General features: G+C 38.8%; 6 protein-coding genes and 2 pseudogenes across 6 annotated transcripts; 1 reads left to right on the top strand and 7 right to left on the bottom strand.

The window, feature by feature from the left end:
* Positions 1-6,432: 6,432 nt before the first annotated feature.
* Positions 6,433-7,371, bottom strand: LOC118974348 (olfactory receptor 1020-like). The gene has a single exon (XM_037027741.1). The coding sequence runs from the start codon at positions 7,369-7,371 to the stop codon at positions 6,433-6,435; it is 939 nt and encodes a 312-aa protein (XP_036883636.1).
* A 7,596-nt stretch (positions 7,372-14,967) lies between these two features.
* LOC118974443 (olfactory receptor 1020) lies at positions 14,968-15,921 on the bottom strand. The gene has a single exon (XM_037027846.1). The coding sequence runs from the start codon at positions 15,919-15,921 to the stop codon at positions 14,968-14,970; it is 954 nt and encodes a 317-aa protein (XP_036883741.1).
* A 5,277-nt stretch (positions 15,922-21,198) lies between these two features.
* On the top strand, positions 21,199-24,156 carry LOC118974341 (olfactory receptor 1019-like). The gene is given in 3 exon segments (XM_037027728.1): positions 21,199-21,259; positions 23,658-23,779; positions 23,781-24,156. Coding segments are annotated over 3 exon segments (543 nt in total). The 3' UTR covers positions 24,141-24,156.
* A 16,636-nt stretch (positions 24,157-40,792) lies between these two features.
* Positions 40,793-41,960, bottom strand: LOC118974332 (olfactory receptor 9G4-like). Its single transcript, XM_037027717.1, is given in 3 exon segments — positions 40,793-41,354; positions 41,356-41,514; positions 41,728-41,960. Coding segments are annotated over 3 exon segments (918 nt in total). The 5' UTR covers positions 41,925-41,960.
* Positions 41,961-43,089: 1,129 nt separating this feature from the next.
* Positions 43,090-55,863, bottom strand: LOC118974326 (olfactory receptor 1013-like). The gene is given in 6 exon segments (XM_037027705.1): positions 43,090-43,131; positions 44,237-44,535; positions 44,538-44,595; positions 44,597-44,820; positions 44,823-45,066; positions 55,729-55,863. Coding segments are annotated over 6 exon segments (1,002 nt in total).
* A 4,833-nt stretch (positions 55,864-60,696) lies between these two features.
* LOC118974437 (olfactory receptor 1009-like) lies at positions 60,697-61,759 on the bottom strand. The gene has a single exon (XM_037027831.1). The coding sequence runs from the start codon at positions 61,636-61,638 to the stop codon at positions 60,697-60,699; it is 942 nt and encodes a 313-aa protein (XP_036883726.1). The 5' UTR covers positions 61,639-61,759.
* Positions 61,760-71,874: 10,115 nt separating this feature from the next.
* Positions 71,875-77,964, bottom strand: LOC118974317 (olfactory receptor 1002-like; annotated as a pseudogene).
* An 11,600-nt stretch (positions 77,965-89,564) lies between these two features.
* Positions 89,565-90,478, bottom strand: LOC118974308 (olfactory receptor 5G3-like; annotated as a pseudogene).
* Between the last annotated feature and the right edge of the window lie 31,713 nt (positions 90,479-122,191).

The raw sequence follows: 122,191 nt of genomic DNA, 5'->3' as shown, positions 1-122,191 counted from the left end.
TCAAGAGAAAATTTTTAATTTTATGCTTTGGGAACTTGATTGTCCTTTGAGGCCATTTACCTATACCTAACACCTCTACACACTGCTGATATTGTGCATAGGCTTTTTAGCACATGCACAGAATTTAACTATCACTTTTAATACTAGGGAAGAAAAAAGTATGGGAAAATAAGTTTTGCAGTTTTAGTGTAGTAAAGAACAGGAAGTTCCCATCAGAAAGCTTGATGATTCTGTATAAAGAGTGAGATGAGGTCCATCTAAGATGAGTGAGGAGGAGGAAGGTACAGTAGTTGGGAGATGTGAGGAGCAGAAAAACTAGGAGAGCCACAGACTAAAAAACAATGTCCACATTGAATAATTATGACCAAGGTCTCGTATTCAGAATACATGAAGGTTCTGCACAATAAACTAATCAGCCCAGTTTTTAAAAGTCTAAGTAGGAACTAAACAATTTATTAAAAAGATAGATGAACAGCCACTAAACATGAAGAGAATTTCAACATCCATCCATAATTGTCAAAGAAATGCCTAATGTAACCACAATAGAATACCACTTCAAATCCACATCAATGGCAAGAATTTTTTAAATAGATAATAAAAATAGAACAAGGTCAACAAATTGAAACACTCACAATAAATCACTTGATGGAATATAAAATGATTCAAATGCTTTGGAAAACTGGCTATTGTTTAATAAAATTACATAAAAACTTATAATTCTTTATAAAATGATTGCCCAGTAAATATTAAGTATCTCTCCAAAAGAAAAGACATGCCCACAAAGAAACTCAAATGTATATTGGTAGAGACATACATTTAAATATAGTGAAATATCCCTATAATTGAATACTAATCAGCAGTAAATGTTTTTAAAAGACAAATGATACAACTAAAATGAATCTCAAAAACAAAACCTCCCTACTGAGAGGAAGATAACTTCCAGGATGGCAAAGTAGTGATTCCCCCAAAACCTGTTTCTCCATGACAGTAATGAGAACACTAACAAAAGTTGTCAAGTGAACATTTCAGGACTCTGGATATTACAATCCCAAGAGTGTTTCTTTGAGTAAAGATATCCGAATCTTGTTAGGAAGAGTGAGCTTTGGGGATTTTTTATGTGCCTTATTCTCACCCTCTCTCCCTATCCACAGAGCAGCCTTAATAACAAACTGTGATTACACAGCTGCATACATCTTTCAAATTGCATTAAAATGTCTACCTTTTACTATAATCAATTTACCTTTGTAAATTTTGAAGTTAAGTTTTGCTTTCCTCAGAGCCCAGCAGATCAAATTATTCAATGACTGTTTAATAATAAGATTCCAGTAAAAACTAAACACATACACACACAGAGGTACAATGTCATCAGTCTCTTTCCAAAGTTAAGTAAAACAGGTCCACAGGCAAGCACTGAAGGCTAGAACTTCCTTCAAACACATTCTTCACATCCCAAATTTTAACAATTACATCATGGATTAAATTCAAACTATACTATAAGCCTCTAGCTATCAAAATGGCATGGTACTGGCATAAAAACAGACCCGTAGATCAATGGAACAGAATAGAGAGCTTAGAAATAAACCCCCTTATTTAAAGTCAGTTAATATTACACAGAGAAAGCAAGCACTTACAATGAGCAAAAGATAGTTTGTTCACTAAATAGTGTTGAGAAAATTGAACAGATACAAGAAAAATGAAACTAGACCACCTTCTTACACCACACACAAGAATGAATTCAAAATGGAAGAAAGACTTATATGTTAGAATGAAAATCATAAAAATCCCACACAGAAACATAGGCTGCAAAATCTTGGACATTACTCATAGAAATTTTTTATCAGGTATATCTCCCCAGACAGGGGAAACAAAAGAAAAAATAAACAAATGGGACTACATCAAACTAAAAATTTTTTGCACAGCAAAGGAAATCGTCAACAAAATAAAAGACAACTCACAGAATGGGTGAACATATTTGCCAATACATTTGATAAGGGGTAAATACCCAAAATTTATAAAGCATTTACAAAACTCGACACCAAAAAAGCAAACCACCTGATTAAAAGATGGGCAAAGGAGGGTGTGGAGAAAGGTGAACCTTTTGCCCTGATGATTGGATTACAAGTTGGTGCAGCCACTAGGAAAGCAGTATGGAGATACCTCAAAAAGTTCAAAATGGGTCTGCCTTTTGATCCAGTGATTCCATTTCTAGTAGTACCTCTGAAGGAACTCAAAACAGTAATTCAAAAGGACATAAGCACCCTTGTGTTCATTACAGCATTATTTACAATCACCAAGATATGGAAGCAGCCCAAGCGTTCGTCAGTAGATGAGTGGATAAAAAACTATGGGGCATTTACACAATGGAATACTGCTAGGCCATAAAAAATAAGATTTTACCCTTTGCGACAGTATGGATGAACCTGGGGTACATTATTCTAAGTGAAATAAGCCAGTCAGAGAAAGACAAATACCATACAATTTCCTTCATATGTGGAATCTGATGAACAAACTGAACTAACAAAGAAAATGGGGGCAGACTCATAAAAGGAGAGCAGAATAAAAGTTAGTGCAAGGGGGTACATCTCCTACATTTTCATTTTCATCGACATTATGAGGATCCATTCCAGGGAGGACAGTGCAAAGCCTTGTCCACCTGTGGCTCCCACCTGACAGCTGTCACTATGTCCTATGGGTCCTTGTTTGAATGCATCTCAGACCAGCAAATGAGCAGCCTGTTGAGGAAGGGGAAATTGTGGCAGTGTTTTGTTTTGTTATTTGTCTGTTTCTGTTTTTATGTTTATTTGTTTGTTTTTGTGAGTTCATGCTGAATCCATTCATGTATACTCTGAGGAAAAAGGTTCTGAAACATCCTTTAAAAACAGTGTTTATGACAAACCTTGGTACAATGAAGAAAAGTTCTATTCAACATTTCCCTAATGGAAAAAGAAGAGTCTCAAGAAATAAAATAGTATTCCTTGTTGGTTGTTCCTGAATGCAATTCTCTGAAATAACACTACTATTTGTTTTTATTTTTATTGAATTTATTGAGGTGACATTGGTTAATAAAATTATCTAGGTGTCAAGTGTACAAATGTATACTTTATCTGTATATTCTGCTGTGTGTTTACCACCCAAAGACAAGTCTCTCTCCACCACCATCTGGGGGAAAAACTCTGGCCACCAGAGCTTCTCCCATTCGTGGATGAGAAATAAGTTGTCCCAGACACAATCTTGCTCTTTCCATGGGAAAGTGGGTGGCAATTCCTTCTAGTAGGGAACATGCCAAGCCCTTCTCCCAAATGGCTTTTATGGGGAATGGTATATGTAGGTGTACACGGCATACATTCATAATTCATCAAAGTCAAAAAGGCTATAATCATACAAAAACAGGTATTATCTATAGATAATAATTGAAGGAACACAGATATTTGTCATAGGTCAGGGCCTGTGAGTCATGCTGACTCCAGAGGGTCTTTAAGACGTGTTTCATGGGACAAGTACTAATTTACTCCTTATGTCTTGAACTTAAATATACGGTTTATATCACCAGGGCTACACTGCTGGGGACTGCTCTGCCTAGTTTCAGGAATTGTAACTACCTCCCATGGCTAAGGATGGGTGAGTGACCTCCAGAATGTGAGCCACAGGAGACAAAGGCCTGTCTCTGGTAACAAATGTTGCCTCAGTTTCCTCTCCCTGCCCCAAAGCATGGTCATAAGTCAGAGGCAGGTAAGACTCCTCACAGAGAGGGGCAACCTAACCCAGACTCATTCACTTGAGAGGCCATCATAGAAGGACTCAGGGGACTGTGATGGACCCTTGCCCCCTGTCTATGTGACATAGCCTGAGTCCCCATGTCCTCTGGGAGAAGCAATCCCTGGCTCTAATCCACTTAAGCCTGAATACCTGGTGGGGAGGGGTGCAGCTCCTTGCCTTGCCAGAGTGGATCCCTGGGGAGAAAAATCTGGCATCACAAAGACTTCCTGATAAACCTGTGAAATCTTTTCTGCTAAAAGTGCTTTCATTCATATGCTAAGGGTCCAATCAGGAAACCCTAAAATTTCTGCAAAACCCCCATCCTCACAGACTCTGACTCAAACTAAGCCCTCAGATTTCTTTGAAATGCTATCTACTGTTTGATCCTTGCCACCCTGTATTCCAGTGTATTACAATCCAATAAAAGCCCCTGGAGGAAGGGGCTCAAGGCCTTTTTCCTCTGAGAAACTGGCCACCTCTCCTCCCCAAGCAGATCGTGTCTTAGTGGTGTTTACTTTCATCCATGGCGGACAGGGGGTACTTGAGGGCAAAGTCACCTCCACGCTATACAAAACACAACAAGCTTCAAAGGACACAATGTATTTATCAGGCCTGATTTCCACAGAAACCCTCAGCATTAGAGTTGGGGCATGTCTGCCACCTGCATTACCTGGTTTTCCAGGGAGACTTACTAGCCCCTTTTAGAACTTGCTCTCCTGGGGCTGCAGTCTCAGAAACCACACAGAGTGGTCCCCAACAATCACCTATCCTCCTTTTACCTTCTACGTGCCCCCAACTTGTGATTTCACTTCTGGGAATAGACCTGAAAAAAACAAAATGCTTATTCAAAATAACATATGCATCCCTACATTCATTGGGGCATTATTGAAAATAGTCAAGATTAGCAAGCAACCCAGTTGCCCAGTAAATGAGTAGATAAAAAAGCTGTGGTACACTTACACAATGGAATGCTGCTCAGCCATTAAAAAAGATGGAAATCTTACCTTTTTTGATGTCATGGATGGACCTAGAGAGTATTATACTAAGTGAAATAAACCAGTAAGAGAAAGACAAGTTCCATATGATTTTACTTATAGGGGGAATGTAGTGAACAAAATAAACAAACAAACAAAATAGAAAAAGAGATTCATAGAGACAGAAAACAGACTAACAGTTGTTAAAGGGGAGGAGGGTTAATGGTCTGGATAAAAAAGGCAAAGCGATTAAGCCATAAAAACCCCAAAACATAAACAACAGCATGATGACAAACAGTAATATATTTTATGTATGCATGGCTTGACATCAAGTGAAAATTTTCTGGAAACAATGAATGAGAAAGTTATTTACAAACGATGGTTGATAGGAAACACAGCAGCTGAAGTCACTCAACATCTTATTTATAATTAATCAACTAGTGAATAAATTTTTCCTTTCACTTTCTTGATTACCAATATTGAATATCATTGAGCTGCTCTTACAAACAAAGTGAGGTACTACATGTGCTCTGTCTTAAAATATGAAGAGGTCTCCTGAAAAAAATAATGAGATGGACAAGAACCATTTGACAAGTAAAAATATACGTTTTTAATATTCAGTGTCTGAGAAGCAGAATAAAGGAAGGCTAAATGTTTAGATCTTATAAAAACATAGGAAGTAACTGAAAGCAAAATTATTACTTAGTCTTTTTTAAGTGGCTGCTTTTGCACTAGGATACACTAGTCTTTCAATGGCAAGGGATATGCTAGGATCACACCTAGTATATTAAACCCAATCCCACCCAGTTTAAAACATTATCTGTTGACATGTCTGTGGTTGCTTTCTGTAAGAAAATCTAGTTCTAGTGGGGAGATAACCCAGTTATGAAAATGCCAGTTAAACCAACTGAAAGCTTTAAACTTGTGTTAATTAAATTGAAGGTAGCAGTGAAACAGATATGTGTTGTTATTTGCTGAGGCGTTAGGGAAAGAATGTCCAACTCACCCTACCTCTTTAAACTTAAACTGCTTACTCATTCAAAGATCAAACAAGATGACACTGTGTCCTCAGGAATGATAAAGAACACCTCTTTGCTAAGTCCCAGAAATTCTACTCCATAAACTTTAGTTCTTGTTCTGTGAGTCCCCTTTATATTTACACAGCAGTTTGTTCCCATTATCCTCTCAGCAGTCTAGATTATTTGTCCAGGTTAAAAACACTTGACTTTGGCATCTCTGTTGGGATTAAGTTCTGATATTGTTTTCTGGTTTGCTGGGGATAAGAGGCAGTCTCTAAGCCTAGTTTTAGTTCTCTGATCATATTCTGTCTTAGCCTACTCTTCATCACCTGTTCTCTTGAGTTACAAACACCTCCATCTAATTACAGTAAACAAACAAGGAGGAAGACGGAGTCATTCCTCCCACCAACTCAGCCTTTCTCTTCCCCACCTACTTTTTTACTGGGCTTTACACCTCTGAATAGGGACACTGGGTTATTTTCAAGCACATAGGTTCTGTGAAATAAGTGGAATTTATACAGAATAATCATGTTCCCCAGGATACCTAGGACATTTGGTCCAAATCCACTATCAGAAAAAAATAATAAACTTCATTATAGAATGAAATGGAGCCAGGGTGAGTAAAGGTAAACCTGGTTATTTTTATGTTCTCTCAGTGTGCTAAAATTCCATGCTTCGCTATTCTAAGTACAGAAGTGAAAAGAGGTTGTTTTACAAATTTTACCTAAAGAAGCTTTGACCTCCTTGTTTCTAAGACTATAGATGAGAGGATTTAACATGGGGATGACCACTGTATAAAACACAGACACCACTTTGTCCTGGTCCATTGAGTAGCTGGAGCTGGGGCGCAGATACATGAACAGGATTGTGCCAAAGAAGATGGTAACCACCATCAAGTGGGACGCGCAGGTAGAGAAGGCTTTGTGCCTCCCCTCAGCAGAACGGATCCTCAGGATGGCAGTGAGGATGTAGAGATAAGAAGTGAGAATAGTCAGAAGGCAGCTCAACTCATTAAAACTGGCAAAAGCAAAAATGACAACCTCATTGACATGTGTGTCAGAACAAGAGAGTTTCAGGAGGGGTGGAGTGTCACAGAAAAAGTGATTGATGACATTTGAATGGCAGAAAGACAGTTGGAAGGTGAAGCCAGTGTGAATGGAAGCATTTATAAAGCCTGCAAAATACGTGGCCAACACCAGAAGGACATTAAGACGGGGAGACATAGTAACTGTGTAGAGAAGAGGCTTGCAGATGGCCACATACCGGTCATAGGCCATCACGGCCAACAGGAACCCTTCAATACCAGCAAAGGAACCAAAAAAGAAAAACTGTGTGGCACATTCATTAAATGAAATGACTGGATTCTCCACCCAGAAATTCACCAGCATGTTAGGGGCAATAACAGAAGAATAACAGAAGTCAACAAGGGACAAGTTACTGAGAAAAAAGTACATTGGAGTGTGGAGTCGTGAGTCAATCTTGATTAATAGGATCATGCCAAGATTTCCCAACACAGTGATGATATAGATGACTAGAAACACTGTGAAAAGAAGAGATTGTAGTTCTGGATGATTGCTGAATCCCAGGAGAATAAACTCAGTCACTTTTGAATGGTTGCTCATACTTTTGTCTCAGAACGGATCATTTATATGCTGTGATAAGAAAGAAATCAAAGAAATAAATTGTAAAAAACAATACCAGGAAAACTGAATAGTTCATTCTTGGCTATAAGTAACATTGCTTCTAAGGTGTCTTGGGAACATATGCATTAAAGTTTTTAATTTTCTTATTGCAGTAAAACAACGTTTTTTTAAAATAAGCTCAGTAACCTATTTTGTTTAAAATATGTGTGGTACTCTGGTTTCTCTTCAGATCGTACAAATCTTTCGCCTTTTAAAATGCAATATGTGTATGCAGGTGTGTGTATGTGAAGTCTTTAATGACTGACCCTGGTTTGTCCAATTCCTACCTCCCGACTTTTCTCTCCTCCTCCCTTGATCCTTCTGTCTTCATCTGCTATTATCCAATTCCTTTGTTCTTTCATTGGCAATTAAAAATATGATACAGCTGAATATACTTGCTGTATCCAATTCTGTTTCTCTGTTTTGTATTAAGCCACTCAAGTCAGGCTTTAACCACATTACTCCACAGAAACTGCTCTTGTCAGTCATCAGGAATCTTTGTTACCAAACCCAGTGGTCAATTCCCAGTTCTCACCTTTTTAATCTATCAATAACATTTGACAGAGTTCATTGCTTGCTATTTGAAAGAGTTTCTTTTCTCATCTTCTAGAACACCAGACTTTGACTTTCCTTCCTACTTGATTTGCTTCTTTTCAGGTTTCTTTGCTATATCACCTCTTCTCTATGACTCTTAAGGTTGGAGTAGCTCAGAGCTCAGTCCTGATTTTCATTTTCTTTCTATTTATACTCAACTTTTATGGCCTTATTCAGTCTCGTGGCTTTAAATATCATCTGTATACTTACAACACCTGAATTTAAATCTCCAGCCCTGACCTCTTTTCCACACTTCATACCTATAATCAACTTCTTACTCACGTATCTGCATTGATGCTGAATAAGAATTCAACCTAGAATTGAAGTCTTTATGTTTTCCCCTAATTTGTTCCAAAAATTAAATCAATAACAACTCAGTACTTCCATTTTCTCAAATGAAGACAAGTAACTATTGGAAAAATTGATCTCCTCTTTTTCACACAATCCATCACAATTCTAACAATTATGTTGGCTCTATTTTCAAAGTATCTATATCAATAATACAATTACCTCCCACCACCTGAATCCCTACTACCAAAGCCCAAGCCAACAACATCTTCTTTCACTTAGATTGTTGCAATAGTCTTTTAACTAATCTTTGTCTCTAAAATTAGTTAAATTCTTCCTTATAATAAACTAATCACTTTTAAAATTTTGCAGCCATTTCATAGAGTTCTGCTTTATGTGTATGTATACAACACATATTACATATATAAAAATATAAATAGAATTATATTCTCTATGATATACATGATCCTATATATGTATATACATATATACATATATAAATACATATGATGAAGTTTGAAAGTTATAAGCATTTTCTCAGTTTATCCATATAAAAGCATAAAATTATTTTATTTAATGTCCTTCAGAAGGCATTAAATATGCCAGGTGCTTTGGCACTCTTTCTACATGAACTTAATTAAACTTACCTGTTTTGCACACACATAAACACACTTATATACATACATAGATATGCATGTATACACGCATTCATGTGAATATGTGTATGCATATATTCAATACTCTATGAAATTTTCTGTTTCTAATGTTTCTAAATTTCTTCTGAAAAATGAAAAAAGATCAGATTAGTGTAGCTGGTAACCAAAATTCAGTGTTTCAGACACATTACAATTGAGATGTCTAGTCTTAACTACTTGAATTTTTCTGAGTCCTCTTGGAAACTTTCTGTATCTGAACAATGAGATAAATTAAAAATTAAATCATCTTACCTTTGTCTTTAAGAAATATTCACTGGAAATAGTGGTGTTTACTAGTTTACTTTTATCTTGTTTATTTGGTTTTGGGAAGAATACAAGTTTTCTGCCTCTTAATGTGAAATTTATAGCTTTGATGAAAATGGAAGTAGCATAAAGGACTCAGCTATGATAGAAATAAGTCATGAATTCAACAAAGAGTAGAAAATGTTGCTGCTGAATCCAAGCCAGAAGGTCAGCCTTATTAAAGGCATGATCATTCTCATGAGATGTGTTCTCTGTGGAAGTATAAGGCTAGAAATGTGCTGATCCAAAATGAAAACAGGCATTTATTTTTCACTGACATAATTAAACTACATTCTCCCCAGTGAATCAAGTATACCCTGGAAGGTAACTTAGGCATTTAGAGAAATACAAATACTGCTTCATGATTCTGAGATTCCACTGAATACAACAATGAATTATATCACACAGGATTGACCAGATCCTGCCTCCAAACTTCAGAATTCCATTCAAAATAAGATCCCTACTCATCTCTACTGGAGTACGGCTCTCATTGCATTCACTAATTGATTCATTCAATAACTGTACTGAATTTGTTTTATGGAACAGACAGTATCCTTGGTACTGGCAGAGTTGTCAACAAAATCATTCTTGTGACTTCCTCGTGCAGCATGCAGTTGGAGTTGGGCAAGAGCAGCTATTTCAGGGTCATAGGAAAGAATGAAGTCCAAAGCCTATTTATGTCCTACAAGGCTTATGTGACCTGCTGATTCCTCACAACTTTTTTCTGATTTCACTCTTCTCCCATCATTCACTCACTCTAGTCCACATATATTTGCCTCCTTATTGTTCCTTTAGCAAACCAAACAGAATCTTGCCCCAGGGTCTTTTATTTACTGTAGTATACTTACAATGCTTATTCACAAACATTCACATGATATTACCATTATTTAGATATTGATGAAATGTTATTCCACAGGGAGCTCTTTTCTGACTCCACCATTCCCTATTCTGTTTCCTGCTTTATCTGTCTTCAAAGTGCCACTCATACCCATGTCAAACACACACATATGCACCTGTTTATATATGCACACACATTTGGTATAAACAATAAAGTCTCCCTCACTTAAATATATGTTCCAGGAGATGAAAAAACTTGTGTTTTCTTGCCTGCTATATCTCTATTACATGTTGCATTCTAGATCTTTCATTAATATGTTTTTAACTTCCTTTATTGTTGTTCAGTTACAGTTGCCTGCATTTTTTCTCTACCACTCCCCACCACCCCAGCCAAACCCACCTCCCTCCTTTGCTTCCACCTTCCCCCTTGGGTTTGACCATGTGTCCTTTATAGCAGTTCCTGAAAGCCCTTCTCCCCTCTGTCCTCTCCTTCTCCCCTCTGGCTATTGTTAGATTATCCTTAATTTCAATGTCTCTGGTTATATTTTGTTTGCATTTTTCTTTTGTTGATTATGTTCCAGTTAAAGGTGAGATCATATGGTATTTGTCCCTCACTGCCTGACTTATTTCACTTAGCATAATGCTCTCTAGTACATCCATGCTGTCAGAAAAGGTAGGAGTGCCTTCTTTTTCTATGCTGCATAGAATTCCATTGTGTAAATATACCATCATTTTTTGATCCACTCATTTGCTGACAGGCACCTAGGTTGTTTCCAGCACTTGGCTATTGTAAATTGTGCTGCTATGAACATTGGGATGCATAGGTTCTTTTGGATTGGTGTTTCAGGGCTCTTAGGGTATAGTCCCAGCAGTGGAATTGCTGGGTCAAAAGGCAGTTCCATTTTTAGTTTTCTGAGGAAATTCCATACTTTTTTTCACAGTGGCTCCACCAGTCTGCATTCCCACCAGTAGTGCATTAGGGATCCCTTTTCTCTGCATCCTCTCCAACACTTGTTTGTTGATTTGTTTGTGATGGCCATTCTGACTAGTGTGAAGCGTTATCTCATTGTGGTTTTAATTTGCATCTCTTTGATGGCTAGTGATGCTGAGCATCTTTTCACACATCTCTAGGCCCTCTGTATGTCCTCCTTGGAAAGTGTGTGTCAAAGTCTTTTGCCCATTTTTTAATTGGGTTTTTGGTCTTCGTGGAGTGGAGTCATGTGAGTTCTTTATATATTTTGGAGATCAAACTCGTGTCCAAGGTACCATTGACAAATATGTTTTCCCTTTTGGTTCTCTTTTTATTTTAATGCTGGTTGGTTCTCTTTTTATTTTGATGCTGTTTTCTTTAGCCAAGCAGAAGCTTTTTATTTTGATGAGGTCTCATTTGTTTATTTTTTCCTTTATGTTCCTTGCTTTAAGGGACATATCAGTGAAGATGCTGCTGCATGGAATGTCTGAGATTTTCTTGCAGATATTTTCCTCTAGGACTTTTATGGTGTCACAACTTACATTTAATTCTTTTATTTACCTTAAATTTATTTTTGTGTATGGTGTAAGTTAGTGATCAAGTTCCTTTTTTTTTTTTTTTGCATGTAGCTGTCCAGATCTCCCAACACCATTTATTGAAGAGGCTATTTTTACTCCATTTTATGCTTCTTCCCCTTTTGTCAAATATTTAATGACTATAGAGACTTGGTTTTATTTCTGGGCTCTCTATTCTATTCTATTGGTCTATGTGCCTGTTTTTATGCCCATACCAGGCTGTTTTGATTATAGTGGCCTTGTAATAGTTTGATATCAAGTATTGTAATCCCTCTTGCTTTGTTCTTCTTTCTTAATCATTAATAGATTTTTAAATGACTTTATTAATATACATATATGTTCAAATTTATCAAATTGTATACATTAAATGTGTGCAATTTTTTGCATATGGATGAATGATTTTTAATGTATTATGAGTAAATAAAGATATAAAGGTTGTCTGTTTTCTTATTCCAAGCATAAGAACACATAAGTATGATGCTAAGATGAAGTTCCTCCTCATAGTAAAAAAGGTATGATTATTTTATAGATGTCTGAGTATGATAACTGAAAAAGAAAAGTTAATTGCTTAATCCTTCAATGTGTCCAAAGGCCCTAGATGCCAGGTTGTCAATTCAATATACAAATCTAGAACTTGGGTTAAAAGTCAGGACTGGAGATGTAGATTTTGGAATCATGGCAGACTTCTTAAGTCATGTAAGAAGTGGATACAGATGGAGAATCAATGCATCAACGGGGCATGGAAAGGATTAAGTCTTTGACTCCAACATGAAGAGGAGGAAAAGCCATCAGATTATTGAGCAAATGTGGCCATGGAGAGGGACAAAATCTGAAGACTGAGGTAATATAGTATTTGGGGGAGACCTAAAGGAATTAACTATGAACAGTCCTCCTGAGACAGCCAGTAAAAATGAGACAAAAGAGCAACCTTTAGATGTAGTAGTGTTAAAGGCTGGTATGTTCTTGACACGATTAGGTTTAGTGAAGCAGAGGAGCAAGGATACTATTGGCACATGTCATGGGATATGAGAAAGCAGGGATGGTGACCAAAACACAATTATAAAGGGGTCAGAGAAAGAAGATGGTGACTGGATGGGACTTTCAGCCAAGGAAATTATTAAGAAAGGTTATACCTGATGATGTTTGCAAACAAATAAAGATATTTCAGTAGTGTTTGAAAAACTGATGCTTGGGAAGAATAGAAATGTAACTCTGAAGTAAAGTTTATGGAAATCTCAAAGATGTGAAAGAACTAGTCTCAGCTAGAAACAGGGACACATTGCTTATAATGACAAGTGGGAAGAAAAGTATATGTATAAAGATTTAGAAATAGTAAGATAGGTATGATCTTATTCAACATAAACATGGATATTTTGGAGGATGAAATATGAGGCAAGATTAGCAACTGAGTTAAGTGTTGAGTGTTTTTCTCCAACTACCCTAAGCAACATAAGTGTAGGACAGAGGAAGAAACATTGAAATTTAATCAAGTTAGGATTTAATCAGATGAGTAGCAAGGAGAGAAACTGGAACCATAGAATTGAGAATAATTGAGAGTGAGTCATTATACAATATGCCATGGGATCTCCATTGACAATAATAAAATGTGGGTATGAGATCAGTAAGAATGACCAAGTATCACTTTTCTAAGTTGATGAATAAGAAGCAGTTAAAGGATATGTATTAAAGTAGATGAGTTAGAACAAAAAGAAACATGAAAGAGGCTGCCCGCTGTGATATAGTTTGAATGTCTTTGACAGAAACCTTAATTACAATAGCCAAGATCTGGAAACAGCCCAATCATTAGGGGAGCAGATAATAAAGCTGTGGTACATTTACACAAGAGAATACAATGAAGCTATGAAAAGAAGAAACTCTTATCCTTTGCAATAGCATGGATGGACCTAGAGATTATTATGCTAAGTGAAATAAGTCAGTCAGAAGAAGACAACTAGTATATGATCTCACTCATATGTGGAATCTCATGAGCAAAATAAAATGACAAACAAAATATAATCAGAGTCATGGACTCATGGAACAGATGTACAGATCTCAGAAGAGGGTGTGGGGACTAGAAGAGATTAGACAAAGAACATGAATGCTTAGATGCATAACCCATGGACAAAGACAACAATGTGGTGAAGGCTGGGGGGACAGGGTCAGGGGCTAGGTGGAGTAGGGCAAATGGTGGAGAAATTTGGGACATATGTAATAGTATCAACAATAAATACACTGCAAAAGTAGTTGAATGGGAAAGTTATAGGGAGATGGGAGAACTGCTGAGAGTGAACAGAATGACGTAACTCTTCCTTTGTGGCCTCCAACAAATTTTCCAGGGTGAGGGGATCTCACTTGGAGTATGTGGAGCACTGATGTTCTTCCTCCAAGTCTGCAGTGGATGGCGAATTAGGAAGAAATAGAAAATAAACATTTACCTGATTCCAATTCATTACTTAGGCCTCTTTCAACACATCGTTCCATAGAAAAAGGCTGCTTCCTCATTGCTCCAACATCAACAATCCCCCACCCCCTACAGTAACATAGATAATTTAGTTTGATAAATATTTATTATGTAGAAATATTTGGGAGGAATAGAGATAAAAAGTTAAAATATATCTATTACTAGTCTCAAAGTATCGCAATTAATTCACAAAGTTAGTATGATAATACCCCATTGTGGCTGTTGTGGCCATATTACTATAAACTTGATAGACACGTTTTTGTATCTTATTTGGTACTCTTGACAGCCTTGTGAGTGGAATAGTGTTATTATTCATAACAATGCCGAGATAAACTAGCCAGATTTGCTTATCAGAGTGAAGTATTTATTTCCTCAGTCCAAGTTTAACTACACAGCTGAGTTCTCATCTTGGAATTGTCCCTGTTGAAAGGATTTGGCATGCCCAAGATCATTCTTCTTCCCAGTGGGTGGCCCATACCCAAAACAGATCATTGTGGAAGTACAAATACCTGGGTTTCTCTCACAATTTTTACAACATTTATACACAATGATAAATTGATATTAAGATAAGCTAAATATTAAAACTGGAACTTAAACTTAAGTCAGACAATTCCAAAAGTTTTGATAATTTACCAAGCACTGCCCCCCACCATTGTGATGATTCATCATACAGACCATACATGTAAGACACCAAATTAAGTGTAATTTATTTTAAACAATCTACTTTAGCACAAAAGAAAGAGCTGCAGCAATCAGGAAAAAATGATATGGAAACATTTTCTTTTACATAACAGGATGAGGTGTCCCATGGGTTTATGGTATGCATTTCTCTAATATCTTCTTCAAGGCCTCTTTCACATCCTTATTTTTCAAACTGTAGATTAGAGGATTTAGCATAGGGATCACTACAGTATAAAATACAGAAACAATCTTGTCTTGTTCCATTGAGTAGCTAGATGTTGGGCGCAAGTACATGAAGAGAATTGTCCCAAAGAATATGGTGACAGCTGTGAGGTGGGAGGCACAGGTAGAAAAAGCCTTGTACCTGCTCTCAGATGAAGGCATTCTCAAGATGGCAATGAGGATACACAGGTAGGAAATGAGGACAATCAAAACACAGCTGATGACATTAAAGCTGGAAGAAATCATGATCACAATGCCGTTGATCTGGGTGTCAGAGCAAGACAGTTTGAGCAGGGGCGGAGTGTCACAGTAGAAATGATTGATCCTATTAGAGCCACAAAAGGACAATCTGAAAGTCATTCCCGTGTGTATGGCTCCATTCCCAAAGCCTGCTAAGAATGAGGTAGCTACTAGGGAGAAGCAAATTCTCCCAGACATGAGAACTGGGTACAGCAGAGGGTTCCAAATGGCTGCATAGCGGTCATATGCCATCATGGCCAACAGGAAGCATTCAGTCCCCAGGAAGGAGCCAAAGAAGTAGAACTGGGCAGCACATCCATTAAAAGAAATAGCCTTATTCTCAGCCACAAGGTTCACCAGCATCTTAGGGGTAACAGAAGAAGAGTAACAGGCATCAACAAAGGAGAGGCTGCCAAGAAAAAAGTACATGGGAGTGTGGAGATGACGATCGATCTTAATTAACATGATCATCCCTAAATTACCCACCATAGTTACCAAATAGATTAACAGAAACAATCCAAAAAGGACAGGTTGTAGATCTGAGTTGTCTGAGATTCCTAAGAGGATAAATTCTGTCACTTCGGTTCGATTCCTGCCTTGAACCTCTTTCATGTGCCTGACCATTTGAACTGCAAAAAGAGAGAAGATGGAACATGGCATTTGGTCAGATGAACACGTGACAGGGCTATAAACATCTCTTTGTTCACATATACACACACAAATTCTAACAGAAGAGGGCAAATCAAAAAACATAGTAAACAGTACATTGGACTTGACATCAAGTCAAAAGACATCAAAAGGTTGTATCTGAGTTCTAGGTGTGCTGTCTACTAATGACCAAGAAAAGTGACTTAATATCCATTCACTAAAATCACTTCTGGCATTAACCATTTCTTGAATAGTAATAGGAACATCTCCCTCACCCTTCATGGACAGAGGGAGAAAGAGAGAGAGAGAAACATCAATGTGTGGTTACCTCTCATGTGCCTCCTATTGGGGACCTGACCCACAGCCCAGGCATGTGCCCTAGACTGGGAATTGAACCAACGACCCTTTGGTTCCCAGGTCAGCACTCAATCCACTGAGCTACACAAGCTAGGGCAGAACATCTTTAAAATGTACCTCTCTTCATTACGATAAATAAATTAACATATACATTAATATACTCTCTAGATACAACTTCTGGAGAAAGAGGGCAAAATTAATTCTCAGTTCCTACCACCTATTCCTCCACAGTATTAATGAAAAGAATAAACAGTACTGGAAGTTAGAAAAAATTAGTCAGTGATTCCAAGCAACAAGAAAATAATTAAAATTGGGAGGTATGGGGAAAATCTTAAATAGCAATGACCAAAGACAGAAACATAGGCTATTCCCATAGATAGCATGGTTTTAACTCAATCCTAACTTCCCCAGGGCAGCATCAACAGGAGAAAAAAATGTCAGGTAAATGTTGATCATTTAAAATCATCCCTCCCATATTTAAAAAATCAGATTGTTAAAATGAGTAGACATCTCAGATGAAAGTAATAGAACTAACCACCGCAATGAAAACTTCTACTTAACACTAAAGGAAACACCAGGAGTGGCATGAGGAAGAGTCTGGCCACCATACTGAGTCTGGGGAACAAGTCAAAGGCAGGTCATCTACATGGAAACAATATTCACCTTATGCAAGATAAAACAAAGCCAAATATTTGGGGTGGGGCGGGGGGACTCGAAATAGATGCCCATTCTACATCTTCTGAGTAAACAGCTCCAGTGCTTCTCCATTTCCCTTCCAACCCCCGCCTCCTTCCTTGACCTTGTGTTATTGAAAGGTAAATAAAACTGCACTAGTCTAGCTGATATATCATAGTTCAACGTATCAAATTTTTTCTCACTCACAGCAAGAAGTTATTTGATCCTGTTCAAAATTAAGACATGATTCCCAGTCAGGGCACATGCTTGGGTTGCAGGCCAGTTTCCGGCAGGGGCCAGTTCCCTGCAGGGGATGCACAAGAAGCAACCATACATTGATGTTTCTTTCCTCTCTCCTTCCCTTCCCCTCTAAAGATGAATAAATAAAATATTTTAAAAAATTAAGACATGGGACCAAAGCACCCAATACGTGTGCTACCGCTTGAGACACAAGATCTACTGAGCACAGTGGGGGTCCATTTTCACAGATTCTGCCATACACAGAAGTGTAGTCCATGCTCTTCTCCCCCTAGTTATCACTGGGATAGGATCTCAGTACCCCAACCAATAATTTATATCATTTTAAGCTGTCATTGCGCCATTAACTTATCTGAACTTCACCACAAATCAGAAAGAGAGATAAGCAGACTTTATCTCAAGAGCACTGATAAGATTATCTTTGCTAGAGAAGGTCAGTGGAGTATAGGACTTTCTCCACCACTCACTGTCGAATCAGGGACTAGAACATAGGTCCCTTGAAGCCAAATTATTTGTTGTTCCTAAGCACTACATTGCCTCTTCCATTATTTCACTGGGCAGATGTATAGCCTAGATCCTCTTCCTTGGAATAGTATTGCTGTATAAATTTCAAAGAACAGCATCTCCAGAAAGAATTAGAAAGAAAGAATGAATCTTTTCCTCTTATCCTCAATTAGAAATTTCCCCCAAGAGTATTATTCTAACAAAAATAGTGAAAAAAATGTCACAGATGTTTTGTGTACATGCTAGACATATAAGTAAAGGTAATGAGGAGCAAAGATGACAAGTACTAAAATGTGTTGATAATTTCCTATACTCTACAAGCACTGTGTTGTGTATTTTTCCTGCATTATTTTATTTAAATCTTGTGAGACAGGCAATATTATATTGTGTACCTGGAAAATGAGAAATACAAAAGATTAGTGACCCTTGAACAATTCACAGGCTTAACCTACTAGTGACTGATTTATACCCGACAGATGCACTAATACACACAGCAGTTCATATTGCAATTCTCAGTTTTGTTAATATCTTAGAATACATTTAGTTACATTTTAAAAATCCATATACCTCATGAAGAGGAATATAATTACAGTAGCTGAAATTTTTTTCAATTTACATCTACTAATTAGCATTATTAGCAAAATGCCCTTTGTTTTACAGCTGGTGTCATGAATTATATGCTCTGGCCTCTCTTCTGCTTTGGTAAGTACATTTCCTGCTTCTCTGCAGTATTCCTGGCTCCCCTGCTCAGATTTTGCAATCCACCCTCTAATCCAGATATTCTTGATCTGGGTTTTCAATTTCCAAGAGTTCGTGAAAATAATGGTGGGGTTTCCTGAGAATTGCTAGTATTTGTAAAGGCCTTAAAATCATATTATTTACTGCAGCATAAATTTCTCCTAATGACTTAACAAATCTTGTACTAGCAATACTTTCTTAGCCCCCCAGTGCTCTTGAAACTTTTGGGTCTGTGGGTAATTGGATAACAGAGTGAAATGCTCAGTCTCTCTCACTCCATTTTTGTTCCCATGGCCTTCAAGCTAATAGCTTCTGCTTAGTCTTGCAAGTAGACATGCCAATCATGAAAGGAAATCTGTTTGCAGCTTAAGTTTTACAAAAACAGCCCCTTACCAGAAGACACCTCCCCTGAGGAGATAAGAGAAGCATATACAAAAATAATGACTACTTGACAAAGATTTGCAGAACTCTCATGACAGAACTCACATCAACCAGAGTCAACAGACTGAGCACAGTCTTCCTCAGATCCCTGCTGGTGCCCAGATATCTGCGGCCATCAGCATCTCTTGGGCTTCCTCTTTCCCACTTCCTTTGACATAAAAGAAGTCTGAATTTTGTATTTTCTTTTTTATTTCTTGTTTCTTTAATTGATTTTATTGGGGTGACATTGTTTAATAAAATCATATAAATTTCAAGTGTACAATTATATGACACACTACAATGAACCCAAAATACAGTTACTCTGTACATTCTCAAGATCTTCTTGGCACCTTCTCAATCAATAAATCTTTCCTTACTCCAAACTCTAACATTTTGAGTTTCAAAGCTCTGGGCACATGGACTTTGGACCCATAACTATTGAAGAAATTAACAGGATTATGAATTTTTCTTCAGTTCAGTAAGGTACATGATTGAAACATTTAATATCTCTTCCTTACCTTTTTTAACCACTGGACTTCTAGTTGACCCCTTTGCTTATTCCTAGTTGATGTCTAAATACACCAGAAAAAAATTAGTAGCTGGGGGGAAAAAAAACCCTTCTTCTTAGAGGTGGAACTTCTTTCAGGTTAAGCAGTAGGTACAGCTGGAATGGACTTTAGACACCATCCTTTACAAAGAGAGGAAAACTGAAACCCTTCACACCTTCCCTGTCCCAGGCATAAGAAAGTTACTCTGCGTTCAGCAGAGTTTGAGTCCTTTTTTCTCTTACTTTTCCTTAAAGATAAGTATTCCAGTTTGTTATTTTATGGTAAAATACATTTCAACATAAAAATATATTTTTCCAGAACTTTAATATTATTTGAAATTAGTTATAATTGCAGAGTCTCCAGAGCAGACTGTGGAGTAGGCATCCTAACTTATTTTAAATAGGATGTATTTCTTGTTCTTTAATCTCAGGGGATTGAATCCCTCATGTGACCTCATTTTAATCTATTTGTTTTCCTCTCTAAAACTAAGGAAATCAGCCGTTCCTTCCACATTTCTCTTCTTTACCCTCAAGACACCTGGGCCCAGTAGAGAGTGAATTTTCAGTCCTATATTCCAAACCTCTATTAAGCATCCTTTTTCTATCTCCCCTGATAGTTGGTCGTCTGGCCCCCTAAGAAGCATGGAAAGAATCCACAAAACAGATGATTCATTCTACCTCTCATGTTGCCTGCTATAACAACTTGTGTACATAACAGTTATATTACCTGTATCACAATAAAGAGCTGATTACAGGAGGATCAGGGAGATAGGAGGAACGAGAGCTAGGTATTCAGTCCTGGCTCTGAGTCTTACTAATCATGTAACTTCTGATATTGCACTAAAACTGTTTACGACTTAGCTTTCCCATTTCTAATTGGCTTAGCTTTCCCATGCCTAGGATGACTTCGATAAAATAAGTGAACGAATGTGAGTTGCCACATCAAATGCATATAAATAGATGATTAATAAAATGAGTTTCCCCTACCTTGACACAACTCCCAACTGTCCAGAATAAGCAATAGCTATCAGTTTATGTAGCCTACATCTAGACTTACTAGATTCCACCCTGGCTGGTGTAGCTCAGTGGATTGAGCACAGGCCTGTGAACCAGAGGATCACGTTTCAATTCCCAGTCAGGGCACATGCCTGGGTTGCAGGCCAATTCCCAGGAGGGGACGCACGAGAGTCAACAATACATTGATATTTCTCTCTCTCTTCCTTTCTTCTCTAACGATAAATAAATAATTTTATTTAAAAAAAGACTTACTAGATCTCTCATTTGCCTTACTATATCATTCATACAATAAACCCAGGGTCAATATCTGAAGATGAGGTTCTGTTTATTTTCACAGGACTCAGACAGACACTATTACCCCCCATTTTCATCCTATTCTTAGGTCTTTGGACTTGGACCAAATTACACTGTAGCCTTCCCTAGTTCTTCAGCTTGCAGACAGCAGATCTTTGGACTTCTTGGCCTTCAGAACCATTGAATGATTCCTATAATAAATCTCCCCATGTCAGTTTGCTTATCTATCTATCTATCTATCTATCTATCACCTTCTGTTGGTTCTGTTTCTCAGGGGAACCCTAACACAGCAGTCTTAGTGGTATTGGGTGCTAAGAGAAAGAGTGAATCAGAAGTATTAAGGGTGGTGAGTAGCTAATTTCTAACTTGGTAAATTAAACCACCTCTTAGTTGGGAAAAGTGATTTAATATCCAATACCTAGAATTTCATGGACAAGTTCTCAATGAAGCTGGTGTTTTCTTCTGGGGATATTATGAAAATGTATGGTTGTCACAGTGATGGAGGTACCTGTGGCATAGAATCTGGGGATGTGGGGAGAGGATGCTGAAAGCCTTCAGGGTGCAGCACAATCCATCACAATGATGAACCGTCCACACTCCACATAATTTTTATGTATCCTATCAATTGATGTCCTTAATCAAATTATCTGAGGCTTGCATTAACCTCCATTTTACATGTAAACACATTTTAAATATAAAAATGGAGTATTGTTGAGTAGATATTATATATGTAACAGATTTGGCACAAATGCAGTTATTAAATAACTCAAGGAGGAAAATGAATGGTGTGGGACTTCGCAAATTGCTGCTCATCATTCAGAAGTTTATGCCATAAAGTAGAAAGCTAAAAAATTGTTTGAGGTGCCTAGATAACAAACATGTATCAGCCTGCATCTTTAATTGTCACTTTTACAGAGATTTTATTTTATTTTACTTATCTTATTTTCAATAAATTTTTTATTTTTATTGTTGTTCAAGCACAGTTGTTTCCTCTTCCCCCCAGTCCCCCCCAACCTCCCACCTTCAATCCTACCCCCTTTTTGCTTTGTCCATGGGTCCTTTATACACATTCCTTGATGACCCTGCCCCTTCTTTCCTCTTTAACCACCTCCATTCTCTCCTCTGGTTACTGTCAGTTTGTTCTTTATTTCAATGTTTCAGGTTGTATTTTGCTTGCTTGTTTGTTTTGTTGACTAGGTTCCACTTATAGGTGAAGTTATGAGGCATTTGTCTTTCATCACCTAGCTTATTTCACTTAACAGAATGCCCTCCAGTTCCATCCATGCTGTCATGAGAGATAGGAGCTCCTTCTTTCTTTCGGCTGCATGGTATTCCATTGTATAAATATTCCATAGTTTTTTTATCCACTCATTTACAGATGGGCACCTAGGTTGCTTCCAGCACTTGGCTATTATAAATTGTGCTGCTATGAACACTGGGGTGCATAATTTCTTTTAAAGCACTTACCTTTTTCATAATGTAGTTATGCCTGACCAGTTAGTTACTAAAGTATGTATTATTTTATTATAAATTATTTACATTTTATTTCTTCTCTTTAAATTATGTGTGGGGGTAAATTAAATTATCTATGATCATGTCAGGAGCAGAGGGGACAATATAAATGACTATAAAAAGATGTCATTTGGCCCTGGCTGGTATGGCTCAGTGGATTGAGCACAGGCCTGCGAACAAGAGGATCGTGGTTCAATTCCCAGTCAGGGCACATGCCTGGGTTGCAGGCCATTTCCCAGCAGGGACCCACGAGAGGCAACCATGCACTGATGTTCTGATGTTCTCTCCCTCTTTCCTTCCCTTCCCCTCTAAAGATAAATAAATAAAACCTTTTAAAAAAAGATGTCATTTATTGGGAACCACTCTGCCTGGTTTCAGGAGTTGTAACTGCCCCCATGGCTAAGGTTGAGTGAGCGACCTCCAGAATCCGAGCCACAAAGTTTATCTCTGGCAGCAAGTGCTGCTTCTGCTTCATCCCCTGCCTCCAACACTTGGTCGTTTAGTCAGAGACTGTTATGACCCCTCAGGGGCGGGGGGCAACCTAAGCCAGACACAATCACTCAGGAGGCCATCAAGGAAGGACCCGATCCGTGGGGCTGCAGCAAAGAGGGAGTGATGGACCCTCACCCCCAGCTATTCTGACATAACCGGAGTCCCCATTTCTGTCTGGGAGAAGTGCTTCCTGGCTCTAATACACTTAAGCCTAAAAACCTATGATGGGGAAGGCGGTGCAGCCCCTTGCCACCTAGAGTGCGATCAGGGGGGATCGGGCATAAGAAGAGTTCCTAAAGTCCTGTAAAACCTGCTTTGCTAAGAGTGCTTTCACTCATATGCTAAGGGTCCGAGCAGGAAATAAGTATGTCTCCCAAAGTTTTTTCAGCCCCCTTACCAGACAGACACTAACTCAGACTAAGCCCTCAGATTTCTTCGAAATGTTATCTACTGTTTGATCCTTGCTGCCTGACATTGATTGATGAGCTTTACCTGAATTTCTGTGCATTACAACCCAATACAAGCCATTGAGGAAGGGGTTCTTGGTCTTTCTCCTCTGAGAGACTGACCACCTCTCCTCCCCAAGCAGATCATGTCTTGGTAGTTTCATTTTCATCCATGGCAGACAAGGGGACTTGGTGGGTAAAGTTGCCCCCACAATAATGGGGTCTGAAAGAATATAGATCTACTATTCCAAGGGGATACTTGCATACTATCACTAGCCATAAATAATATTTTATTCAAAATCAAGAAGAGAGAAGCACAAAAAATTCAGTAAATTAGAAAAATGTAAAATTAACCTGACCATTTCACATACACATGCATCACCAGCTAAGGAGTTTATGTGAAAGAGAAGATCTCATTTATGATTTCCAAACAAAACAGACCTAAGAAACAGGCCTGGTGAGTTTAGTAGCTCACACTTCCCTCACCTTCAGTTTGAGTTATTGTGGTTCTAATATCATCAACTACTTTTTCTGTGAAATCCCACCACTCTTGGCCCTCTCTTGCTCAGACACCTTACATCAGTGAGATCTTGCTCTTTAGTCTGTGTGGCTTCATTGAATTCAGCACCATCCTCATCATCTTCATCTCCTATGCCTTCATCCTCATTGCAGTCATCAGAATGCACTCAGCTGAGGGCCGTCTTAAGGCTTTCTCCACCTGCAGGTCTCGCCTCACTGGAGTCACACTTTTCTATGGCACAGTCATGTCTATGTACCTGAGACCAACATCCAGCTACTCCCTGGACCAAGATAAGTGGGCCTCTGTGTTCCACACTGTCATCATCCCAATGTTGAATCCTTTGATCTACAGTTTACGGAACAAGGATGTGAAAGCTGCTTTCAAAAAACTAATTTGGAAAAAAGCTCAGAAATGAAAATGTGTTATCACAGATAAATGATAGTGATAGAAAATGATGGCAGAAGATCAAAAATGCAAATAACTTTCCAATAAACACTGCCTAAGTTATCATCTATTTGTTGAGTGAATCTTAATTTCTAAAGAGTTTTCTGTAACCCTTAATTTTATTAGTCTGAAGGAAATAGAAATTAGTATTTCTGAAAAACATTCTAAGCAAAATTTATCCGTTTTTTAAATTTAAAATTGACTCATATTAATTTGAAATGGAGACAGGATTTGATAGGGGAAATAAATTTCCAATCATTCTTTTTATGAGCAATTTATTTAATCTCTCTGCTTTCTTTTCTTTATCTGAAAATGGGAGGAACAAAAGTATCTACCTTCTGAATTTGTTGTGAGAAACAATAGGTTTAAAAGGCCCAGTCGAAAGCTCTGTCTCATGTGTGGCATATAATATACTTATTGTTTATGCTATTACAGTTGTCCCTGCCTTTTCTCCCTTTCCCCACCACCCTGTCTCACCCTCTTTCCTCCTTAAGTCAATCCCCGTTTCATTGTCCATGTCCATGGACTGTGCATAAATGTTCTTTGGTTAGTCCCTTCACCATCTTTCATCCTGCCTCCCTCTTCTTTTCCAGCAACTGTCGGTCTGTTTCATGTATCTAACCTTCTATTACTATTTTGTTCATTAGTTTATTGTGTTCATTAGATTCCACATATGAATGAGATTGTGTAGTATTTGTCTCTCTCTGACTGGCTTAATTCACTTAACATAATGTTCTACAGGTCCATCCATGCTGTTACAAAATGTAAGAGTTTTTTCTCTCTTACTGCTGCATATTATTCCATTGTGTAAACACACCACAGCTTTTTTATCCACTCATCTACTGATGGGCAATTTGGCTGTGTCCACATCTTGGCTATTATAAATAATGCTGCTGTGAACACAGGGATGTTTATGTTCTTTTGAATTAGTGTTTCTATCCAATCACTCTTAAGCATATTTTTTCAGGGTCATATTTTTTCTTAAGCATGCCTCAGGGTCATGAGGCATGACAGGTCTAAGTGTCGAATATTTTTCTACTCTGAAAGGAAGGCAGGGAAATTTAGTTAAATACATCAGGAGTGGAGCTGGTGTGAGAAATGACTTAACTCAGCCCAGGATCCATCCACTCATATTCAGCAAAAACTTGGAGGTGCCTTGTATATGCCAGCTTCTGGAGGGTACAAATGCAAGGCACACAAGATGGCTGGCACCATTCCAGGCACTATTTCTCTGAAACTGCTGCTGCTGATAACCAGGACCCTTTTCTTTTCTGTTCTCAGTCTTCCCTTCTGTAAAGTAGTTGGTCTTACCACATAACCGCTGGTTCCCTTTGATCTCCTTTGCCTAATATTTTAAAGGGGTAGTCATGTAAGTTTTGTCACCTTCACGTATTGACATCCATTCAGGCCTCGGGGAAACCATAGGACTCTGGGACCCTGTGAAAAATAGTGAGGATCAACCCCCAAGGCTAATATTAACAAGATCATAATGCCTATGGGATTTGTCTTCCTGCTTCCCTCTAAAATTTTCCCTGTGACTTTTTCGCCTTCTTTTCTGATCTAAATTAGGTGCCAAGGGTCTGCAATGCTTTCTACCATCATTCCCAGGCCCTTATTGGAGAATAGTTTCACTAACCTTAATGTATCAATGACTGCTAATAGAAAACAATATAACTCATTTTTGCATGTTCTCAAAGCTACACATTTTTAATTAAGAAACAAAAATGTCAGGTATCAGTAGCAGGGAAAGGCAAAAGACCGATATTTGAGGAAGTCTAAGTTTTCCTCAGCTATGCTGAAACTCCATAACACCATCAGTTTTTTTTTCTTTTTTTACAATCGATAATCTTTCTGCCCAATCCCGCTCCAGCTCAATAGAGTCAAAGATCTGGGAAACATGATAATTGTCCTAAAGTGTAGAGCAGCCCCATTCATTATGAAAGACACCAGAGAGTTTTGGGAATAAAATACCCAAGATTTATCAAGTTTTTTTAAAGAGGAATCATTATATAGGAGTGGCAATTGCCTGGTTCACAATTACCCAATCACATCATGAATTTCCAAAAACAAATTCCTGATATTACCTTACGGGGAAAATATAGTAGCTAATAAACAGATGTAGAGTTGGCAGTCCAGAGATTTAACTTTCAGATCCTTTTACACAAATCAATATGCAAATCTAATATACTGTGTGAAAAATAAGAACAGAAGGTTATTTCTGTTTCCTTACTTGAGTTAAAGAGAAAACCACAGGCCCAAAATGGCATCTCTTGTGGTAAAGCCCACGATGCCAAACCTAGACTTAATGCCTGACCTCGTTGCTATTTTAACCTCTCCCAGAAATATAATCTTGAAAAACCAGTCTGGAATTTTCTGGTCACGACCAGTGAGGTAATAATTGATCACTAATAATGGGTAGTCACTAATAATTGGTAGTCATTCACTTTGGCCCTCCCCATCTCCCAGAAAAAGAAGAGACATCTGCACAATGAAAACTTTACAGTTCCCTGACCCCCAAAGAAAGATAACCTGGTCTAAAAATAATCCTTTGTCTTCTTTTGTTAATAGTTTCCTCACCCCACCCTTCTTCCTATAAAAACATTCCACTTGGTACAAACCCTGTGTTCATTCTCCCAGTTGCTAGATGGGATGTTGCCTGATTCAGGAATCACTTAAGAAAGCCAATTAGATCCTTGAATATACTAAGTTGAATTTTGTTCCTTAAAAACTGCAAATAACAAGTACATGGTGCACTTCAAAGAGGAGTTGCTTTAGAATCAGGAAGACCTTTGAAATTCACTTTTACATCTCTAATCAAGGACTTTGTTGAAGACTATTTTTATTTCTTAGTTGATTGTTGTATCTAGTCAATGAACAGGGCACTTGAAATCTCACTAAGTTTTTACAAAGATTATTAGAGATAAATATTCTTCCTATCTTAAAGATGATAAAAAATAAAGCTCAGATAGCTCAACAAACTTGTCAAAGTGATCATATCAAAAATTGATCCAAAGGCCACACGAAATTTCCATTCTAACTGATGACAAACATTCAGGCTTTGGACTATTTCAAAAGGGGCCCTCATCTAGGCTGTGATCCTGAGCAAGTCACTTGATTTTTGTAAGATTTCTTCATCTACTAAATGAGAATAATCATGTTTACTTTTTGGCATTTTTAAAGGACATGTGGTAACATCTATAAATAATTTGTCATATAAAGATACATAATAAACATTACTTGCTTCTATTTTCCTTCATTTGTAGTTTAACTATCTACACTCACACTATCAATGTGATGCAATGAAGTGAGGAAATTAATTGTTTTTCTATGTATAGTTGGTAGTAGAAGCATATATATCAATCTAAAATAGCAAAAGAAAAATAGGTAGAAATTTGATCACCTTAATCTTAGCCCAGTCCTACCAATAATTATTTCAGATTAATACCTTAATATTTCTGTACTTCAGTTTCTTTATCAATAAAGTGGGGACTATTACTTAGCTCTTGTCTATCCTACTAGATCACTCAAATAAGAGATCAACAAATGCCTTACACTTGAAAAGGCCTGCATTTTCTTTCATACATTAAAATTTTTGCCCAGTAATAAAATCATAAGAAAGGTAAATATGTCAATCGTGTTCTGTATTATAGACTGCAAAAATCATATAAAGTTATTTTTAAATCAGTGAAGAAGTGATAATGTGAAAGGCAAAACTGATGCATAAGTGGTTAAAAAAGGAGATAGAGTAGGATTAAGCTTAGATTCAATCTTTTTAACAATCTGTGATTACGAGGTGGTAGACAATACATACATATACATATTTCTTGACTTCATGTCATTTATACCCATAGAAAAATAAGATAAATGTAAATATGCTGTATCACAGAAAAAAACAGTAAAGGCCAAAAGAGAATTGCAGACCAAGTGCTTTGGAAGCTTACACTAAAAAGACAGCCTTCCTTCTTGGGAAATCAGAGTATCTTTATGGAGGAAGGAACATCTGAGTTGTTTTTGAAACGTGGCCTAGAAATTAGAGAGGGGATACAAGTGATGCCAGAAGAAGAGCACATAGTCAACAAAGGCAAGGAGGCTGGAACTATGGGACAGGTTCATGGGCCATTTTGGCTGGATACTCCGTGGGAAAGTTTGGTGGTGGTAGTTCAAGATCTGGCACCAATTTAAGGACGTGGGAGTTTACTGATTGGGAAGTAGTGAGTTTATTACTTGTGGATTATGGAGAAAATTCCTCTTTGCTCCCTGAAGCCCTGTCACATATCCATCAGCAGGTCAACCTTTAGGGAAACCAGTATAGCACCATAGCCTGTAGGCTGGTATATTTGAGTATACTCTCAGGGGTATCCAGCCTGTGGCCCACCAGTCACGTGCAGCTCAGGATGACTGTGAACGCAGCCCAACACAATATTGTAAATTTACTTAAAATGTTATGAGATTTTTTGTGATTATGTGTTGCAATGTATTTAATATATGGACCAAGACAATTCTTTTTCTTCCACTGCGGCCCAGACATGCCAAAATTTTGGACACCTTTGCAGCTACTTCAGGTAGGTTTAGGATACTATGCTTTTCTTAGTGGGACTTGGAAAAGCTCTTACGTTTAGTTTATATCTGGTCTTCTCCTAGGGGAGGAATTTAAGCTGAGGTTCCTGCCTTTAATCTCTGCCTTAAAGAAGATACCTGTAATACTTACCATCTCAGGTTTCTTATCTATTCCATTGTTATCCTTCTTCCATAAGTCAGGAAGTATAAAATTGCCAAAAGTCCTTTTCTTGGCATTCCAGGTCCTCCTGTTTATAACACCTCCTTGATATTATTTTTCCCTGCTCTCTTTGCTCAACAGATTCTCCTGTAAAACTATTCTGTTCAATGGCCCTTGTATTTTTCCACCTCTGTGTCCTTCCCAAATCTCTACCCTCTTCAATCCCTTTGCCTTTAATTGACCCAGCTTCCCTTTGCAATTGTGAGCTCATGATGGTGTCTGTGTATGTAACTCTGTTAGAGCAAGTATTAGTGAGGAGAACAAGGTCCTTCACCAGACCCAGTCTAGGAGACTGAACTAGGAGACCATAATGAAATCAACCCTGTGGATGACATCCACAGGTAACATCTGAAAAAAAGCATCTGATGAAGCTTTTTTTAGCTTCATCTCAGCCATTTCCTTCCACATCCCACCTCACAGAAGTTCAAATCACATCAAACTCAACTACACCATGTAATTTCTCCCTGTGTATACTTTTTTATACTATTGAGGCTCCTACACTGCAAACTCTACTAACCCACACACTTTCAAATTATGTTACATATCAATGATCATTTCTTATATAAGTCACTCCTAGACTTATCTTTCAGGGTTTTTGTGTCTGTAAAGTGGTACCAATAATACCTGTTACATGAGGTTGTAGTAAGGAATATGCAAGATAAAGTTATCACAGACAGTGCTTCTAGCTCAAGGCAGTTTGTTTTTGCCTATTGTTCTGGAGTAAGTATCAGTAATGCTACCTTTCATTCTCATAAGTGCCCTGGGTCAAATATTAATATATATGAAAAAACTATATAGTGTATCTAAGAACTTTGGGGCTTAACGGCATCTTCTGTGCTGGAGAAGAGCTGTGCATGTAATTCTGTAATAACATTCAAACATTTATCACTGAAAACAAAGGTCTTCTTGGTAGACTGTGAGACTTTAAGATAGGCTCATTTTTTTTTATCTTCAAGTTCTGGGACATAATAAATGAGCAAGAAATATGCATTGCACAGATTAATGCCACACCTTCATGGACTAAAGAAGAACTATCAAAATCTAGTTCCAATTTTGGGTCTCAGGAAGCCTACTGAAAAAAAAGTATGAGATCCTGAGGTTCATAGCACAGCATTATTAATTCCATTTCTGAAGATGATGAAGCCAGAGTAATAGAAGTTTAAATGGCATGCCAATGTGTCCTTAGTTTATAAATTGTAAAGCTAGGGTTAGAACTAATTTCTCCTGATTCCTAATCCAGTGTTCTACAGAATAGAGAAATGTTCAGCACTATAGAAAGTTATAGAGTGATCATAATTTGGAAAGAGGTTTAGGAAACCTCTATAAAGGGCTGGATTCATGACTATATTCAGTCTGGTTATTTGGTTATATTCATCAGTCAGGATTTAGACAAGATCATATGGTGAAGCACTTGTTGAAAGACTCACATTTGCCTTTGACTTTGGTCAGCTGAATCTTTGCAAGGTTAAATAGGCTAGAGAAGTAACTATCACATGAATAAATGAGGAAAACACAAACTAGGAGGTGATATCAAGAAGCAGTTTAGCTTTTAGATTATGCTGATAGAGTGATATTGATGAGGAATAACTCATTTCACCATGACTTTCTTCCCTTTCAGTACTTTACAACCCTCATACTTACTAACTTGGGTAATAAATTATTATTATTTTTTTACTTGAAAAGTAAAGATAGCCATTAGGAGAACTGCTAACATGATTTGCAATAGTAGTAGTCTCTACACCCACAGTGGTGACATTAAAACCTTTCAAAACTGCATTATTTTTTCTTAAAATTAACCAACCACAAGCAAAAAAGTGAAAATATAAAGCTGTTTTGGAATAAACTTGACATATTTTTGATATAACAATTTAATAATAAATTCATGATAAATCTATTCCAGAGAGAACAGAGATAGCAAGATATTGCTAAACAGAGGATACAATAGAAAAAAATACACAGATAAGTGTTAGATAAATAAATAGATACATGTGCATACATACATACATACTTAAAGATTGTCTAATCCAACAACTGTTTCACTTTGTAAATGAAGGAAATGAGGTCCACAAAAAAAAGAAATGACTTCTTCATAGTAACACAGTGTAATTAAAACCTTGGGATTATAATTTTATTATCCTTATTTAAACCTAGTCTCTTACAATACACAATAATACTGATCAATCAAGCACTGAGAAAATGTAGTTCATAACAATAATCCATTCTCTAATTATTTTGTTTATTCTAGGCTTTAATTTTATTTTAAAAAGATCAAAGTAGTATACCACTAGTATATTTCTTAGTGATGTTAATCTTCATGTTACCATAACCCCAAACAAATGTACCAAGGAAATAATTCAATTGGACATTTGATGTTGTGAAGGACCAATAATTGTTGAGTTCAGCATTATTTATGTTAACCTTAATTGTTGTTTGTTCTCCCGATGATTGTAACATATAGTGTACAGAATTATCTACTGAATGTCTTTAAGTGTCATATTTTCCCTTTATATCAATAAAAGCAAACATAAAAAAGGAGGAAAACTTGCTTGAAGAGTGCAAGAATGAGAATAGGGTACGAGCTGTTGGATGGCATCATTTTTTCTTAATTCACCCAACTCCAAGTTACTGATCTAAACAAACTAGTCAAAAATGAATTGATTAGTTCAAACAATTGGTCTAAATAATGAATTGTGAGAACAATAGATATTTAATTCCCCTTGTTTTACATATTTTTGTTATATGTGATATAAATGAGAAAAGTTTTGCAATTTTTTTGTTTCTAATTTATAAATAGCCAAGTATTTGCATTTCTTATTTGATGATGTTTGGGAGAATTTTAAATGCCACCATTGACCTTAAATCAATCATTTGAAGAAAGTTTGTTAGAAGTATATGTTTCTAATTCTTGTACATGTATTTAAAAATATAAAATATATTATCATTTGTATATCAAGGCAAACATCAAAAACACTCTGTAATGAATTTGATTATTTTATTAATGATTTTTATTTTAACTTTTTAAATCAGTTTAAAATAACTGGCATGTACTTGACCTATTTCATCAGAGATGCTTCATTTACTGATCTAGATGATTTTATATTTAGATAAAACAAATGCTTGAGTTTTAGTTGTTGGTTGTCTCTAAACATTGAATTACTTTTTTTTTTTTACTCTACATTGTGAAATAAGTGAGAAACAATTTTAAAAAGTTTACCTCTAATTTAACAGCATGTTAATCACAGTCTATATTTATGCTTATTGAGCATATTAATGCTAAATTCTATTTTACTATTCTCTTAATTCAAAGAATAATTCTTTGTAAAAGTAACACTATCTGTCTGTCTGCATAAAGAAAAACCTTTTAAAAACGTAAGTTGTGTCATATCACCCTTCTTCACAATACTCACATTTTACTGAAAATAAATCCCTACTCCTCACCACAGTTAACTCAGACTTTCAGGGTCTGCCTGCCTCCCCACCCATACCTGCTACTCAGCTCCTCACTAGTTTTCTTTATTCTCAACTAGAGTAAACTCCCCACATCTCCACAGTCTGTTTACAACCATCTTCTGTCTAGAAAGCTCTTCCCAGTCTCACTCTACCCCTCTTTCTGGTCTTTGTAGGAAGCATCCTCAGAGGTCACTCCACCTATTACTGTGTCTCGTTGCCCCTTGAGGATTATTTCCTTTATTGCATTTATCACAATTTGTTCGTGTGTATATACGTACTGTAAACACTTATGAATATTTGAAGAAAAGTATTCTATTGTATTTAACCATTAAGTCATGCAGTCATTCAATGTTATGTAATGAATGAATAAATTAGCCCATTAACATTTGTTCAAAACTTCTGTTCCTGATCACCATTGTCCTTCACAATGAACATAAGACCACAGAGAACAAAATTGTAGTTAAATAAAGTCAAGTTTATTTACCCACTGCAAAATAGAAATACTATACACCAAGGTCTGCAGGAAGGGTAGAGTTTAGTTGAAATTTAAATGAAGCAATATTTTAATAAAGGTCTAAAGCACAAAGTTGATGTTACCTCGAAAACTATGCAATTAGGACAAATATGAAATGTTGCCTCCAAGTCCCTTTCCTTGAAGTTCTGTATGAGTTGGAACGTAAGAATGCTTCTCTATGTCAATTTTCTTTTGATGCTACAGGCAAATCTCTCACCTTACTGATGTAATTTTTAGCAATTAATATCAGATAGCCTATGGTTTTAAGAAATCAAGATTTTTTTCATGGAGTGAGGCATCACACAATAAAGGGAGTTGTTCTGACACATTAAACTGTGGTTTGTACTTGGAGAAGACACGAGGTGTCTTGAGTTTGTCTTGAGTTCCTCTTGAGTTTGCAGCTGGATTTGTGTGTCTTTTATGTATGGCAGGAAAGATGTTGAGTATCCAAGCTACGTTTTACTCCTTCATTTCCTATTCAGAAGCCAATTATCTTAGGTAAACAGTTAACCCTTGTGCCTCACTCAGAGCTCTCACGTCTTTTGTTTCACAATAGCTCTCCTCAAAGCACCTTTCACATCCTGGTTCCTGAGGCTATAGATCAAGGGGTTAAGCATGGGTGTGATCACAGTGTAGAACACTGCAATGATCTTACCCCCAGCCCTGGAAGACTTTGACTGGGGTCTCATGTACATGAAGATGCCAGTTCCATAGAATAAGGCCACCACTGTCAGATGGGAGGCACAGGTGGACAGTGCCTTGTGCCTCCCAGAGGCTGACCGCATCCTGAGAACTGATAGAAGAATCTGGGCATAGGAAACAACAATCAGGAGAAAAGGAATGAAGACAATGATGATACTGAAGATAAAAACAACCATCTCAGTGAATGAGGTGTCAGTGCAAGCCAACCTCAGGACAGAGGGTACCTCACAAAAAAAGTGATTCAAGACATTGGGCCCACAGTAGGGCAAACTCAAAGTGAGGACATTGATAATCATGGAACTCAGAAAGCTGCTGGACCAAGAAATGGCTGCCAGTTGGACACAGGTGTTTTGATCCATAATGATAGTATAATGAAGAGGATGACAAATGGCTACATATCTGTCATAAGCCATGACACCAAGAAGAACACATTCAATCATTCCAAAGGACAAGGAGAAGTACATTTGAGCAGCACACCTGGAGAAAGAGATGGTCTTCTTTTTTCCCACCATGTTGGACAGCATTTGTGGGACATTGGTGGATGTGTAGCAGATATCCAGAAAGGATAAATTAGTGAGAAAAAAGTACATGGGGGTTTGGAGATGAGGTTCTATCTGGATAATAGTGATAATGATAATATTCCCAGCCACCGTTAATAAGTAGAAAAAAAAGAAGATAATAAAAAGAATGAGCTGCACCTTCGGCTGTGAAGAGAGCCCCAGGAACACAAATTCAGTCACAGTGAAGTTTGTTTTTATCACACTCATTTTTCAGGTCACCTACTTCTTATGAAACCATCTACTCCCTTGAAGACACAATCATATACTATATATTTCACAGTGTTGGAAAATGAAGGCACACGTAAGAGCAAGAAGAAGTCTTGTTTTGAGATTATATCTTGAGTATCTAAGTCATAGGAAAGCTTTTCTTCTGCTTTTAGATGGAGTATTCTCTTGAGGAGATTAAGAATTTTAAACTCACACTGATTAGAGTTAAGCAGATATTCTTGCCTTTTCTTTAAGGGGATGTTCCTTTGTCTGTTCATAATCTTTCCAAACCCTATCCACTCTTCAAAGTCTTACTCAGGCCTTAGCATTTTGAAAAGATCTGATCGAGTACCAAGCAATGAAACAGCAGGAGCTTCAGGTGCTGCTCACTAACCTATATGTAAGTGTGGGAACAGCAGCCTGTGCTTCCTCTGATCACCCTGATGCAACCTTTGAGTGCCTGGACACCCTGATAGCCGAAGGAACAAAGACTGTGCACACCACCAACAGAACCAGTCTTGGAGCACACTAATCGCCAGTTCTCCCCTCATCACCACGTCTGCACTTGGGGTGCTTGGATCATTTCACTCTGTACAAATGTGAGGATTTTGAGAATTATATTAAATAATGTATACAAAGAATTAAGACAATGTTTACAAGTAGAAAGCAATCTACCAATAAAAACCATCAATGATGAATAGCCCTAATGACATAGAGTGATGCAACATTTATCTGGAATTCGTGTCGTTAATAATAACCATTTCAGAGATTGATGTATAATAGCATTATACATTAATTAAATTGTGTTTTGTGATATTAACATATTATATAGTAACAAAATTTAATTAATAAATTAAATCCAGACAAATTAAAGTTACTAGGTCTATTCACTGAGAGTTCCTTAGTCCCACCCAGTTGCTTTTATTTACTCTTAGTTTATGTACAGAGTCAATACATTTGGAAACTGATTTCTAGTCTGGAGCAGATTAAAATCAGTGATTTAGGAAGATATGGGATAATAAAAAAGTCCTAGAGAGTTTCACATACAATAGCAAGTAGAAGCTGCAATTGTTCCTCCAGTCATTCATTCATTCTTTTCTTTCTCTCTTTCTTTCTTTTTACTTTTTCCTTCCTTTCTTCCTCTCAGAAATATCTCTTTAATAATTTAGTATGTAGAGGGTGCTCAACATACATTAGTAAACACAACAGACATTTCCAATTACTCCCGTAGAACTTATGCTCCAGTGGAAAGTTGTGATAAAGAACAAATTGATACCTGAAAGAATGAGGAATCTTATCAAGAATACATTTAAGAATCAAGTAGTTGCATGTCATAAAAAAGTTTACTTTATGCAAAATATCCTTTTTCAAATAATATTGATTCAGATGTAATGCATTTTAGAGGGGTTTCTTATATTTTGATTTAAATGTCAGCTTTTCAAATCTAGTAATTCAGTTAGCTGGAAAACTAAATTATGCAAAATATGAGGTCCAGGGATGAAGAAGGTTGGGCCTGGAAAAGAAGAGAGAAATTAATTCACAGTCTTGCTTTCATCAAATTAGAAGTAAACAGGAGAGGTTACACAGTTCCCTTCCATGTCTTTCAAACAGTATTAAAAAGTTTTGTTGCAAATAATTAATGTTTTGGTGATTTTTAAGGAGCAATCATAATGACAACAAATGACACCCACCCACAGTGAGTTTCTTAGATGAACAATCAAATCACAAAACCAGTGATGAAATGCATGGGATCTATGATTGGATGGTGCCCATTGCACGCCTGGTTCCAACACTCACCAGACGAGAGTGCTTGCACAATTCACACCACCAGTCTGTGACTAACTTTTCTCATCTGAAGGATAGGGACAAGGGCAGCACCTTCACAGAGATGGTGGGCAAGGTAAATGAGATAACGCATGTAAGGCACTCAAAGAGAGTTAGGCGTATGTAATAAGGGCTCAGTATATGTTAACTATGAGCACTCTTATAGTGACTCATAGTTAGTGAGCACTAACTATGTGACTCTCACAAAAGGATTTTTGTTAAGTGCAGAACAGGAACTACTGGCACTCCTCACCCCCACAAATGGCAAAGAGGCTAAGTCTTTAAGGCAGCAAACAACTTGTCCAAAATCACAAGTAATTACTGAATATATAGGTAAGCACCTACAACACACATGTATATATTTATATTTATACCTATAACAATAAAAGCATACCAAAAGTAATAGTCTTGCTTCTATAGGCATGCATGTATATGTAGAATTTTGTTCACATAAACATAAATATTTTGATTCAGCATTTAAACACTGTTGATATTTAATGAAATGTGATAAGCCCTTAGTCCTTCTTAATGCACAGTTGCCTCAAAGAACATTTTTTAGCCCCTTAAGCTGTAACTGCTGGAAACCATCTAGAACCCATTCACTGCCAGTTTTTCAGTATATAAAGCACTCTATTTCTGTTAGAACACACAGAGCTGCATTTCTGTCACAAGGATAAGAGGAATAAAGGCACCTTTATAAATAAATATAATACCTGTAGTGTAAAGTAGGATCACCAAATTAAATATAGGGTTGCCAAAGCTCTGGATGTTTTGTAATTATCTATAGATTCTATACCAGCACCTCAATCAAGCTAGCAATCACCTAGTTAACTGTACACCTTCCATTTCACCTCATAGACAAAGGCTACTACCGTTAGCAAATGTCTCTTCCTAAGTCATCTGCCTGGAAAACTCCTCTTCAACCTTTTAAATACCAGGCATGCATGAAGCCCCCTTAGAAACTCCCCCTGATTTCATTCACTCTGACAGAGAGACTTAACTAGTCTTCTCTACTGAAGCATTTCCATTCTTTAGACATACTCTATTATTTTATATTTAGTCTATCTCTTCCATTGACTTTGGGTTTCTGGTGATCCTGTCATATCTGTGTTTCTCTGTTCCCCAGCACATAATACACACGGGTCAATGTTGATAAAATTCAAAGAAATCCTTCTGATTTCTTCATTTCTTCAGCCTTGAACTCAAATTAAAAATAAATTCATCTCCATGGTAGCTATGACTTTAGTCAAAGTACGTAGTGAAGTAAATTCATTTACTGCATTATAGTTTCTTTTTTACAAACAACATTGCCTAAGACTGCAAAAAATCCACCTAACTCAAGAAAAAGAAAGAAAAGAAAAAACTGTTGGTGTGACTTGATGTCAGTAAGATACAATGTATGGTAACCTACACCTTAGTCAAGGTCACGTTATTTTGGGTTATTCCAACATTATATAGACAGAGAATATTAGGCAGCATATGTCTTACATGGATGAATGGCTTGTCTTTCTGCTCTGCAAATTACAAGAAGAAATCTAAAATATAATTTCCACCAACTAGAAAAGGCTGATGATTTTAATAAATTCAGAATGTTCAATAGAAAACTCTTTAATCTTTATTATTTAAACTACTTGCATAACTGACTACATTTTTCCAATGCATAATTAAGCTGTCTTTTAAGTTGGTGTTGACAAATAGCAATAATATTATTGGCCTTTGATAATATCTCATTTTCCCAGGATAATTTTGCAAGGTCCTATAGTGCAGGTTGAACGTATGAACTCTGAACAAGGGCAGCCTGAATATGAATTCTGATCCCACCATTTCTCTGCTGAATGACTTGGGAAAGTTTCTAAACTGCACGAAATCTCATATTTCTCCTATGCTAAGTGGTAACTATATTAGTACTTAATTCATGGGGTTAGCTTGATGACTGCATTAGAAAGTACATCTAGAAGTTCTAGCACAGTATCTAACACACAATATTATAGCTGCCAATATTATATAAACCCCAGGTTCACTCAAGTTACTTGTGTTCTAAGAGTAGAAAGACTGTTAGACATAGCCGTATTGGAACTTCAAGACATATCATTACAAAGATATTTAGACTCTACACAAACTCATACAATTTTTATATGTGTTAACTACTGTGAAAATTTGCTATGTTTTTTATTTGGTTATCACTTCATCAATTAACAAGATATATTGCTAAAAATCAACTTATAGACTAAGAAGTTCAAGGACTAAGAAAAATAAAAATAGCATCATAATTCTGTTCCTTACCTAGTGAAGAAAAAATATTAGGAAGGGCTGCCAACAAGTCCATAAGTATTTTTCTGATAAATTCATCATTGAGTTACAGAAATTATGGTAGAAAAGACATGATCATTTCTTTAAATAAAAACACTGTACACAGTGCTTACAAATTATACTTAGTATGAATTAGTTTTACAAACCCTCTTGAACAGGTAATTAGGATCTGGTTTTGAAAATTTTGAACGACAAAGAGAGAAATATGAAACAAAGTCTCCTGGAAGGCCATGCTCTCAGAGAGAGGACCAAACCCCAATATCAGCCACAATGCTATGTTGGAAAAAAATACATTTAAAAAGTTGACAAAGTTTAATCTTCTCCCCCTAAAAAACAAGGAGATATTAATTGCTACCTATTACAATTCTCCATTGCGTGACACACATTTTTAGGTACTTTGCTGGTAGTAAATTGCATCTTCACCATAACTCCAAAGTATATTTATATTCACATTAAAGAAGAGAAAACTGATGGTCAGGCAGGCAGGCTATACAACTTTCTCAAAGTCAGGGTATTTAGCAAAGCCACAATTTGTACTAGAGTCTGCCTAATTCCAAAAGATCCTTAAGTTAAATAACAGATGAGTTTATTTTACTACCATTATTTATATCTTAATATGCCATTGCAAACATAGGCATAGCAGGGGAAAAGTACATACCCTAAGGACAGGAGTGATGTGTAGAAATAATCTGCTTCATACCTGTCCTTACCATTTACTCACACAAATAATTACTAATAAAAAACAAAACAGACATTATATCCATGTTCAAAAAATACAACTATCTGGACATAAAATAAAACTGCTGTTATGATAACTACAAATAAAACAATACTATAATCTGACTCAGTACTTTTATAAGTAGACTATAAATAAAGACAATAAATGCATGCACAGTGAAATCCCTAAGTTTTCACTGTGGGATTTCTCATGTTAGGACCTTAGGCCGCATTTGGGGTTCTTGAGGGATAATGTCCCAGACCAGTAATTAAAATGTAATTATTTGTTCTGAGGGATTCCTGGTTGAGACACTTGGTTGTGGCTCCTCTCATCTCTCTACCCTGCATATGAACCTTTAGCATGGTTATGCTGCAGGCCTGTTCCTTTTATATTGCCTAATACTAGGAGTCATAAAAATAAGTGTATTCATCACAAAAACAGCAAAACCTCAAATGCAAAGTTCAAAGACCAGTCATTTCCTTTATTTTTAGATTTCATTTATTTATTTTTAGAGAGGAAAATGGGGGGAGAAAGAAAGGGAGAGAAACATCCACGTGTGGTTGCCCCTCGAGTGTTCCCTACTGGGAACCTAGCCCACAACCCAGGCCTGTGCCCTTACTGGGAATTGAACTGGCCACCCTTTGGTTTGCAGTCCGGGGCTCAATTCACTGAGCCACACCAGCCAGGGCTGGAGAGTCATTTCTTAGAATCAACAATATTTTAGAGATAATTATGATCCTAGTATACTCTCAATTATCCACATAGCAAATTTAAACCCTAGGTTCTCTTCTCTCTGGTCATAGCAAATTCTGAAAGTGCATAGCAACTAAATGCAAATTGTTTATAAGGAAACAGTAAGGCCAGGAAACTGTGAGCTCAAACATACCATTTTACTTTATTAGTTTCGGTGTATTCATCTTTTAAATGAGCATAAAAATATCTCGATCACTACATTTACTCCCTTGTTTTGGATGTAAAGGGGAAGAAAGGAAGGAAGAGAAGTAGGAAGAGAGAAAGAAAGCAAAAAGTTAACATTAATTGGCCCTGACTGGGGAGCTCAGTTGGTTAAAGCACTATCCAAGGTTGCAGCTTTGATCCTCAGTCAGAGCACATACAACATGAATAAATATGTAGAAAAACAAGATGATGTTACTCTCTCAAATCAGTTAAAAAAAGAAGTTCACATTAACTAGTCCTTTCAATATACAAAGAGCCAGATTAGCTAAATAATGCCTCCATAATGATATCACTTAATCTTAAATGCACTACAGTTGGTCGTGGTAGCTTGCTTGTTTGGTTTTAATATCAATGTCTAGGCCTTATCCTAAATCAGTTAATTCAGAAATAAAATATTGTGGAATACCAAACAACCCAGTATTATAAGTTTAAAATAGTTCAACCACAACAAAATAATAAAAACAATTAAAGAGTGGTTTGATCATGCTTTATTGTTATAAGTATAATTTATATTTACTTGAAATATTGCATGTTTACCAACATGTCTATCTATAAGCCAGTAATTTGGAAAATGCAATGAGAGCGTTCTTTGAAAAGATGCCATTCATCTCTGTGTCCTTATGGTCCATGCGACTTTCCAGAAGGCCTCTTTGATTCCCAGGCTATAGATGATAAGGTTCAGCAATGGGCTGACCACAGTGTAGAACAAGACAGCCACTTTGTCTTTCTCCAGAGAGTGGGTGGAGCTTGGCCGTGAATACATGAAAAGCAAAGGTCCATATTAGAACATGACTGAAATGAGGTGAGAAGCACAGATGGAGAAGGCCTTGCACCTTCTAGGGGCTGAGAAGTTTCTCAGAATAGCCAGAAGGATGTTGAAACAGAAAATCAGGATGGCAAGAATGCCCGAGAGAATAGTGAAGCCCACCACACCCAGGAGGACTTTTTCATAGACCTGGGTTTCTGTACAAGACATTTTTACCAATGGTGGTACATCACAGAAGAAGTGGTCAATGATATTTTTACCACAAAAACTAAGGCAGAAAGTGTTGGCCATATGGGCTATGGCATTCTTGAACCCTTCTATGTAAGACCCAGCAAAGAGGCCAGTACACAGAGAGCTGGACATAGTACCTGAATGAAGGAATGGGTTATAGATGGCCATTCATCATAGCTGCTAGAAAATAGAACTCCGTGTAGGATACAACACAGGAAAAGAAAAGCTGGGCTCCACATACAGCCAAGGGAATGTGTTTAACTTCTGAGATACAATTGGCAGGGATATTGGGAATATACACAGAGGTATAACAAAAGTCTAAAAAAGCCCTGGCTGGTGTAGCTCAGTGGATTGAGCATGGGCCTGGGAACCACACGATCGCGGTTCGATTCCCAGTCAGGGCACATGCCTGGGGTTGCAAGCCAGTTCCCGGCAGGGGACACACGAGAGGCAAACATACATTGATATTTCTCTCCCTCTCTCCTTCCCTTACCCTCTAGAGATAAATAAATAAAATCTTTTTTAAAAAGTCTAAAAAAGACAAATTGCTGATGAAAAAGTACACAGGTGTGTACAGGCAGGGGTCAATATGAATTCAAATGACCAGGGTCATGTTCCCTGACAAGGTTACCAAATAGAGTGTCAGAAATATTACAAATAAAATCACCTGCCACCAGGGGTTTGCTGAGAAGCCTACCAAAATGAACTCAGGCAGGATGGTATAATTTCCTACTTTCATGTCCACAGAGAAGAAATTCTTATAATTATTTTGGGGAAAAATTGTTTAGTGATTTTTCTACTGAAAGAAATAAACAAAGGTATCAGTTAAGTCAACAATTACTGTGAGTCTTACGGACTTTTATCCATGACTGTCTAGTATAACAGAACTTCAGTCTGTGACTTTGGAGGAACACAGGAACTGGTGTTACAATATGATTATAAAATGAAACCTTTCACTTATTAATTGTTTAATGCAAGGCAAGTCCCTCAGTCTCACCAGACAAGAAAAATGAAGCCACTGGCAGATTTCTGATTAGGTAAAGAAGATGCATGAAAACACCCAGCCCAATATTAGGTACATAAAGGGCACACAAAAAAATTTCAGTGCCCTTTGTATATTGTTGAGAATTTATGTGTCATGCATTGTGCCGATGGTTATACAAATACCAATGTACATACTAATTCTGCTACAATTAATACAAATAGAAATATATATGTGTGTGTGTATATCACTGTGTGCCAGCTAGTATTCTAAGTTTTAATTTCAATTTACTAAATCCTTTCCACAATTTTATAAGGTAAATATTATGATGATCCTCATAGAGTTCAAGAGACAATTTCAAGCTGTGGCCGGTGTAGCCCAGTGAACCAAGGGCAGGTTACAAATCAAAAGGTCACAGATTCAATTCCCAGTCAGTGCACATGCCTGGGTTACAGGCCAGGTCCCCAATAGGGGGCGTGTGTGATGCAACCACACATTGATGTTTCTCTCCCTCTTTTTCTCCTTCTCTTACCCTTTCTCTAAACATAAATAAATGAAGTCTTTTAAAAAAGAGGCAATTTCAAGGTCACAGAGCTGGTCAACAACAGAGCTGGTATTTGAACCCAGAATTGTCTTTATCAAGAGTGTAGTTTTCAACTGCTAAGCCATGTTTGTCTTTTACAGATGAATTGTTCTCTCTTGTTCTGCTACTAAGGCAATTCCATACCCCCCTGACGACTTGAATTTCTTTACTTATTGAAAAGAGCTTTAAAATCTTTTTTTAAATTATTTTCCCCACCTTCTCTTGTTGATATTAGATTTACATACATCGTTAAGAAAGAGTTTTTGATGTAATGGATGCTGATCATTAGAAAGACCCCAATTGTTGGTGTCAGAGATCCACTGAAAAACCATAAATCCTTTAATGTTCATATCTTGAAACTCCAAAGCTCTCAAAGAGAAACTAAAAGGAGGCATTAAGTTAAAAATACAGAATTAGAGCTGATGCTCCACTAGCCAGCTGCTTTTCTCTTAGCTAAAAAGGCAGTGGGAGAAAGCTAAACCGAAAGAGCATTGTACTTTCATTCACTGTTTAAAATATTTACTTTGAGCTAAACCAGGTCAGTTTTGTAACTAGAATGCAAATGCAAGTTTTCTTCCTTTTTTTTTTTTTACTGCTGTTCCATTGGAGTTGTCCCAACTTTTTCCCTGTTGCTCATCCCTGCCCTGTCCAACCTCCACCTCCCCCACTCCACTCCCACAGTCAATCCCCACCCTGTTGTCCATGCCCATGAGTCCTCTATTCATGTTCCTTGACTTGATCCTTCCCCTCCTTTCCCCAGTTATCGCCCTCCCCTCCAGTCACTGTCAGTTTGTTCTTTATTTCCATGTCTCTAGTTCAGTTTTGCTTGCTTATTGTGTTGATTAGGTTCTACTTATAGGTGAAATCCTGTGGTATATGTGTTTCACGTCCTGGTTTATTTCACTTAGCACAAGTTTTCTACCTCAAGGTATACTGTCCCTGCTTGTTAGAAAGCAAGGAATCTTAATTTTTAAATATTATGTATTAAAAGATTAAGAGACTAAAACTCTCTTCCAAGCCAACAGACATAACAGTTTTTCCAAATGCATCACTTATTTTAAAAACACATTCAAAAGACAAAAATGCAGACTGGTGTTTCCACATTATCCAATAATTTTTGTTTGTTTGCTTGTCCATTTTATGTTTGAGCATATAGCTGATAAGGATAACATGGAAATAACCTGTAAAATAAAATACAGCTATTGTTTACCAAGTATTTTCATTTAGAAACACTTTGCTCTGTCTACCATTTTTCTCAGAGATCTTTAACATCTTTATTTCTTTTTTTAAGATTTTATTTATTTATCTTTAGAGGGGAAGGAAAGGAGAGAGGGAGAGAAATATGAATGTATGGTTGCCTCTCGTGAGTCCCCTGCTGGGAACTGGTCTGCAACCCAGGCATGTGCCCTGACTGGGAATCGAACCGCGATTGTGTGGTTCCCAGGCCCACGCTCAATTCACTGAGCTACACCAGCCAGGGCATAACATCTTTATTTTTTAACCTGTAGATCAAAGGATTCAACATTAGAATTGCCACAGTATAAAACACTGACACCACTTTATCCCTTTCCAGGGCATAACTCATACTTGGTCAAGAATAAATGAAGAGAATTGAACCATAGTACAAGGTGACAGCTGTCAGGTGAGAGGCACAAGTGGAGAAAGCCTTGTGACAGCCTTGGGTAGAGCGAATCCTCAAGATGGCGGTGATGATGAAGAGATAGGAGGCAAGAATAAGCATGATGACAATAATGACGCTGGAGGTAAGTATGAAATGAATACAGTCTCGTAGCTCTCCTTCACCTCACAGGCCAACTTTACAAGGGGAGGAAGATCACAGAAAAAAATTGTCAACTGTATTGTTCCCACAGAAGGTCAGGGTAAATGTCTTGCTGGTAACGATAGTTGAGTTAAGAAAGCCACCGAGGCATGAAGCTGCAACAAGACTGGTACATAACCTTGAGGACATTGCCTGGGAATAAAGCAGGGGGTTGGAGATGGCCACATAGCAGGCATACGTCATGACAGCCAACAGGTAACAGTCACTATAGGCCAGTCCAGCTGAGAATAGGAGATGCTTTTGTCTTCAGAGATGCGGGTCATAAGGATTTTGGGATCATAGATAGAGGAATACCAGAGATCCAGGAATGAAAGTTTCCCAATGAAGAAATACATGGGTGTGTAGAGGCAAAAATCAGCACAGATCAGAGAAATCAGGGTGATGTTCCCCAAGAGTCTGAAGATACAAATGATGAGGAAGATGAAAAAGAGAACACTCTGTAACCATAAGTCAGCTGTGAAACCTGAAAGTATGAACTACTTCACTTGGGTGAATTTTTTCTCATCCATTGATTTTGAGTTTCTATGGTCTCTTTCTGCAAATAAATTAAGAAATATGACATGATTTAAAATATGTATAAGCTCCCTCATCACTGGGCATTTTAGATCACTGAAAAACCCAACTGATACATATGTTGTTCATTGTGAGACATGTTTATGCTGAACTGGATATCATTCTTGTTGGATGACTGAAAATTTGCTCTATGCTGGCTTGAGAGACCTGTTATTAAGAAAACAGCATAGTACATGTTACCTTATCTTTTTAATCTATTTTTCTCTCCTCATTAGAGAGGGTGATTTGTGTATCTTGTGTTCTGCTTCTCAGTTAGGGTGACTGGGGACCACGTGGAAGTATAAAAAGGCGAGTTAGAAAGAAAATGCTGATTTCTCTTCCAATCTTTGCATCCTTTTGTCTTTTTCCAAAGAATTACATAATGAAGAACACTTTTATTATACTAACAATATTTTGGAGTATCCTTAGAAGTCCTTTTTATTGTGAATTCTTTGAACATGATTATATTTTATTCAACTTTTTATCCATAAAACCAAGAACACAGGTTTATATAAAGTAGAAAATATGTAACTTGAATAAAATAGATTTCCTTAGATAATAGGAATTTGAAACCATAGCTACCCGGACTCTGTCTGACCCTCAAATATACTGTAAAAGGAAGAAAAAGATAAACCAATTGATAATATGTTCACAATATATATGAATTTCCTATAGCAGCAATTTCAACTGATGTGCCACAAAAATTTTTAAAGCATGCAGTACCTGACTATTTAGTCAAAATACTGCACTGACCTCTTTTCCTTAAATTGCCAAATAAAAAAAGTGACAACAAACAACATAATAGCCATAAGGTATAAATGAATCAAAATTACGCCTAACTTTTGTCAGGGAAAACATATATTTTTGGTGTGCCACAGAATTTTAGTAATTACTTTATGTGTACCATGAAAAGAAAAAGGTTGAAAATTTCTGTCCTATAGAATCAAGAGTTAAAAAAACAAAATAAACAGACAACTAAGCTAGCCAAACTGAATGTTTTGGGGGAATATGGTGGGCTGAATAATGGCCCATAAAGATGTCCATGTTCTGATTCCTGAGATCTTTGAGTGTTAACTTTATATGGAGCCAGAGTTATTAAGTTGAGAATCTCAAGATGAGTAGATTGTCAGGCTGAGCCTGGAATACAATCACAAATATCCTTATATGGTGGAGGCACAGGGAGATCTGACTACAGCCACAAGAGGAGGCAGTAGGACCACAGAAGCAGAGGGTAAAGTGAAACAGCCAACAGCCAGAAGAAGCCAGGAGAAGTGTGAGATGGATTCCCTGCTAGAATCTCTGGGTGGAGTGTGGCCCTGCCAATACTTGCTTTTGCCTCAGTGATATCAAGTTTGAACTTCTGGCATCCAGAACTATGAGAGAAGAAATGTTTGTTGATATAAGCCACCAAGTCTGTGATGAACTCTTAATAGATGAAGTTCTGGAATTTGACCTCTACCAGTCTTCCTGACTTCAGAAACAGAATCAGCAGCTGGATCATTGGCAGCGATGGAAGACACGCCATCTCTGCTCGTCTGTGTTACGGCCCAGTACACACAACAATGTGCCACAGTCAACAATGGCTGTATTATGATTGTCACGGCTCTGAATCATCAGGGGATGTCATATTTCTGCCATCCAATCCAAGGCTTTAAAAGCATTTTCTGCTAGGGAGAAAAAACTTCATCTTGGTCATATACTCAGCTATGGACTTAAAATTGAGCCAGAAAAAAATTTTAATGCTGTCTTGGAACTGTATCTGTTTGATGGTAAGAATCTATAATTTTTAAACTTAAACAAATATTAATGCTATAGTCACTGTCAAAGTAGAAATTTTTAATAAGCAAAAGAGGATTAGAATAAGTGGCATTTTTATTCCCTTAGTATTTCACAGCTGTTGACTGCTAAGGTCATTTTTAATAAAGCCTATTTCTTTTTTTTAAGATATTATGTATTTATTTTTAGACAGAGGGGAAGAGAGGGAAAGGAACATCAATGTGTGGTTACTTCTCATGTGCCCCCTACTGGGGACCTTGCCTATATCCCAGGCATGCACCATTACTGGGAATCGAACTGGCAACCCTTTGGTTCGCAGGCCAATGCTCAATCCACTGAGCCACACCAGCCAGGGCCAAAATCTATTTTTGGAAACAGCTTAAGAGCAAAAATCAAGAAAACTAGATTCTGGCCTCAGTTGGCTGCTTGGCAACATAAATTTTAAATCAACATAATTTCCAATTTTTATTTTCTCATCTACTTTTCTTAGTTCCATGGGACTTTTAAAGCTCTCAGATGTGAGAAAGAACTTTGAAAACTAAAAGTGGGAACTGTGTAGTGTGTTCTCTATTATTTCTTCACCTATAATCTGTCCTTCAGATTTGTAATTTGGTTTACCTCACAAGGATTTACGATTATACCTAAGCCACGAGTCCCTAGAGTTGGTGTGTCCTCCTGCAGAAATTTGGAAAACGACAAGGCTTGTTTGCAAAATTACAATTGGGTTTAAAAATTGCCACATATTTCTTCCCTAATCAATCTTGTGTTCTTCTAAAGTAATTAAAATATAAAATAAGCATGTGAATATACATATATGAGTATATATATGTATATATCAATGCTTTTAAAAATAAAACAAAGGTTTGTAGGTGGCTTAGTATGAGTCATAAGACAGGTAAGCATCATAAAATGTGAAAAGGAAAAGCAAGACCTGGATATAAAACAAGACAGGGATAAACCCTGTAGCATCCCAATGATTTCTATCCACTGCTCTGTGTGCACCACAGATTTAACCGGAAACTTTCTAGCAACCCAAATATACAGTTAGTAACATCCAAAAGACAAACTACTGCCCCCCAAAATTTGGCAATGCATTACCATTCTTGATACTAACTTTGAAATCATTTTCCCCCAGTTTCAAACTGTAGTATTATATACATAGACACAAAAGAGAGCTTTTTGAGCCACATTTACTTGCCATTAATTCGTAGACTTAAAGCTGGCCACATGTCTTGTTAAAGTCAAGAGATGCTCAGACATCATTTTCCCACCAAACATTTCTCCCCCATGTCTTCACTCACCTCCCTTAACTGGGAGGCCTCTTTAAGAGGTAGATGGCTCTGAGAATGATCACCCAAAAGGAAGTGATCCCTTAGTGACCTCTCAGCCCTCTCCAGGCACCAGCAGTCCCTATCACTCAGTTTGCTACACTAATCAGATAATCCTTGAGTTAGATATTAATTATAACTATACAGTATAATCCCAAAGATATGGCTATATATCTATGATATATATAATTGCACTGCTCATAAGAAGCTCCTACCCCATGCACGGCCTACCTAGATAGAATAAGAAACACTTTTAAGTCATGAAAATATTAACATTTCAAGTTTTCTATACATGGGCCTACTCTAAGGGCTAATAAATGTCCTGTGAGATAACACAGGAGGTGATGGTGGGCCACACACAGCTGCAGAGGGTTTCAGAGAACAAAAGCGCTCATCCAGTACACATCTAACTGCTTGTATCATTGAAAGAGACAAAAAGACGTTTCAGCTCTCATCGTCAAATATAATTAGAGGAAAGAAAATGTCATTCTCTTTCACAAGATTGCTTTGTCTTTTGCTCAGATTATGATTTGCTGCCTTTTACCCCTGGTTAATTAAATATCATACTTACTAACATAAATTGCCACTTCATTTGAATTTCAATTCAAGTCCAAAATTTCTCACATGACCTTAGAATAAAAAGTGCCTTCTACTCACCCAAAGAAATCCTCTTTCCGATGCTAACCATGCTGGGAGAGAATATAAGCCTGAGCATTCCTTTGGGATTTGATGCGAAAAGCAGAGAGTACCTTCATGTGTTATTCTGGTGCCAAGTGACAAATTATAAAGCTCAGTTATCTTTCTGGGATGAAGTAGGCAGAGATTATTCATCATTAATATCAGTGATTCAGTTAACCTCTAAGCTTCTTTGCTTTGTGAGTTTCACTCACACATTTGAGATAAAAGAAACATTGGCAGAAAAGAATGACCAACAGAATAGTCTTCATACAGCAGGTGCTTGCAGTTTATAATAATAATGATAATGAAAAGACCATAGAATTTTAGTTCTGAAATGTGTCAACTATCACTTAATAAAATGAACCCATTTACAAATAATGAAATTGAGAGACAGAAAAACAAAGTCATGCGGTGAGGGTAAACTTTTATTCCTACATCTGGCCATGATTATATTTATTCATTCAAGATATATTTTATTGAACAACTTTTAGGTATCCAGCATTGAGCTGGATGTTTAGGGATATACTACTGTGAGACAAGGTATAAGGTATTAGGTGAGCTTTGTAATGGTAAGAGGTAAATCCAGGACAGAGATCGCCTAAAAGTGAATCCCAGTTCTATAACTCTCTGGTCATGTGACCAACAGCAGTTCACGTGAACTCACCAAGCCTCAGTTTTCTCATCTATAAAATGGAAATAACTTGTCTTCTTCATGACGCTGTTATGAAGATTGCATGAAATAGCATACAATAATATTTTGATAAATATCAATGAAAAATAAAAAACAAACAAAAGCAAAAATGAAAATAAAATGGTGAAAAATATAGATATAGTGTCTGCCTTTGTGCAACTTATGACCTCATAAGAGAGTTAATCAAATAATAATATAAATTTATACATATAAATTATAGCTAGTGTGTGGAGTAACAATAACAAGGTGTCAGTGATTGCACAATACCACCTGACATAGAGTGGGATCTTAGAAAAGATTTATGAGGAGGCCATATTTGACCTGGAAACTGAAGGATAATAATAAAAGTTTAACAACCAAAGGATGTGATAGAACTGGAGGTGGCAGGTTGCGGGGAGGGTACCAAAAACAGTCTTGCAGGTACTAGGAAGGGCAGAGTTCAGAGTTCTGAGTTCAGGGCATGCATTGTGGATTCCAGAAAGTGAAGGAAGTTCAGAGATGTCAGTATCTTTTCAGCCTCTACCCTCACATACCTCTTTGCTTCCAGGTCCAGGAAGGAGTCACATCGAACATAACCCGGATGGAGAGTGCAGAGACTGCTAGGGGGTGGGGGGCACACGGACACCCTGAGGAGTGCTGGGATTGTGCCAATTGTCGTAAGAGGGTCTCTAAAGATTGCCAGGGAAGTATAATGAGGGAGTTTAAAGAACAAATATACCAAGAAATAACATCAATGAAGGGCTATTATCAGTACCACTGAGATACAAGACCATGGTTTACAGACTGTAAAGGAAGGAATAAAAAAATTAGAGAAATAGAAACGGTGGTGTAGTTCAATTGTACAACCTACTCAAGCATCAGCTAAGTGTGAGGTTCTCAAATCTTTTGAGCTCAGCAACCTTTACATTCTTATAAGTTATTGAGGACCCCAAAGAGACTTTCTTTATATTGATTATATCTATCAGTATTTACCATTTTAAAAACTGAGAAATTTTAGATGTTTTTATTGATTCATTTAAAATTATAATAAGCTTATTACATTTAATCTAAATAATAGATTAATAAATACAGATATATTTATTTTAATACCAAAAATATATAGTGAGGAGTAACAGTGTTATATTTTGTAATTTTTTTAAGTGTCTGGCTTCTATAAGACAGTTGAGCTCAATGTACTGAGATATTTTGCTTTGGCTGAAGCACCAGTATATGAAAAAATTCAGCCTTAAACAGGTTTGCAGATTGAAAAGGAAAACCTACTTAGTCTTCAGATAACTGTGATAGTCTTCTTTCATAATGTAACAAAACACAATATTTTAAGTTAATTTCAATGAGAATAATTCTGGAAAGTTACAGCTAAGAGAAAACACAAATCATCACAAGTAAATTGGGTACAGTTACTATAATAAGCCACAGGAATACTTTCGGTTGAGGTAACTGAACAGTAGACATGGTTCTGCATGAATTATACTAAGTCATACAGCTAATGACAAGCAGAAACACAAATTTCCAGTGCAGGTTTTCTCAGTTCCAAAATACATTACGTGTCCATCACCAGAGAGAGGTACAACCATGAACAAAGTGGAAAGAGCCCTTGTCCTTATGCAGCTTAGAGTTCAGATAGTCACAACTACAGAGCAAAACAATTGCCTAGTGTTATTGTGAGAGGTCATGTGACTCGCCTAAGACCATGAAGAGAGTTAATGACACAGGCTCAGCAAAATCAGAACTCGACATGCACTTCGTATGTCTTATGCGCCATAGCATTTAGCTGTCTGTCCCTTTATTCACCTGAATGTCTTGCGGTACATCTACAAGAGCAGGAGTTCTAAATTGGTTCATTGGTCACTAGGAAGAACACAGAGGATTTTAAGGGGTCAAAGATCCTGCCTGAAAATGTGGACAAGAAATCTTGTCTGTGATTTTTTTTTCCCAAGAGAGTCTATCACTCTTTTGCCTAATTTCACATGCATTTTCATTGCAACCCTCTTATTTTTATCTTAATTCTTAGCATTTTGTTTTTTTTAATTTTTATTGTTGTTCAGTTACAGTTCTCCCCATTTGCCCCCAATTACTCTCCACTCCCTACTCACTCCTCCCTCCCACATTCAGTCCACCCCTAACCCATTCATTGTCTATGTCCATGAGTCCTTTATACATGTTCCTTGACGACCCCTCCCCTCCTTTCTCCTGTTACCTCCCCTCTGGGTACTCTCAGTTTGCTCTTTATTTCAATGTCTCTGGTTCTATTTTGAACATTTGTTCGTTTTGTTGATTAGGTTCCACTTATAGGTGAGATCATATGGCATTTGTCTTTCACTGCCTGGATTACTTCACTTAGCATAATGCTTTCCCGTTCCATGCATGTTGTCAGGAAGGGTAGGAGATCTTTCTTTCTGCTGCATGGTATTCTATTGTGTAAATGTACCACAGTGTTTTGATCCACTCATTTTCTGATGGGCACTTAGGCTGTTTCCAGCACTGGGCTATTATTGTAAGTTGCATTGCTATGAACATTGGGTACATAGGTTCTTTTGAATTGGTGTTTTATGTAGCTATTAAATTTATCATTTCATCAATTTAGAACCTCTCCCCAAGCTAGTGTAAAGTTTTCTCTGTCAAATATTTCTCTATTATGTGTGTGAATGTATATGTATATATACACATATAAAAGAAATACATAGACATATTTGCATAGCTATATACATTCTGAAGATTATGTAAATCAAATATCTTTCAGAGGAAAGGTCCAATTTTTTTTTAAATTGGGGCGGACAAGGGAACATAGCAGAGGGAAGGAGAGCAAGTGTTCTCATTTCCCTGAGCACTCAGAATAATTTCTTTCCCCTCACTGACTCCACCAGAAAGCCCTAGGAAGTAGTGGCTCTTTTTCAAAAAAATTATTCTCACTCTATTGCAAATTTCTAAAATTCACAAGAACATAATTACCCTTGGTCTACAATAGAAGGGCCTTTGGGAATATCCATGAGTTAATCATAAAATGTTTAATATTCTCTCTGCGTTATAGCTGTTTGAGCTTTCTTTTCTTCCTTTATCTTCTTTTACCTTTCCTCCTTCCTTCCTTTTTTCTTCCCTTTTGTCTTATGTGCAGATATCCCTACAAGGAGTAGTTGTACTAAGTTATCAGAAGGACCCGTTTCTTGCCAGGGTTGTGCCTCTAACTCCATGATCTTGAGTAGACCAATTCTCCACTCCACTTATTTGTTTCCCCATCTGATAAAGAAAGGGTTCGGCTCAGATTATCTCTAAGGTGGTTTTTGCTTCTAACATTTCTCTAACGTGCAACAATGATGTATGAGGCTGAAGCCTGAGGAATCAGCAGTCAACAGTTCAGAGAAACCAGTACAGCAAAATGCTGACAAATTACACTTGCCGTGTGAGACTGAGGCTGTAGGGCCCAACATGGTTCCTGATCCCTTTCTAACAAGATGCCTTGGGCATCATTATGATTGAGTGGGTACTCAGATCCCAGCAATTGCTAAACTTGAAAGAAATATTTGCCTCATTTCTAAACAAGTATCAGAGGAATATTAATTGAGACAATTTGTCTCTAATTAATTGAGACAACTTTAATAAGAAAATGTCCTGGGTTATAATTGCTGTTCAGCTCTGAAAGTGAGTTCCTGGGTCTGCCATAGGTCAGACAGCAAAGAAGGCTAACCCTGGGGATGGACAATGCCTTTAACTTATTTAAGGCAGGAGGACCACTCTCCAGAATTATTGGGTCAGTGGTTGCTATTCTGTCTTCTTGGGTTTGATCCCTTTCCCTATAAAACAAAGCAAACTGAAAATTTATTCAAATTCAGCAAAAACTGGCAAACCCAGGAGATTAAATTAATTTGTAAATTTTGGAATATGTAGAAAAGGATATAACTCAAGCCTTTGTTATGTCGAAGAGCATGAGTGTTGCAGAAAGACACTTCTAGTTTTGAACACTAGGTCTTGGTTTTGAGCAAATTACTTAAAATTCCTGTGTTTCAGTTCCTTCAACTGTAATAGCCCATTAAATAGTAATACCTGCCATGAAGAATTATGTTACATATAAGTGTGCCTGGAACTTAGGAAAAGCTCATTAAATGCTGTCATTATTGTTCAGTCATCACTCTTACCCTCACCCAGGCTGTCATTGCATGAGCTCCTTCCAGGTCCTCTCGTCTCCCGTCGCTCTTCATTCCTGACCACCTACACAAGGCACCCATCCAGCTGGGTAGCCCTACATGGTAATGTGTACATTTTACCCATTTCTGAGTGTACAATTCAGTGGCATTAAATACATTAACACTGTCATGCAACCATGACCACAATCTATCTCCACAATTATTTTTTCATCACCCCAACTGAACCTTAGTACCCATCAAACACAAACTGTGTTATCTCCTCCCCCAGCCTCTGGTAACTATGATCCTACTTTCTGTCTCTATAAATGTGGCTACTTTATGTCATATACGTAGAGTCATACAATATTTGTCCTTTTGTGTTTGGCTTACTTCACTTGGTATCTTTAAGGACATTATCTAACTTAATTCTCCATGCTATATCGCAGCATGTATCAGTATTTCATTCCTTTTTAAGGCTGAACAATATTCTATTGTGTGGCTCTTTTGCATATGATTTTCCATTTATCTGCCAGTGGACGTCTAGGTTGTTTTCACCTTTTGACCATAGTAATAATGTTTTTATGAATGTCAGTAAGCTTTTTAAAGACAAAGCATAGGTTTTCTGCTGAGATAAGGATGTAGACAGTTATATAAATTATTGGCCAGTTTATAATCAACAAATGTTCCTCAGCATCTACTCTATAGCAGACCTTCTGCTAGGAGAACAGTAATTAACCAGAAGAGATTTTTACTCAGTGCGTAACGTCTAGGTGTGCCAGGGGATGAAGATGGGGCCACTGGCCACCCTAGCCCAGTGGGCTGTGACTGTCTGAAACCCTTCACACACTCTTCAGAATGCAGCCTACGGAGCAGGTCTGATGGCATGGCCCTGGTTCCCACAGAGACTAACCCCAACACCCACTGCTCTGCTCTCTGCTTTGCCACAGTATGCTGGTTTGGCCTAATTCAGGCACCTGAACAGCTACTCCTACAGCCCTGTTGTGGACAAGGGGTCACAGTGCTGCAGGACACACACATGCTCCAAGTGTCATGTCCATGGAGGTGTAGCCAGGCAAGAGCTGGTGACCAGGCCTGGCAAAGTCTCTTGGTGCATGTGGCTCCATGTGGCCTCTTGAATCTGTCTTCCTCTTTGTCAGATATGTCCCTGCCTTTCAGACAATTATCATTTCACTGATGCCTAGGCAGCAACATGGCTAACAACTCATGAGCATTTAGCAAATTAGAGATTCACCTGATTTTTGAAATACGTAATCTGTAAACATTAGATAGGAGCTGAATTCTATTCTCATCATAACAAGATACCTCAACATTACATTTATCAAAAAGAGAAAGCAAAGAATATTTTAATATCATTTCTTTACATCTAATTCAGCTCTCTTCAACATATATGTGCTATAATATTAATTTTCAAACTATTATTAAAAATTATTCATCAGGAATTGTTCGTAGTAATTTCAACTGAAAACCTGAAGGTAGAGCTGTTGGGCTCATCAAAGCAAATTCAAATTTTTCCATTTAAGGACTTGGAAAGAAAATAGTTCTAATTTTTGCACAAATTTAAAATATCTTCTTTATTATTTTGTATTTTATTTTTAATTATCATAATGTGATATTAAACATAATAAAATGTCTAAACAAGCTGCATTATATAATCCAGTTCTTTCTCAATTTCTTGGGTATTCTGCACAATAATAATTTTTCTTTTTTTTATGACATAAATTATGTTAAGCACCATGATGTTTAATTTTACAAATGAACTTGGCTTGGCCATAGGGACCAGATACGTACATGTTCCAACAGTATTCTGGATGTCACTGTGAGGGCTTTGGGAGAAGAGATTAACATTTAAATAAGTGGGCTTTGAGTCAATTGCCCTCCATAACATGGGTGGGTCTCCCCCGATCAGTTGAAGGTTTGAGTACATAAAAGCTGATCTTCCCTGAGCAAGAGAAAATTCTGCAGCAAACTTCTTACAGACTTGAACTGCAGCATTGCCTTTTCCTGGGTCTGCAGGCTGATGGTCTTTGGATTTGAGCTATAACGTTGACTCTTCCCAGTGTCTCCAGCCTGCCAGGTGCCCCTGACGGTTTTGGGCTCACCCGCCTTCATAGTCTTTTAAGACACTTCGTTAAAGTAAACCTCATTTTATATGTACACCACATCCTATTGGTTTTGTTTCTCTGAGGACCCTGACAAATACAAATACAAATACCAATGACAATAGCAAACAACTGTGTAACTGCTATTGTTATCATTCCCACTTTATAAATGTGGTTACAAAAGCTCAGAGAAGTTGTGTATGTTACTTACTCAAGTTCACACAGCTATTAAATAATACAGTCACAGTTTGAACCCATGCTTGAATCTAAGTCATATGCTCTTACCCTGTATTCAATGTACTGCCTCTCTGGCACTACACAAGCATAAGGTTTCCCAAAAGGCAGTTTGAGACTTATTAGTGGGAAATTAAAATAGGTTAGCAGGAAAAGGCCAGCATTGTTTAAAAAAAAAAAAAACAGAATAAAGTAGGAGCAACCATCCCTCTTCTATAAAGGGCCATCTACTAAAGATTTTAGGATTTGCTGGCATACTGACTTTGTGACAACTACTCAGCTCCACTATTGAACCCCCAACACAGCCACGGATGAGTCATAAAACAATGGCTGTGATTTACATGTTTGCCTCAATGACTGGGGTGAGGGGAGCTATAGGCGTCTAATGAGTAGGGGCTGGGATGTGATGAAAGAGTCGGCAACACAAAGGACAGCGCCCACAATCAAGGGGTCATGTAGTCCAAACTGTCCACAGGGCCCCCTTTGAGAAATTCCAATGTAAAGGTGGTGCCTTCCACCAGAATTTTACTTACGGACACTGACATTTGAATTTCAAGTGATTTTCACAGGTCATGCAATATTACTCTGCTTTTCTGTTGGCCGTTTAAAAATGTAAAAACCATTCTTAGCTTGCAAACTGCACAAACAGGAGTCAGGCTGGATTTGACCTGCACGAAGTAGTTTGCCAATCCCTGAACTTTAGTAACCAACATGTATTGCAAGTAGTATATGCATATTTTGTGGAACTAAGTCTATTTTGCGGAACTTTTCTTTCCAGGTATGCACGCGTATGTCTCCACTGGTTATCTCTGTGCAAAATATATATTTGTACTGCAGGAAACGTTTGAAACCTATGATTATTTTCTAAGTAAGAATTTAGGTTATGGTATTTTTCTGAATTGTGGCTGATTTAGCATGTTCTCCCTAATTAGATTTTCATAAGGAATTGTGGGTTGAGACTCTACAAAACACAGTTTTAGATGAAGACAAGACTATGCAAAGAACTGAACTCACTTTGGCTGGATTCAAACAAGACCCAACTGTAAGGACTTTCATTGATGTTCATCCAGACTAAGTCCAGGCCTTAGGCAAATGGTCTATGGATGGACACTTGGTCCTAATGGGACTGTCCTGCTGGAGTCCACAAAATGAGCCACCCATAGACTCAAAGGAATCTATGTTGTAGCTCCAAGTTATCTTCAGAATTGCACATCTCTCTCATTTTCTCCACCTTCTAATAAAGTCTCACCAGAAGTTGCACCTTGGCCTCAACTGTGCTGTAGGTGACTTAAAATGAACTGGGTCTGTTGGCAGGTTTGGGAGGAAGTGATGGAATCTTTGAAGAGTAGCCACTGCTGTGAAGCAGAAGAGAAGACTTGGAGCAATGGGAATAGGAACTTGTGGGTGGAGCAGAGGCAGCAAGGAAGGTGGGAGAGCAACACCATGGATTGTTTCTCTCCCCTGGGGATGCTCTGAACTCCGTGGAGAAAAGACACTTACAAACTCTGCATTTCATGCATCAGTAAGGATGGGAACTTGAGTCCATCATAATTTGACATTAAAGGAAAGAGACTGCCGTTGTTACCTCTTAGCTAATGAAACCAGTGGATACTTGGGTTACGTACACACACAATTACAAACACATCCCTGGAAACAAGGTGCCACCATCACCACCCAGACTTGCATTTTGAATTATTTCCTTAGGACAGTCCTCCAAGGGAAATAGCCAGTAATCATGCATCTGCCATTTAAAGATGTTGACGCCAGATTCCAACTCTCCCAGTCAGCTGTTTTCTGCTCTCTTGCTCCTCTTCTTTCCATCTGAAAAGCTGCAGACTGGGAAAGGAGGGGCAGCAGTAATAGAGAATCAGATCTTCCCCTTTCATCTCTATAGGTTCCAGAGACTAAGACAGGGAGAGAGGAGGTTTTACTTTGGAAAAGTGTGTATCGTTTAACATTACAGTGGAACTTGACTTTTTTTAAATTTCATGGATGTACCCCAATTTATTTAACTAATAGCATAACAGTCTCAAAGTGGCTTCTTCTCTATTTCTTTAGTTATAGCACTTCTTTTTTTTAGTTATAGCACTTCTTTAGTTATAGCAAACTTCAGGTCGTTCTCAATGATGGTTGTTCTGTATTTTAGTTGAAATTATGATGTAGCCATGGAAGGAGAAGAGCACAGCATTTACTTTCTCCGCCATCTTGATCTGGTCCGCACTGGACTTGACTTTTAAATAGTTGGAGATGGACATCATTTGTTTCTTATTTCCAAGTGAAGGAAAAACTATTAGATCTCTTTGTGACATTAGAAGTGGCCAGGAGTTTTGAGATGATACATCAGCGTTTTGAAAGGGCAGTGATAGAAAAGAATGAAGGTGCCTCCTACTTATAGTCTGTGAACTTAGCTCCTACAAGAAACTGGTTACACATCCTCAATAAATTAGGCATTGGTATCAGTAGTTTACAGGTAGGATTAAAGGATTACCCCAAAGTCAGAAAACACTGGTGATGGAGATACGATTAGAATTCAGTTGGCTGTCCTCCACACCATGCTGCCTCCACTCGCCCTCCCATTATCTCGACTAAGGTCCTGCAGAAGAACCTGTGTTGGGGAATCTGGCACACTTAGGATAACACCCTTGTTCCAAAGTGTTGTTCTTTTCAACAAACACCTTTTATTAGGAAGCAGAAAAATGCAATTATAGTATACCAAATGATTTCTTCTGCCATCCTCTAATTTAATTTTTGTGATAGTCCTACACTATAGTGGATGCTATCATTACTTCCATTTATTTCATTATAAACTTCACTGATAACACAAAAAGAGTAATGAACCCGACTATATTTTAGGTCTGCTATCCTGTCAGCTCTGTGAGTACAGAATCATGTCCATTTTTTTCACTGTTGGCTGGAACACCAGGCTCATCTTTTGTGTGCCTGGTACACAAAAGACATTCAATAATTACTTGCTAAATATATGAGTATATGAGGTCTTCCAACTCTAACTTTTGCTTCTTTTTGTTATAAAATTGTGCTTTTCTACCATTTCCAGTACATATTCTGAAAGAAATTCTATCGCATCTAGGAAACCCACTCTAAAATAATGTTCCTGAAGTTTAAATGAGTCTGTCATAAGTACACTTGATAGTAAGACACATTTTGGGCTTCATAAAGTGTAAAATTATAAAAGGCATTTTTTCCCTAAGCCTCAATGAGTAGCCAGTCATCTGGTTAGGATAAACTGGCCTCTAAGGCCCCTAACATTATAAAGCATGCTACAATTGTGTGAGTACTCACCGACCAATTGTCTGTTTTCAGAGATTGTGCATTACACAAAAAATCAATGGAAAATAGCTCAAAAACACTTTGTATGTACTCAATAGTTTACAAAATTGTCTTCTCAGTCTAACCAGGAGACAGACTGTGAGTTTTAAAGAAATTTCTTAATCAAGTTTGCTAAATTTATTTTGGGAAAATAGGACCAAAGAATTTCTTAAATTCTGAGGACATTTCTATAATAATTTAGCCATGATATTAAAATGTCATCTAGGAAAGCTTATACATTTCCTCAGTGAAACTGTCTCCTTTTCATGTCTTCATTCCAACATTAAGAGATAAAGATAGATCAAGAAAGATAATGTGGAATGAGGTGGCATTCCTAGGTCTCTAAGAGGAGCTCAGACCAGGGCTGCCTGGCATTCACCATGCCCAGGAGTCATAACCATCAAGTTGAGTTGCATCTGTGTATTCCCTTGTGATGCTACAAATCTACTCACGTTCCTAGCAACAAGTAAAGCTGGTTATATGAAGAGCCTACATATAACCACAACATTAATCTGTACTGACTGGGTAATGAACTTCATTATTAACAGGGTTTAGTAGGCACTCATATGCACAGCCAAGAGAAGTTTAGGTAATTATTTAAGCATCTAACAGAAAAATAAATCTTAAGAAAATACAAGTCTTACTCATTCTGCCACAAGCTCTTTCAGGTATAAAATGTATTAAAATGAGCACAGGTCTCTTTATCACTGTAAACAGACACTGTGGACTACCTCATCTGTCAGAGCTGAACACAGCTCTCTCTTCATTCCCCAAGATGTGTATAGTTCTTTGTGTTAAGGACACCCCCAAAATCAATGTTTACAGCCAAGAATTTCTTTCCATGATGAGCTTAACATGAGATTCCTGCTTTTTTCTGTTTCATTGATGAAAGCAACATATGAGTGCAAAACCTAAAATACTGCATTTTAAAATTCCAATACCAAGGGGTCAGCAAGAAGAGAAAACATATTAGCAGAATGATAGAAAATTAATGACAGAAATTAAATAAAGTTTTTTTTAAAATAAATTGGACTGTGAGGAGTCCAAGAGAAGCAAAATTAAATGGGGTGTAGGTTCCTTCTACCATATTGGTATATTGCAGATATAAATCACATGCAGGGCTTAATAAATCTATGCTAATTGACTAAATGAACAAACAACTGAATAGATGAATGGATAAAGGGGTGTCAGCCAAACTCCAAACATTTGCAAGTAGCCTTAAGAATCACACAATCAGTCTTTCCATTGAGATTTCTCCCCCAATTTTCATTCAGGTAAGAATTTAAGCCTTACGAGTCATCCTCCTAGTGAGAATCCTGTGGATGGCATCTTTGACCTCCTTGTTCCTCAAACTGTAGATAAGTGGGTTCAACATGGGGATGACTGCTGTGTAAAACACGGACACCAGTTTATTGAGATCCAGGGAGACACTGGCACTCGGTCGTACGTAAATAAAGAACAGGGTACCAAACATGATGGAGACGGCTGTCAGGTGGGAGGAGCAGGTAGAAAAGGCTTTACGCCTCCCATCAGCTGAGTGGATCCTCAGGATGGCAGTGAGGATGTACATGTAGGAGACCACGATGGTCAGACCACTGAAGACACCCACGGCTCCAGCCATGATGAAAACCACCAACTTACCAAGCCCTGCATCAGCACATACAAGTGAAAACAAGGGGAACACATCACAGAAGAAATGATTGATGACATTGGGGCCACAAAAAGGGAGGCGAAATGTGTTTGTTGTATGAGTCATGGTGTTCATGAAGCCAATGACATAGGGACCAGCCACTAGCTGGATACAGAGGCTTTGGGACATGGCAACTGAGTACAGTAGTGGGTTGCAGATGGCCACATAGCGGTCATAGGCCATGGACGCCAAGAGAAGACACTCTGCTGTCACAAATAACCCAAAGAACCACTGCTGCAAAGCACAACCCAAGAAAGAGATGACTTTCCTCTGCAGAAAGAAGTCAGTGAGCATCTTGGGGCTCACGACAGAGGAGAAGCACATGTCCACAAAGGACAAGTGGCTGAGGAAAAAGTACATAGGTGTGTGAAGGCGGGAACTGATACGTATCAGAATAATCATCCCCAAGTTTCCTGTTAGGTTGGTCATGTAGAAACTCAGAAAGAGCAGGAAGAGAAAGACCTGCAACTGAGAATTGTAATTCAAACCTGTGAAAATGAACTCGGTGACCCTCGTGTAGTTTTCATTGGCCATTGGCTGGTTGTGATTTCAGTAGAAGAGCAGAAGTGTCACAGCAAATTTGGTGAACATACCTTCAAAATTGGAACACAGGAAATATACTAGAAACTGAACTAACAAGGAATGATGGGAGTTAGTTACAAGCTGCAGCTGGGAATACAAAATGAAATAGAGACCACCACAAAAGATCAGACCCACAGCTATAATATTTATGACTCTATAGAATCCATCAAAACATTGATGAAAAAACAGAAGCCTAGAAAATAGCAGCAGTGTGCTCAAGGTCCTCTCAGTTGACTCACTGAGCATAGGTGGTTCCACAATAGACATTTGTTAACTCCCACCTTAGTGAACGTTATCTGAGTTCACCAGGTAGCCAGCCACACCCTTGGTGAAATGACACAGGAGAGCAGAAGTGAGGCAAGCTGGAGATGAAATGAGTAGTCACTCATTTTTCCGATGACTTTCTTTGCATTTTGTGATTATGACATAAGATTCAATGCATATTATCCAACTGCTCTGGCATCCACCCCCTCTCACCCCAGGAAAGTTACTTTTCTTTCTCGGTGAAGCAAGAATACTAATAGTAATACCGACCTTCTAAACTGTTGTGAGGATTAAATGAGATAACACACCCAAAGCATTTAGCAGTGTCTTATTCAGCACCTAAATAAGTGCATGAAAATTCTAAGTATGTTTGCCTTACATACTCTTTTGAGAAAAGCCAGAAAACTAAATACCTCATTTTATGTAAGAGAGAAACTGAGCTCAATCCAAATTTTCAATGCTAGTGACTGGCAGAGGTGGGCTTTGAAACACCTGTCCAAATCACCTGTGCTTTTCCCTCTCTCACACTGAGAAATATTGATGTATTCACTATTCCTTTCATTTCTAAAATAAAAAATTTATTCCAATATAAGTACTGTACATTTTCTGGTGCTGAATTTATAGCCAGTGACCATTAAATACCTAATTGGAAGCCCACAAGCTAATAAAAAGTATTGAGTTTAAGTATCACCTTTTTGGAAACAGTACAGGGAAGAAATTTGGAAAAGAGCCTAAATTCTCCCATCTCTGTATTATCTTTAGATTCTCATGTCACCCACTATAAGGGTGACCTTGGTTAAGTCAGCTGATCTCTCTGAACTTTACTTAAATGCTTCAGTTATTCAGTATAGCTAAAATGATTGTCTTTGATCTCTGAGAATTCTCACCCACTTATAATAAGAGGATGAATGTACAAATGCTCATTAAGCTACTTATACATTACTTTTTTTAAAAAAAATTATGAGTCCAAGAATATCAGAGCCCAAAATTAGACTTACGCTGACACTTTTCCTTTGGTTTTCTAACTTGAAATTCATTATTTGACTTTAGCAAGACCTTCTGTGAAGCCAAAAATACAGTTTACATTATATCCTTAGCTTTAGAGGAATTAGAGACAAATGAAATAGCCTGTCAAACTGTCTACCCATCACAGTCACCTCTTGCTTAAATCTCTTAAAAGTTTAACTCCCATTGCGCCAGTCACACACTGTATCTCAGTCTTCACCTTGACAATTACCTGAAGCTCCTCAACTCTTTTCTATCCATCTTAGTTTCTACACCTAACTGCCCAAGCCTTCTACCCCTCTATGAAAATTTTAATTTCTAAGTTTCTCTTTTTTTTATTTGCCTCTTAGAACACTACACAGAGTGACAATTGACTCTCGTGTTCACAACACTTGGATAATCCCAAGACCATCTGTATTGTTCTTCTTTTAGCAAGGAAGCCACCCAGGTGGTTTAGACAGAGATGGAGTTTAAAGTCAGGACTATTTGCCCCCTCACCCTGCTGCTGAAATACTCCTCTTCAATATTATATTTCGTTTGATCCAGCTGCAGAATTTACATTTATCTCTACATAAATGACCTCTTCCTAGGTCTTGCTCAACATCCAACAAAGATGAGGATCATGATGATTCTGGGTATAAACCAAACATATATTTCATTTTAAGTTTACTCAAAATAATTTATGTTATCCTGAACTTGTTAAAAAATCAAGTAGAACAGAAGATGAAGAACAGAAGATGATTTAGAAGATCTCAGCTTACATTCTAACAGGCTCTTTCCTTCTTTCAAGATGACAAGAACTAAAATAAAAATGAGTCAAGTTCATCAGGTTTCATCTCTTCCCTTAACATGGCTACCTTCACATGCAGAATGGGTCAGGAATTTCAACATTTCAATAGTCATTTGATTTTACTGTCTTCTTCCAAAAAGAAAATGTGGATGACTCCACTGTAAAATATATTTTGGCTTTATCAGTTAGGTGCAAGTTCCCTGAAAAGTTGCATCATTTTTTTCTTTGTTACTGTTATTGAAAAAGCTCTGTCCCCAAAAGCATACCATATCTTGGGAATGAGGCCACTAAGGGAAAGTGCAATTAAGGTTTTGCTTCATATCCTAAGTAAGTTCCATGACATCTGTTTTCTGATAATTTCAAGTTTTTTTTCTAACTGGATATAGACTCTCTCACCTCTATTTCCAGGCTAAGCAAGAAAACTCTATGAAATTCTTTGTAAGTTGAAGTAACACAGAGAGGGTGGTACCCCTCTTTCTTCTGCATACTGTCTTGGGAGCAAGGGCTAAGAATTCATAAAATAGACTTCCCTCATATATAATACTTACCACCTATTGCCAAATAAATAATTTTCCCAGGGCTTTGTTCAAAATATGTAAAGAGTTTACCTATTATAAACCAGGACTGGGGAAAATTTTTTTTCCTTTCTTTTAAATTGTATTCTAATCACATAATAACAAGTCCTTAAGATTTGGCAGATTACATCTAAACAGTTAGCATATGGCAAGAGAGAATACATTTCTTATTGCCAAGAAATAAAAACAAATAAAACAAAATGCATTAGCATTCTGTTTTACTTCCAAGACAAGCAGCATCAACTTGACAAAACAGAGTCATACCTGACTCTGGAAACCTGACTTTTGGTTCTAGCCTAGGTAAAAGAAAAAAAACAAGTCCTTCAGCATGTAATACAACTCCCTACTCTAGAAAGTTTTGTTTCTTCTCTTTTCTTTTTTTTTAATTTTGTAGCATGCCACTATATTCTTTTTTTGTATTTGTGGTTACATTAGTTAGTAAGATCATATAGGTTTCAAGCATACAATTCTATGATACATCATCTGTATATTGCATTGTGTGTCTACCACCCAAAGTTAAATCTTCTGTCACCATATATTTAATCTTTTTGCCCTTCACTACTCCCCAACCCACTCCCTCTGGTAACCACCAGACTGTTGTCTTTGTCTGTAAGTTTTTGTTTGTTTGTTAGTTTTCTTTGCCTATTATTGCTTTCAGTTTTATATCCCACATATAAAACCATAGTGAAATCATATGGTTCTTGACTTGTTTCACTTAGCATGATATTCTCAAGATCCATCCATGATGTCGCAAACAGCAGTATTTCATCTTTTCTTGTAGCTGAGTAGTATTCCATTGTCCATATGCACCATATCTTCTTTACCCAATCATCTATTAAAGGACACTTTTATTGTTTCCACATCTTGGCCACTAAAGCTGAGCAGTGAGCCCACATGTACGTATATGGGCATTTATTTTAGTCAAAGGAGCTGAAAACATACAATGGAGAAAAGAAGTCCTCTTTAATAAATGGTGCTAGGGAAATTGAAAAGCCATGTGCAAAAGAATGAAACTACACTACTGTTTGTCATAAACCAATGACCTAAATACAAGACCTGAAACAATAAATTACATAGAAGAAAACATAGGTACTAAATTAATGAGCCTTGGTCTTAGAGAGGATTTTATTACATTTTGCTCCAAAGGCTGGGGGAGTAAAGGTAAAAATAAATGAATAGAACTTCATCAAAATGAAAAGCTTCTGCATAGCAAAAGAAACCACCAGACATACAAAAAGGCAAACAACTGAATTGAAGAAGATATAAGCAAACAAGTGGTTAATATTTAAAATATATAAAGAACCCACACAACCCAACACACACAAAAAAAACAAACAGTCCAATTAAAAAATTGACAGAAGCCCTGGCTTATGTAGCTCAGTGGATTGAGTGTGGGTTGTGAACCAAAGGGTTGTCAGTTCAATTCCCAGTCAGGGAATATGCCTGGGTAGCAGCCCAGGTCCCCCGTGGGGGCCACATGAGAGGCAACCACACATCGATGTTTCTCTCCCTCTCTTTCGCCCTCTCTTCCCCTCTCTCTAAAAGTAAGTAAATAAATACCTTTTAAAAATTTTGACAGGGGACCTGAACAGACTCTTCTCCCAAGAAGACATACAAACAGCCAACAGAAATATGAAAAGATGCTCAACTTCACTAGCTATTAGAGAAATGCTCATCAAAACTACCATGAGCTGCCATGTCACACATGTCAGAATGGCTATTATCCACAAGAGAAGTATACCAGGTTGGAGAGGTTTGAAGAAACCTCTCATTCACTGCTGGTATGAAAGTAAATTGACAACAACTACTATTGAAAAGAGTATGGAAGCTCCTTAAAAAAAAAACCTCTATTGGGTTTCTACCTGAAAATTTTGCAAATGTATTCACAAAGATATATGCTGTATTCCTTAAACCATTTTTTCTATGAGAGGTTAAGTTTCAATAACTTTCTGGTGACTCTGAATATAAAAGAATATTTTATTGATATAAAATGGAAACATAACATTATAGTAGTTTCAGGTGTACAACATAATAATTTGATATTTGTATATAGTGCAAAATGATCACCACAATAAGTCTAGTTAACATCCATCCTTCTATATTACTACAAATATTTTCCTTGCTATGAGGAATTTTAAGATCTGCTCAGCTACTTTATTTTTTTATCATTGTTCAAGTACAGTTGTCTTCATTTTCACCCCACTATGCCCCCCTGCCCCACCCATCTTCATCTCCCACCCTCGAACCTACCCACTTTGGCTTTGTCCATGGGTCCATTATACATGTTTTTTGATGGCCCTTCCCCTATTTCCCCCTATTATCCCTCTCCCGCACCCTCTCTGGTTACTGTCAGTTTGTTCTTTATTTCAATGCCTCTCATTGTATTTTGCTGACTTGTTTCATTGATTAGGTTCCACTTTTGGGTGACATTATATGGTATTTGACTTTCACCACCTGGCTTATTTCACTGAGCATAATGCTCTTCAGTTCTATCCATGCTGTCATGAAGGGTAAGAGCTCTTCCTTTCTTTCTGCTGCACAGTATTCCATTGTGTAAATGTACCACAGTTTTTTGATCTACTTGTTCACTGATGGATATTCAAGTTGCTTCCAGTACTTGCCTATTGTAAATTACACTGCTATGAACATCGGGGTGCATAGGTTCTTCTGAATTGGTGTTTCAGGATCTTTAGGGTATAATTCCAGCAGTGGTATTGCTGGGTCAAAAGGCAGTTCCATTTTTAGTTTTTTGAGCTACTTGAAAATATGTAATATAGTATTATTAACTATAATCATTTATTTCTCCCCTGAAAATCTTTCAGATGTTGTCCTTTTATTTATTTATTCTTTATTATTGATATTGTTAAGAGAACTAAGTATTGTTTTATTTTTCCCTTTTGGAGGGTAGCAGGATTTGATTGCCTTCATACTTAAAGAATTATTTTATTAACCTTCTTCCAGGTTTTGTGAGCTTCCTTTCTTATTTTTGTCTAAAATACAGTGAATTTTCTTTAAGATTTTATTTATCTTTAGAGGGGAAGGGAAGGAGAGAAGGAGAGAAATATCAATGTATGGTTGCCTCTCATGAGTCCCCTGCTGGGAACTAGCCTGCAACCCAGGCATGTGCCCTGACTGGGAATTGAACCACGACACTCTGGTTTGCAGGCCAGCGCTCAATCCACTGAGCTATACCAGCTAGGGCCTGAATGTTAAAAATCTAAATATTTGACTTTTTGTTACTCAGAAAAAAAGTTATAGCTTTGATCCTCTTTTTCGTTTTGATTTCTCTGATTCATCCCAGACATGCATATAGTATCTGTTGCTGAATCTCCACTGTATGGTTTTGATATCATTGCTTCTTCTCATCTGTTTAATCATTTTTCCTCTGTCTCTGCATCTTGCAGGAGCTTTTCAAATTGGTCCTCTCACACATAAAACTGCTCTTCTAAGTGTAAATTCTTTATTTTAAACCTCTCCTGTGGCTTTTAATTACACTGTAGTTTTCTTAAAGTTCCTTAATACTTAAAATCCCTCTCATCTCATCATATTTCATGTCATCTCTTCTTCATTTATTGGTTTAACTAAAAATTAGTATTTGAATTCCTCCAATTTAGCTTAGCACACAATTAGTTTTAATTTCTATATGTAAGGCTGTTTTGCATTTTTCTATAAGACATATATTTCTAAGATTTCTTTTTAAATTGCTTCCTGAAATAAGAAAGAAAAAGACAAATGCTGTATGATCTCACATATGTGTGGTTTCTAAAACTACATACCCAAACTTACAAACTTACAGAGAACATGTTGCTGGTTAACAGAAGAAGGAGTTAGACAAAAAGGGTGAAAGCAGTCAAAAGGTACAAACTTTCAGTTATAAGATAAATAAGTCCTGGGGATGTTATGTACAGCATGGTTATTATAGTTAATAATACTGTATTATATATTTGAAAGTTCCTAAGAAAGTGGATCTTAAAAAATTTTCATCACAAGAAAAAAATTGCAACTATGTGTGTTGGTGGATGCTCAGGAAACATACTGTGGCAACCATTTGCAGCTAATGTTACAAAGCCCTTTTATTTATTATTGTTACAGAAAACAACTCATCCGATTTCAGGTGTACAGAGTGGAACTTTATTTTACACTCGCGGACCCAGAGGAGTCAGTCTCCAAATTCTGGGCCCCGATCAGTGGGCAACAATTGTTTATATATGGTGAGGAGCGATCTGCCACTTGGACCCTTACTTCTGGCAAGAAAGCAAGAAAGCAGAACTGCTTATAGGAGTTAATATGAATTTCTTTGTTCTTACTCCTCAGTGACTTAGTTACTTGCTCTCCCTGACCCTGTTGACTCAGCTGCGAGCCCCCTTCCTGGGCAGGCCTTTAGCCATTACATTTGTCTTATTGATTTGCCAGCTAGCTCCTCTCCTGGGCATGCCACTATATTATCGTTAGGACCATGGAAGGAGTTATAAGAATGTTCGATGGAGTGAAAGTATCCGAACTGTGTTTCTAGAACAGGTGTGCAGTAATAATTCTGTTGCATATCGTGGGAAAATTGTTCCTCTTCACTTCTACTTTAGTTTCACTATATAAAAGGTAAAGACGTTAGAGTATATCAGAAACTTTAAACTTTTATGTCATGCGCTTTATTTTATTGAATTTATTGGGGTGACATTGGTTAATAAAATCAAGCGTACAACTCAACATCATCCGAATTCTGCATCATGCACTCATCACCCAAAGTCAAGTCCCTTTCCATCCCCATTTAGTCTCCCTTTGCCCTCTTCTACCTGCTCCCAACCCCCTTTACCTCTGGCTGTCACCATACTGTTGCCTTTGTCTATGTGTGATATATATACATATTTTATTTTCATTTTTTGCTTAATCCCTTCATCTTTTTTCACCCAGCCCCTCTCCTCTGACAGATGTTAGTCTATTCTTTGTACCTATGCTTCAGCTTCTATTTTGTTTTTTAGATTGCTTTGTTCATTAGATTCCACATATAAGGAAGACCATATATTTGTCTTTCTCTGACTAGCTTAGCATAATATTCTCCAGGCCATCCACGCTGTTACAAAAGGTAACATTTCCTTCATTTTTATAGCCATTGGTGATGCAGACACCGGCCCGCAGTGTCCACGTCATTATGGATGAAATGAGACATTCACACACACGGACTGTCTGGTGGAGGAAGAGGGACAGCATGGCTTTTCCTTCAAGGGGAGTAAAAGCTGGCTCCTTTTAGCCGAGTGGCCTGGAAAGCAGGAGAGACTTTGACTGGAACTTGGTACAAAGAACTCTTTTTTTTTCTTTTTTTTTTAAAGATTTTATTTATTTATCTTTAGAGGTGAAGGGAAGGAGAGAAGGAGAGAAGTATCAATGTATGGTTGCCTCTCATGAGTCCCCTGCTGGGAACCGGCCTGCAACCCAGGCATGTGCCCTGACTGGGAATCGAACCCCGATCGTGTGGTTCGCAGGCCCGCGCTCAGTCCACTGAGCTACACCAGCCAGGGCGGTACAAAGAACTCTTGTCAGTGGAAGGTGCCGCATGACTTTGGATTAATTGGAGATCTTGCCTGGACAGGTGACACAGCTCACGTGCCATCTACCTGAAAAAACGGACGTGTGCTCTTTTCCTGATTTACGGTACCCGGAGTTGGGACAGTGGGAGAAGGGAGCACTGTGTGTGTGTGGGGGGGGGTGTATACCCTTAAAGACTTTAATATTTTAATGAAGGCATTAGGCCTGAATAGCATTAAATAAACATTTTGTTTCCTTTTCACAAATCTCTGGCATTGAGAGATGTCTTTCCAATTGGCGGCGGACAGAAGAGCCCAGTAGATATTAGTATACTGTCCTTGGTAGGGGCCCCTGTTTTCTGAAGCAGTTTTTGGCATCCCTCGGTGGGCCAAGTATTGCCCCCGCCTCGGACCCTTGTGGGGTAACAATGGGAACTTGGAGATATATATATAAATGCATGGCCAAACACAAAATTTGCATATGATTTCATAGCCCCCTCAAATTATAATTAGACTTTTGAAAGCCTTTTTAAGCCTACTATCTTAATATTTTCAATTATTAAAGGAAGTATTAGTAGACAATTTAATTGTGATTGAAAAGCTAATGCTGTCATCTAGTGGCAAAGTTTAATGACAATTTTAAGAAAGAACAATTTCAGTGTTTTTCCACTAGGAATGTCACCTATCCTTTATTTCAACACATTCTAGATTTTCTGAGACAATGTTAACATATGATGACTAAGGAGTAAAATGAGGAGAAATGTGATATTTCATAAAGAATGTGAAATGTGTATGTCATAAGTATTGAAAGCACATACTATAAAACATATTTGGCCCTCCTGTTCTAAAACAATACTAAATATTTAAAACTATGTTTTTAGGAATTTAAGATACAAGGTCATTCTGAAAAATATTAACACAAATTTGGGGAAAGAACATCAGCCTTAAAGTTTGATGAATAGCATCTTGACCCATCATTACCTAACACAGACACAAAAACTTCCAGAAAGCATGGTGAAAAATAAGCAAAACAGAACAAAAAAATTTTTAGACCAACAGAGATTATTTTCATCCATCAAAGTCAGTGAACTAAAATTAAATATCCTTTATAGAGACCTTCAAAGATGAGATCGTATATGGATCTCAGCCAGCTTTATGATTGTAAGAAATATAGACTATCTCCTTATTCTTCAGATGTGCTATTATGTTCTGGGGGAAAAGGCTCAGAAGTTTGGTTGAAAGGACATTGTACCTGGAAAAAATAAAACTGTGAAGCCAAAGTAGGAGGCCCTGGACAACCCACTGATTCTTCCAAGGCTTATCACCTATTACCAGAAATTAAGGCCCTACCTATGACACAAACATTAATAAACAATAGGAATAACTAATGCTTTATTAAAGGATTGTAATGCATTCTGCACTTTCTAGGCACAGATCATGTAATTGCCACGGCAAAGTCCCAATGAGTTAGTGCTATGAGCAGAAAGTATAGGGGATATAAAAGGCCTTCGTAGAATATCTACTCCAAACACAGAGGCAGTATTGCGGAGCACAACACAGGGTTAAGTGTAGTCACATTATATCCCCAGAACTTACCATGTAGCTGGAAGTTTTTGCTGTTTGACTATAACACACTTTTTAAGCTTATGTTTAAAAGTCAAGGTCAAGCTTAAACAACTGATGGATCTCCATGACCGGTAAAGCAAGACAGAAGTATTTTTAAGTCCCTGGTTATGATTACAGCATGAAGGATTTAACAGAGAATTTCTCCTTTCCTAGTCACAAGCCTTGAGAACATTTTTAAAGTTCTGGAGTTCAATAAACCTACCCATCTCAGTTTAAAATTCTCCATCTAATTCCTGCAGGATGAGAAATGAAAAAATCAAACTGAAAAAAAATGAAACCTAATACATTGTGTGACTTGTCAATGACACAGAGTGATTCTCAACACAAAAGGACTCCCCACAGCCAGTCCATGTTCTTGCATCTTGCATGTAGATTAGCTGCCGATCTGTAGTATAGATGGTATTCTAGTTCACCTGCTCATCAGGAACTTCTTTCTTTCAAACATCCTTAGGAATGAATCCTCAACTTCCTTGTTTCTCAGGCTATAGATAAGTGGGTTTAACATGGGAATCACAGCTGTGTTCAAAACACAGACACCACTTTATTGATGTCCAGGGAGAAATTAGAACTCACACATACATAGATAAAGAAGAGTGTCCCATAAAGGATGGAGACAACTGAGGTGAGAAGAGCAGGTGGAGAAAGCTCTGTGCCTCCAATCAGTGGAGTGGATCTTCAGGATAGTGATGATGATATAAATGTAGGAGACCATGATATCATGCCACTGAGTACTCCCAGAGCTCCAGCCAAGATGAAAAGCAAAAGTTTATTGACCTGGGTGTCTGCACAAGCCAGAGAGAGAACCAAAAGAAGGTGGCAGAAAAAGTGATTGATGATTTCTGGACCACAGTAAAGGAGATGAAAAACAAATGTTGTATGGGTCATGGCACTTATAAGACCTAGTATATATGGCCCTACCACCAGCTGCACACAGACCTGCTGGGACATATTGAGTGTATACAACAAGGGCTTACAAATAGCCACATACCAGTCATATTCCATGGAAACCAAGAGGAAACATCCAGTCACTGCAAACTAACAAAGAATCCATAACTGGCAGCACGGCCAGAGAAAGAGATGACCTTTTTCTCCACAAAGATGTCAGTCAACATCTTGGGACCAGTGGCAGAAGCAGAGCACACATCCACAAAGGACAAGTGATTGAGAAAAAAGTACATGGTGGTGTGGAGTCGGGAATCTATCCAAATGAGGGTGATCATGCCCAAGTTTTACAGAAAAGTGACAAGATAAACCAAGAGAAGAATCACAAAGAGAACAACCTAGTACTGGAAGCAACTTGTTAAGCCCATGAATAAAAACTCAACCACAAAGGTTTGACTTTCATAATCCATTCTGTTTTGAGAAATGGATTATCCAACCTGTAATGAGGAAGATTTCTCTTTGCAATAAATTTGTAAATGAGGGCTTATCAATTTTAAATCAGACTTTAACTTCTAATTTTCTACATTTCATAGGGCAGACTGACAGACAACACTCAAATTCTGCCCTAGTGGTTGTCCTGTCTCCTATTTGTGTGATACTAAGTCATTGAATCTTACTGGGCTCTTCAGTTTCCTCCTTGATCAAATAGGATTTGAGGAGAATTACATAATTTAGACCTAGAAGTGATCTTTGGAAGTTATCTAAGGTAAATCCTCTAACTCTATGAGGTTACATTTCTAAAAATCTCTGCCTTTGACTCAAGGATATCTTAAAAACATTTCATAGAAAAAGGCATTATGTGACTTTGATTAACTCAGACTGATACTCTCACTCTAGATAAAGAGTGTTAGGACTATAACTTCCTGGCCAATTCCTTAGATTCCAGAAAAATGATGAGTCAAGTTGTGGAAAAGATAAGTTCTGATGCCTAAAAATAGAACACAAGAGAAGCTGGCTTTGGAAAAGAATAAAAATTCTTAACAGTATCTCCCCATGATGCCTTCTCCAAAATGCCTATGTTCCTCCTGTCACTGGTGACTCTTATACCCATTAATCTCATCAAACTACATCAAGTATTTTAGTCCATCAAAGAAGAAACCAGCTCTTCAATACTGAGTCATAGTTGTAGCCAACTGATTGTTATCAGAAGCTGGGAAATAAAAACAATATTTTAAGAAGGTAAAGCACACACCTGGGCATTTATCTTAGAGAAATGAAAACTTATGTCCACATAATAACTTGCACAATTCCATTTGTACATGCTTTTTTAATGGTAGCCACTCAGAACCACCAAAATATACTACAATTTGAATGGTTAAACAAAGTGGTATATTTGTACCACAAAATATTACTCAGTAACAAATAGGAGGAAATAAAATACACACAAAAATCTGGATGGGTCTCAGTGACATTAGAGTGAGTTAAAGACAATCTCAAAGGGTTACATTGTCTACAATTCCATTCATATATAATGTACTCAAAGTGGCAAAATTACAGAAATATCAACCGGGTGGTTGTTGCCTGGGATTAGTAATGGTAGGAAAGAAAGCAGTGGTGTGATTATAAGGGGGTGGCACAAGGGAGGTCTTTGTGGAGTTGGAATAATTTTATATACTGAATGTGGTAGTGATAATACAAATCTACACACATATTAAAATGATACAGAACTACACACACATATCACACTGATGTCAATTTCTAATTCCTCATTGTACACTTGTTGGCATGTAAGCAGTGGAGAGAACTGGATGAAGAGGACAAGAAGCTTCTCTGTACCATCTTTGAAGTTTCCTGGGAATCTGTATTTATTCAAAATAAATATTTTTTTAAGAAAAAGAATAAATGAGAAGTGAGATAGGAGGAAGTGATCATAGTAGGAATAAAGGAAAATTAAGGAAGGGAGGCATACATTTTGGACCCTGAAATAATTGTAACGATTCCAACAGCGTAATTACACAAAGGTAGAGTGTGCGGCAGTACAAGTGTAGACGGAAGTCTAACAACAGTCTCCTGTGTTAAGAAAGCTTGAAAGGATTTTGGTGAAGAGGAAATTAATAAAATGACAATTTGCTGACCTCCTGTGATCTCAAAGGCAATGGATCTTAGGTAGAAATAGCCTAAACAGGGTAGATTTTAATGATTAATCAGAAAAACTATACCTTAATAGCGAGATGTTTCAAGAATTTAATATTTTCTAAACATAGAAACTCACTTCAGGTCTTTTATATTTGTATTCATGATGACTCATGGAAGATGGAAACAAAGTATTTTGAGGGTCACAATAAATTTAAGCTATGAAAAAAAAATTTACAAGGATAAAACCGGAGCATACCCATCTATGATCTGAACCAACTCAAACTATTGTGTGAAAACAATAGTTTCTGACTGTCAAAATGCACATGACTTTAGTTTTCCCAGCATTATTCAATTCAGAGTCTAATATAGAAAAATTATGATTCTACGTATGTATGTGACTATGGGCACGAGCAGCAGAGAATTCAAGTCAGTTGGTTGAGAGTTTTCTACTTATAATACCCAATCTAAGAGAAGAAATTAAGGCCTAGAAAACCCTCCCAATTCTAATATTCAATGAACCCATATATATTGCAGCACATTTTAGTACCCATACTAAAGGGAATATTCAACCAAAATGTACATTCAAGTTAAGTAGTTTAGATCAAATGACACAGACTAAATATTCTACTTATACCAGCTTTGAGATGATGTTTTCTTGGGCTTCTAAACTTATTTTTTATATCTACTTTTCTGAAGACCATATAAGAAATCACTTAACTCACCGGTCTGAAGAAACATGCCTTAGATTTTGCCTGCTTAGGTCAACGTGAATGACAAAATTAACATTTTCTGATATGAAAATGAATCACTCTGCAAATGTACACTTGATATTCTTCTCAGCTTCTTCAGGTGTTTAGGAAGATAAACAATATAATGATACACTCTCGATACCTGGGCCGTCCAATAGAACTTTTTAAAAGGATCCATTGACTCAATTCTGCACAATACACAATCGGGTTTTTCTAAAGGGCTCTGTGTGAATTGGAGCTAAATCCCTCAAGGAGCCAGAAGCTTAGGAGATTAGTCCTACAGAGAAGATATTAAAGTATTTGATGAGAAAATAATTTATGGACTCTGAGTCAAGGGTAATTGCACAAAACAAAACTATATCTTTCTTTGGGACCACCCCTCCCCTACACTTTGAAATTCCAGGATTGAGCCTTCAGTTGCTATATGATGAGCACTGTGTAGATTTGAGAATCTGAGAGATTATAATCCACAGAAGAATCTAGGTACACAGTAGCACTGAAGACCCTCTGATTGGCCCACAAGTTACTGGGCAGATGGGATTGTTATAACCTGAGGGTTTGGTTATTCTTGAGCATTATGGATCTCAAAAGGAAGCCAAGATATAGGCAAATAAAAATCAGATGGACTGAGGTGTCTCCGCAGCAATGGAGTGTTCTAAATTTGTATAGCATTTTTGAGAGACAAAAGTAGTCCACACTGGCTATATGACAATTTCAAATATAAAAGTGAAAAAATAGGTTTAGGCTTAAATTTCACACATGTTTTAACATTAAACAAAGAAGTTTAAATTTCTATAAGCAAAAATGATGACTCTTTTAAGGTATTTTAGAAAACAGATGACATTTATTTAGCTGAATGTTGCCACAGGACATTAATCTTGTCACTGGAGATGTTTATTTTTCAAGGTGCTTTGAGGTTTTCCAGCCTCTTGAGACCTCACATAGTCCACTTTCTAACAACTGGGATGAAGACCATCTGGGTGAATGCCTCTAGAGATACTGACTGCTCAGAATCATCTATGCCTGCAGACATGGCCTGCCCTTCCCCATTAAGAGCTAATATTCTCCCGAGTTATAAGAAAATGTAGAGGTCTCTCTACTTTTAGAGCACCCCTACCTTCCCTGGCCTGTAGACCTATAACTGAGGTTAAGTCACAGTAAACTCAAATAGGAAAGTCCTGGGCTTAATGAGGGAGAAAAGGGGCTATCTCCTCAAAACAAATATAGTAACTAGCTAGCGTGTATCGGCAGGGGAAAGGGGAGTGTGGTTGGGACTGAATTCTGAGAGTGCTTGGTCAAGGGGACCAAGGAGAGATTTTCACTTGGAAACATTTCCCCAACATAGGGGCTTTAACACCCAGACAAGCACCCTATGAGATGATGTGAAATCTCTATTTAAATGAATACGTGAAAAAGATGATGGCTTATGTTAAACAAATCACTATAGCAGACGGTGTAGAAATGGATTAAGAGTTTCAGGGGCATGGGGAATCTATAATTTATAGCTGGAAGACCTATCAGATGGCCACATTCCAAAGGCCCAGAGGGCACACCCCTCATCAAGACCATAGGAATATGCTGGTGAGAAGGGCATCATTATCGCTAATATTGTTACAGAGCTCACCAAAACTATAAACAACAGACCAGGGCCTGTCCACATGCCACCTTTGTATAAGACCCAACAATTAATGCTGGAAGGAGCAAATCTTTATTTACAACATTCCAACCCTGTGCAGGGGTTGGGGTGGGGTGGGGCTCAAAGAACCTCAGTGTGGAGCCCTCCTTTCTGTCAGGATGGGCAGGGTAGGGCAAAATGGCGGCTGAACTACAACCTGGAAAAGATAGCTGACGTCAAACCAGAGAGCTGAAAGGGCAGGCTTTGCAAAGACGGTATCTGCATAGCAACCTGAGCCAGAGGAAGGCCACCAATGATATATTGCTGCTTTGTTCAAAGGGGACCAATCCCCAGCACCCACGAAGAGCACCAACCGAAATAAAAACCCGCCATATTCCCTGCTTGGGTGTGACTTCCCCGGCCTCACTCTATGAGCCAGGGAACCTCGCCTGGGTGCGCAAACCCCAATAAAGCTCTATACCGCCTAACTTTGTGGCTGATTGGCATTTCTTCCTCAGCGGAGCCTAAGAAAACCTTTCACTTTCCCACAAGACCCAGCACTTATGCTGCCCACCAGGCTACTAGCCAAAAGCATCCCCCAAAGACTCCCATGTCCTTATCTGTGCAGAAGCTGGAGTATGCTGCCATCAGCCTCCATATAATAGTCCAGGGAATCCTATGTAGTGTTATTCTGGATCATGGTGAAACTCAGGAAAGGCACAGGTTTTAATAGTCCAGGAGAAATCCAGGTGCACCAGGTCAGGACCTTTCAAGGAAGTCCTTGCAGCTCTGGGGTCAGCCCAGAGTGCTTACTTTTCCCTCCTCACTGCTCTCTTTCAAACTGCATGGCAAAATCCCTTACTACAGACAGCATGTCTCTTTACTAATCCCTGTGTGGTCAAGAGCAGCTTCACCTTCTCAAGCTGCATGACCAAATTGCTTACTACATCCTAAGCAACAGAAACCCTCCTTCTCCTTCCTGAGAGAAAGAGAGCCCGGATGGCTGCTATGCTTGAGTTTAAATCCCAGCACCTCCTCCACAACCTCATTTCTGACTGCTCCCACACTGGGTTACACCAGCTTGCTCCTTTACCTTCCGCCTTTCTCGAGCTGCCATTGTTAGTCAGAACAGGCACCGCCTGAGACACAGAGGAACTGCTTTGCCTTCCTGCTTTCACACAGCTGCAGCAACCTGGAACCACCTCCTGGCTACATCATGGGTCAAAGACGAGCCACATTCCAGTCTCCAGGGGGCAGGCAAGCTATTTAACATGACTATGAAGCTAGCCAAGTTGCCATAGTTATGCAAATTAACTCTCCGTGGCTGTCCTCTGCTTCTCCCTCCCCTAAGCCAGGTTTCCAGGGAATATCCTCTATATTGTACAACCATGTACAATATGGTTAGTGGTAGCTCTCCTCTCTAGACCAGGACTGGCAATAAGACACAGTGTTACAGGACCACAAAATTCACTGATAACCACGGGAATAACAGCATTTCAAGACAAGAGAGGCCAGTAGACAGTACCAGACCAACACAAGACTGGAATGAATGATCTAACAGATGGAGCATAAATCTTTTATTCTCCATTCTTCTCATACTGTATACTTGACATATGACAACATTCTTTACCATCTTTTTGCCACCACAGTTAATTATAAGGAATTCACTCTCATGTTTCTAATTACTGGGTTAAAAACTGCATGAGTCTTAATCAGTTCTTCCTAGACTTAGCCAGCCTGCAAATCAGCGCGGACTAATACGAACAGCCATATTATGAAAGTGACTTCCCTGAGAAGGATGTCACCTACCATAAAGCAGGGACCATGATAAAAATGAGGAAGTCTAACAGTAGACCATTTAGTAAGAAATTACGGGCCCCACCCAGTGGACATAAAATTACAAAAATACTGTTCCTTTATCAAAAGATGCCAGATAACATGTAACTTATAAAAGAAAAATAGAACTAACGATTTCTACTATTTGAGGAGGACTCAACTTAGATGCAATGTATTCCCTCTAAAATCAAGGACCGTCTACATAAGCTCTCACACACTGATGTCATAAAGAGAAGGAAGGGAAGGGAAAGGAGCAGAATGGAGAAAGGGGAGAAAAGGGAATTAAAGAGCAAAACATTTTGAAGGGAGAGAGAGGGCCATGGCTGGCATTCCGAAGAATGAAGAGCAAACATCTTTCTTTTCTTAATCTCATGTAACAGAGCAAACCATTACTCTCAGTGATAGCTAGAGGAGTAGAAATAAAAACTGACATCAATGTATGTAGCCTGTAAATTAGAAACAATTGTAGACAGAGAGAATGAGAATTAGTAATTCAATGAAGTGATCATTCCCATGAGAAGTGAAGTGAGTCTTAAGTCAGTTTGGGTTGAAAAGACATTAGTGAGCCGAAGAATGATCATTAGAACTAGAGGAGATAGAGATCCCTAAAGACATTTCCTAGTTTGTTAAGAGAGATTATAATTATGACTTCAGGTAATTACATATTTTACATTTGTTTAACTCACTCCTTTAACATTTTTTCTCTGATGTTCTGTGTCAGGTGCTCTTATTGTTGGGAACAAGAAAAATAGTCTCAGCCCCAAGGAACCTGCGTCCCTAGCAAACATCCTGTAAGTTGATTGCCATCTGTTTAGTTTCAAAATTTTCCTTTCAGTTGAGTCAGACCCCACCCTGTTCCCACACGTGGGCTCTGTAAGCCAATAGCTAACTGCCACATCTTCTGTGTAACGCTTGCTTGCTTGCCTCTGTTTAAGGACTTAGCTGTAAGCGCTAGGCGCAACTCTCGTTTGCAGCCCTTGCGGGCACCATGTCTCCAGACACTTTGAGAGTTCACCCCTGCGCAGGTTAAACTTGGCCAATAAAGTAACATCTTTGAAACCCTGAAAGTCTCTGACATTTGTTCTCGCAGTTGGTGGATGCAACACTTATAAGGGGGTTGGCAAAAGTAGGTTTACAGTTGTGACTCTGTGAAAGTTTATTCCTGAATTATTATTTATTAAGTATTATATTTTCGATATGAACAACTGTGAACCTGTTACAGAACAGAGGTCCAAGGAGGGGGCAATATTTGGCCCACCCAGGGATGCCAAAAACTGTTACAGAACAACAGGGGCCCCTCCCAAGGACGGTATACTAACACCTACTGGGCTCGTCTGTCCACCACCAGAGGAAAGACATCTCTCAATGCCAGAGATTTGTGAAAAAGAAAAGAAAGGTTTGTTTAAACCCATACACAGACTTAAAGTAGTGACCCAATGTCCCCATTAATATATCAAAATCCTTTAGGATACCCACAGATGCCCACAGTCCTTCCTTCTCCCCCTGCCCTAATTTGGGGTACAGTAACTCAGGGGTACTGTAACTCAGGAAAAGAAGCACACATCCATGTTTCAGGCTGCGGGCACCATCAGCTATGTCGCTGTCCAGGCAGGATCTCTAATTACGCCAAAGCCATGTGGCACCTTCTCATGGCCTACTGGCAAAGAGTTCTCTCACCCTTCTTCCAGGCAAAGTCTCTCCTGCTTCCCAGGCCACGTGGCCAAGGGAGCACCCCAAAGCCACATGGGCCTCTTCTACCGGAGCTGCAGGGGTCTGCACTCTGGCCAAAACCCCATGGTTCTTTCCTCCACCAGAGCTGCAGAGAGGGTAGGGTCGCCACTCTGGCAGAAGCCGCGTGGTACTCCTTCTCACATGGCTGCGGGGGTCCCCATTTTGGCCAACAACGCGTGGTTCTCCCTCTCACATGGCGAAGAGGAGGTCCTCACTCTGCCAAAACCGCGTGGCTCTCTCCTTCACATGGCTGCACAGGTCCCCACTCTGCCAGAAACCACATGACTCCTCTTCTACCAAAGCTGCAGCCGCGTGGTATTCCCCCTTCTTCTTACATGGCTTCAGAGGGGCCCTCACTCTGCCACAACAGCGTGGCTCTCTCTTCAATGGCTGCCGCTTCTCCATTTAAAGCCCCACCAGTCCTCCTTTGCAGCCCCATTTCCGGCTCCTCCTACAATCGGTTACACCTGCCAGGACTCCCATATCCTCTCAGTTTTACTGGGCAGCCATAGTGAGTCTGGGCCAGCATGGCCGCCATGGCATGGAGCCAATCATCTCCAAGCTCTCACACAGGCGCTGTAACCAGGGGGTGTTGCCTCCCAATTACATCCTGGGTGGAAGTCACTCCCTTCTCCCTGGCTCAAAGCCTAGCCACAGCTATTTAACATATCTATGAAACCATTTAAAGGTTATAGATATGTTAAATGACCATTCTAGAAGTTATCTACAAAACTGTTGCTATGCAAAACAACTCTCCATGCCCCTGCTCCATTTGTCCCTTCCCCCAACTGACACCTGTGGGGGGCGGGGTAAGGGGTAAGGACATCTTATGTCTTTCTAATATTTCCTGTACACCTTGAGTTCTGGACCGCATTCCAAATCCCCTTTTTAGGGGCCCTCCTGTTGGCTGCGCCCTGTTACAAACCTACTTCTGCCCACCCAGTATGTATTATGTATTAATTTGTCTGCAAACCACACATATTTATTTAATCTCTTGTGATTTTCCATTTAGGGCTTCAATCTATGCTTTAAAAAGGCTATAATTTCATTCCACTTTATTTCACTCAATTTTTAACAAAGACTTATTATTATGTGGTGCTGAGTTGAAAAGTCTTCCAGGTACTATATTGAATTCAAGGACTGTAAAGGGAGAATAAGTCCCAAGAAGGAAAACTGGAAAACTGAAGAGTGTCAATGCTGGGAAGTTCTTTGTGGCTGAGGGGAACACCTCCCCAGCCCCTCAACCCCCCATCCATCCCAGATGAGAATAAGTCTACCAAGACATGATCTGCTTGGGGAGGAAAGGTGGCTGATCTCTCAAAGGAGAAGAGCCAGTAGCCTGGTCCTCAGTGGGTTTTTATTGGGTTTAATTTGCACAGGAATACAGGGCATATACATAAAGCTCATCAGTCATTGTCAGTCAGTAATGATCAAACAATAAATAACATTCAAGGTACTTTAAGGGCTTATTTTGAGTCAGGGTCAGATAGCTAAAGGGCCATAAAACTGGGGAACAAACTCATTTCATGCTTGGACCCTTATCATTTAAATTGAGGGTATTCTTAGCAAAGCAGGTTTCAAAGGATTTTATGCGTCTTTTCTTAGGCCTGATCACCCCAGGGAACCCAACCTTTCCGGAACAGGGCCACACCCACCTCTGGCATTGTTTCAGGCTTAAATTGGGTAGGGGAAGTAAGGCAGCCAAGAGATTAGGAGACTTCTTACAGACAAAATGAGGATTCAGGCTATGTCAAAGCCGAGGGGTAAGGGTCCATCACCCCCTTTTTCTATAGCCTCCCAAGTCCTTCCCTGAGGGCCCCTTCATGACCATGCTTGTCTTAGGTTGTCCCTCCCTCAAGGTATCTTACCTGTCATTGGCTAACAAGTCATCCACCTAGGGCCAAGCAGGGTGAAGAAAAAGGGGGCAGAGGTGGTGCCCCTACAAGGAAGATAAACTTTATCTCCTTAATGGTTCATTGTCCAAAGGTCTTTTACTCAGCCTTAGCCATGAGGGGTTACAGTTTCTGAAACCAGGCAGGGCAATTCCCAACAGAACACCATATGAAAGATAGCATTCATAACAGTTTAGAGATATTGTATAAAATTATAGAATTTCACATTAAAAAGTAATTTAGATGATATTGACTCTATTTTACCCTCATCTTTACAAACTAAGAAATTGACAACCAGAAATGGTATAACATTTATCTGTTTTTAAACTTCTTTATAATTGGCAGAGCCAACATTTAAAATGACTTCTTCGGGACAATCTAATTCTATTCTTGACACATACTTTAGCACTCCACCTATACAATGGCAAAAGCTGCCTGCTGAATCACCTACCCATCCGTGTATTCTTCCTAACAAATGTCATCCTAAAATGCATTGTTTATATTCATGTCCCTCAGGCTAGAGACGAGAGGGTTCGGCATGAGAATCAATGGGTATAGAAGTCAGGAACCACTTTATTGATGTCCGAAGAAGAACTTCAGTTGGGCTGTGTATGAGTAAACAAGAAGGTGCCATACGAGAAGGCCACAGCAGACAAGTACGAAGAACAGATGGAAACAGATTTTCACCTCCCACCGGCAGACTGAATATTTAATATGGTTTTACTTGTTTCTCTGAGTAGCTCCAGAAGGAAAATGGAACATCTTTGAAAAATGGGGCCAAGTTCCTTTGAACCAGAAGCACTTGGTCCTGAGAGACAGAAAGTCACAATTCAAATACTATACCTAAAAGTTGTTACAGGTTGTTTTGGGAGACTAAACATAAGCATGACAAAAGTCAAACATGAAATTTTACAAAACTACAAATAGACTTGGAAATACCTTGCTTTAGGTTTATTTAACATGGGGAAAGTCCTCACCTAGGTTAAGGACTCCAAAGTCCACCTGCAGATTCACTTCCATACAAATAATGTGTGCTTAGGGGCCAAAATCCCGTACAGACACTTCTGGTTATCACTAAAATGTACTATATTCTTAACTTTTAAATCAGTCATGTTGAGTTACCCAAAAGCAAGGCTCCACCAAGTAAACTCTGTATACATTCTCATCTATACATAATTAAAAGCCAAAACCCCCAGAAAATTTTATAGCACCCACAATCCCAAGTTTTGTAGAACTGATCTTATAAGATTTTTAAGCAGGGCTCATTTTGGTTTGGAACAATTGGTTTAAGATCATAGATTGTTTAATAAAGGGGAAAGCCACCACTGTGTTACTGGTTTGAAGCTTCAAATATTGTTTTTCATTGATGTGGTAAACTAAATTGTGTTTCCCCAAAATTCGTATGCGGAAGCCCTGACCCCTAATGTGACTGTATTTGGAGAGAGAACCTCTCATGAGATAATTAAGGTTAAATGAAGTCATAAGAGTGGGAGTCCAGAACTGTACAAGAAGTCATCTTGTTCTTTGTGCCACCCAGTATTTTCTTTATGGCAGCACTAGCAGAGCGATGGAGTTGGGTTAAAACTTCCCCAAAGAAATTGGAATTAAAAGAAGAATGACACTGATGTTATCAAAGATAAAATAAATGAGCATTATAGACAGGGCCAACAGGAGAATAAAAGGCAGCACAAGAAAAATGCAACCTCTATTTACTTGAAAGACACATTTTTTACACATTTCTCTCACCCCATTATCTTCATGTGCATACACATATACTTCCTATTCTTCAGTCAAGTGCAAGTCATTCTACACAATTCTGTTTGGAGCCAGCCTATCCAATTCTGCATCTGATTCTCTGACTTCATGCTTTCTTAAGAACTTCTATTTTTTCTTTTTCCACACTCTTGAGATGTATCAGTTTAATAAAAGAATGCACCTATATGGTACATACATTTTAGTGAGGAAAAATAATAAACAATACATTTAAAAATCATTTTGAGGGCATATAAGTTAGAAGGTGTTAAATGTTATGGCTAACAGAAAAGGTAGACCCAAGTGAAGGAAAGATGAGTTTCTTGGTGGTAAAAATATCTGGGGAAAAATCCACTTATGCTTCCAGCAGGAGGAGGAAAATGGGACATTTTTAAATACACCACAGCACCCTTTACTCAACTATGCTCACCCCCAGGAGAAACTAGTTAACCAGAACCTAACCTGGGGGATATTACCAGAGCCTAATTGACCTTGGGGAGAGGAAATGGCCAACTTCAGCCCCCTCTAGCCTTCCACATGGGAGAAGAGAATCACCTAATTTCAGCCTACTCTAGCCATCCTGTCCCAGCTCATGGCAGAGAAAAAAACACTGAGAAACACTTGTCAAGTTCACAATGCAGAGGCAGAGCTTCATTAAAAGATGGAGACATGACCATGGGTCTACAGAACACCTCTACCCCTCACCCCTGTCTTGTCACACATCACTAAATGCTGATTTACAGCCATTTCATTTATCCAGTACATCATGTCTATCTATCAAGAAAAAATGTACAGAGCAGGCAAAAAATGCAATTTGAAGACACAGAGCAAGTGTCAGAAGTGGATGTGGTAGGGATGTAGGAATGATCAAGGCAGGAATTTTAATCAACTATAATTAAAATGCTAGAGATCAAAACCACTAACAAAAATGGAAAATGCTTTTGATGGGCTTATTAGTAGACTAGACATGGCTAAGAAAAAAATCAGTATGCCTGAGGATATATCAATAGAAACTTCAAAAACTGAAAAGCAAAGAGAACAAAGTGTAAAAAAAAATAAACCCAGCATATCTGAATATGTAAGCATAAGTGGCAAAAGTAGACCTTGGTACTTGAATTCTAGCTAAAAAGGAATTCAGAGCCAAGGCTCAAACTCTCAAAAGTTTATCCGACAAGCAAAGCAAAAGTATACTTGCAAGAAATTTGCAAGTGGATGACTTAAAGAGTTCTCCAGGGTGTGGGCTGGGGCTTCTTTTAACACCGTGGAGAGTGTCAGCGGCCTTCTTCTTCCAGCTGAACTAGCGGACTGGTCCTATTGCCTCCTGCGTTTATACGCTAGTCAGATGGGGCTGTTCTCCAGCCCCCTTGTTCTTCTCTAAGGGTGGGAGGGAGTCTACAGCATTACTAGATACATGCCAGGGGAGAAAAGTTCAGGGATAAGATCTGAACCTCATGATCAAAGGCAAACTAGGGGAGGACAGGGTTACTTAGGGGCCAGGTCTTGATTAGCAATACTTATTTCCAATACTTGCTCTCCCAGGTCTGCCCATTGCTAGGCATCTGCTGCTAGGTGTCCAGGATTTTCTGCCCTAGTGACATTCAGTACCTCGCCTGTTAGGACTGTGGGACAGTTATGAATGGTATTAACATGTGCACCATGGAAGTATAAGAAGGAAGAGGAAAGCAAGGAAAAAATATTTGAAACAATAATTACTGAGAATTTGTCCAAATTAATCTTATACACCAAACCACAGATTCAGCTCAGAGAACATCAGGCAGGACACATGCCAGCAAAAACAATACCTGAGCATAAGTTTTTCAAGCTATAGAAAATCAAAGGTAAAGAAAAAATTCTAAAAGGAGACAGAGACAAAACAAACCAACACCTTACAAAGACAAGAATTGCATATGAAAATAAGAAAATATGAAGTCAGTATATTTAATAGAAACAATGATTTTAGATTATTTATATGCAGTGCAGCTTTATATAAAAAACATTAGAGAGCCCTGGCTGGTGTAGCTCAGTGGATTGAGCGCAGGCCTGCGAACCACACGATTGCGGTTCGATTCCCAGTCAGGGCGCATGCCTGGGTTGCAGGCCAGTTCCCAGCAGGGGATTCACGGGAAGCAACCATACATTGATATTTCTCTCCTTCTCTCCTTCCCTTCCCCTCTAAAGATAAATAAATAAAATCTTTAAAAAAAAAACATTAGAGAGAAAAACAATAATCAATCATTGTTTAAAGGTACAGAAGTATAAACAAACACTTTTAACAGTAGAAAGTAGTTTTACTGTGCTAAGCAAAGTAAGTGAGTCAGAAAAAGCTAAGAATCATATGACTTTACTCATATGTGAGATGTAAAAACACTCGTGGACACAGACAACAGCATGCTGGTTAGCAGAGGGAATGGGTTGGGGGTATTAAAGTGTAAAGGAGGACATTTAGATAAGTGATTTGACTTTGAGTGGTGGGCACATCATGCAATACACTGATCATGTATCATACAAATGTGCACCTGAAACCTACAGGACCTTATGAACCAATGTCACCCTAATAAATTTAATAAACATTACAAATTTAAAAAAGAATTGTGTGTGATATAAAGGACACATGGACAAAAACTAGGGGGCGTGGAAATGGGAGGGAGCTGAAGAGGGCTGGGTGGGTGGGCTGGGATGAGAGTAAAAGACAGAAAACTGTACTTGAACAACAATTAAAATAAAAACTTTTTAAAAAGAATTGCATATGAGTTCTCCTCAGAAGCCATGTCTCATGAAAAGTGATGACCTTCTCCCAGGAGCCAATGTTACCAATCAGGAGATCCCAGTGTGTGGAAGCCTTAATTGACAGATAATTTCCTGACTGGTATTGGAACTTATTCTTTCTTTATAAGATAAGGAGAACCACATGAAGACTTATAGGGTAAAGAAATAAACAAACAAACAAACAAAACACACCTCCTATTGAATTTCTGTCACTGCCTAGCATGGAGAATCAGCTGGGAACATTTCTCACTATTAAAAAACAAAACAAAAAACCAGTCCTAATGCACATGGCATTACACTTACTAAGTTTAAAGGAAAAGAATATGATGCCATAAGAGAAAAATAACTACATGGGCTTTAATTTAGATTCAAAAATTAGTGTGATTCTCTGAGTAGAAGCAACGCTTAAGCAGTATATGAAAAACAAGTAGAGTTATCCATGTAAACATGGTAGGGAAAGAATTCTAAAGAAAAGTATGTTAGGTTATCAGAACAGCAATAATGAAAGCTAGAGGAAGACAGTTGGCTTGAATATATTTGCATATATCAAAGGAGAGCAATTCAGGAAATTTATAATTATCACTTGCTTCCTGCTGTTCTCCCCCTAGCCCCTTTCCAATAGATTTTGCATCATAAATGTTCAAGAAATAATTAAAAATACAGAAAGTACTTCAGGTCTTATACTAGGAAATGATGAACTTCAAAGGTGACTTGTGGTTTGACACATGTCACATAGTGGAGATATAGAACAAAGTCATTTCAAGGCAAAAACTGACTAAGAAAGAAACTGTTGACCTTTCTAGATAAAAGTAAGGACAAAAGTTCATTTTCCTTTGTCACATCTAAGCCAAAATTTTAACGATTCTTAGTGAAATGGTGTTGTAAAAATTGACAAGACTGATAATTAACGATGTTGGTTGCATATAACCTTTGACTGACCTATCTAACATTTGGAAATACATAGTATGGAAATGTTGCAACGCCATATGTGTGGAGAATAAAAGGAAACAAACTGAATTTGTATGGTTAGGAGAAGCAGATATTTCTTTCTATGAAATCTTGTGCTACAAAAACTATAAAATGTAGTTTCATGTGGATTATTTCAGATTTCATCACATTTGTATTGTGTCATTTTTAATAGCATTTTGTTATCATTTCAAGGCTTTTAATAAGGATCAAACTTGCCACTACGTATAAAAATTAGCCTCTGGGAAGTGGAGAGAAAATGCAGATTCTTAGAGAGAGAAAAAATAGAGACTGAAGCATAGAGTCATTGAGAGTATCTTTATTTTCCTTAATTCTTGACAATGATAGTATTTACCCATGTGAAGAAGTGTTTCATGAAATCATAGAATGTTGGAATGTGGAGTAGCCTTAAGAGAAAACATTGAGACTACCCCCTCAGTGTATTTATTTACTGATAGATTTATTCTTTTTTATTCTAGTTTTGGCACAGACTATAGCCTTTCAAAAATGAGTTTTAAAGATAAAATTAAACCTACTGGTTGTAAAACAAGTCCAACAACTTAGAGGAGTATGACCCCCTTGGCTAATTCCAATGTCACATCACTGAGCTAGCCAATGTTAATTGTTTGGTCTGTAGCCTTCCATGCTTCTCTCTGTGACCATGTACATATGCACATGCCAATATATTTTATACATCAGATAGGTTTTACCCCACTTCTTTTCTTGTTCCTTTTTTTATAAATTATAATAGTGTACAGATTAAACTTGGACTTGATTCTTTTCCATCTATCAATAATTATATCAGAAAGTTTCCCCTAAACCAAAGAATGAACATCTAACTAATTCTTTTTATAATTAGCTATGCAACATTTCAAAGAAAGAAATGTATGTTTCTCCTAATAATGTAAATTCAGGTTGTTTTCTCTTATATCCTCTACAAAAGATGCTGCAACATTTGTTTCAGGTACTTATATTTCTATAACATGAATTTTCAAATGTAAGATAGCTGGGTCAAGAATTATGTGCATTTGAATAGAAATCATCAAATTACAAATTATTTTCTGGAAATGTAGCTATTCACACCTAGCTACATTAGTTATGAATAAAGTTGTTGTTCATATCCAAATGGTAACCTTACTAGCCTTGCACATAATCATTTTAATGTTTGCCAATCAGATAGATGAAAAATACAAGCATTGCTTTGTCATTTAATTTCATTTACTTGATCAATTGGAAAGCTGAGCAATTAATATGTAATATATTTAATATAGTTATGTATATTTAATTTAGGTCATTTGTATTTCCAATTGTATCAGTTAGCCATTCATTTCTTCTTTTGTTTTTCTGCTATGTTTCATTTTTCTACTGTGCTTCATGTGTATATATATATGCCAACACTTTCCTATTGACTTTCCTATCGGGACATTAACTTATTGTGAGTCACAATTGCTTTGCAATTGTTCTTTCATGTTCTATTGTTCAACTTTTAACAAGGTATATAAAACCTTTATTAATGAACTCTGTTGATCTTCCACATGTAACATTTGTGTTTCTGTTCTGGAATAAAATACCTTCCCACATATAAGATTATATAAAAGTTCTCTTGGGTTTCCTTCTGGCATAAATAACGTCTTCTTTTGTATTCTCCATCATTTCACAAAGGAGAAGGCTGACGCAAAAACAATATAAACAGTACTTTCAGTACACAAGTGACCTGGCAACAGGCGGAAAAGAATTTTCTGTTCTCCAATTTACCACACAGTACTGAATCACATCATTGCATTTTTCTTTCAGACTTGCTCCTGAATGCATTGTTCACCTCCTTGTTCCTCAGAGGGTGAATGAGGGGGCTCGGCCTGGGGATGACCACTGTATAAAATAGAGAAATCACTTTACTGATATCTATGGAGGGTCCTGAGTCAGGCAGAACATAGCTAAAGAAAGGAGTCCCATGTAGATTGCAGATGGCGGCCAGGTGAGAACAAGTGGGGAAAGTTTTCCACCTCCCATCAGCAGTCTGAATCTTCAGGATGGCCACGAGAGGAAAACACAGGAGACGGTGATGACCAGGCCACTGCACACCACAATAGCCCCAGCCATGATGAAAAGAGCCAACCTACTGTTCCAGGGACATGCCAGGGACAGAACAGGCAGAATGTCACAGAAAACATGGTTGACCACATTTGGACCGCAGAAGAGTAAGCAAAAATGGAAGGTCTCTGGAGTAATGGCATTTAGAATGCCTGTGGGATGAGGTCCCACCACCAGCTGCTCACAGACCTGCTGGGACATGATGACTGTGTACAATGAAGGTTGCAGATGGCTGTGTACCTACCAATCGTGTGCCATGGCCACCAGGAGGAAACTTCAAACTGACCAAAAAACCACAGCTGTTAGCAAAACCCATGAAAGAGATGACTTTTCTCTCCAGAAAGGTGTCACACAACATCTTTGGAGCAATGGAAGAAGAGGACCAGACATCCACAAGGGACAATTGACTGAGAAAAAAAGTACATGGGAGGGTGGAGTTAGGAATCTGTCCAGACAAGGGCCACCATTTCCAAGTTCATTCTCAATGTGGCAAGATACACAAAGAGAAATAACAAGGAAAGAATCATCTCCTGTGAAAGATTGTCTGTTAAACCCACAAAAAAAATTAGTCACTGCTGTTTGATTATTATAATCCATTTTGGGGGGCAATGTGTAATGAGAGCCAAAAAATATTTTTTATAGATCAGTAACTAACAAAGCCATATATATAGCCTTTGAATCCATTAGCTATCATTACTCTCTATGTTCTTCAGATATTATAAGTATTTACTTTTACAGCTCAATTTTATATTTCTTCTTATACTAAACAGTTCAAACATGTAAAAAATTCTGGAGATATATGTGTAACACTCTTGCATTGCTGCTCATCTTGATCAAATCACAATACACTATAAATAACTTTTTTAAAAATCATGGCATGTACAATAAACTTTCATGGAATTACTCAAACTCTTGGGCTCTAGGTATGGTTATTTTGCTAGTTATCTGTGTGACCTGGGCAATTTATATTTAGTGTCTATGAATGTTACTTATTTATTTAAGTTTACAAATGACCTAATGTTGTCTTCCAGCTCTTTAATGTCATGATTTTAGACAATGACATTAGTTCCCATTCCATTCAGTTTAATAGAAGAAAGATGATTATCTCTCAATCCATATCGCAAGAAAACTGTAAAAAAAAAAAACTACACAAATCCTTCATGCATTCAGCTTAACTTGGGAACTCACATTACTGAAATTCAAGCCCTTCTACTGCACCCTATTGTCAGTTACTTCTTCATTCTAACAACATGCTAATAAAAACTCGTAATCTGCTATTTGGCATTGTATGCGCCATACATAGAGGGAAACAGACCTCACTAGAGAAGGAAAGAAAGTATTAACAATCTGAACTGATGTATTGGTTCAGTCATTTCCTTCTTTTCATTTTATTTACTCTGTGATTAAATTTACTGATATGACATTGGTACATAAGATTACATGAGTTTTAAGTGTACATTTCCACAATACTCAACAAGCACTTTTGACTGCCCACAGGACCCCTGGCAAAGCCCAGACACTGCAGCTGCATCTGTGCAAAAGGTAAAGTGTTTGTGAAATAGCAGGATCTTGCTCTCCAGTCAGAGGTGACTATAAACAAACACATAAATACATAATGAATACATGCGTCTGAGTTCTCTGAGACTGCCACACCAAGTTGTCACGATCCTGGTGGCTTAAAAAAACAGAAATGTACCCTTTCACAGTTCTGGATGCAGGAGTGCGAAATCAAGGTGTCGACAGGGCCGCAAGCCATCTGAATGCTCTAGGGGAGAATTTTCCCTGGTCTTCTCCTCCAGGTTCTGGTGCCTTTTGGTGATCCTTGGCTCATGACAAATTCACAGCATTTTCTGACTCTGTCTTCCCATGGCCTTCTTCTCGGTGTGTCTCTACATCCTCTCCACTTTTTAAAAGGTCACCAGTCATTGGATGAAGGGCTCACCCTAATGCAATATGACTTCAACTCNAGGACCCCTGGCAAAGCCCAGACACTGCAGCTGCATCTGTGCAAAAGGTAAAGTGTTTGTGAAATAGCTGGATCTTGCTCTCCAGTCAGAGGTGACTATAAACAAACACATAAATACATAATGAATACATGCGTCTGAGTTCTCTGAGACTGCCACACCAAGTTGTCACGAACCTGGTGGCTTAAAAAAACAGAAATGTACCCTTTCACAGTTCTGGATGCAGGAGTGTGAAATCAAGGTGTCGACAGGGCCGCAAGCCATCTGAATGCTCTAGGGGAGAATTTTCCCTGGTCTTCTCCTCCAGGTTCTGGTGCCTTTTGGTGATTCTTGGCTCATGACAAATTCACAGCATTTTCTGACTCTGTCTTCCCATGGCCTTCTTCTCGGTGTGTCTCTACATCCTCTCCACTTTTTAAAAGGTCACCAGTCATTGGATGAAGGGCTCACCCTAATGCAATATGACTTCAACTCAGCTTCATTACAACTGCAAAGAGGCTATTTGCAAATAAGATCATATTCTGCAGGCCCAGTGGACATGAATATTTGGAGGACACTATTCAACCCACTATAATGTGTAAACATAGATCACAGACAGCAGGAAGGCTATGAAGAAAAGAAGGAATCTCAAATGCCACTGTATGTGAGAGCACAGTAGAGAAGAATCAGCACAAGCTGGAACCAAGTGCACCTAGAATTAAGTGCTGGCTCTGAATCTTTCGACATGTGCAGTGTTGTGTTATTAGTGTATGCTTAAAAGGAATGAAGAAAGCTTAGCTTACAGAGCTCTTCAAAAAAGTGGACTAAATAAAATATACCAGATACCTGTTACACAGTAAGTGCTCCAGAAAAATTAATTCCTTGCCCCTTCTCTCTTTTACTACGTTTTTCTTGAACCTCAGGTCACTATTAGTTTCTCCCTTATCATGATTCCACAGCATCATAACATCCTTTTGAAACAGCATTTATCAAATATATCACATGATTGGCCAACATATAACAACTTGAGCAAAGCAAATCTGCTTTATTAATGTTGTATCCCCTGTGCTTAGTAGAGTGCACGGGGGCAGATAATTGAATAAACAAATGTCAGAGAAAGAAAAATTACCACTATAATTTGAACCCTACTTTTCTTCAACTGCACATTGTCCCAGGACAGAATCATTTTACAATTATGAAGACAACATACATGTCACTCTGATTCTCAGCAAAGCAACACGGAGAGCACAACTATGCCAACAAACACAAATGAAAGTAGTGACAACCTCAGGGGATGCTGTCCTCTTATTTGGAAATAAGAGCTTTAGGCTGGAGATTAAATAAGGGAACAGGCCTTTTTGTCTTCAAATGCTGGAAGAGCTATTCTGACAAAGGATTGTTATGAACAATCTAGGATTATTGGATTAGTGGATTTATTTTTTTCTCTGGTAGCCCAGGAAGACGAATGGTGTCCTAAGGGATTTCAATAGTCAGATCACAAATCTAAGTTCAAAAGAGTAAGAAAATTTTTTCAACTTAGAAAATTCCAAGAGTGAATCGTTGCTTTTGGCAGCACAACCGTCAGTTTAGGAGACACAGTTGGCAGTGATCAGAGAGCAACTTGTCAAGAATATTGCAAAACGAATGAAGTGAAGGAGTTGAGCAGTTTTTTTTGTAAAACATTTGTGCATCCGAGTTCTGTTATCTTCTTAAGCACATTGCCCTAATACTGGATAATATAATTATTTTTATTTTCTCATGTTCCATATGAACACAATGAAAGATATCATTATAAATAAATAGATTTAATATTGAAAAGTTCCTGAACAATATTGCTGATAAAGTTAATATTATTCATAGAATAACAATAGGAAAGAAGGAATGGACCGTTTCAATTGACCCACAGAAAGTCAAGGTGCAGGACCCTGTGGAACAATCATCTGATCACACTATTCAATGTGCAGCCCATGAACCAACAGCACCAGCATCACCCAGGAGCCGACCAGAGGAGAGACTCTGAAGCCTCACTCCAGTCCCACCAAAATCTTCATTTTCACAAAATCCCCACATGATACACACACATTGTCTTCTGAGCACTATCAGTCACATTTCTTCTACGTGTGAACCTTGCAGTGAATCACCTGTGTGAATAACAATAATATTTGTCTTATGATATCTAATACTATTAATATAAAATTGATTTGCCATTATGGCACAACTGTAGTTAACAAAGTGGTCACATAGTTTATCTCTCCAGTAAATGACTTATGAAAGATCCCTGTGGATTGTGTTCGTGACATTGGTTAAGAAGTGGATAGAGGTCTCAAGAGTACATTTCTATCTGCCCAGTACATTGCATTGTGTACCCGCCACTCAAAGTCAAATCTTCTACCACCATATATCTAACATCCTTTACCTCTCCTCCCCCAACCCCTTTCCTTTGTCATCTGTGTCTATGAGTTTCGGTTTTATACCCCACACATGTACTCACTCAGGTAAGGATATTGTTTATGTATCTCTGTGAACTGCTTCAAAGGAAAGGATCATTTCCTAGAAGTAAGGGTGAAACATTCAACTCCATTCATGGTGGGAGCCTTTCCAAAGGGCGTGGCTTTCTAAGTACTTGGTAAAGGAGACAAATTTCTGACTAAAGTGGCTGAGAGTTAAGAGATATTTCTTGACCTGCACATTGATTCACATACTGCACAGAATAAAGGTCATTTTCTTGGAAGTTTTCAATAAATTAGAGCCAAGTCCCCAAAGAACTAAAACCTTAAGAGTTTAAACCTGACGGGATAAAATTTAAATGACCTCAGTGGCATTTGAACCAAGTATTATTTCTTAACTGTGTCTGTTATTCACGAGAGGACTCTTAAGAAAACAATGTAGAGTTTCTTTTCCCACTTGGGATCCTTCTTTACCAAAAGAGAGCCCTCATTGAGCAGCCAGAACCAGCTGGGATGAAGTAATTCGCTGTCTGGACCCTGGAGTCACGTTGCCTAGGTGTAAGCATCTCAATGCCATGCTGTACTGACTGTGTCACTTCGAGCAAGCTTTACATCTCTCTGTGCTTCATTCTCTTCATCTGTGCAATAAAGAAAACAATGGTTTGTAGCTCACAGAGATGTTGGAAGGGTTTAATGAAGTAATACATTTAAACTACTTATAAGAGTGTCCAGCACAGTGTTGGTGCACGTTGACATAACTGATTCTCACTAAAAATCTAGAGCATAGCTAGACACAAAAATAAAACAGCCATTCAAAATATAACTTGCTTATTTCTGGGCAAAAATAATAACCAGTCACTGGACCCCATAGCTGGAGTAGATGAGAAAATTTTCAAAGGAAAGACAAACTTTAGCTAACTAAAGGTCAGAGGGAAGGTAGTAATTAATGAGATGAACAGAAGCAGGGGACCAAGAAGAGAAACAAGGAAGTTGTTTGGGATGGAAGGGTCACACAAGAGAAAAGAAACTGTAGAGTCTGATGTCTTAGGTTGTAGTATCTCTGATGTCTCAGTTGTCTTAGCTGTCAACCTCCATAACATCCCATGGTAGCTCATTTTTAACTCCCATTAAGTATCTATCTTAGAAGGTTGTCAGTAACTGGTGTTGTGTAAGTATTTGTTGAATCAGAGTGAGATGTTCTGAAACCAACTAACTCTGGAGAAGCTGTGAAGAGGCAAGAATGAATTCTCCCCTTGGAGCCTCCAGAGGGGCATGGCCTGGCTGCCATCCCGCTTTGGGCCCAGTTTGTGGGGATGTGGTACAGCGGCCACAGTAAATTAACGCACAGGAGAAAGGAAATAACAAAAATCGGACTGGAAAAAAATTAAATATGAAACAGAATAATAATAGAAAAGGCAACGAAGTCAGAAGCAGCTTCTTTGAGACGTCAATAACACCAAAAAACTTCTTGCCAGATTGATCGGAAAAGAAATCACCAATATCAGCCATTAAAGAGATGACAACGATATAGATTCTACTATAAATGAAAGTGGCCTGAGCTTAAAAAAATATACTCAGACTTCTGAGATGTTACGAGTGTCCTGGCCGGTTATTCAGGTGCCTGGAAGAAGCAAGGCTGCAAGACCAGAGACAAAGAGATCCGGGAAAGAAGCACGTGGATAGAACTATGGGTGTGTTCACAATGTGCACAGATCTTTATGCCTCATATTAATGCCAACCAACATTACCTGCTGCACAAGTCACTGACTGGGTAGGCTGATGACTTCACCAGTAGATGTCAGCCAGCCTTTGACCCGTAAATGGAGTAGCCATGGCAACAAGGACGGAGACTGTGCAAAAACCAAACAACAGAACCACTCTCTCACCAAGGCCAGTCCAACAGCCTTGTTGCTACTGCTGAGACTGATACTACTGCTGATGAATGTCTCTCTTGTCAGTAAAAGATGACTGATCCCAGCCACACAGAGTTAAGTTGATCGTATCAGACCCCTTCCACATGGGAAGAAGGAGTGTTTCCTGAGATTAACACAAATTTCTGATTTAGATTTGCTCCCCAAGGCTATGGTGCTTTGGCTATCATTATCTCAGAACTCACAGAATATCTAACTTAAAATCATGGGATTCTGCCTAACACCATCTCAATCTAAGGGACACAGTTCATGGTGAGAAGGAAGAATAAGCCCATGACCTTGAAGCCCATATGTCCTGCAGAAGCTACTGGCTGACCGAATGTTGGAAGGACCCCAGGAGCAGTCCTGGGGTAACAGCTTGGGAATGTTACCTAGCATTGTGGGGATGCTCTGTTTCAGGAGGTTCTATATACAAGGTCCTGTGACTCAATGATCATGATATGACCTGCACTAACCCCAATAGCTAGAATATAAGAATCTGGTGTCCATGAGATAGAAGGGAAAGTAACCCCTACCATGATTACTAGCAAAGACCCCCTTGGGGAGTTCGTGTTTCCTCTCACTTCAAATTGAAGGCCAGAGGACCCTACAGTCCTGTGCCTGAGAGCAAACACTGCTACTGACCTGCCTGGCAGCCCAGAGCCCTGGGGACTTAACAGCCCCAAGAGCAGCCTTCAACTTGTAGCTGATGAGAACTGGTCTGTAAGCACCCCAGTGCCCTGGTCACTCAGGGGTTAATTCTGAGATCTGCGTTTTCTACCACCTTCCAGAGGCTCCTAGTAAAGCTCCAGCAGCCCACTGTGGTGGCTGCCTTCCACTGACCTCCTTCCCTTTCCTGTCCCACCTCCAAACTCCTGTCCTGATACTTCCTTGACCTCCCCAACAATTGTTTCACCCTCAAATCCTGGTTTCAGGTCCCGCTTCTAGGAAACACAAACTGGGAAACTCACCTGGCCTGAGAAGCAAGAAGATAAAAATATTAAAGCTTAGATGGCTATAAAGAAACAAAATACCTCCACTGGTTTTCTTTTGCAAGGATATGTCCTAAATCTCTCTTCACAGACAGCAAAGATCAGTGAACTTCCTTTCCTTGAACTTCAGAGTGGAGCTAAGCTTCGGTCTGTGTATGTGTCTGTGTGTCAATGTGTATATCAGGGTGTGGGGGGGGGGGGGGGGAAACACNGTGGGGGCTGGGGGTTCTTCAACTGTTCAAATCTGCCTGGTACGCTGAGCTCATACCTGGGGGAAATGAGATATTCTATCTCTAACACAGAATCCAGGCCTATTTGCTAAATCGCTCTTACATAAGGCACAGCATTTTGCAAGGAAATAAGCAGGGCCTCTCTAGTGTTTTCAGAGAGAAAGAACAGCCCTGGTTTCCGATAAAGAGAAAAACAAAGGTCTTATAGTGGAGGGGAGCCCAGGCTTCGGCTTGGTTGGCCACGGGCCACAGTTTAGACTGAAGGGGAGGGGCAGAACAAACCTTTTTTCAAGCCAAACGTGCTGTTCACCATCCTGCTTCAGTATGAAAGGATGGCAGGAGAGGTCATCCACTTCCCTGGACCCTGAGGACTCATGGGTAACCTCAGCCATATTGCTGTATAGGGCAGAAATTGTACATGCAACTAGCAATGGAGAAAAGGCACTCGGGGCATATCAGGCGAGCCTCGGGCAGCTCACAGGACGCTAGATGGAGTTTGTGTTCTAAGCACACAAAGCTGGGCTCTGTAGTTACCCAAGTATCAGCCCTTCGAGGTTCACTTTCTGTCACCTCTGGCGTGAAGTTTCCTCCATACCCAGATTGAAATGCCCTTCCCAGGCACAGGACTCCTTGATATTTTAGCTGGACCCCTCTCTTTGTGGACATCACAAGCACACAGAGGAAGACAAGTACCATGTGATTTCATTCATATGTGGAGCCTAATGAACAAACTGAACTAACAAGCAAAACAGAGACAGACTTATAGATAGAGAGCAGATGACAGCTAAGGGTGGGGAAGTTAGGGGATGGAGGGATCAAGCAAAAAGGGAAAAGGACTCATGGGCATGGACAAGAGTGTGGTGATTGTGGGCGGTGGAGGAGGGGATATAAGAGGACAAAATAGTAGTGGAAAAAATATAACAAACAATATAAATTAAAATTTAAAAACATATTACAAGGCACAATTCTTTGCTACATAGAGCTCTCCCTGAGGTTGAACTACAGGGGTCCAGCCTCTTCTTGTTACAAATCATAAACATGTCTTTCTGTAACATAACAATAATACACTCCAGCATACCATATTACATATTAGGTGAAATGTTCAAATTAGAACTATAAATTAGTTCACCCATATCATCACCCTGCCAACCCCACTCAGCAGGCGCTACTTCTGCCAGACCCTGTATGTTGGAGTGAGCTCTGTATTTCCCCTCCCTATACTGCTTAGCACAATTGGGCATACAAAAGAAAGCTCACTAATATATACACTAATATACATTTTGAGTATGTATAACATATACATACACTAATATCTAGAAAGAATATATGTGTGTGTGTGTGTATATATATATCAGGCATTTTTATTTTTATTTTTGTACTGGGCTGATACTTGAATATATACATATTAGTATATATTATATATATTCAAGTACCAAATATGTATTGTTATATATGTATTGGTGTATATCTTTAATATATTCAAGTACCACCATTAAAAGCTGTGTGGCATGTTAGTATAAGTTATACCAGGAAGAAAATGGGCCACTGTACACAATTAAGGAGGTCAGGAATCAACTAATCTAATCTTACGTGTCCTGGTTTATAAAATGATAACAATCACAGTATTTGCTTCATAGGACTGTAACCACGGTTAAATGAGAAAACTCGTGTAACAGTCTTAGCATAGTGTCTAAGCACTTAGCACAAATTGTCGATAAACGCTAGCTTTTATAATCAACTCATTAAAAATATTTTAAAAGAAATAGAGCTGGAAGAAATCTTTTTAAAAGTATGTGTCATCACTGTTAAGGGTATGTTCTCCTAAATCAGAACTCCCTGGGGTGTTGACCCTCAGCTCTACCCTTCACCAAACGTGCTACTTGTCTCTCTTTGCCAGTTTCCTCATTTGTAAATGGATAAGATTGTTTCACCTAAGCAACATAACACATCCAAAGTAGTCAATAAATGTCATTTTTTAAGCACAATAAATACCTGGTAGTCATGATCCTATATATATAGGATCACCTGGTAGCCTATATATATATATATATATATATATATATATATATATATATAGGCTATTTTGCAAATGAGAAACCACCACCCAAAGCATTTGGGACTTGTCTGAGGTCACAGAGAAAGTTAGTGTTATGGTTGGGACTAGAATCATGTATCTTGACTTCCAACCCAGTGTAAACACACACACACACACACACACACACACACACAACATCAAAAAGCCTGCTAAGATCTCAAAACAAGAAATCATCACTAGAAGCCCTGGCCAGGTAGCCCAGTTGGTTAGAGCGTCCTCCCAACACACCAAGGTCGCAGGTTCCATCCTTGGTCAAGGCACATACAAGAAGCAACCAATGAATGCACAAGTGGGTGGAGAAAAAAACTGATGTCCTTCCCTTTCTCTCTCTAGCTCTCTCTTTCTCTCATTTCAATAAAGACATTTTAAAAAAGAAATCATCACTGAAATAATTCTAGATCTGGCCATGTTACAAATCCCCTGAAGCAGCTTTCAAAACTTGGGCAATGACAACACATGGACAGCAGATGGCAGTATATCCACATACAAAGAAGTCGCTACCAGGCTACCTCATCTTCCAATTCTTACCGTCTGCTTACTCAAGATCACAACAGACAATCTAAACTCAACCACCAACACTGACCACACCACAATATCTTCTCTGTCTGTTCAGCTTTAGATCTCCCTAATCATATACTCTGCTACCAAACCAGAACAGAAATTCTCACAACAGTTTGCTCCAGAAATCCTTATTGTTAGTTAATTGATTTGCTGAAATGAAAACAACTTTTTAAGAATGTAAGGAGCATCATTTCATCTCAGATTTGCCCATTAAATCCTTCTAGTGTTTATCAAAAGGAAAAAATTACCTTGTGCTTTACAGGCAGGTCATGTAGGTGACCAGATGCATCACTGCCACCCCCACAGTCCCTCCCTTCCAAAAAAATTGGAAGGATATTAGGATTGCCCATACTGAGAGCCAAACTATAAGTGCATGAAAAACAATTCAGACTGAAAATATACAAAGTCACTTTTGAAATATCTGTCTTGTTACATTGGACAGAAAAATGATTAAATTATTGCCTTATCTAAATATAAAATATAACCATTAGAAGAGGGATTTGCCAGTGATGGGACCCCCAAAACAAACACACAGAGAAACTCTAAAACCAGATGCTAAAGGTGGAAGTTTCTATGCAAAAGTGTTATCTGGGGTAAGGAACTCTAGAGCACCAATCTGTGGCCACTGAGTCAGATGCTACCAAATATTCAAATTTTAGCCACAGCTCCCTCACCCACTTCCATATCCACCAAGCAAGCTTCAAATTAGCAGAAGGCACCTCACACACACACACACACACACACACACACACACACACACTGGTAGGTATGCTGCAGGGACCCCCAATTAATGAGGCCTGTGAAACAAATACTTAATGATAAAATCATAAGCTGGTACTCTACTTTCATGTAGCATTCTCTTGTGAAGTTTGGGGGCCTTTTCAGTATCATTCTCTTGTGACATTTCTTGGCTGAAATCAGAAGCCATCAATCCAATTAATCTTGAGACTAAGATTTTGTACTTGAAAACCACATTAGATCCAGGACTAGAAATGTGTGAAGTAAATACTTTTGTAAGATCTTTGGGCAGCCACTCAGCTTCCTCTTGTGACACTTGAAACCCATGGACTTGACTTTCAAACATCAACAAATCTTCTTGGGCGACTATTCAACTTACTTACATATATACTCTTACTTTTGTCCTCTGCAGAGATAGAAGTGAATTGAAGTCCCTACTTCAGAGACTTCACGATGCTTTTTACCTGGCCATGTAGTGTTTCTCTCTCTCTCTCTTTCTCTCTCTCTCTCTCGCCTGGCCACCTAAGCAATTGCACAATTCAATAATATCAGAAAGAATTAAGAATTCTAAGATCAATTGGTGAAGCATGTTCCAAAGAGAAGCAAATTTGGTATAACATTTTTTAGGCCAAATAAACTGACAACTAAAAAAAACCCTGTTATAATCATACATTTTTTATTTTACCATATATTTTTACAACATACTTATAATTTATTTTTTTTTATCAAAAGTGACCTGTTAATCCGCCATGCCCCAGCTCCTCCAGTCTATCTACCAACACAGTGAGAAATAATCATCACCCAGATCTCATACAAAGCACGTGTTTTTCTATTCAAGTCCATTGGGAGGATAGATTTATATTCACATATAAAACATGTAGCTGAAAGGCACTCCGGAGATTATAGAATTCAACTTCTTAATTTACAAATTCGGAAATGAATGTCTCCCTGCCACTCTTCGGGGCAGAGGTCCAACCTGACTGTAAGAGTCACTGGCGTCCTGCTGGAAACGATCTCAACAAAAATAACATGGAGGCTTTCATGGAGGATGAAATTGACTTCAGCTTGAACCAGATAAATGCTCACTGACCTTTTCAGGCTCCAAAGTGGATTCATGGTCACAATAACCTATGTGTTCCTCACTGGACGCTTCTGCAAAAATCCCTGGCGCCCCCACTTAAGAATGCGTGCAAACACCTGATCATTTGACTCCTCTACAGCCTGGCGGTGCCTGACATGAGGTGATTAAAATAGCATTACTTCAGCTGGAGGTTTTCTCCACCTGTTATGTTTGGAATGCAAATGCACCTGGGAGACACATTACCAGTCAGTCAACGCTCTTCGAAGTGGAAGAACTCCTTTCTCTCTAAAGAGCTATTTGCTAATTCACTGATTTCTTCGATCATGCATTTAATGGCTACCTACTTTTCTAAGCGACTGTACTAAGAGTTAGTGGAATTCATGGAAATGAATAAGATTGCTGTCTTCGTAGATTTTACAATCTGTCGGGAGAAAGGGATTTAACACGGCAAGATGTGCCGTAGCAGTTTTGTGAAAACACGCTCTTGCTGCCGCTGAGGACTGGGGACTAATTTTAGTTCCTCTGATGGGGTAGAGAATTAGGAAGGTTCTTGGAGCTGTCCACAGAAAGTGTGGATGGGAGAATGTTAGAACGAATAGGAGGGAACTCTGTATCTAAGGGGGTTGAGGAGAAAGGAGTGTCTCTCCCTTTAAAGGGAGAGAAGAGTAGAAAATCAGGTATTGGGGTCGCTCAAAGGCCGACTTTATCAATTGCCCACGTGATCGTGACCACGTAGACTAAGAGTTGCTTGAAACATGAGCTGAAAATATGTGTAGACTTTTCTTTGTGTCAAAGTCCAGAGTGAATGCAAAACTAGCCCGAAGCTCACAGGATTAAACGGTTGAAATGGCTCCTGAGACCCCGGTTTAGCAGGACAAAGAAAACACAGGCGAGCACCAGAAAGGCCCAGGAATTCAGACACAGCTCCAAGAGCCCATCCCCCATCACCCAGGGTGCACTTTGCATTTGAACCATGAACTACTAAGATGACATGCAAGATAACTTGGACCGGGGAGAATTGGTCTTACCCAGGGGACGACACTCGCACCCCCTAGTCACACACATCCAAAATTTGACTACACGACCAAGAGAAACAGAAGAGACCACAAGAAGAATGTAACAGGACCCAGGGGCACACCATCCAACCCTTGCATGAATAAGGGGAATAAACCAGAACAAACTACCCACTGGTCTCAGACCCCCGCACAGGGAACTTTGTCTCTCATTGGTTGACTCTATCTGGGTTTGGCCAAAGTTCAGCACCTTGGCTCCAGGCATCCCTGAAATAACCATAGGACGAAGAGTGGTCCGTTGAGATTAATCCTGTATTTACACATAGCCTGTACTTTCTCAACAAAACAATTAAAAATGAGTAGTTAAAGCAATGACGAGAAAACATCTTTTGGCTTCATTCCTATCTCTAATCTTTGCTTTCTCCCATTTCCAATATTTCCTTTCCAGCCCTTATCAAGACTCACAATATACCTTAAGTCTTCTTGGTCACTGTTTACAATTGAGATGGACAGTCTTGCTCTTGGGGGAAGACTCAGTTGCCACTTGGACTGCCACTAAATATATCCAGTTCATGGTTTACCACTGTCAGCTTTGTGGCTAAAGGTGGCCGGTCCTCTCTCCAGTCTCAGTAATCGAGCACAAGAAGGAGAATCACTGCTTTCTCCCTGCCAAAATGAAACTTTTGTTATCTTCTGCAGTAGAAGTGAATCAGCGTAAGGCTGGACCCCCTGGGCCTTGGTGAATGGCGCATGAATGTGCCATTGAATGTGCGCGTGGCCATATACACACATATTCAATAGTACATCTGTTGGTGACAAATATTGCAGAAAACAAAGCAGTGAGGGAGGATAGAGGGACTGTGGACGTGCAATTTTGGTTGTTTTGATGTGGAAACATCTCACTGAGAAGATGGCATCTGAGCAAAAATGTGAAGGGAGTGGAAAAGCAAACCACATGGAATCCGAAAGAAGAAAATTTCAAGTAGAAGGAAGGATGATTTCTGTCTATGTTGGAGGGACAGGAAGGAAGTCAGTGGGGCTGGAAAGTAATGAGTCAAGAGAAGAGAAATTGCCAATGAGGGGAGAGAAACAAAGGGTTAGGGCCATGATTATGAGAGGGGCTTTGGGGTGAACTCCGGGTGAGCTGGCAGCCACCGAGGTCTTCAGCAGAGGAGAGCTGGCCTCATTTCTTCTCTAAGGATTACTTGGTTGCTGTGCTGAGATTCTGCTCTGCTACCTTAGGGAGAAAGGTGGAAAGAGTAAACCCACCTTTATGTGTCAGTAGGAGACTGACGCATAATTCTGGTGAGATGGACATGAGCAGCGTGGACTGAGGAGGTAACAAGAGAGGACGTACGAAATAACTGGGTATGGACGTATGTCGTAGTACAGCCAATAGCATTGATGAATGGAGCAGATATTGGGTGGAAGAGGACAGCGGAAATTAGAATAACTTCAAAATTTGGGGCCTGAATAACTAGAAAAATGGAAACATTATTAATTAAAATGAGATCAGTTAGAAGGGGTTCATTTTTTTTTAACGTGTTAATTCCAAGATGCCTATAAAACATCCAAGAATATCTGTTCAGTAGCTATTTGGAGTCTGAGCTTGAAAGCAGTGTCTGAGCTGGACATCAAAATTTGGGAGTCATTAGCATATGATCATGAAACGAGATGAGATGGCCACAGGAGGGAATGTAGACAGAAACGAAACCTGAACATGAAAATATTATAGCACAGCACAACTTTCCCAGCATTTAAGACCTTTAAATTTCATTTACTGCCAGATATATGTGCTTACCACATTTTGCCATGTATAATGCACACTTTTGCCCAAATTTTTCTAGGGCAATACAAGGATATGCATTATACAGGGGTAGTACTAATTCTGTATCTATATAAGTGTTTTTCATTCTTATACTTATGTCTATGCATTAAAAGTGTAACTCTAGAAAGTAATAGCAATCTCCATATGCAAAATCATACCCTAGAATATGATCTTCAGTCTTGTTTCTAATTTTAAATAGGTAGGAAATTGAATTTAAAAAATTAAAACAAAAGATTTTCTCCCTAAAAATTTGAGCCAAAAATGTGTGTGTGCATTATACACAGCAAAATACGGTAGATGTCCTCCAGGCATCTCGCATTTAACATGGCCAAAACTCAGCCTTCCAAAATTTGCTATGTGATCACAGCACTAACAGTTCAGTGATTGCACTAGGCAATATGTTTGAGCTCTTATTATGCATTTGACATTTTGCTAAGCACTTTACATGCATTATTTAATTTCATCTTCACAATACCATCTGAAGTAGATATTACTATTTTCTTTTGATTGCAGATCAGAGAAGTGAGATTAGAAAGCTTGAATAAACTGCCCAGAGATGTACAACTCATAGGTGATGAAGTTCAATCCCAGGTCTCTGGAATCCAGTACTCATGTTTTGAACTACCGAGTCATACAGTACTTGAATATTCAAGAAGAATAAGTCTAGAGACTTGTATAGAGACTAGTCACATTTGTGACTTCTCACGTTGTTTTGGACCATGGGGTTCTTTCAGTCATGAGGTGCAAGCCAGGGTATATACTTCCCCTAGAAGTATGGGGAAATATGTATATATGCAGAGAGATCTAACATCCTGTGTTCAGCTTCAGGGTTTTGCAGGCACCTTCAGAATCTACCCATGGACCATGACCACTTAAAATCTAGGGCTTCTACAGAAGCGTTTCTGCACTGGGTCCCTTACAATTTTCCAGGCAAACTGCAAAAACCAGTAAAAAATTGTGATTTTTTGTTGTATTTATTTTTATAGGGTATATATTCATAAAGATCATAAATTTATGCTGTACACCTTGAGATACCTCCTTCCTAGCTCTCGTTCTTTCTACTCCCCCTCACCTGCCAGTGCGTCGTGTTAGTAACAACTTCTACCTCTTCCTGAGTGTCTGTCCAGAGTCTCTTCAATGTAAACACAAAGGCGAATGTATCTCTTAGTCCTCCATCCACCTCTTTCCCATATCAAGGTAACATAGTATGTTCATAATTCTTCACTTTACTTTTATTAATACATACTGGGCATCTTTCCAGACCAACACATAGATTTTTCATTCCTTTGTCGTTGCAACATATCCCATCAGTCCCATACCGATAGACATTCTGGGCTGTTTCTAGTATTTTTTGTTACAAGCAATACATCTGTGAATATCTGACAGAAAATCATTTTGTACACATGCAGGAATATCTAGCACATAAAGTTGCAGAATGAGAATACCAGAGTCAATGAGTAAGTGCATTTATAATTTTCGTAGGTATAACAAAGTTACTATCCTCAGTGACTGAAACATGCTCATGCTCACCAGTGATGTAAGCGACTTCCTGTTTCTCCACAGCTGGCCGAGTGTTAAACTTGTGACTTTTTGCCAATCAAATCAGTGAGAAATGTTGTTTCAATATTGTCTTAATTTGCATTTTTCGTTTTATGAGAGGGATGAATGCCTTTTTACATGTCTAGGGTTGCATTTATATTTCTCTTCCTGAAAACTTTCTGGTCTCCATTTTTCAACTGGGGTTGGGTTTCTTTGGACATTAGTCATTCTCTAAATATATAACTAAAATGATCTATAAAAGTACTGAAATAAATAATATTTCTAAATCGTATTCTACATGGTATCACCCAAGCTCCTCTCTTTTATTACCTTTTTCTCTCTTTTATAGAGCAAATATGCCTACAGTAAGTTCTCATTGTTGTTTTTCAATGACATGAGGTTTTCTTAATGTTAGAACAAATTCAGCTCAATAATGAAGCTGTAGCCTTGCCCCAAAGAAGAAGAGTTAGTCAGCTTTTGCCTGCTTGAAACTCAGAAGCTCATTCTCCTTGAGTATCTCTTTGTTCATGTAATATAAGTACATTTTATCTGTGTTGATAATTTATCCTGGTGCATAACTTTCTCACCCTCTCCACAATGAGCCCCTTTAAGCTTTTTAACTTAGAAAAAATAAACAAAAATAATAAGGCAAAGAACCCAATAATGTTCTTGATTTTATTAAATTTACATTAAGCAAGGAAAACAGTTCTTAAAATTCTCCCACCAAATTTGACTCAGTGGCAAACTTTGCTCGGGCAACTTCACTAGTACCCTTATCGCTTATAATTTAAGGAAGTTTATTTGCAAGTTCCAGACTTCGCCCTGAAGTACATTTCTACTAAAAGATACTTGTTTCCTGTGTACTTAATTCCCATGGCAAATAAACCACCTTTCCAGCTTTTCACAACTGTTGACTCTCACTTGATGAGTAATTTTTCACTGTTCAGAACACTTACTGAAATACTTCTGTTAAATTCTTGTCCTATTTCTGTGCAGCAATTGCTTGGATTCGATCGCCTAGAAAATGGAAGTTATTACTGAATGTAATAGTACACTTCTACAGTCAAGCAAACATTTTATTTTTAGTCTAAGGACTACTACTTTTTCCGATTCTTCATTTCCATCTCCAGTTCCAGAAGCTGGCTTTATGTATTGAGCCATTTCTGTTAAACCACACCTGCCCCCCCCCCATTTCCTCCCAAAGGGATTCATCCCTTTGTGTGAGTTACAATGGTCACGATGAGAATAAAACAACAGGCTTCGTGAATTATGGGCAGGTGGCCAGGTTCAGTCACTAGCTAAATGATTCCCCTTAGACAGAGTAAGAGTGTGATAAAAAAGATGTGATACGGAACAGGGAGACATGGCTGCATATGTTAAGGCTGACAAGATTGCTTGAGGGCTTCAACCTCCTTTTCATGGTACGTGTCCAAAGGCTACACACCTTAAGATATGATGTGCTCATCGTCACAAATCCCCATGACCATGGATGGCTCTTTTATTTCTATAAACTTCCATTTTTCCCCTACTGATGTGAGGATGAATTTTGTGTTAATCTTGTATCAGGAGCTTCCCCATCAGGACATTTCCTAGCAGGAGGGTAGAAGCCAAGAGTTAATCACAGATTAACACAGCAGAAGACACAGCAGGAGAGTTCAGTGAGAGGAAGGAGCCTCTTAGGGCTGGGCAGAGAGCCCCAGGGGCGGGGGCTCCGTTCTGAGGCCCTGCAGCCATTTGCCATTTTGATAGGTCAGACAAGATGACTTTTTGTTTTAACACGATTTGGTTTAAATACATTTCTCAGATGTTCATAGGCATTCACACATCTTTTATTATCATCTTCCTTTTTTCCTTTAAAAAGAATTTAGCTCTTCAAAGGAAGAAAGTATTTTTTACATATACCAAAAATTTACCAAATCCGAATCTGAAGTGAGTATTTTTTATAATTGAACTCAATGCACTGGCCTTCTTTTTAAGAAAGTTGTGAGTTTTCTAGCATTTCTAATTTCCAGGCGCTGCTCAGTTTTCTACTTCAAAGATTTTTTTTTTCATTTTAATCAGTTTAGGAGGGAAGGCTGTAAACCTAGAAATGACTGTTTTTGTCCATCATGCATGCTCTCACTGTGATTAGTGCTTGTGCATTCCTGCAGCGTTCTGTCCAATACCTAGCTTGCCTCTCCAGACTTTTGTTGAAGTGTAAGTTCATTCTCAATGACTCTGAAATTGCTTTTGGTGGGATCCTGGCTGCAGGCCTCACAGGCTGCGCACAGACAACCTCGAGTCCAGAGCAAATTCACTGGAATCAGAATTTAGCATCCTTCTCCAAGAGCAGGCTCTTTGCTGTGGATAAAAAAGGGAAAGGAGAAAAAACAAACACCCACTGTTTACCTCTTACCCCATATTACTGGGATGGAGTGCATGCCCATTGGGGTCCCCCATTTGTCACAGGCTGAGAATAAAAGGCTGCATGACTCTGACCATCCTCCTTACAGCCTCCTGGGCTGCATCGGAGGGAAGTAGGGACATATGACTTCAAATCTGCACCCAGGAGACCCATGGGGTTCAGATGACATTTACCCATCCTCACTTTCTGGGGCCCTCCCTGAGTTTTAGTCTTCCATCCTACATCCCATGGTGCATGAGATCTGCCTCCTATGTTGCCAAGTCATGCCCAGATTCAGTTAACATTTAGCTCTTGGCATAGGGTTAATTTCCAGCATCATTTAATAAGTCCTAACTATATATTACTCAATCAAAACCTTAGTTCGCTTACTTAGGCACTTCCATTATTCCACCTGTGGATTATTAGGCCAAGCATTATTCCACCTGTGGTTGGAGAATAGCATGCTGTGGTAGTTTTTCAAGTTAGGACTTGCCTGGCTCACTTGTCATCTGAATCCTAGTTTCAGTCCATCCTGCTAAACACTGTTTCTATGACAGTGAGTCAGTCCAAGAAGCCATCATTTTAATGGGCTTCAGTCCATCAAGAGGCCTACAGAGAGAACCTTGCCAACCTTCACAGAGGACATTTCTGGACCTGTGCATGTCTATACTGCCTGCTTTGTGTGCTACCCTTGGCCCGAAGTCCTTTCTGTTTCAACCACTGGTGAGTTCCCCAGGCAACTTCCTGCAATCTGAGGAGAAGGCAGTTGATGCCTGGGGATCTGTAACAGGGCACAGCCAAGAGGGAGACCCCCAAAAAAGGAATTTGGAATGGGGTCCAGAACTCAGGGTGTCCAGAAAATATTAGAAAGACAAATAAGACGTCCTCACCCCTCCCCCGCCACAGGTGTGAGTTGGGGAAGGGACAAATGGAGCAGGGCCATTGAGAGCTGTTTTGTACAGCAAAGGCTTTGCAGCCAACCTCTGGCATGGTCATTTAACATCTCTATAACCTTTAACTGGGTGCATAGATATGTCAAATGGCTGTGGCCAGGCTCGGAGCCAGGGGGACGGAAGTGACCTCCACCCAAAAGGTAACTAGGGGCAGGTCCCCTGAGTCACAGTGCCTGCGTGAAAGCTTGGAAATGACTGGCTCCACAACATGGGGCCGCACCTGCCCAGGCTCACGATGGCAGCCCAGTAAACTAGGAATAATACAGGGATGCTGGCAAGTGTAGCCAATTGTAGGAGGAGTCGGAAATGGGGCTGCAAAGGAGGACTGGCGCGGGGATTTAAAACCCAGACACGGCAGCCACTGGAGGAGTACCACGCGGCTTTGCCAGAGTGGGGACCCCTGCAGCCATGTGAGGCGGGGGGGAACCATGTGGCCATGGCAGTGCAGAGAGAGAGCCACATGCTTTTGGCCAGAGTGCAGACCCCTGCAGCTTTGATAGAAGAGGCCCATGGGACTTTGGGGTGCTCCCTTTGGCCACGTGGCCTGGGAAGCAGGAGAGACTTTGCCTGGAAGAAGGGTGAAAGAACTCTTTGCCAGTAGGCCATGAGAAGGTGCCACATGGTTTTGGATTAATTGGAGATCCTGCCTGGACAGCGACACAGCTGACGGTGCCAGCAACCTGAAACATGGACGTGTGCTTCTTTTCCTGAGATACGGTACCCTGAATTAGGGCAGGGGGGAAGGAAGCTCTGTGGGTATCTGTGGTTATCCTAAAAGACTTTGATATTTTAATGGGGACATTGGGTCACTACTTTAAGTCTATATAACTTTAAATAAACCTTTCCTTTTCACAAATCTCTGGCATTGAGAGACATCTTTCTTCTGGCGGTGGACAGATGAAGCCAGAAAGTGGTCAGTACAGTATTAGTATACTGTCCTTGGGTGGGGCCCCTGTTGTTCTGTAACAGTTTTGGGCATCCCTGGGTGGGCCAAATATTGCACCCCCCTGCCTTGGACCTCTGTTCTGTAACAGATCCAAAGCTTACACAAATATTTCACTTAGTTGTTATATTCATATATCCAAGTGAAATATAGACCAAGACCAGAGTGAAGCCATGAAAGAGCAAAGACCCCAGTGTCCTTCCTGCGGTGAAAGAGAAGGAATCAGGTGCTCACCAGCTGAGGGAACCAGAAGGGTCAAAACAACTCATAAACCCAAGAGACTCACTCCTCCCATTGCACCCACCAGAAAGTCTCCTACAGCCACTTCCCAAAACTGCAAGAGGCCACGCTGAAGAGGGGCAGAGAAAAGAGGCATCTTAAAGTTTACAGGACGTTTAAGGTTATTCATTCAGTTCTGTTTAGCAGACTGAACTCAATGCAGTGGCCCCTGCTACTCAGCAGCGTGAGACCTCCTAAGATGAACACAAATAAATGGATTTTCCTCTGCTACATTTGGAATGTGCAACTCAACAGCAGCAGCCTGGATTGCCTTAGGGCATCCAGATCTTATGCCTGAGTCTTCTTTGTCAGTCAGCCTCTCCAACCCTGAGGCTTGGCACACCACCCTGACCATCAGTCATTCATTGGTTCATTCATTCATTTTTCTTTCAGTTGTTATAGTGAGGACAGCTGAGGCACAGCAAGAAGAGCCAATTTAGAGACAAAACAGCCGGTGTCAGGCCTCCAAGCCACTAACCGTGCTCTGTGGCTTTTCTGAGTCTCTTTTCTTATCTCTTAAACAAGGACAATGTACCCAGCTTTGAACTTAGTGGTGTCTGTATTGAATCAAATAATAAATATGAAAAATATTGGTGCATGTCTAAGTGCTCCATAAACTTAAAGCACTGTTATTATGGAAACCAAAAAAAAATACCATTAGTGGACTGTCCACTTTACACTACTGGAGGCTGCAAATTTGAGCAAGACACATTCCCTCCCTAAAGCTTCTGAAAATTGAATGCAGCAATGCCTCTGATTCACCTGGTTTACCGTCTGGGTCCTGCTCTGGCTTATCAGACATCAGTTTACTTCATGCTGGGAAGGAAGGTTGAGAGGAGGAAAATCGCAAGGCTTGGTTTCAGTCTCTTACACTCAGATGAGTCACTTGATCACCGACAATTCCCTGAGTCATGAAAGCAGCCTCTGAACAAAATGCTATGCCCTTGCACACCAGACAGACCAGGAATCTAACACATACACACGCATACACAGGCACACTCGGGGACCAAAACAAAGCTTGCAGAGAGCCTGTGCCTTCCAAACTCACACCTTGCACATCTCTGAAGAGCAATGCAGAATCTTTAAAGATTCCCTTGTGCAACATTTGTGATATTGCATATCAATCTCCCAGCTTGTTTACCTCATTAATTCAGTCTGTATCCATGTCGTGGGAAATTGAAGTAATCAGCCAAATAATGGGCACCTGCAGATTTGCTACTGAAGGGCCTGGAATCAGCCAGATAAGCTGGTGACATTAAGGGAAGTGGTTGGAAAGTAACTCATCTCCACACCTCATTTTGCTAAAACTATACACACAGACACACAGTGTGTATACAGTGTCATGTCATTGTTAAATATCAACAGCGTATATACATTTTAAGTTAAACATGAGAATAAGCCTCCCATAAGGCCCACTGTGCTTGGATACAGTGAAAAAGAGTCTGAAGGAAGAAGTATGTGAATTAGAGAAAACTTAACTTACAACACTGCACACAAATTGGGTTCAAGGTTCTAACTCCATAATGGCATTCTGAGTAAAATTTCTCTCTGAAGCCAGAAAACTGGGTTTATAAAAATATGTATATTTGCACAAAAAAAATTGAAAAAAAAATATTTTTTTCTCTCCTGCTTTCATCAAGGTGAAATCAAGTTCAAAGACATTACTTTTCTTAAGGAGAACCAGAAAACACGCGGTAAGCTGTCTCTGGAGACTTTGCAGAGGAAGGGGATAATTAGGTTCCTTCTCTCTGATAAGATATGCAAACTAATCAGGAGCAATTACCTGCCAGCACGGTGCAAACAGCTGCAGAAGTGCTTTCATTCGGAGCCTGCGTCTTGGAAAGGGCACAGTTCTTGTGGGAACAAACTGAGAATGACAGTGTACTGAGCCTGTGAGAAGAACCAAATCCTAACTAAATATGAAAGGTTGATCCAGGGAGTAGGACAGTACACTTTCTTTTAGAAATATTTTAATTGTCTTTAATTCCTACTCCAAACGCTAGATATCCATCTAAGTTAAGTCTTACTGTTAGGGTTAAGCAAGCAAATACATTCTTATGAACTATTAGGGTAACTGATGTGGGGAGGTAATGCCCCATGCAGCCCAATCCGTTATATAAGCCATGACAGAAATAGCTAAACTGTGTCGAGACACAGCCTCTTCTATGCATTTCACATTTATTCATTCATTCCTTCAAAAAATAAATCTTAGACATGAGGCATGGATCTAGATTCTTGGGACTCAGCTGTGACACAAAAGCAGACAACACTCTCTTCTCATGATGTTTACAGTGAAAGAGACACAAAATATCAAACAAACAAGTAAAAAAAAGAGAGGAGTTTGGCTATTAAGAAGTTATGAAAAATCAAAATAGAGAAATGGGCCAGAGGCTAATGAGCAGGGAATACAGTACGTAGAGTAGCCACAGAAGGCTTTTCTGAGGAGGAAATTGGCATTATAGCTGGAGTTCTCCAACCCCACCCCCTGCCCCCACGGTTGCACTTCCTATGCAGAAGGTGCAGAGTATAAATGACCTGAATCCAGAATGACCTCGATGTGTGCAAACACCTGAAGAAAGCTTTAAGTAGATGCTGCTCTCCCCCATTTTACAGATGAGAAAGTCGAGACCCAGAAGTTTAAACAACTTGTCCAATGTTACTTTACACATACTTGCTACTGCCGGGAATTATTTTAGTTTTATTTCTTGGATAGGCAAATTATTTACATTTCATCAAAGTATAAAAAGGCATTCACTGGTACAAAAAAAAATAGACAGAGGACCTGAAAAAACATTTCCCCCAAGAAGACATACAAATGGTAAATGGATATATGAAAAGATGCTCAGTTTCACTAGCTATTAGGGAAATGTGAATCAAAACTGCAGTAAGATACCACCTCGCACACGGGAGAATAGCTATTATCAGTAAGACAGGAACGTAATAACAAATGTTAGAGGGGTTGTGGAGAAAAATGACCCTTCATCCACTGCTGGTCAGAATGTAAGCTGCTACAGCCACTATAGAAAACAGTGTGGAGGGTCTTCAAAAAATTAACAATACAGTTACCATGTGACCCAGCAACCCCTCTTCTGGGTATCTACCCCAAAACTTTTAAACATTTGTTTGCAAAGATATATGCAGCATTCATTATGTTCATTGGAGCATCATTCTCAGGGGTCAAGCCGTGGTAATAACTGAAGTGTCCTTCCATAGATGACTGGATGAAGAAGATGTGGTACATATATACAATGGGATACTAGTTAGCCACAAAAAAAGATGAAATTCTACCACTGGTGAAACATGGGTGGATCTTGAGAATATCATGCTAAGTAAAATGTCAGAAAAAGTCGAGAACCATATGATTTCATTCATATGAAAATATGAAACTGAAAGCAACAAATGAACAAACAAGACAAACAAAAAATCTCATAGACACAGACAGCGGTATGGTGGTTACGAGAGGGAAGGTGAGGAGGGTGCAGGAAAGGGCAAGGGGGTTAAATATATGGAGACAGAAGATTTGACTTTGGGCAGTGAGCACACAATGCAATATACAAGTGATCTAGAATTGCACACTTGAAACCTATTTCATCTTATTTACCAATGTCACCTCAATAAATTTAACTTAAATAGTCATTCTTTAGCCCTGGCAGGTGTGGCTCACTGGACTGAATGCCAGCCTGTGAACCAATGGGTTGCTGGTTCAATTCCCAGTCGAGGGCACATGTCTGAGTTGCAAGACAGGTAAGGGACACGTGAGGGGCAACCACACATTGATGTTTCTCTTCCTCTCTCCCTCCCTTCCACTGTCTAAAAATAAATAAATAACATCTTTAAACAATAAAGTAAAATAATTTTATATGAAAGGCATTTATTGGAAGTCCTCTTGCTTCCCCTTTGTTCATGTGCACACCATTCCATCCTCCATCCCCACTCGCTGGCACTAAAAGTGGTTTAATTTTCCTTTCCTGGATATCATTTATTATTTATGCAAATGCACACAAATACAATTTCATATTCTTATTCCCCTTTCTATTCAAATACAATATATGATATAAAATATTGTGTTTTCCTATTTCACTTAAAAATATATCCCAGAGACCCTGCCATGACCGTAGTACCTAGAAACCTTCTCATTTTGCCAAATAGTCCTCCCCTGTAGATGTGAAAAAGAGTTTAAGAGTTTATGCGATCACTCTTCCATTGATGGTAACCTAGGTTGCTTGTAGGTCTCTGCTAGTAAAAATAATCAATCACCTGTGCATAGTACATTTTGTGTAGATGAAATCACTGGGTCAGAGTAATTGATCAAAGTTGCTCTTCTTACCTGGCCCACTGGATTAATAGATTTCTACTCCCACCAGTACTCCACTAAATGCTGTCCTGAAAGCTCGTCAGAGGAGTGTTTTGTAAACCTTTGGACTTCTGCCCATCTGACAGCTGAGAAATGTCGTCTGTTGTTGATGTCTGTCAGCTCTATTCATTTAAATAAATCTTGGTGATTGGGACATGAGTTGCAAATTTTTTTCTCAATCTGTCATTTGTCTTTCAGTTTTACTTAAGGTTTTTTTTGTGGTGTTGTTGTTTATTTGGGGGGTTTTATTTTGCTATGCAGTAAACTTAATTTGTTTTTTATTATGTTTTTGTTCTTTAAGGTGATCATATTTATCAATTCTCGTGTTATGGCATAGAAACATTACTATCATCATCACGAAGATTCTGAGATCATAAAAAATGCACCCATGCATTCTTCAAGTAATATTTTGGTTTTCCCTTACATTTCCATCATCCAGTATATCCAGAGTTTATCCTTGCATAGGATAACAAGGTACGCTCTAACTTCCAAGAACTAGGACGTGAATCCAGATCAGCCTTTTCTCTCTTGTCATACCTCGAAGTCAGGCAGTAGCCTTAAAAAAAATCTACCCAAACTCTAAAGTATGTATACAACCCATTCAAAATTAGTTTGTTGGCTCTAAGTGTCTCAAGTTTCTGCAGGGTTCTTGGCAGGTTGTTTGGGAAATCCTGTTCTTCTTCAACCTGTTCTCAGGGCTTGAGTCCAAATGACTAGGGTGTGTAAAAATCACTAAAGAAGGGACTAACTACTCTAGACAGTCTAGTCATGTGATGCATGCTTGAGAGTCACTTCTCTTTCTATCAGAAAATCTGGGTCTTAGTCCTGCCTTGGACCCCTCCAAGCTATAAGATTTGGAAAAGCCACTTCATTTCTTTTGGCCTTTGTTGTATCAACTACAGGAGGAGTTTGGATCCTTTCTGCTTAATGTTCCTGTTATTAGTAAATTACTTATGGTCTACAATGGTCTGGCCAGAACTTGAATCGAGTGATATGTCTACTGTGTTGTCAATTTCTAGGTACAGTGATAACAATAAAATAACAGGCATTTACTGCATACCAGGCACTCGCTGTTCTTAGCACTTTTTTCTGTACAAACATATTTAACCTTCACAACACTAGGAGGTAGATACTGTCATTATTCTCATTTTGTGGATAGATGAGGGAAGTGCTGCACAGTTTCAAAAGTCACCCAACACAAGAAAAATTGTGACCGAGGGAAAAGTGAGAGAAGAAAGATACAGTGATCATAGCCAATCACAATGAAGATATCTCACATTTATAAACTTTTTAAAAAATACATGATCCTGTGTGAGTGCATTGCTGGGATTCCTCCCAGAGCCTTGAAAGGGACCAATCTAAGTGATGAGCTCCCGGGCAAAATTTGCCTCTAGAAGAAGGACTCTTTGGAATGCATTCATTTAGAGATTTAAATGAGGCGGAAGAGGTGAATCATGCAAAAATATGGAGAAAGCATGTCTTTGGAAGAGTGAGGCACTAGTGCAAAGGGTTGAAGCAAGAACGAGTTTGAGATTATCTACGTCATTGAAGGAATGTTCCCACGTACAGAAGGTAGTAGCTTCACTAGCTGCTCCACTTTCTAACAACTCAGGAACACGAAGGTGGTGAGGAGCTCAGAGTGTAGCTTCTGCCTACAAACTCCAGTGTCACCATGATGAGTTACAAGGAACCTCCAGGTCATCTAATAATGTGAAATCCCCATTGAATTGCTGGCCGTGTCTCATGGAGCCCCCGAGATTGGAAGTGTATACAGAGGCCCAGCAAGCAGGATTCTAGCTCCTCACTCTGGGCTCAGCCTCACTGCCAGATGTTTCATGTATGTTTTATATCTAAGATCCTCATAAGGTTTCATTAGAACCAAGGTCTCTATCTCTTGGAAGAGTTGAAAACCCAGTGAACCCCCACCCTGTCCTTTGATCTGGGAGACTGTGGAAACTCACAAAGAGAACACAGGTAGCTCAAAGCCACATGTAGGTAGAGACAGAGCCATGGCAGGAACTCCAGCTTCCTGGTTTTCATTTCAGGGCTCCACTAGTGTGCCATGTCATGTGCATTCCTAATCTCCAATATATGTTCTTGCAGACAGTTGATACTCTTTTAATGTTGGGTAGTTGGAAGATGATTGTCATCAATTTCTATTCTCTACTCATCTTATGAGGCAAAGATAGGTATCTGTAGGACTTATTCGGGGTAATGAGTTCTTTATTTGCCAAAGCAGAAGCTGGGAAGAGAATAAGTGAATCTTTTGCAGCTATGATTCTACTAATTGAAGCACGAGGAGTATGACTTCTGGTACCTCAATAAAAGAGTTAAGGGATGGTGCTTGTGAAGAAGCTAGGACATGACAGTCATCTCTTGCCTCCATTCCTACCACCCACATCCATGTTCAAGTTCTCATTACCTCTCACCTTAAACCATTGCACAAACCTTCTGATGTTCTTTCTGCATCTGGTCTGGCCTCCACAGTCTTGCCCAATTTATCATCTAAGTAAAGCTCCTATAAAAAAAAAAAAAAGTCTCCCTTAATCATCCTGTGGTTCTCCAACCAACTAAAATTGTAGAAATCCCAGACGTGCCAAGAATGTTAAGACCTAATCACCTAAACTCTGTATTCAAAGCCTTTCACAAACCAACACTGACTTTATCATTTCCATTTGATCACCAAATCCCTGTTTTCATTCATGCAAGGATCCAGAAACTTTGAGTGTTCTTATTCCCACTCTGTGCTCTATATTTCTGCAAATGTAGATTTTTGCTCATCTTAGGACCTCTGCCCACGTGTTCTCCCCTGACCACTGCCATTGGAAAGCTCCTTTATCTCACAGGGTCTAATTTCCTGTTACCTCCTTTATGAAGCCTCCTTGATCATGTCAAGCAAACAAGAATTCTTCCAACTTTGACTCCCCACCCTAGGGTGTTGATGCCACTTTTGTGACAGTTTTAAGATGCTTCCTTGTGTTGTTGTTCTGTGTGAAATTACTGTGTTCCCATTATAGGTGGGAGGTCTCTGAGGGCAGACCTAACACATTGACCTTTATTTCTCCTAAAGAGCATAATATATGCCTGGGGCATGGTGAGTGTCAGTTCTATGCTTAGTTAAATCACAAACCACCTGAGGGAGGTCCTCAGGTCCAACTTCTCTGAATTAGGATCAACACATGCGAACTGGTCAGAAATTGAAGAGATATCCTTTTATGAAATATCCAAAACCTCTGCCCAAACAGAGGGGGAAAGCTGGAGGGTCATTAAGATGCAGCCTGACAATGAATAGGCCTTCTATAAAATTAGTCATAGCTGAATGGCACTAAAACCATGTCTACATTCCTGTCTGTCCACTTCCCAGCTGTGTGACTTTGAGCAGGCCCCTATTCATTCTGAATTTCACTGGCAAAATGAGGCTATGAGTCAGGTGTTATGACTGCTTGAGAAATCACAATTCACATTTTGGAACCTAGTAGTTATGCAGTAAGAAGTAAAAACAAATGGTAAGAATCAGAAAATCAACCATAGACCTGAGTGCTTATTACTGAATCAGAATGAATCAATGCTTATTACTGTCTCAGAGGCAAGAAACTGCCACTTGCAGTAGCAAACAGTTCTAGAAAACAAAGGTTTGGGTCTTTATCTTGTCACCTGAAGTTTGTTAGCCCTTCAGAAAGCATGTTTCCCTTCCATGAGAATTTGTTTTACAGGCTTTGCAAGTATCATCAGATCTAAATATGATATCAATGACATGGGTATAAAGAGCACATTGAAAAATAAAATGAGTGGGCCTGGAATGAAAGACCTGAGGACACTTCTGAGCAGGGTGGAAGGGAATAATCAGGAATGACACTAAAATAAGTCACAAAAACTAGCACTACTAGGATGAGAAGGGAACTGAGGATTTAAGTGAAATGTGCACCTATCCACTGCACCACCTCCATCAAAGAGAATAAACTATAGGGTAGAATATGAACATCTCTTGGTCTTAAACAATTGATCCCATTCATTCACTCTGTAATCAAGTACTGATCACAAAGTTAGCACCAGGTTTGAGAAATACATGAGTTAAAAGGTATAATCCCACCCCCCGTCTGGTGTAGCTCAGTGGATTGAGCACAGGCCTGCGGCGAACCAGAGCATTGCGGTTCAATTTCCAGTCAGGGCACATGCCTGGGTTGCAGGCCAGTTCCCAGCAGGGGACACATGAGAGGCAACCATATATTGATATTTTTCTTCCTCTCTCCTTCCCTTCCCCTCTAAAGATAAATAAATAAAATATTTTTAAAAAACATTTTTTAAAAAAGGTGTAATCCCTGTCCTCAAACAATTCATAGTCTAGTGGAGGAAAGACACAATAACAATGACAATGCAGACAAGATATGAGAAGAGCTAGAATCACAGGTGCCTGAGGGACAGTGAGAACACAAACAGAGAGTTTGGGTTCTAGCAAGGTTGATCATGAAAAATTAAAAGTGCTGCTTAAACTGAGTTTTGAAGAATGAACTTCAGTCCCCTGAAAAGGCAGGATAAGTGCTCATGCAAAGGCATGGTGTCCTCTTTGTGACTCTACGTGTGGTCTAGGGAAGAAGCACAGAAAATGCAAAAGAGTAGAAGAGGATAAACCTCAGGGGCATGAGTATTGCACACTCTCCCTTTCTTGTGTATCTGCTAAGAATGTCTAGTATAACATTTGACACATATGTTATCAGGAGATGAGTGGTTATTATTAAACCTTATTTTACCTGCAGACTTACTTTCCATATGTGACAGAGCAAAATCTGAAATATACTTTGTCTATGGGCAGACAAAAGGACAGAAGAACTCTCAGACATGGCTCCTTTTTATCTTCCAGCTAGATATTATCTAATGTAGTGCTCCTTAACTTCACATCCCCAACTATTCTCTCAGAAATTTTGTTTTCCTTCAAATTGTAAAAAGAATATGTGTATTAGAGCGATTAGCCTATTATCAAGTTCTACCATGTCTTTCTGTATTCCAGTTTTGTGTTTGTGGTTTTGAACATCTTGATACAACATGATTGGCCCAAATGATAACTTTTCACTTCCAATTCAGTATTCTTTTGGATCCCCAAGTCCTCAGTTTGAGAACAACTTAGTGTAATCTCCTAGTAGAAGATAAAGATATAAAAACCTAGAAAGAAGAAACGGTCTTGTAATGTACTCAGGGAATCAGTAATGGGGGCTAGAACCCCAGATGTTTACACCAATGTTTGCCCTCTCACAGTTTAGCCACCACCCCTACGATGAGGCGTCCATAAGCCCCATGACTTTCAGAATCTTTAAGTACAGATCCAAGCTCATAATTCGCAATGGTGCAAATTACTTTTATGGTCAGAGTTTCAGCTTCCTGTCTAGCTTGGACAAGGTCTGTGCGTCAGCTCTCTGAGAAGCAAGCAGAAAGAGTCAGGATAAATGACTCCAGCTTAAGATAATAAAAAATAGCTTTTTAAAAAATCCATACTCTCTGACCCCTTTCTACTTCACAATTTGTAACTTCATGCATATAAGAGGAATTTTTCTTGCATTCTAATGAGATGGTACCATGAAACATATGACCCTAAAGTAAGTATTGCTTTAAAAAATTGTTTTCAATTACAGTATGCATTCAATGCTATTTTTGTATTAGTTTCAGGTGTAAGTATTATTTTTTATTCATTTAAAGTAGGTAGTAATTAAAATAAAAAAAATAATAAAAAAAAATAAAGTAGGTAGTAATTGCTTTCCTATTAGGAAATATTAAAAACAGAGCAATCAATCAATTTGTGCTGTGCTTTATGTAAATTTGATACTTAGTTATCATTTATTACTTATTAATTATTGAGTAATACTACTTATTACTGAATGAATAATAAATTACTGCTACCTAAAATACCCATTAATGCAATAAATAGCCTAACATGGAACTGGGTGGTAAGTGAACCACAGGGTGTGGAGGTTCCCGGAACTTTTAAGAACCTGGCTCTCGGGGCGTGCGCCAGCCCTCGGCTTGAGCCACCACCAGTCGCCCGTGCTTTCCCGGGGGCGAGTCCTGCGCCAGCTCTCGGCTTGGGGAATTGAGAGTCACCCAGGCGATCCCTGTGGTGTGGAACCTCCACTGGCTCTCAAACAGTCTCGGGGTGTCTCGGGCTGCTGGCTGGGCCCCTGGAAGAGAGCCAGTCACCAGCTCCATCCCTACTCAGCCGACGCAGACAGGGAAACACAGGGAGTCAGGCTGTGGCTGTCGATTTGGGAGAATTGTGAGTTGCCCTGTGTGTTCAGCCACAGCACAGGGAAAGGTCTGCACCCAAGCCTATGAGAACAGGAAAGTCTGGCTGGGAGTGCGCACCCTCACACCAGAACAGGGCTGAAGCCTGGGAGAAATTCTGCTCTCAGTAGGGTGCGGGAGAGCGATGCCAGTCTGGATCTTGGGGGGGCACTGGCGAGACCAGTTGAGCCCATGGAGGCATGAGAAAGGCCACGCTAACAGCCCCTCAGGCTGCTGCAGCTAGTGAGACCAGAAGAAAAGGTTTCATTAGCTGGGAACCAACCAGAGGAGTAGTGGAAGCAGAGAACACCAAGATAGCTACAGGAGACTACACCACTGAATTTCACAGGTATCCTACCACAGAAGTTCACACCATAAACTCAGGGTACCAGAACAGATCAATTTAAGAAGCTGAGGCCAACAAGAAGAGCATCACAAACAATGGGAAGACAAAGAAACAATCCCCAAATGAAATAAAAGGAGGAAGTCTCAGAAAGAATGTTAGATGAAATAGAAGCAAGTCAACTATCAGATATTGAATTCAAAGCACTGGTTATCAGGAAATTCAAAGAGCTTACAACAAGCTACCAGAAACTACAGGGGAGCTACAATGAACTCTCCGCAAACTATACCAACATGAAAAAGAAAATAGAAACCATCAGCATAGGCCAAGAGGAAATGAAGAATACATTTTCTGAACTGAAGAACACAGTAGATGGTATGAATAGTAGGATTGATGAGGCGGAAGACC

This window comes from Sturnira hondurensis, unplaced genomic scaffold (assembly GCF_014824575.4).
Source record: "Sturnira hondurensis isolate 20B ecotype Veracruz unplaced genomic scaffold, ASM1482457v3 Scaffold0001344, whole genome shotgun sequence".
Lineage (NCBI taxonomy): Eukaryota > Metazoa > Chordata > Mammalia > Chiroptera > Phyllostomidae > Sturnira > Sturnira hondurensis.
Note: the sequence above shows the minus strand (reverse complement) of the source record. Positions and strands in the feature narration are given on the sequence as shown.

Coding starts and splice junctions, on each gene's coding strand:
- LOC118974348 (XM_037027741.1), bottom strand. CDS start 7,371: ATGAGCAACCATTCAAAAGTGACTGAGTTTATTCTCCTGGGATTCAGC.
- LOC118974437 (XM_037027831.1), bottom strand. CDS start 61,638: ATGGCCAATGAAAACTACACGAGGGTCACCGAGTTCATTTTCACAGGT.
- LOC118974443 (XM_037027846.1), bottom strand. CDS start 15,921: ATGGTCAGGCACATGAAAGAGGTTCAAGGCAGGAATCGAACCGAAGTG.